Source organism: Bidens hawaiensis, unplaced genomic scaffold (assembly GCF_021521415.1).
Source record: "Bidens hawaiensis isolate Kalapana, Puna unplaced genomic scaffold, B.hawaiensis_p1.1 tig00002414_1, whole genome shotgun sequence".
Lineage (NCBI taxonomy): Eukaryota > Viridiplantae > Streptophyta > Magnoliopsida > Asterales > Asteraceae > Bidens > Bidens hawaiensis.
The window spans coordinates 2,958,647-3,102,825 of record NW_027491131.1 but is presented as its reverse complement, the minus strand read 5'-3'; the positions used below and the strand labels follow the sequence as shown (position 1 = coordinate 3,102,825).

At 36.2% G+C, this 144,179-nt stretch overlaps 5 protein-coding genes and 1 pseudogene across 6 annotated transcripts; 4 read left to right on the top strand and 2 right to left on the bottom strand.

Moving 5' to 3' along the window:
• The first annotated feature begins 47,304 nt into the window (after window positions 1–47,304).
• On the top strand, window positions 47,305–50,607 carry LOC143619116 (serine/arginine-rich splicing factor RSZ21-like). The gene is made up of 5 exons (XM_077091128.1): window positions 47,305–47,357; window positions 47,494–47,592; window positions 49,772–49,860; window positions 49,988–50,231; window positions 50,427–50,607. The coding sequence occupies exons 2-5, from the start codon at window positions 47,504–47,506 to the stop codon at window positions 50,569–50,571; spliced, it is 567 nt and encodes a 188-aa protein (XP_076947243.1). The 5' UTR covers window positions 47,305–47,357; window positions 47,494–47,503; the 3' UTR covers window positions 50,572–50,607.
• Window positions 50,608–62,581: 11,974 nt separating this feature from the next.
• Window positions 62,582–68,649, bottom strand: LOC143619115 (cyclin-D1-1-like). The gene is made up of 6 exons (XM_077091127.1): window positions 68,396–68,649; window positions 67,295–67,384; window positions 64,206–64,301; window positions 63,932–64,133; window positions 63,153–63,283; window positions 62,582–62,910 (listed from the first exon to the last, which is right to left on the bottom strand). The coding sequence occupies exons 1-6, from the start codon at window positions 68,630–68,632 to the stop codon at window positions 62,689–62,691; spliced, it is 978 nt and encodes a 325-aa protein (XP_076947242.1). The 5' UTR covers window positions 68,633–68,649; the 3' UTR covers window positions 62,582–62,688.
• Window positions 68,650–88,507: 19,858 nt separating this feature from the next.
• On the top strand, window positions 88,508–92,216 carry LOC143619114 (uncharacterized). The gene is made up of 8 exons (XM_077091126.1): window positions 88,508–88,567; window positions 88,685–88,741; window positions 90,805–90,902; window positions 91,011–91,080; window positions 91,171–91,308; window positions 91,404–91,451; window positions 91,913–91,972; window positions 92,069–92,216. Exons 1-8 carry the CDS (start codon window positions 88,508–88,510, stop codon window positions 92,177–92,179), a joined length of 642 nt encoding a protein of 213 aa, XP_076947241.1. The 3' UTR covers window positions 92,180–92,216.
• Window positions 92,217–98,061: 5,845 nt separating this feature from the next.
• On the top strand, window positions 98,062–105,181 carry LOC143619202 (putative methyltransferase PMT5). Its single transcript, XM_077091195.1, has 9 exons — window positions 98,062–98,785; window positions 98,898–99,033; window positions 99,487–99,727; window positions 100,615–100,819; window positions 101,537–101,704; window positions 102,004–102,007; window positions 102,759–103,054; window positions 103,852–103,984; window positions 104,928–105,181. The coding sequence occupies exons 1-9, from the start codon at window positions 98,274–98,276 to the stop codon at window positions 105,075–105,077; spliced, it is 1,845 nt and encodes a 614-aa protein (XP_076947310.1). The 5' UTR covers window positions 98,062–98,273; the 3' UTR covers window positions 105,078–105,181.
• A 5,395-nt stretch (window positions 105,182–110,576) lies between these two features.
• LOC143619200 (uncharacterized) lies at window positions 110,577–114,737 on the top strand. Its single transcript, XM_077091194.1, has 4 exons — window positions 110,577–110,674; window positions 112,544–112,696; window positions 113,575–113,631; window positions 113,754–114,737. The coding sequence occupies exons 1-4, from the start codon at window positions 110,600–110,602 to the stop codon at window positions 114,726–114,728; spliced, it is 1,260 nt and encodes a 419-aa protein (XP_076947309.1). The 5' UTR covers window positions 110,577–110,599; the 3' UTR covers window positions 114,729–114,737.
• A 1,158-nt stretch (window positions 114,738–115,895) lies between these two features.
• On the bottom strand, window positions 115,896–118,012 carry LOC143619199 (F-box/kelch-repeat protein At1g26930 pseudogene; annotated as a pseudogene). The gene is made up of 2 exons (XR_013151151.1): window positions 117,892–118,012; window positions 115,896–117,812 (listed from the first exon to the last, which is right to left on the bottom strand). The product of XR_013151151.1 is annotated as an F-box/kelch-repeat protein At1g26930 pseudogene (transcript).
• Between the last annotated feature and the right edge of the window lie 26,167 nt (window positions 118,013–144,179).

Sequence of the window (144,179 nt, the reverse complement as noted above, 5' to 3'; positions counted from 1 at the left end):
ACACTACTCTTCTCCACATCGCGTGCTGATCATTTAGAAATCTCCCAAGCCATTTAGTAATCAGCGCTTGATTATTAACCTCTAAACGAGCGATACCTAAACCCCCTTCTTTTATAGGTTTGGTGACTACCTCCCAAGCCACCCATGACATCTTCCTCACTTCATCCGAACCACCCCATAAGAACCTTCTCATCAAAGCTTCTAAATCATTGGTAACCTTCTTGGGTGCCTTAAAAAGCGAAAAATAATAAGTGGGAAGACTATCCAGCACCGATTTAATAAGGGTTAACCGACCAGCCATAGATAACGAATTAACTTTCCATTTAGATAGCCTCTTCTTGAACTTGGACACAACCGGTTCCCAATTAACCACCCTATTCATGTTAGCGCCAACCATAATCCCTAGATAAGAAAACGGGATTCTACCCGGCTTACAACCCATGAAACCGGCTTGGATATCGATCTCACCATCTTCTACACCTACTCCAAATAACACTGATTTATGGAGATTAATCTTTAGCCCCGAACACAAGTAAAATATGCGAAGAATACGTTTCAAGTTATCAAAATTAAAAGAAGACCACTCTCCCATAATCATAGCATCATCCGCATAAAAAAGATGGGATAAAGTAGGACCTTCATTAGGAAGAGTAATACCATGAAACGCACCTATATCACAGGCTTGTTTCAACATACCTGAAAAAACCTCCATCAGAATAATAAAAAGAAAAGGCGATAGCGGGTCACCTTGACGAATGCCTTTATGACATCCAAATTCGAATGTAGGAGACCCATTAACAAGAACAGACGATCTGCTCGCCAACAAGATACCACTAATCCAATCGCACCAAACCGAAGGAAAACCCATCTGAGAAAGAACCGACAACAAGAACTCCCAATTCACATTATCAAAGGCTTTATCGAAGTCAATCTTGAACATAAAAATTCTTCTTTCCCTCTTCTTAGCCCAAGCAATAACCTCATTAGCCACCAAAGGGCCATCAAGAATATATCTCCCGGATAAGAAAGCCGACTGATGTTCTGAGACAATCTTATTCATAACCGTTTTGAGTCGATTCACTAACACCTTCGACACAGTCTTTAAAATACAACCAATGAGACTTATCGGTCTAAAATCCCCCAAAGAAGACGGATTGTTTACCTTAGGAATTAAGGTGATAAAAGACGAACCAACCCCCGAGCAAAAACTTTTAACCTTATGAAAATGATCAAGAATATCCACAAAATCCTTCTCGAACAACTCCCAATAAAACCGAATGAACCTAAAATTAAAACCATCCGGCCCAGGAGCTTTGTCACCACCGCAATCAAAAACCGCCTTCTTGATCTCATGCACGGAAAAATCACTGATCAAAAAATCCGCCTCCACCGAAGACAAGACCGAAAACCCATATCCAATCAACCGAGGCCGATGTGTAATAGATTCTTTAAACTTACCAGCAAAGAATCGCAAAACTTCCTTTTTAATGAGAACCGGGTTTGTTTCCCACGCCCCATTCACTTCCAAACCCGGAAAATAATTTGAAGCTTTACGTTTATTAATAAAACCGTGAAAAAATCGAGAATTTTCGTCTCCATGAATCGCCCAATTACACCGAGCCTTTTGCTTCAAATCCCGGTAATAATTGTGACATCTGCCCTGATCCGACCCGACCCAGGTACCCGTTTCTCTGACCCGATCTCTTTCTTTTATGACTTATTTATACTTATATTTTACTTTTAATAATAATATATATATTTTTTTTCCTTCCCGCCTCTCTCTCTCTTTCTTTCCGCCGTCCCATCCCTCTTCTCTCTTTCCGCCTTCTGTTCCCTCTTGTCGCTGTCCCGCCCTTAAGCCTTGTTTCCCTCTTTTTCTTCTAACTCTTTGCTTGTCCTTTGGTTCCTCCCGCTTAAGGATGTCTGCAGCTCCACGCGCCAGACTCCTTACATGGAAGCCTGCGTGAAGACATCTTGTTCCTGCGATGCGTGAAGAGAACTCTTCTCGCAGCGCGCTAAGAATGCATGTTCTTCCCGCAATGCGCTAAGAATGTATGTTCTTCCCGCGATGCGCTTAGAATTCTAGTTCACGCAGCACGCTAAGGATGCGATTCTTTCCGCAGTGCGCTAAGGGTTGTTGTGCCAGCCTTCGCGCTCGCGCACTCAGCCTTCCCGCGCTTAACCCTTGTATCTTCTGTTTATTCCAGCCTGTATGCTTTGTGTTGTCTTATCTTCTGTGCTGTTGACCTAACCTATCTAATGTCTGAATAGTTACTTTCGGCGCTGCATGCGTACCAACCCCATTGGTTGGTAGATAAAGTGACTGACATTATCTTTTGCGATCTGCTTTTGCCATGCTTGACCAGTACCTTTATCTGAACCGCCCATGCCTGTTACTGTTCCCTGTCAGCTTTATCTTGCCCCCTGCAGCTGCCATATCTTTTGCTTTTGGAATCTTTTGCTTTTTGAGATCTTTTCCCCTTTTTCTAGGGATTGTGTCTCCTAGGGTTTCTCTATAAATAATAGTATTATTTTTCCTAACACATCACACACAAACACTTAATCTCTCCTGTTCTCTTGCTCCTTGCTCTCTCTGCCGTCTTCCTCTCTGCCTCCGTCTTCCTCCTTGTTCTTCCTGCTTTTCCGGTAATATATATTATATATAATAATTTACTTATTAATTATGCTAACTTATAATCAAGACTTAAAACAAATCATTAAAACAATAATCTTAATTATAGGTTAACTTTGCTTGTTTAAGAGTTGATTCTTGCATATCTATCACCGCATCGTTTATCAAGTGAGTTATCTCGTATCTAATCCCTTTTTATTTTAAATGCTTTGGGATGTTCATGTGTTCATACAAAACTTGAGTCTTAAACTTGTTTATGAACTTTAGTCGCGCAGTATCCCATGTGTTGAGGACGTTTACTTGGCTGTTTATTTGTATGTGTGTATCATTAACCGCTTTGTTCGGCCTATTCCGCAGTTCCGTTGGTACCATTAGTTGAACACGGGAGACCTATCGTTTACGGTTTTCTTTGTTTACACTTGCACAGATGTTTTCTCGTTTTTATGCTCAATTGGGAGCATGGATTGAACTATGATCTATGAACTATCTTAGGCTTGATCGCAATCTGATTACACCCTTGTTAAACTCTAGACATACACGTGTTGCGCGCAGATTTACTGTGATTATCTATGATTATCTATTAAACTTGATTTCTCACTAACACGCAAGTGTTTGACGTTTATTTTAACACATGTTCAGGTTTGCAGTAGCTGTTTTGGAGCTTGTGGACACGTAGGACGTTTTTACTTTTGGACCTAGAATTAAAATGTATCAAGACAAGTTAATGTTGTTTGAATGTTATAATTTATAATATATTGATTTATGTTTGATTTATGTTCTTTATTTTCCCCGCTGCGCGTGCGCGATAAAATGTGTATTAATAAATATTGACACCAATAGTGTCGCGAGTAATGAAGCAATATGTGGCGCCCCGATGTATAATCCGCCTTTGGTCGGGGTGTTACAGATTGGTATCAGAGCTCGTTGACTTTAGGATAGGTGGTTAGATGTAACGGCCTAGAATACCTAAGAGTCCCTTCTCGCGCATGAGAGAAATCTCATGTTTGCGCGCTTATTGTTAATTACTCGTTATTTATGAATATGCTCGCACTTGCGCAGTATATGATTTTATGTTTTATTTCGCGATATTTCGATTTTTGTTGAATTTCGATTTTTATTTTACTTACATATTCGTTTGTTGGGATTTGAAGATCCGAAAAGTCATGGTGATACATGAATTGTTGATTTTCAATTTCCATTTACGATTATGTTCTGAGGTTGGAGACTTGAAAAGTCATGGTGATACATGAATTGTCAACCTCCAATACTCATTTTCTTGTATATTTTATATTGAAGATTGGAAAGTCATGGTGATACATGAATCGTCAATCTCCAATACTCGTTTACTCATCATTTTAAATTGGGAATTCGGAAAGTCATGGTGATACATGAATTGTCGATTTCTGATTCGAATTTGTTACCTTTATTAAGTCTGCATTTTGGGTCATTTATTTTACTTTAACTTTTGATAGCATCTAACTCCGTGAAACCAAGCTTTATAAAGTTATGCTTTGCGATAAAACCAAGATATTAACCAAAATTAAAACTTTTATAGAATGCCTCCGCTATCTCGCCGATTTCAGAGAAGAGAAGCCTCGCGCATGCGTAGACAGCAACGTTCCCAGGAAATGGCCGCCGCAATAGCCCAAGCTTTGAGCCAAAACAATGCTAATACCTCCAGTTATAACATTAAGTCCTTTAATGCGGGTAACCCTCCGAAGTTCACAGGTCTCGAGGGAGCCACCGTGATGCTCCAGTGGCTGGAGAAAATTGAAAACACTTTCCTCCATACCCAATGCCCCTCAGAAAGACGAACCCTATATGCTTCCAGTGTCCTGGAATCCAGAGCGCTTACATGGTGGAATGGAGTAGCTCATGCGCGTGGCGCAGAGGCTGCTTCTAGCATGACATGGGAGGAATTCAAGGAAATTCTTACGCGAGAATTCTGCCCTCCCAACGAAGTTAAGCACCTGGAGGAAGAATTCTGGAACTTGAAGCAATACAGCGGTGAAGCGCGCGAGTACGCGACGCGCTTCCACGAGCTAAGCTTACTGGTCCCTCACCTTGTTACCCCTTCCCGCCGAGCCATCGAGAAATTCCTTGGGGGTCTCCCCATGGAAATTCAAGATTCTGTATGGGCCAGAAACCCAGTTACCCTCTCTGACGCCATCGAATTGGCCGCTGTGCTCAGCGACAACCATGTCAGAGCAGGAACCCTGTTCCTGCGGGGAACTGAGAAGACCAAACCCACCAAGACTGTCCCTGAACCAACAGAAACCAAACCAGAACCCTCAAACCATAACCAGAAACGTAGGCGCAGACAAGCCTATGCGCTTACCAACCCGCCCATTGTCCAACAACCCATTTATCAACCTCCAGTTTACGCGCCTAACCCACTGTCAACCTACCCAGCACCTCCTGTAGTCCACAACTATGCCTTAACCAATCCCGCACTCCCTGCCCCGCCAACTAAGAAACCTTACACAGGAAACCAACCCTTTTGCCCAACCTGTAGACTTCATCACCCACCTCAAGTCCCGTGTCGACAATGTAACCGATGTGGCCGCGTAGGTCACTCCGTTGAGTACTGTAGAACCCCTCCCTCCAATCCGATTGCGCCAACACCACCAGCTTACCCGCAGAACCCACAGCCAACTTACCAAAACCCACGACCCAGATCGTGCTTTAACTGCGGTGATCCAAGTCATTTCCGGAACGCGTGCCCAAGGCTACAAGTTCAGATTACTCAAGCGAATCCGGTGAACCAAATTTCGAACCAAGTGACGCGTGGCCGAGCTTTTAACATAACCGCGCACCAAGCGCAAGCGAATAACGACGTAGTTAATGGTACATTCTTGCTTAACGGATTTTATGCATCTATGCTTTTTGATACTGGCGCCGATCGAAGTTTTATCTCTCGCGCCTTCGAGCAGAAGCTTGCGCGACCGCGCAACGACTTAAAAGAAGATTTTTCAGTTGAATTGGCTAATGGCGAAACTGTTTTAATAAACTCGGTAATTAAAAATTGCACGCTTAACCTTAACGAAAACGATTTTCTAATCGACCTCATCCCTATGCCTCTTGGAAGTTTTGATGTTATCATTGGTATGGATTGGCTCTCGTATAATCGCGCCGAAGTTATTTGCGCCAAGAAATTGATTCGCATACCTCGAGAAAATGGTGATCTTCATATCTACGGCGAAAAACCCTCCAGTGGTCTTAAACTTATGTCTTGCGCCGAAGCCCAAAGACTCATGCGGAAGAAGTGTATTGCATTTCTAGCCCATGTGGTTAAACCCGATGAAGGAAAGAAGCTTCGCGATATCCCTGTTGTGCGTGATTTCCCTGAAGTTTTTCCTGATGATCTTCCTGGTATCCCTCCCGCTCGTGAAGTCGAGTTTCGTATTGATCTTGTCCCTGGTGCTTCCCCCGTGGCTAAATCTCCTTACCGTCTTGCACCCGCTGAGATGCAGGAATTGGCCAGCCAACTTCAAGAGTTGACTGCTAAAGGATTCATTCGCCCTAGCTCTTCGCCCTGGGGTGCTCCGGTGTTGTTCGTTAAAAAGAAAGATGGATCGTTTCGCATGTGTATTGATTACCGCGAGTTGAACAAACTCACCATTAAGAACCGGTATCCCTTACCGCGTATTGACGACCTCTTTGATCAACTCCAAGGTGCCTCCTGTTTCTCGAAGATTGATCTCCGCTCTGGTTATCACCAGTTGCGTATCCGCGATGAAGATGTTCCGAAGACTGCTTTTCGAACTCGTTATGGCCATTTTGAATTCTTGGTCATGTCCTTCGGTCTAACCAACGCACCCGCCGTTTTCATGGATCTAATGAATCGGGTGTGTAGGCCTTTCTTGGATAAATTCGTGATCGTGTTTATCGATGATGTTCTGGTGTATTCTAAGACCAAGGCCGAGCATGAGCAACATCTTCGGTTGGTGTTGCAGAAGCTTAGAGCCGAGCAACTCTATGCTAAGCTTTCCAAGTGTGAATTTTGGTCTGATGAAGTACAGTTTCTTGGTCATGTTGTGAACAAGATGGGTATTCATGTCGACCCATCCAAGATTGAAGCAATCAAGAACTGGATTACGCCATCCTCTCCTTCTGAGATCCGTTCCTTTCTGGGCTTAGCTGGTTATTACCGGCGTTTCATTTCGAACTTCTCAAAGATCGCTTTGCCTTTAACAGCTCTGACGCACAAAGGTAAACCGTATATTTGGGGCTCGAAGCAAGAAGAAGCCTTTCTGACGCTCAAGCGATTGTTGTGTGAAGCTCCTGTTCTTGCGCTACCTGAGGGTAATGATGATTTTGTCGTGTACTGCGATGCCTCCAACCAAGGTCTCGGTTGTGTTCTTATGCAACGAGGCAAGGTTATCGCTTACGCATCGAGGCAACTCAAGGTTCATGAAAGGAATTATACAACTCACGATCTCGAACTTGGTGCAGTTGTTTTTGCCTTGAAGATCTGGAGACACTACCTTTATGGTACTAAGTGTATCCTTTACACTGACCATAAAAGCCTTCAGCATATCTTTGATCAAAAGGAACTTAACATGAGGCAACGCCGATGGAACGAACTCATCAGCGATTACGATTGTGAGATCCGGTATCATCCTGGTAAGGCTAATGTGGTAGCCGATGCGCTCAGCCGAAAACCCTGCCAACTTAACTGCATCTTGCCGCGCACCCAGCTTCACTTCGCGCCGATTCAAAGCAACCTTGAATCGCGTATTCGTGACGCGCAGCGCGCATCCATCAGTAATGGTAATCTTCGCGCCGAGTTAGCGTGTGGCGCGGAAGCACTCTTTGTCCCTAATCTGAGTGGAATTCTCTGCTATCTTAATCGCATCTGGATCCCTTGTGATGAGAATCTTCGCGCTGATATCCTGAGTGAAGCGCACAAATCTCGATATTCTATTCATCCTGGCGCTGATAAGATGTACAAGGATTTGCGCATAACTTATTGGTGGCCCGGTATGAAAAAGGATATTGCTGTGTTCGTAGCTAAATGTCTGACTTGTTCTAAAGTAAAAGCTGAACACCAACGCCCGTCTGGTTTGCTCGAACAACCAGAAATTCCTACGTGGAAATGGGAATGTGTAGCGATGGACTTTATTACCAAGTTACCTTTGACAGCAAGCAAACATGATAGCATTTGGGTAATAGTGGATCGATTGACTAAATCTGCTCACTTTCTGCCCATTCGTGAAAACTACCGTGTTGAGCATCTCGCGCAGCTTTATGTCAAGGAAATTGTCTGCCGCCATGGTACTCCTTTGAGCATCATATCCGATCGCGATGGCCGTTTTATATCTCGCTTTTGGAAATCTCTCCAATCTGCACTAGGAACTCGCTTGGACATGAGTACGGCATATCATCCTCAGACTGACGGTCAGTCTGAGCGAACTATTCAAACTCTTGAGGATATGCTCCGATCTTGTGTTCTTGATTTTGGAGGTAATTGGGATTCACACCTGCCTTTGATCGAGTTTTCTTATAACAACAGCTATCATTCCAGTATCGGTATGGCCCCATTTGAAGCACTTTACGGTCGTAAATGCCGCTCCCCGATTTGTTGGAGCGAAGTGGGTGAAACTCAAATCACAGGACCCGAACTTGTTCAAGAGACAACCGATAAAATCGCCAAGATCCGTGATCATTTGCTGACTGCCAGAAGCCGACAGAAGAGCTACGCAGATCGTAGGCGAAAGCCTCTCGAATTTCAAGTTGGTGATCTTATTCTCCTCAAAGTGTCGCCTTGGAAAGGTGTTGTCCGCTTTGGGAAGAAGGGTAAGCTTGCTCCTCGTTATGTTGGTCCATTCAAGATTCTCGCGCGCGTGGGAAAAGTTGCCTACAGACTTGACCTGCCGCTCGCGCTCAGTAATGTGCATCCAACGTTCCATGTTTCCAATCTCAAGAAGTGTTTAGCTGACGAGAACCTTCACATTCCACTTGATGAAGTTCAAGTTGATGAATCTATGCATTTCGTTGAGAAGCCTGTTGAGATTATGGATCGCGAGGTAAAGCAAACCAAGCGCAGTCGTATCCCTATCGTAAAAGTTCGCTGGGAGTCCAAGCGCGGAGCCGAGTTTACATGGGAAAGGGAAGATCAAATGAAGATCAAGTACCCGCACCTGTTCTCTGCGCAACCTACTTCGAGATAAATTTCGGGACGAAATTTCTTAAAGTAGGGGAGACTGTGACATCTGCCCTGATCCGACCCGACCCAGGTACCCGTTTCTCTGACCCGATCTCTTTCTTTTATGACTTATTTATACTTATATTTTACTTTTAATAATAATATATATATTTTTTTTCCTTCCCGCCTCTCTCTCTCTTTCTTTCCGCCGTCCCATCCCTCTTCTCTCTTTCCGCCTTCTGTTCCCTCTTGTCGCTGTCCCGCCCTTAAGCCTTGTTTCCCTCTTTTTCTTCTAACTCTTTGCTTGTCCTTTGGTTCCTCCCGCTTAAGGATGTCTGCAGCTCCACGCGCCAGACTCCTTACATGGAAGCCTGCGTGAAGACATCTTGTTCCTGCGATGCGTGAAGAGAACTCTTCTCGCAGCGCGCTAAGAATGCATGTTCTTCCCGCAATGCGCTAAGAATGTATGTTCTTCCCGCGATGCGCTTAGAATTCTAGTTCACGCAGCACGCTAAGGATGCGATTCTTTCCGCAGTGCGCTAAGGGTTGTTGTGCCAGCCTTCGCGCTCGCGCACTCAGCCTTCCCGCGCTTAACCCTTGTATCTTCTGTTTATTCCAGCCTGTATGCTTTGTGTTGTCTTATCTTCTGTGCTGTTGACCTAACCTATCTAATGTCTGAATAGTTACTTTCGGCGCTGCATGCGTACCAACCCCATTGGTTGGTAGATAAAGTGACTGACATTATCTTTTGCGATCTGCTTTTGCCATGCTTGACCAGTACCTTTATCTGAACCGCCCATGCCTGTTACTGTTCCCTGTCAGCTTTATCTTGCCCCCTGCAGCTGCCATATCTTTTGCTTTTGGAATCTTTTGCTTTTTGAGATCTTTTCCCCTTTTTCTAGGGATTGTGTCTCCTAGGGTTTCTCTATAAATAATAGTATTATTTTTCCTAACACATCACACACAAACACTTAATCTCTCCTGTTCTCTTGCTCCTTGCTCTCTCTGCCGTCTTCCTCTCTGCCTCCGTCTTCCTCCTTGTTCTTCCTGCTTTTCCGGTAATATATATTATATATAATAATTTACTTATTAATTATGCTAACTTATAATCAAGACTTAAAACAAATCATTAAAACAATAATCTTAATTATAGGTTAACTTTGCTTGTTTAAGAGTTGATTCTTGCATATCTATCACCGCATCGTTTATCAAGTGAGTTATCTCGTATCTAATCCCTTTTTATTTTAAATGCTTTGGGATGTTCATGTGTTCACACAAAACTTGAGTCTTAAACTTGTTTATGAACTTTAGTCGCGCAGTATCCCATGTGTTGAGGACGTTTACTTGGCTGTTTATTTGTATGTGTGTATCATTAACCGCTTTGTTCGGCCTATTCCGCAGTTCCGTTGGTACCATTAGTTGAACACGGGAGACCTATCGTTTACGGTTTTCTTTGTTTACACTTGCACAGATGTTTTCTCGTTTTTATGCTCAATTGGGAGCATGGATTGAACTATGATCTATGAACTATCTTAGGCTTGATCGCAATCTGATTACACCCTTGTTAAACTCTAGACATACACGTGTTGCGCGCAGATTTACTGTGATTATCTATGATTATCTATTAAACTTGATTTCTCACTAACACGCAAGTGTTTGACGTTTATTTTAACACATGTTCAGGTTTGCAGTAGCTGTTTTGGAGCTTGTGGACACGTAGGACGTTTTTACTTTTGGACCTAGAATTAAAATGTATCAAGACAAGTTAATGTTGTTTGAATGTTATAATTTATAATATATTGATTTATGTTTGATTTATGTTCTTTATTTTCCCCGCTGCGCGTGCGCGATAAAATGTGTATTAATAAATATTGACACCAATAGTGTCGCGAGTAATGAAGCAATATGTGGCGCCCCGATGTATAATCCGCCTTTGGTCGGGGTGTTACAATAATGATTATCCAACTCGCCTAGCCGTCTTTTAATTTCGCTTAAAGACCATGTCTCTTCTTCCAACAAATCCCGGACCTCCAAGGTTTGGTCCAAGTCACGCAACTCTTGCTCCAATAAAACCCTTTCCTCCTTTTCTTTGGCTTTACAATCGATCGCCCATCTAGTGATAGCAGCACGCAAAGCTTTAAATTTATACAGCAATCTCGCGTCCGGAGAACCATGAAACGAGCCATCAACAAGCGTCTTCTTAACCAACGTCCCAAAATCCTCTCTACCAAGCCATGAATTGAAAAACCTAAACGGTTTGGGACCATAGTTCTTGGAAGAACCAATTTTCAAAACCAACGGACTATGATCCGGCTTATTCCTTTCGAGAGCAATATACTCCGCACACGGCCATTCCATAAAGAAATCCCAATTAACGAAGATTCTGTCAATACGGCTTAATTTATTTCCTGCGACAAAAGTAAAACGCCTCCCTTTCAAGGAGTACTCGTGAAGATTCGAATCATCAATGAAGTCGTTAAACTCATTGGCCTCACCCACATTAAACAAAGAATTCCGCCTATCCTCAGCACACCGAACCGAGTTAAAATCTCCTGCCACAATCCACCTCCCATTACCCTCCTCGATCAAATCACGAATTTCCCCCCAAAGAGCTCGTTTAGTAACTAGATTTTGAGGAGAATAAACATTGAGAATATGATACGAGCTACTCTTTCCTTTCACAGTGCCCGAAACTAGAAGCCAATTATTATTCTTGACCACCCTTTCCATACGAAAGACTTGAGAATCCCAGATCGATAATAACCCACCCGACCTTCCAGATGAAGGAACCCAATCAAAAGAATACTCACCATAACCCCAAAACCGTCCCACATCCACAGAATCCAAGGAAACAAATTGCGACTCTTGTAAGACAATAAAACTAACCTCGTGATGGACTCGAAGACCTCGAATCCAATCGGCTTTGCTAGAACTCCCTAACCCACGAATGTTCAGAGAAAAAACATTCATTGAACACCTTCTTGATAGCCTTCGGAAACAAGAACCTCTTTAACATTAGAAACAAAATCTTGCAAATTCTCAACGCCTAACGCCTTACTCAGCTCAATGGTCTTCTCCAACTCCACCTCAATCGGACCTTGGTGTTGCACCGGATCTATACCTCTACCATTCATCGAGGCCTCCGCAGTCTCTCCCTCGATGTCTCGAACCACCTCCGTATTAGTAGACATCCCTTTGTTAAGATCCGGTGTTAAGAACACTCCTTCAACACCTGTCTCGTTACCCCTAGTAACATCCGAAGGCACGTGCATAATACCGATAAACCTATCAAGATCAAACATATCTTTATCCTCCCTTGGTCTCTTCTTAGGACGCTCCCTAGAACCACTACCCCCACTCCGATTAGAAAATAAAGATTTCCGTCTGAACTTCTTATGTCCCTTGCCTTTCAACACAGAAACATTAGTACTATCAACGTTACCATTCTCAACCGCCTCCTCATTAGAAAGATCATAAGAGTTCGAAAATTCACCGACCATCACGTTAGAATTATCGTTCACACAACCATCCAACCCATTAACAGCATGTTCCCTGACAGAAAACTCATTAGCTTGAGAACATTCGCCCTCTTCACGATGCACATTATGGGACTCATCCTGCACGATATTATCATCACACTTATCCTCCTCCGGTAAAACGGAACCATCATCCTCTTCATACTCTACTACACATTCCGGTATCCATTCCCCTACATCTTCATCCACCCACACTTTAAAAATTTTTCCCCTCCAATTAATGTCCACCCGATCCACAATCCGTTTGCACTCTTTACTCAACACACCGATGAGAGTATACGATAAGTTGTTCTCATCACCTGATAAGGAAGCCGATTGAACCACCTTGCCAAATCTGCTTCCAATCAAATCGAATACCTCGTCTAACACCAACTGAGCCGGAACCCCATGAACTTGGAGCCAGGCTATCCGACCCTCCTCCACTCCATTTCTATCAGACCAAGGTTCTAAAAACTCAAACCAGTCTGACCATTTGTCTTTGTTATTCAGGAAGGCATCCCTATCCCCACTAACGTAGAATACCAACACCACTGAAAGCCCTCCCAGATACTTAATCTCTAATGATCTCCAACCATGCTTCCGAACCAACTTTTTCAGAGACGTTAACGTGTGAAGATTCACCACCCTCCCCGTAAGAGCACATCCCTTCCAATGAGAAAACCGTTCCACCGAATCATCCACCTTAATCTCATCTACTTTGTTCCGATTTAACAAGGAATCAACAAAGGAACGCCCATTACCAACTGATGCATAGGGAACCCCATTCCTATCGGATCCTTCGGAACTAGGTTTTGTTTGACCACTAGGTTTTGCATGACTATAAACAGGAACCGAAGCCGTCTTCCTCCTATTACCAGAATCGGGTCTATGTAGATTCCCACCATCCACAAACCGAGCAATCGCAATAAACAACTTATACGAACCGATCCATACGTCTGATAACTCATCTCCCAACCGATTGACATCTTTCACCTCGGAAAACGATACAAAAGCAAACCTCTTGCCCCATTTATCCAGCTTCCTAGCTATATAGGAACCTTCGTAACGACCAAAAACTACCCATAACATCTTTTAAGTCTTGCGAAGAACACTTTGGGGGAAGATTTGAGACAAAAAACTTCGATAAAACCTTGTTATTACCTTGAGCCTGATGACCATTCCGTTTCCCTTTCCGATTACGTGGATGTTCCCATTCTTCTGAATCCATGCCGCCGAGGATCGTGGTCAAAGCAGCAGGGTTGGAGGCTGGGCGGTTTTCCCGGTGAGATGTGGTGGTGGCTGAGGTGAGGCGGAGAGCCGGTTTTCCGGCTGGGTCGGGACGGCGACTGTGGAGGGTGGTGGCTGACTGTGGAGGGTGGTGGCTGAGTGGCTGGGTCGGGGCGGCAACTGTGGAGGGAGGTGGCTGAGGTGGGAGTTCCCGGTGAGATGTGGTGGTGGCTGAGTGGCGGAGAGCCGGTTTCCGGCTGGGACGGTGGCGGCGACTGTAATCGGTGAGAGAAGAGGGTTTTCCGGTGAGTTGTGGTGGCTGAAGGAAGAGTGGCGGCGGTGTGGTGGAAGAGGGTTTTCCGGTGTGTTGGCAGAGGTGTGGTGGAAGAGAGATGTGGTGGCTGAGGTGAGATGTGGTGGCTGAGGTGAGGTGGAGGGGAGGATTTTCCGGTGAGAGGGAATAGTGGCGGCGGTCGGGGGTAGGGTTACGGGAGGTATAGATATGCATTAGTTGGTAATATATATATATACTATATTGAAGACTTTGGTAGGTAAATCTTTAAAATCGATGAGAATAGCGAGAACAAAGCAAGTTAATCAGTTTAAGATTTAACTGTGTTATTATGTAGGTTAGGTTGTTCAATGTTCAGTTGTATTCTTAACATAAATAAGGTCGTTTAATCTCTATTATTTATTTATATTCTATAGCATGTTGTTTGAATATGTATGATTATATTCATTAAGAATCTATATATTTTTTAAAGTTGTTACATATTAACATTTACATAAACAGTTTAACTCGTGAAAAACCAAATGACTAACATTTATTGGACAGGTCAACTTGCTCATTGTCACTTCATACGACCATTTTCATCAAGGATGCCCGTTCGATGCAGAATAAAGAAACAGGTGAGCCCCTCATGAGGAGGAGATAAAGGGGAGGAAAGTCCTTGAAAACAGGCGAGCAGGTGTGACATTCGTCAATTTCGCATCTTGTTTGTATTCGTTTTTGTATTTGTTTATTATGTAAACCGACCCGATTTGTAAACCGAAGCTTATGTTATAATCAAAATGATGGATTTATGTTACAATATTGTTTCACACTTGTTGGGTCTTGAAAACATCCTACCTTTATTTTTATTTTTATTTATTTATTATTATTTATTTATTATTTTTTTTGTTGTTTTGTGTTTTTGTCTTGATCCATTTTGCATGAAAACTCTTGTGTCTCACACCCATATTTGACCATCAACATTACCCTATATATACACCACCTTTCCTCTTCGTTTTCCCTTGCTACAACTCCAAAAAAAAAACTCTCTAAAACATCAAAGATTCAAGGTTATCTTCTTAAGTGTTCTTTAAGGTTTTTAGTCTTTCATCTTAATTAGTTTATGTAGCCTTATTAATACTTGTTTATGGTTGTGCAACATATATATAATATACACCCCTTGTTTACCTTTGGTAGTTACTTCTCCGATTCCGGTCGGTGAGGTTTCGGACCTTATAAGGCAAGGCTTCATTGAGGACTTCGTGTCCTTAATATATGTCACACCCCGACCAAAGGCAGCGGAACATGCCGAGGTGTAACGATTGTCCATAAGCACATGACACTAATTAAAGTGACAGTATTTAATAAACTCATTTCATTTCACAATATCGAAAATGTCACATAACAATTATCCATAAAATAACCATAAACAAGATATCACAAAATATGGCAAATTGATATTGTTCATTTTTACTAATATCCTAAGGTCTTTGATGTCGTTTTCTTCACAATCATAAATCAACCAAGATGCAAACCTGCAACATTTCATAAAATAAAGTTTGTCAACACAAAGGTCGGTGAGCAATTCATAAGTTTAATCAGATTAGTATATAACAAAGATAGCCACAAAACTTGCATACGAAACGATAAATAAAAGTGGTCATTTGGATAAATAGATATCGCTAAACACATTAGCGACACCTAGCTATAAGGGGATGCCAAATAGTCTAGGATTTTATAGTTATCATTAATTGCATTACGTTAACGACACCTTGCTATAAGGGGATGCCAAATAGTCTAGGATTTTATAGTTCCACCAACCAAAAGCGATAAACACATAGGCATATAAGCATAGAACACCAAATCGAGCAATTATTTAGGTAAAGTATACAACTACGTTTGTGGTTTAAGATTCAAATATAAAGCATTTTGTTGAATAAGTATGAAATGTCACCCCCAAAATAAAAGATGGAAAATGGGGTATGAAGTACTCACCTTCAAGTGGTAAACTTGAAAGATGATAATTTGGAGATTTGTCGGAACGACGAGTTTAACGCACAATGCCTAAAAAGAAAAGAAGTCTTGAATTTAGAAAGGTTGTCTTGAAGGTCTTTAAACAAAATAAATGTTAAGAAATGTAAATAATTAAAGTTCAAGGTTTAAAATGTGACTATTTAAAAATTTATAATAATAACCCTTTAAAAATGTAAGTTTGCTCGAAACCGGGTTAAAGTATCTAACCTTAATATTTACTCAACCTATGTTAAGTAATAAGGTGGGTAAAATGCAAGAATGCAAATCCCTTTGGAATAAAGATACTAAAACGGGTTTTTTTTATCGAGTGTTCGGGTTGTCGGTTCGGGTCTTGATAATTGGTCAAACCCAAAGTCAACTTTCCAAAATATTGAATGTTATGAGATAACTCAATAAAATTTAATAAGACTTAACCAAGTATGTAGTTCCATTGTTTTAGAACTAACAACGCACGTTAAGCGAGTGTTCGGTTTTGTCGGTCCAAACTTTGTTATAAGATCAAGTTGGATCCAACATTTCCAAGTACTTAAGAAAATATTTAAAAATCAATTTGTAACTATTTTTAAAGAAATATACAAGTCTTGATGGCTAAAAAAACACACTTGTGTGTCTTAAGCGAGCAACAATCGGTTTGGTTCGGTTTCCATCTCACAACAAGTTCATAGATGGTTTCCACATGTCCAAACACTAAATAACTTGTATAATAATGTACAAATAAAAAAAATACCAAAAATTAACAATAAAGTCTTTAAACAAAAGTTCGGTTTTCTGTTCGGATTGTGTTTCGGGTTAAGATCGAGGTAAGATTCTACAAACCCATAACCATAGAATTTGTAAAAATAATTTTAGAAACTTAGATCTAACACTAAGTATGTTTAAACAAACAAAACTAGTAACAAAGTTCGGTTTACGGTTTAGAGCTATTTACGGTTAAACCGAAGCATAGACTTTTAAAAACCCATAACCATGGAACTTGTAAACATGACCAGCAAACTAAAATAAGCAAGATTAATATGTATGAACAAGTTATATAGATGTATACATATCAAGGGCACGAAGTCCTCCATGAAGCCTTGCCTTATGGGGTCCGAAACCTCACCGACCGGAATCGAAGAAGTACTACCAAAGGTAAACAAGGGGTGTATATTATATATATGTTGCACAACCATAAACAAGTATTAATAAGGCTACATAAACTAATTAAGACGAAAGACCAAAATCCTTCAAGAACACTTAAGAAGATAACCTTGAATCTTTGATGTTTGAGAGAGTTTTTTTTTTTTTTGAGTTGTAGCAAGGGAAAATGAAGATGAAAGGTGGTGTATATATAGGGTAATGTTGGTGGTCAAATATGGGTGTGAGACACAAGAGTTTTCATGCAAAATGGATCAAGACAAAAACACAAAACAACAAATAAATAAATAAATAAATAAATAATAAATAAATAAAAATACAAATACAAATAAAAATAGGATGTTTTCAATACCCAACAAGTGTGAAACAATATTGTAACATAAATTCATCATTTTGATTATAACATAAGCTTCGGTTTACAAATCGGGTCGGTTTACATAATAAACAAATACAAAAACGAATACAAACAAGACCCGAAATTGACGAATGTCACAATATATATACATTTATATAACTTGTTCATACATATTAATCCTGCTTATTTTAGTTTGTTGGTCATGTTTACAAGTTCCATGGTTATGGGTTTTTAAGAGTCTATGCTTCGGTTTAACCGTAAATAGCCCTAAACCGTAAACCGAACTTTGTTACTAGTTTTGTTAAATAATTGTTTAAACATACCTATTGTTAGATCTAAGTTTCTAAAATCATTTTTACAAATTCTATGGTTATGGGTTTGTAGAATCTTACCTCGATCTTAACCCGAAACACGATCCGAACCGAAAACCGAACTTTTGTTTAAAGACTTTATTGTTAACTTTTGGTTGTAAAACTTAAAGTATTTTTTTTATTTGTACATTATTATACGAGTTCTTTAGTGTTTGGACTTGTGGAAACCAAATCGATTATTACTCGCTTAAGACACACAAGTATGTTTTTTTTTAGCCATAAAGACTTGTATATTTCTTTAAGAAATAGTTACAAATTGATTTTTAAATATTTTCTTAAGTACTTGGAAATGTTGGATCCAACTTGATCTCATAACAAAGTTTGGACCGACAAAACCGAACACTCGTTTAACGCGCGTTGTTAGTTCTAAAACAATGGAACTACATACTTGGTTAAGTCTTATTAAATTTTATTGAGTTATCTCATAACATTCAATATTTTGGAAAGTTGACTTTGGGTTTGACCAATTATCAAGACCCGAACCGACAACCCGAACACTCGATAAAAAAAACCCGTTTTAGTATATTTATTCCAAAGGGATTTGCATTTTTGCATTTTATCCACCTTATTACTTAACATAGGTTGAGTAAATATTAAGGTTAGATACTTTAACCTGGTTTCGAGCAAACTTACATTTTTAAAGGGTTATTATTATAAATTCTTAAATGGTTACATTTTAAACCTTGAACTTTAATTATTTACATTTCTGAACATTTATTTTGTTTAAAAACCTTCAAGACAACCTTTATAAATTCAAGACTTTTTTTCTTTTTAGGCATTGTGCGTTAAACTCGTCGTTCCGACAAATCTCCAAATTATCATCTTTCAAGTTTACTACTTGAAGGTGAGTACTTCATACCCCATTTTCCATCTTTTATTTTGGGGGTGACATTTCATACTTATTCAACAAAATTCTTTATATTTGAATCTTAAACCACAAACGTAGTTGTATACTTTACCTAAATAATTGCTCGATTTGGTGTTCTATGCTTATATGTTTATGTTGTTTATCGCTTTTGGTTGGTGGAACTATAAAATCCTAGACTATTTGGCATCCCCTTATAGCAAGGTGTCGTTAATGTAATGCAATTAACGATAATTATAAAATCCTAGACTATTTGGCATCCCCTTATAGGTAGGTGTCGCTAATGTGTTTAGCGATATCTATTTATCCAAATTACCACTTTTATTTATCGTTTCGTATGCAAGTTTTGTGGCTATCTTTATTATATACTAATATGATTAAACTTATGAATTGCTCACCAACCTTTGTGTTGACAAATTTATTTTATGAAATGTTGCAGGTTTGCATCTTGGTTGATTTATGATTGTGAAGAAAACGACATCAAAGACCTTAGGATATTAGTAAAAATGAACAATATCAAATTTGCCATATTTTGTGATATATTGTTTATGGATAATTGTTATGTGACATTTTCGATGTTGTGAAATGAAATGAGTTTATTAAATACTGTCACTTTAATTAGTGTCATGTGCTTATGGACAATCGTTACACCTCGGCATGTTCCGCCGCCTTTGGTCGGGGTGTGACAATAGGAGTGGTGGATGTAAAATGGGAGGTGAGAGAATACAGTTCGTGAAATCTCTTCCAGATTTATTAACGTTAAAATACCAGGGACGTACATATCTTTCGTAGGAAACGAATGGCCTAGTTGGAGACAACAATCTATCATTCAAGTAAATCTTTTTATTTATATGAGGTAGGCTTAGATGCAAATGAATTGAATTAAGTTATAACCAAATCCAATCTTGAACATTAAAAGACACCCCTTAACAACCATATCCAAACTTAATATTCGTAATAATTTGTTCAATCACTTAAATGATTTATTTTGTTACTATAAGTAGTAATATTGTGTAATTTTTAAAATTGACAGTAATAATATACGTGACAGTCATTGCTCTTAATGTATTTTTAATCATTATCCCTTTAACTCACATATGACGTTATTGTCGAAGCACCTATGCCCCTTCATGCTACTATAATAGTATAATGCCCCGAGGGTGGTGCAGGGGCTTTATCTTTCCTTATAATATTTCGTTACAAATGGTATAAGATGTTTCCTTCTTTAAGGTTGAGGGTTCGAGTCCCGTTGTAAACCATGAAGTGGAATTAGGAGCGGATAGATGATTGTATGAGTGTGCCGTTAATAAATAGTAAATTAAATACCAAAATTGTTTACTATGTTTAATACATATTTGATTAAACTACTATTTGTCTTTCGTTTCTTATTCTTTTAATACTAACTGAATTGGTTTTAAATAAAAACTCCATATTTCTAAATTTTACCTAAAAGGTAATGTGAAACGTGTTCACTAACCATTAAAACCGATTGAATCGTTTATACCAAAACTAGGTTGGTTAGTTTGAGATTCAAATGGTTCATTTTAATGGTTTAACGATTTGAATGGTTCATTACTGACCATATAAGTGTAACCTCTTTTTCCAATGGTCTTGATGTGATGGTGAAGGCTTGGGATCCTAGATCTCAGATTGGTTGTTTCTTCCTTGATGGAATTTCTGAATGAATCAAGTATAAAGCGTCATAATCATTATATAATTTACATTTTGTCTCAAAAGTATAACTCGGATGATAGCGATTAGATCGCGCATAGGGGGCACCATATTCACCCAAAAAGCCCCCAAAGCACTAGAGAACACCCCCCGGAGGGGCATTGGGTATAAATGGGGTTGTGGGCGGCTTCCACACAACGTTGTATGGTCAATGATAATCATTATTGACAGTTTACATCTCGCCACAAAAAGTATCACTCGGATAATAGGAATTAGGCCGCGCATAGTGGGTACTATACCCACCCAAAACACCCCCAAAGTGCCGTGGATTGTGGGGGCTCATTGAGTAGAATGGGGTTGTGGCCTGTGGGCGCCTTCTACACAATGTCGTCTAGTCAACGATTGGTGGGTTGACTTTTGTTGTTTTATTTTTAATATAGAGTAAAATAAATATTAAATAGTAATGAGGTAATTGATTAGAAGAGACTTTAGATTGGGTTTTGCGATTCAAAAAGGGGTAGCGGCGTAGCTTGTTGCCCGCTTGCCTTCTGTTTCGATGTAATCCAATAAACAATCATATATTATAGAAGCAATAAAGACCATATCAAATACATCTTTTTTGTTGTAAATCACCCCTATGATGTGACGTCGCGTGACATAAAACACCTTCATAGAAACGCTCCATCCATTACACATGTGTTATTAGTTTTGAACGCTCTTAAAAAGGGGTAACCTCTTTTGCCGTAAAATGATAACAAAAGTTGAATTCATAAGATGAAAATAAAAAAAGAGAAATGACAGCCTGAAAATAGATGGATGCCTATGTCTTCCACAAAACGTGTGAGGTGTGAACATAACTAACCCACCTTCATTGGGTGTGTAATTTAATGTCCCAATAAATAAGATATTTTTAAAATAAAATTTAAAGTACATTCAAATATTGGACGTAGTGCCACATCATCGTACACCTTCAACTCTTTAACTCACATTTTCTTTCAATAAAATATATATTATTATTTTTAAATATATTACTTGAAAATGTTTTTAACAAAACTCAGGGGCTGTTTGGTAGTCTCTTACCAGTCATTAAGAGGTTGCTTCTTAATGGTTCATAATCTCTTAATAGTTAAAAGGCAGCCTTAAATCTGAATGGTTAATAGCCTACCTCCTAATGATTCATAATCTCTTAATGGTTAAGAGGTACCTTTAAGTCTGAATAGTTAAGAGGTAACCATTAAAAGGTAGTCTCGTAACCATTTCAGACTTAAGGTTACATATTAACCATTAAGAGACTATAAACCATTACGAGGTAGCCTCTTACTTGAATACAGGCAATATGAGGGGACTATGTGGAAAAGTAACAAATAAGTTTAAGCATATTTACAAATTTCGTTGTCAAAGTTGAAAGGCTAAAATCCTGTGTATAAACTTTGAAGGTGTGATACTCTTTTGACAACAGTTTGAATGAAAAATTGTGATGGCAAATGTCTAAAGAACAAAGCTTTCTAAGTTTAAAAGTCTTGTGCCGAAAGCATGAGGGCGTTGAAGAGGTAGGTCCCAGCAGAGCCCAGTTGGTCCCGCAAGACTCACCTTGAACAGGGACGTCGGCGCAAAGACCATCTGCTCCCGCAGGACCTACCATGCTCATAGAACCTTACGCGCAGTACGCAAACTGTACACGCAGGGAAAGCCTCCCAATGGTGAAGTACCCCGCCTGTTCCCGCAGTTGCGGATACAAGCCATCAGGGAAGGCTACCCGCAGACAGCAGGGCTACACGCACAAGACAATAGATACTTCAGTAGTCACATGAAGGAATGAGCAAGGCAGGAACAATCCCGCCTAAATGAGCCAGTCTGTATGATTCTGAAAGATCTTTTGTACTATACCTACCAAGGTATGGATAGGACAGACGATCTGACCAGAACAACCCATGAGCCAATCACAGGGTGACAGCTCACCGACAACAGTGCGAGGAGGAGCACCCTCTAGTACTGTTTGTCACTATTAGCCGCTGCCTACTCACCAACCCTTACTGTGGGACATGCGCAGCCTACAGTTGGTGGAATAGTGTTACTATTGGCCGTAACCTTTTCACCAACCAGCATGGCCTGCGTACAATCCACAGTAGGTGGGACGTGCATAATCTACAGTTGGTGGAATAGTGCAGCCGACTTTGTCACTGTTGGCCGTAACCTACCCACCAACCAGTATGGCCTGTGCATAGTCCACTGTTGGTAGAACAGGAATACTATTCAGCCGGCTGTACCTGCTTGGAAACCTACCTTCGGCTATAAATACTCCAACATCTAGGAATGGTAAGATCATCTGCGATCCAGTCATCTAGCAATCTCTTAATATACACTTATATTCAGAGCAACCTAGTCTGATTCTCACGCCGGAGGGTGGTCACAAGGAGGAACCCCCCCTTCTCAGTGACGAGCTTACGGTGTTTGTTTTGCAGGTCTCCTGAAGAACAGCCTTCTCAGCTAGACCTCATCCGTGGGAAACATTACTTAACCACCAGATTATCTATAATCTGTACCGGGTCACCTAGTGTTTCTTCATTGGCGCCATCCGTGCATAAAAGCTCGAACTATTTTAGTTTTTTCACAATTTCTGAAGAAATGGTTAACGTTACTCCGGTTCAAAGGCCAGTAACCGACCAAGAAACCCCGGTAACAACCCCAGCAACTGGGGGGAACACCGGCGGTTATACAATCCTTACGAACACTACCCCGACTACCCAAGCCGGGGCAAGTGGAGTAAATATTCCATTGGGGTTCTCCGATACCCAACTGGAAAAACGAACGAAGGTTCCTCGCCAAACACTAGATCAAGTGAAGGCGTGGGCCGAAGCACGGCAAAGAGAATTCCAAGCCGAATTGGACGAACGCTTGCGTTCAGTTCAACAGGCTGACGAATTCGCCAGTACTCGCCAACACCTCAATATGAGCAGTGACTGCGAGTACTCAGACGACGAGTTGGAGTCCGACACCGACGCGAACCCTCGCCATAAGGCGAAAGGGAAGCGTAAGGAAACGGACGTCCAACCAAAAAGGAATTTTGGGGAAGCCTTTAAACCAATCGTGGAGAGAAACCCGCGTGACTTTTCCAAAACCTTTAGACCAACTGCTACAAATGCAGGGAAGTCAAAGTTCGCAAGGGACATTGCGGAAGCAATCGCCCCGAGAAGTGCCAAACAAATGTCCAACATTGGCACTTATGATGGTCTATCCGACCCAGACGACCATTTGAACAGGTTCATTGCGGGGGCTACCGTCAGCAACTGGACGGAACCCACGTGGTGCTACATGTTCCAGATGACTCTGGTCGGAGCGGCCAGGGCATGGTTCGATCGTTTACCGATCCACCACATATATGACTGGGCGGACTTTCAGAACAAGTTCAGCCAGCATTTCAGCCAACAGAGGAAGTACACTGAAGAGCAGTGGACGATCCTTAACTGCGTGAGAGAGGAGGATGAATCTCTACTAGACTTCATCACTCGCTTCAACTCCAAAAAGCTTAGTCTCGGCAACATAAGTGAAGATCTGGTTCGCGCCGCCTTCATCCAAGGCACCGAATACCCAGAACTTATCCGCACATTGACGGGTAAGGATGGCATGCCATCAACTTGGGATGCCATCATGACGGCGGCAAAGCGCTTTGCCGAGACGGAAAAGCAACTGGGAAGGGATCTTCCCCAGAGTACACACCTCTACACGCAGAGGACCAGAGAGAACAATGTCCGGATCGCCCGGCAGAACAAAAAGAGGAGGCTAGGTATTTGGCAGTCAAGGGTAAACTTTGACACCTCATCCAGCTCTCGCCCTCTTGTTGGCGGAAGGGACAACACACACCCTTCAAACCGAAAACACCGGTGGACGCCACTCACGAAGAGCGTCACGGAGATATTTGCCACGGAAAAATTGCCATGGCCTAAAGCCCCATTGATCCGGCAGAAACCTAATGCGGATCAAAGCAAATCCTGTGATTTCCACGGGACAAAGGGTCATGGTACTGAAGAGTGCACATCCTTGAAGGATATTATTGAGACATTTGTCAAGGATGGAAGGCTTGCACATCTTGTGGCATCGATCAGGAAGGGAGGAAGGAATGACAACCGGTACAGAGGTAACGGACGAAAGCCCGTCGATATCAGCATCAACATGGTTCATGGCAAGGTCAGAGGAAGAAAAAGACGGGTGGCAGAACCATGCGCGTGGAAGGAAGCTGAGGTGCGCTTCCCGCGAGTGCCAGGAGGCCCCAGCAAAGAAGGCCCCATCGTCATCAGAAGCCAGCTGGGGCACTACATCACTTCACGCACTCTTGCTGACAACGGCGCTTCGTCGACAGTGATGTACAGACAGTTCTTTGATAAGCTGGATGATGAAGACAAAGAACGCTTGGAAACGGTCTACGCTTCAATGGAAGGGTTTGACGGAAGTACAGAAACACCCCTGGGTATCCTATCTTTCCCCGTTACTCTTACTGATGGGAATCATTCACGCACAGAAGACGTGGATTTTGTCGTGATGAAAAAGCCACATCATACGTACGACATCCTATTCGGAAGAGACGGGATGGCAAGATTCAACGCCGTGGTATCTTCAGTCCATGGCATGATGGGATGGCCAACAGCTGAGGGTGTAGCAATGATCTCTGGCATTCCCCAGGTATGCATTGCATCTGTTTCATCTAAACCCAAACCGAAAAAGGCTAAACCAACCATCACTGAACCAGAAAAATGGGCCTTCAATGGCAAATACCCCGACCAGGCCGTTACCATTGGACCAACAATCGTTGATCCCACCCGCACCTTACTCAAACGCTTACTGCAGAAAAACGCTGACATCTTTGCGTGGGCACCAGCTGACATGACTGGTGTACCCCGAAGTAAGGCGGAGCATAAGCTCAAGTGCGATCCAGCTGTTACGCCAGTCGTACAAAAGCGCAGAGTAATGGGGCCTGAACAAACTAACGCGTGTAGAACCCAAGTCAAGGAACTCCTTGACGCAGGCATCGTACGCGTTAGTAGATATCAAACATGGGTTGCAAATCCCGTAATGGTACCGAAGAATGACAAACAATGGCGCATGTGCATAGATTTCAAAGATTTGAACAAAGCATGCCCCAAAGATTGTTATCCGTTACCAGAAATTGATCTCAAAGTGGATTCGTTGGCACCATTTCGCCTTAAATGCTTCTTGGATGCGTATAAGGGGTACCACCAAATCCACATGGCCATTGATGACCAGGACAAAACCGCATTTCGGACGCCCGATGGTACATTTTGTTATAAAATGATGCCATTCGGACTTAAGAATGCAGGGTCCACGTACCAACGACTAATGGACAAAGAGTTTCATGCCCAAATCGGGAGAAACTTGGAAGTCTATATGGATGATTTGGTCATCAAAAGCCTCAAGCCAGAGGCGATGTTGAAAGACATTGAAGAAACTTTCAACACGCTCCGAAAGATAAACATGAAGCTCAACCCGAGCAAGTGTTCATTTGGGATGGAAGAAGGGAAGTTCTTGGGAGTCATTGTTACTAAAGATTGCTTTAGAGCGAACCCTGAAAAGGTCGAAGCCATTGTTAAAATGGAATCACCTACCACCATCAAACAGGCTCAGACACTGAATGGACGACTAGTCGCACTTAATCGCTTCTTGGCAAACCATGCAGATAAGTCGTTTCCTTTCGTGTCAACATTGAGAAACTGCTTGAAGAAAACGCACTTCCGCTGGACACCAGAAGCGGAAGCAGCTTTTCAGGAGATTCGGTCACGCCTGATCGAACTCCCAACACTTACAGCACCACAAGCGGGAGAGGAGTTAATCCTATACCTTTCCGCAACAGATAGAGCAACCGGGGCAGTCCTGGTAGTAGAACGAAAGGGCATCCAGATGCCAATCTATTATGTTAGCCGTGTACTAACAGACGTAGAAACCCGGTACTCTACCCTCGAAAAATTAGTCTTAGCACTTATACACGCTTCACGCAGGTTAAGACGATATTTCCAGGGCCACCCAATCACCATTCTCACCAACTTCAAACTCTCAAACGTTCTAGGCAAACCCGAATTATCGGGACGTCTAGCCAAATGGGCAATTGAATTGGGAGAATATGCAATTAAGTACAAGCCAAGACCAGCCATAAAAGGCCAGGTCCTGGCCGATTTTATTGCAGAAGTCCCCGCTTCGCGGGAGAAAGAGTGCCAGGAGGAGGCTCAACCCTCCCCAGCACAGGACGTCAATGATGTCTGGCGACTCTACACTGATGGAGCAGCCAGTAACGAGGGTTCAGGCGCAGGGTTAAAATTAACCAACCCAGCAGGCCAAGAATATACTTACGCTATTCGGTTGGATTTTCCAAGTACGAATAATGAAGCCGAATATGAAGCATTCTTGGCCGGTTTGAGAATTGCGCGTAAGATGGGAGTGAAAAACTTGGAAGCCCACGTGGATTCCATGCTGGTGGCCAACCAAATAAATGGGACGTACACGGCTGTGAACGACACCATGGCCCTGTACCTCGCCCAGGCAAAAACCCTTATGCGTGATTTTAGTGATTGTAAAGTCATACACGTCAAGCGCAGCGAAAACAAATCTGCGGATACGTTAAGCAAGCTTGCATCACTAGCCTTCACCCACTTGGGAAAGGACATCCGCATTGAACTCCTCGAAGCACCATCAGTCCCGCACAAGGAAATTTGTGTCATCCAAACCAGTACAGAAACGTGGATGACACCAATAATAAATTACCTTGCAGCAGGAATACTACCAGAGTCAAAAACACAGGCAAGAAAACTACGCTGTAAAGCACTGAATTATCAACTCGTCAATGACGTCCTTTACAGACGTAACTTTCTTGGCCCACTCTTGAGATGCGTGGACAACCAAGATGCCGACTACCTCTTAAGGGAAGTACACGAAGGCATCTGTGGGGTACACGCAGGTCCCCGCGCTGTTGTAGCCAAGTTAAACAACGCGGGATACTTTTGGCCGGGGATGCATACGGATGCACTGGCATACATCAGAAAATGCAGGTCTTGCCAGCTTTACGCACCTAACACGCATCGCCCAAAAAACGAACTGGTTCCAGTCACTTCTTCGTGGCCATTTCAGAAGTGGGCCATCGATGTGACAGGCCCATTTCCTATAGCAGCAGGAAATGTTCAGTTCCTAGTGGTAGCCATCGACTACTTCACCAAGTGGATAGAAGCAAAACCTTTAGCTCAAACAACCGCAAAGCATATCAAAAAATTTATTTGGGAATTTATAATTTGTCGTTTTGGACTTCCACAGAATTTGGTGAGCGATAACGGCACCAACTTTGCTGACAAGAAGCTACAACAGTGGCTAAAAGAACTTCAAATCACCCACACCTTTACCTCAGTGGCACACCCGCAAGGTAATGGTGAGGTGGAAAGAGCAAACAAAAGCATCGTTGATGGCATAAAGAAAAGACTCTCGGAGCACAGATCCGGCTGGGTGGACGAGCTTCCGCACGTCCTTTGGGCAAACAGAACGCTGAAGAAGGCCAGTACGGGAGAAACCCCGTTCAGCCTCACTTATGGCACTGAAGCCATGGTCCCGGTCGAAATTGGTCTACCCTTACCAAGGGTCTTGAGTCAGCCAGAAGACAATGATGCGGAAAGACGGTTGGATCTTATGCTAACCGAGGAACGCAGAGACTTAGCCGCAGTGCGTGAAGAGAACTACAAACGACAAATGCAAAAGTACTACAACACGCGGGTAAAACTCTGCAACTTCAAGGAAGGAGACTACATACTGCGTAACAACGAGGCTTCAAACCAAGAGCGCTCAGGAAAGCTGGCCCCGATCTGGGAAGGGCCATACATTATCAAAGAAGTCCTGGGAAAAGGCGCATACCGGCTTGAAAGGCTCGATGGCACTCCTATCCCAAGAACATGGAATGGAGCTCAATTACGCAGATGTTATATGTAGATCAATTCCAAACTTGTAAAGAAAAGGCTTAGAGCCACTTCTAATGGAAATGATTCTCCTTACACAATGTGTTGATAGCCTTGCCTTTAACTTATGAACTTCCCATGTGCCGGTATTCACCGCACCAATGCGTGAAGAAGTAAGTAGTTGCGTGTGGAAGGCGGCAAAACCCGCATAAACAAGGCTAAAAATGTTAAAAAGTTCTAAGGAAAACCTACACGCAGGTCAGATGTAAGTTAAGTTTAGCCATCCTTGTAAGTGCAAGTGACGGTCTTACCCGCACAATCACGAACAAGGAAGCAAAACTTCAACCTATCATCTACCACGTTCAAAGGTTAACTTATACTAAAAAATAATAAGGAAAACCTACACGCAGGTCAGATGTAAGTTAAGTTTAGCCATCCTTGTAAGTGCAAGTGACGGTCTTACCCGCACAATCACAAACAAGGAAGCAAAACTTCAACCTATCATCTACCACGTTCAAGGGTTAACTTATTCTGAACACATAGAAAATTTCAAGGAAAAGATAAGGAAAACTTCCGCGCAGGATAAATGTAAGTTTAGCCATCCTACTAAGTGCAAGTGACGGTCTTACCCGCACAATCATGAAAGAGGAAGAAAAAATAAACTTATAATTTACCATGTCAAAAAGTTAACTTATCTAAGTACTAAAGAAATTGCCAAGTGTAAACATGCGTTAAATAAAGAAAAGGACAAACACATTCTTTATTTCAACTTGAATATTACAAACATTGCTGGGTATATACCCGCATACAAAAGAAGTAAGAGCAAATATCTACGCTAGTGGTGGAAAGGGATCTTTTGGATCATGCTTCAGGACCACTTCCACTTGGACCCGCACCATCAGCAGAGCAGGACGGTTCAAGGAAAGCTCTAAGGACAGCAAGCCCATCATCAGCAGCAGCAATTTCATTTACCTTCTCCACCACCGGATGCGGGAAGGCAGCATAATGGTTCACTGCTTGGTCATAAATAGTTTCGGTATCCGCATTATACAGAGGGAAGTTGGAAGGCGGAACGCCTTTCTCAGCAAACCCTAGACCAAGCAGGAAGCCGGTCCGTTCCCCATCCTCATGAGAAGCGTCGAGGGCTGCGGTCATAGCATCATCGTAAGAGGTCTCTGAAAAGACCCGACGCACAACCTACAAAGAAAACACAAGTATTAGAACCTTTTCTTACAAAAGAAAAGCGTGAAGATAAAACTAAACATACATGAGGCAACGCTTCTCGAAGAAGCCATTGGAGGGCAGCTTGAGCTTCGTTATGGGCGCGTTCGGCTTCGCTCTTGTTAAGGTTGGCAAGTAAAACTTCCTTTGCGGCAGCCTCTTCGACGCCCTTAAGCTTCCGCTCGGTGTGGTCAAGCACCCCCCTCTGGTCCAGGATTTCCTGGAGTTTCTTGGCATCTTCCATTTCCAAGGCATCATGAGCGCGTTGGAGAGCCTCTAATTTGGCCTTGAGCTCCTCATTCTCCACACGCAAAGGCTCAGCAACGGCTTCAGCCTTGGCAGCCCTCTCGGTTGCGTTTCGCGCAGTCTCCCTGGCCAGCCGAAGCTGTTCATTCACAGCTTGGGCAGCCTTGGAGCGGGCCTCGAGTCGCGCCTGAACTTCAACCTCGAGGGCCTTGAAGGCCTTCTCCTTGTCGGCGGCAGCTGCCGCCAGCTGTTGGTTCTCCTCCCGAAGAGCACGCGCCTCAGATACGTCCTTGGCGCGAGCTGCTTTCAACTTGTCGTTTTCACGACAAAGCAGCTCGACGCGTGGCTGCATCCGGGCTTGGAGAACCCGAAGCTCATTGGTTAGCCTACCCTCCTGGTAGCTAGCCATGGCCTCCCCCAACGCACCATGAGGAGCAGCGTGGCGAGCCCATTCCACGCACTCCACAGGGGTACGAAGGGTTGTTCCTCGGCGTATGTTCCATCGCGGAACATACACTTCATTGGAATCCGACACTGCAAAAGAAACAAAGGCAGTAAGGAAAAGATGATAAAAAACAAGGGAAAAAGAAAGGAACCCCACGCACCTGTAGGGTCAATGACAGGCCGATAGCCGCCAAACCCATCACCTGAACCTAAAGGAAATCCATCCAACAGGTCAGGCAGACGGGAAGGTGGCAAAGATCGGCGGGAAGCCCTGCGCGTACCTGATGGTCCGGCCATCGGTGCCGGTGGCGCGGGCATGGTGGCAGCCGCCGTGGTCGCCGTTGTGGTCGCCGCCGTGGTCGCCGCCTCGTAGTCAGCAGCAGCAGTAACCGCCGGCTCTGTGAAGGATGCTGTAAAAATCGCACTCACGGCCGGCGGTGACGTCATCTCAGCTGGAACAGTCTGCTCAGGAGCAACTGAACCAGCGGAAGCAGGCGCGGTCACCTGGGTCGACGCCTCAGGTAGGCTGACCAAGCCTACCGTCATTGGCGGAAGGGTACTCCTCTGCGCTTCACCCCGGAATGCGTCAACATCCACGCCTGCACAAAGAAGAAAGTGTTAGATAAATTTATAGTGATAAACCTACAAAGAAACTATGATTGTACTTACGGGTTTTCTTGACCCTGAACGTACGGACGGGCGGGGAGGAACCCGATGGAGCCGGCCTCTTGGTACCGATCACCGTCGTCGTCGCTGGATCTCCGGAGGTAACAGTCGTAGCCTCCGGAGCAGTGGTCTCCTCACCACCGGGGTTCCCCGCCACCTCTTCATTATCTAACTCGGAGTCAGATAAAATCACCGGATCAGCTGTGGAGGCCTTCTCCTTCCCTTTCCCGCCGGCAACCCTCTTCTTCCGCACCAACGGAGGAGCATCTGAGGATTCCTCAGAAGACAGGTCGTTAATTCCAGCAGCGGGTACAGCATTGAGGGATTGAGGAAAGAATATCGCCTTACCTGGCCGTCGGTGGCTCAGGATCTCGTGGCCCAGCGGATAGACCTCCACAAACCGATCCGCCGTTTGCTCCAGGATGGGCAACTCGCCCTCGTCCAGAGCACGAGTACCCATCCGCGCGGGACCGTCGGTTTCCCGCGGGTACAGAAGCGACTCCAAATCATTTCCCTCTGAAAGAAAAGAAACAGTTAGAAGACAAACTCGTATCAAAAAGAAAGACAAGACATACCATAGGGAATAGAGTTCAAACCATATTCCAGAAGGATGGGAACCTGAGACGCATTCTTCCACACCCGGCTCATCCCTAACATGACCATCCCGGACTCCGCAAACTGGTAAACCGGAGATTGGACCCGGGATATCTTCGAAAACCATTCCGCCTCCTGGTAATTGGGGGCGTAAAGGCTCGGTATCGCTTGGCCATTTTTAAACTTCATGGCAAGGGGGACGGCGCGGGCAGAAATGTAGAAGAATTCCTGCTTCCACGCGCGAAGTTTGCGCTCGGTGTCGCAAATCTTCAGACCCTTAATACGGGTCGTCAGGGTGTACCACCCCTGGATGCACCTCCAGGTATAGAAGGTCATCAGGCGGTCCACATGGGGCTCGATGCCCAAAATCCGGCACACCCACTCAAAATGGCGAATCTTGGCGATCGCCATGGGGTGCAGCTCGGTCAAATGAACACCGTGCCTCTCAAGGACACGGTAAACAAATTTTGTCAATGGGAATCTAAGATTCCCATAGACAAAAAATGCAGCATAAACCCCGATCTTGCCTCTGGGGGCATCGTACACGGTCTGGTGGGATTCAGGAAACTCAGGCTCGAGGGGATCGAGCATGAACTTCCTGACAACATACCGGTACTGATCGCCGGGCAGAGCACACTGGCACTCGCCAGCAGTACTCCTGTCGTCGGCCACAGCTTCAGCATCACGTGAAGACATCTTGCAGAGGAAGAAGAAAACGATTTCGAGAGAATGCTCGATTAAATAAAGGAGTATTCGCCGGAAATCGCCTTAAAGATGAAGAGAAGAGTGAAAAGTGTGAATTGCAAATAACCCTCTCCCCCTTTATATAGTAATCGCAATTAATGCGGTGAATTTAATGCGGAGGAGAGAGAAATCGAAGGTGCAATGAAACTATGACACGTGGCAAAAAGCAAGCTGGCAACAGCTGTTGACAGGACGCGTGCCAGTAATTTCGCGGCCACGCGCCCGAAAAATCGTGCCCACGCGCCTAAAAAAGCGACTGGAATGACCATGTTCTGTCACGTCACCATAACTTCCTGCACGTCCTGACACAGTCAGAAGAAACCGCCGCACGACGTTTCAGATGTCTGGACCGTTCTTATCTTTACCAACCTTTCGAATTTCAAAATTCAAAATTCAAAAAGATTCAAAAGTAAGCGGGAAAATACCCCTTACCTTGGCAACCAAGTAACCATAAGACGGATGCGGGTACAGTGTTCAGGCAAAACCCTTCACATACCTAGCACCCGCAGGGAATTGACGCCAGGGGTACCTTGAAAGTAAAGTAACTGTCAGACAAGCGCGGGTACAGTGTTAAGGCAAAACCCTTCACATACCTAGCGCTCCGCAGGGAATTGAAACCAAGAAGGATCTTTTGGGCAATGCTTGTGGAAACGGAAATAACATCCCCGCATAGCGGGAACGTCGAGAAATACATTGTTTTGAGGCTCCAGGATGGAATTGGTGGTTTAAACATAATTGATCACTATGTTCAAAACCACTAAAACCTCAAGGAGAATCCACACAAGTGAGACTCAACGCTCCTGACTTGCGAGAAGGTTACATACCTACCCGCATCATACCCAAAGATCAAGCAAAAAAAAAATCGGGAATTTTTGCAAGTGACATTAGGAAATCCGCGGGAAGAATCCCCACGGAGAACCTTAAAACTAAAAACCTTTTCAAAACCCCTTGCTTAAAGTCCAAAAGTTCACCTCACTTTATTGAACATTCGTGAGAAGAACATTGGACTGGGGGGACTTGAAGAGGTAGGTCCCAGCAGAGCCCAGTTGGTCCCGCAAGACTCACCTTGAACAGGGACGTCGGCGCAAAGACCATCTGCTCCCGCAGGACCCACCATGCTCATAGAACCTTACGCGCAGTACGCAAGCTGTACACGCAGGGAAAGCCTCCCAATGGTGAAGTACCCCGCCTGTTCCCGCAGTTGCGGATACAAGCCATCAGGGAAGGCTACCCGCAGACAGCAGGGCTACACGCACAAGACAATAGATACTTCAGTAGTCACATGAAGGAATGAGCAAGGCAGGAACAATCCCGCCTAAATGAGCCAGTCTGTATGATTCTGAAAGATCTTTTGTACTATACCTACCAAGGTATGGATAGGACAGACGATCTGACCAGAACAACCCATGAGCCAATCACAGGGTGACAGCTCACCGACAACAGTGCGAGGAGGAGCACCCTCTAGTACTGTTTGTCACTATTAGCCGCTGCCTACTCACCAACCCTTACTGTGGGACATGCGCAGCCTACAGTTGGTGGAATAGTGTTACTATTGGCCGTAACCTTTTCACCAACCAGCATGGCCTGCGTACAATCCACAGTAGGCGGGACGTGCATAATCTACAGTTGGTGGAATAGTGCAGCCGACTTTGTCACTGTTGGCCGTAACCTACCCACCAACCAGTATGGCCTGTGCATAGTCCACTGTTGGTAGAACAGGAATACTATTCAGCCGGCTGTACCTGCTTGGAAACCTACCTTCGGCCATAAATACTCCAACATCTCGGAATGGTAAGATCATCTGCGATCCAGTCATCTAGCAATCTCTTAATATACACTTATATTCAGAGCAACCTAGTCTGATTCTCACGCCGGAGGGTGGTCACAAGGAGGAACCCCCCCCCCCCCCCTTCTCAGTGACGAGCTTACGGTGTTTGTTTTGCAGGTCTCCTGAAGAACAGCCTTCTCAGCTTGACCTCATCCGTGGGAAACATTACTTAACCCCCAGATTATCTATAATCTGTACCGGGTCACCTAGTGTTTCTTCAGGCGTGAAACCATTACGACAAAATTTTGAAGAACAAACTTGTGGTGATTAAAGTAATAAATAAATAAAAAAAATGTGATGGCAAAAGTACAAAGAAACAAGCTTTGTAGGCTGCTTCTTAATTAGTTCGGTGTTGAAAACACCCATATATTATGTAAAAAATAAACTACTTGTTTATATACATCACATTAACTTTCATTTCATATCACAAGTGTATGAAACCTATTTAAACGAGTTTTAAATTAATCTTTGCATCAGCTCAAGTACGCATAAACTTGATTGAGTAAATCCATCAGCGCGCCTCTCACGTGAGAGGCAATTTTGTCCTTTTTTGTTCCCAAACACACCTCAGCCCCTCATGCGAGGGGGTTTGCGAATTAGGGTTGGGGTTTATTTGGGAAGAAAAATGACAAAACTGCCTCTCACATGAGGGGCATGTGACATCTGCCCTGATCCGACCCGACCCAGGTACCCGTCTCTCTGACCCGATCTCTTTCTTTTATGATTTAATATTTATTTATACTTATATTTTACTTTTAATAAAAATATATATTTTCCTTCCCGCCTCTTTCTCTCTCTTTCTTTCCGCCGTCCCGTCCCTCTTCTCTCTTTCCGCCTTCTTTTCCCTCTTGTCGCCGTCCCGCCCTTACGCCTTGTTTCCCTCTTTTTCTTCTCTTTACTTATCCTTTGGTTCTTCCCGCCTAAGGATGTCTGCAGCTCCACGCGCCAGACTCCTTACATGGAAGCCTGCGTGAAGACATCTTGTTCCTGCGATGCGTGAAGAGAACTCTTCTCACAGCGCGCTAAGAATGCATGTTCTTCCCGCAATGCGCTAAGAATGTATGTTCTTCCCGCGATGCGCTTAGAATTCTAGTTCACGCAGCACGCTAAGGATGTGATTCTTCCCGCAGTGCGCTAAGGATTGTTGTGCCAGCCTTCGCGCTCGCGCACTCAGCCTTCTCGCGCTTAACCCTTGTATCTTCTGTTTATTCCAGCCTGTATGCTTTGTGTTGTCTTATCTTTTGAGCTGTTGACCTAATCTGCTTTATGTCTGAATAGTTACTTTCGGCGCAGCATGCGTACCAACCCCCATTGGTTGGTAGAAAAAGTGACTGCCATTATCTTTTGAAATCTGCTTTTGCCATGCTTGACCAGTACCTTTATCTGAACCGCCCATGCCTGTTACTGTTCCCTGTCAGCTTTATCTTGCCCCCTGCAGCTGCCATATCTTTTGATATCTTTTGCTTTTGGAATCTTTTACTTTTTGAGATCTTTTCCCCTTTTTCTAGGGATTGTGTCTCCTAGGGTTTCTCTATAAATAATAGTATTATTTTTCCTAACACTACACACACAAAACACTTAATCTCTCCTGTTCTCTTGCCCCTTGCTCTCTCTGCCGTCTTCCTCTCTGCCTCCGTCTTCCTCCTTGTTCTTCCTGCTTTTCCGGTAATATATATATTATATATAATAGTTTACTTATTAATTATGCTAACTTATAATCAAGACTTAAAACCAATCGTTAAAACAATAATCTTTAATTATAGGTTAACTTTGCTTGTTTAAGAGTTGATTCTTGCATATCTATCACCGCATCGTTTATCAAGTGAGTTATCTCGTATCTAATCCCTTTTTATTTTAAATGCTTTGGGATGTTCATGTGTTCATACAAAACTTGAGTCTTAAACTTGTTTATGAACTTTAGTCGCGCAGTATCCCATGTGTTGAGGACGTTTACTTGGCTGTTTATTTGTATGTGTGTATCATTAACCGCTTTGTTCGGCCTATTCCGCAGTTCCGTTGGTACCATTAGTTGAACACGGGAGACCTATCGTTTACGGTTTTCTTTGTTTACACTTGCACAGATGTTTTCTCGTTTTTATGCTCAATTGGGAGCATGGATTGAACTATGATCTATGAACTATCTTAGGCTTGATCACAATCTGATTACACCCTTGTTAAACTCTAGACATACACGTGTTGCGCGCAGATTTACTGTGATTATCTATGATTATCTATTAAACTTGATTTCTCACCAACACGCAAGTGTTTGACGTTTATTTTAACACATGTTCAGGTTTGCAGTAGCTGTTTTGGAGCTTGTGGACACGTAGGGCGTTTTTACTTTTGGACCTAGAATTAAAATGTATCAAGACAAGTTCATGTTGTTTGAATGTTATAATTTATAATATATTGATTTATGTTTGATTTATGTTCTTTATTTTCCCCGCTGCGCGTGCGCGATAAAATGTGTATTAATAAATATTGACACCAATAGTGTCGCGAGTAATGAAGCAATATGTGGCGCCCCGATGAATAATCCGCCTTTGGTCGGGGTGTTACAGGGCACGCTAATAAGTTTGACAACCGAACTTAACGGGATTAGTGGGGTCAGATTTAATTACAAATAAAATAAAATCACGGGAACAAAAATCACAGATTTAAAATTATTGTACTAAAACCACAAAGTTAAACAAACCACCGTTCAAATAAAAATAGCAATGCAAGTGTTTTCACACAAAAACTACATTAATGGCATGATGGTAAATATAATAATATTTAAGGGCAAGCTATGAGTTCCAAAACAGGATAACAAAGCAAGGATGCAGCTCTTGGGCCTTGGCTCATACCATTTTCCACATCTGCCCACCTCATATTGTACGGACATTAATTACTCCCCCAATATCCACGTGTCCCACAACTAACTACGCCAACGAAGACCTCGCAGGTTTTGGGTCCCACTCAACGAATTATATCATGACACCTCATGTGAAAGTCGTTTCAAGTCAACTTTTAGGATACCTTATGTCAGATTTCTAGAATGCCAAGATTAACCCTCCATCTTTTGGAAAGTTTCTAAACACTCCCTTCAGTTTAATGATATTTTTTTATAAATTGGGTATAATACATGTGAACAGTGTTGTAAAAATCGCTAGTCGCTAGTCGAGAGGTGTGGTGAGGACTCACGATTAATAGAGATTAATCGGACCGGACTTAATGTATATTTTCAGTTTTACACACACACACACATTTTTGTATGTAATTTTCAGTTTTATGCATACACAAACATATTTTTGCCGGAAATTGCCTGGAATCTCGCTGGAAACAGCTATTTTTGCAGTAGTCCCGCCGAAAACCGCTGATTTTGGTTGGAATCTCGTTGGAAACCACTAATTTTGGTCGGAACTCGCCGAAAACCGCCCATTTTGGTCGGATTTGATCGTTGACCGATTAATTAGCCGACTAGCCTAAATAATCAGTGAAGTGGGGACTAACGATTAATCAGGGATTAATTGGTACCTAGCCGTGATTTTTGCAACACTACATGTGAATCTCCAAAGACAACTTATGATATTGTTTCTTATTTACTTATTCATTGGTTATGTCCCGAAAACCATGAGTCTATATTGAATGATCAAGATTGGTGTCTTTCTGGTGGAACACCTCAACTACACTGAAAGAGCGTAAAACAAATAAGTCCTGCAATAAGTAAAAAAAATGGCGCGATAGCATAAAGATTTGCATCGTCAAAATGGGGAGTTTTTATCTTTGCATATTTTTGTTGTTTAATTATTCTAGTGTTCTTGTTTTAACTATATCAGCTCAAATGATGTTAATAGATTGTTTTATGGTAATTGTATGCTTACTAGCGAGCGTTATTTGGATGCGTGCATGCAAATTTATATTGTCGGGCTTTATGAACATCTTGCGTTTATTTTATACGTAAAATATGAACTTATTTATATCTTGTACCTTTTCTTTTTGTCATGTTTTGTAATTAATATATAAGTTATATATGTATGGCTCGATCCGGGAAAAAGTAGGAAAACACATATCTATTTGACTTATTTATTTAAAATGTAGTTTTTACCAAGATTTAAATATTGAGTTTAATCTTGTGTGAACCGTTCAAAACCTGAAATTTCAATTCACTTGGTAATTTTTGAGCCTCGTCAATTTAGATGAACCAAACAAGACAAATAATCAAGATGCGTAGATAGTGATTATGAATATGTATCTAAATAACTAGTCCTTGTTACTAATTTTCGAACCATGAGTGTTAAATAGCAACTGGCCTTCAGGTCCAGTGAAATGAGGGTCATGACTGAGCCTTGACACCGTGATGGGTTTTGCTTATTGAAGGTGCTCTTAAGTGAGTCGAAACTGTACCGTCAAAATCAATATAGATAGTTGAAATCTTTTCTTAGCAAGGCTTATTTGAGTGTTGCGATTTATTCCAAACGCTATTCAAAAAATTTGTATTACGATATTAATTACTCCAAATATTAAACTATAAAAATATAAGTGTTCACATATTTAATGACTCCTGATGCGTTGGGACTTTATTTGGTATAGGATGACAACTTCGGTCCAAAAGTAACAAGTAGTTGAAACTTGAGGGGGCGAAACTAAATTGAAACAGTGATGTGAGTCAGTGAGTGGGGTTATGAGGAGAAGGGGTCTACCACGTCAGCACAGGACACGTGATGGACATGTGACTAACAACTGGAAGTGGGCCCGAGTTAGGAGGAATATGTTATCTTATCAAATGAAAGTCGGTCAAAAGAAAATAATAATAACAACAAAATTAATAATAATAAACTAACAATAACAAATAATAATAATAATAGTCATTGTGGTTAATCCATTACGTGTTAGTAGTTAAAACGGGGGGTTAGGCCACGACGCTTTAGTAGTTAAAACAGGCATACCACGAAGCGTTAACAGTTAAAGCAGGTATGCCACAAAATAGATAGGCCACGACGCGTTAATAGTTAAAATAGGTAAGCCACGACACGTTACCGTTGGAAATTAACCCGTCGTCTCGATAATCTAACAGGTCGTTGACGACAGGATAGCTTAGGGATAAACTTGAAAAGTTGAATTAGGATAAACATATTTGGAGTCTTCTTTAAAAAAATGGGTCATTTTAAAAATTTTCCGTAAATCAAAATATTAAAAATCCCAGACATGGAGAATAAAATATATAAATTTTACAATTCTATCAGATTTTTACAACTTAAAACAAAATATTAAAATTTGAAGGGCAAATTGAATTTATCTGGCTCATGAGTAACTCGCCTCTAAATTTAATGAGATGTCACAACAATAGAGAAAATGATGTTTTATTTCTATAATATGATATGATATTCAATTTGCCGTTCAAATGATAAATATGATATACTAGATTTTATCCTTTGGGGTTTGTTTTTATTTTCCGTTTTTAATATTTATATATTTTTTATTTTAATTTTATTTATTGTAAGAGGGTTAATTATACCTTTAGGGTTTGATGCTAAAAAAGTTTCACAAATAAATGAGATGTTATAACTCGTTAAAAAGATATCTGAGTTTGGTGAGACCCATGATCCGCCCTGTATTATGTGGGTTGTTTTATATTTTTAGTTTTTTAATATTTATGTTTTAGATTTTAATTTTCTTTATTGTAAGAAAATTAATAATATACTTACGGGTTGTTTTACATTTTTCATTTTTTAATATTTATTTTTTGGATTTTAAATTTCATTATTTTAAGAAAGTTAATAATATATTTAGGTCATGTTTGACTTTACTTATTTGCACCTCCTTTTGACTCATATAAGATGTTTTTAGATGTTTTTGATAAGTTACTCCCTCCAAACTTATCAAAACCTCCTTTTTTCTTCTTTAAAAACTTAAAAAAGTCACAGTATCCAACACCTTTTTAACTTATAAAAGTTAATAAGTTACAAGAAGGAAAAAAAGAAGGAATCCCAAACACCCCATTAGGGTTTGATGATAAAGGGTTTAACAAATAAATGATATGTTATAACCCGTTTAAAAGCTATATGGATTTTGTGACTCATGACCCGTTTATTTTTTTACTATAAAATTGTGTCTTAATTATATATAATATCTTTTTTTTAAAAAATCCAATATTATTTTTTAGTATATCCCCATTTTATAGGAATTTCACATCAAATATTTGATAAGATTAATTTTAACTTAATGAGATATTATAACCCGTTTAAAAGCCCATCTGGGTTTAATGAAACTCATACCCATGAATTCGAGTCAAATGCATAAGAAAACTCCGTTTAAAGATCAAGCAATCTGATGGCTTTTATAAAAGAAGTGAGCAACTACATCCCGACACGTAGAATTTTAAATGTTTATTTTATATATATTATAGATAATTCCATTAAAAGGTAAAGATAAACAATTAAATGGATAATATATAATATATCAAATTTATGAACGTTAAGGCTTACCGATGATATTACATAACAAACAAAAGTCTAACTTATTAATTATTAAATGTAGAAAATTGTAGAAAATCAAACTGTATTTTGATTTTAAAACTAACTTCATTATACATAAGTTTTCTTAACGATAAATCATATCACTAACAGACCGCTAATTTATCTGATCAACTTCATTCCACATTTCCATTCTTCAGAAAAAAATCCCATAAACCATTTTAACCAACATAAAATACTTTATTTTTTTGACACTTAAAACTTGAACCTCCTTTTTATTATAAATAAAATATTTTATACATGAGTTTGGAAGATTATGTTAGTGCCGCAATTAAATTTTTGAATATTTTATTACTTTATTTTTTGAGTTATTAGTATGCTTTCTTTACTTTTTTGTTTCAAACAAATATGCACACGTGATAAAGTTATTTTCTAGTTTTAATTTTGGCACTATTACGAACTTAAACGATACCCAATGGAATTCATGTTGACTCGTCATCATATCGTCCAGGTTTTATTGACCAAATAAAAATTATTTTAAATTCATCATTCCTTTTAACATAAGTTATACACGTGTCATTACCATTCTGAGCATTTAATGATTTGTTTTTAGGTTTAGTTTCAGACTTTCAGTATCGTAACTAATGTAATTGATATCTACGAATTTAATCGATGGTTCGATACTAACCAAATTCGCTTCGTTGGGCCGTCGTAAGATTATTTTAAATATTAAATTATTTTTAAATAATAAATCTATGAAAAATTATTTTTCCTTTTTAATAAAATGAGGGTAAATAAGTAAATTTGTAGTTAGAGAAAGGTGGGACCCACTTTATCTAAAGAGCCAGCATTTATCGGCATTAGGTTCCGGAAAGAGGGAGACAGAGTCAGAGGGGGTGGCGTGTGTGTTATATGAAGATGGTATGGGTTGCGGATTGGGCTTCATCCCTATCAATTTCTCCACATGGGCCCCACACCCACCAACAAAGGATTATCCATATTCAAAACTATTATTAAATACCATTAATGCCAATTCATTATTTTATTTTATTTTATTTTAATTTGCATATTGCCTTTTTTATTTGAAATGAAGCAACACAATTTAATGATGGCAAGTTGGATTTTAATAATCACAACTAATGCAGTTGGTCGATAATAATTCTAATTTAAAAAATAGTTGTCATCGGTTCCAACTTTCACACTATTTGTTTTCATTGGATCTCAGTTAAAAAATTTAACGGCGTTAAGTTTTTTTCAAGTTTCAAATTGATATTTTAGGGCTTTTGATCGGAATGAAAATACGAATCAATTGATGTAAAAATTAACTCGAAATGGTGCTCCAAACAACTTGATTTTTGTTAATTAAAAGTTTAACACCGGAATTGAAGCATCATTTAGTCTTTTGGACCACCGTTTTGAGGTAATTTTTACATCAATCAACTCGTATCATTCGATCAAAGCCCTAAATTATCAGTTTGAAATTGGAAAAACTTAAAGTCGTTAAGTTTTTTTTTAACTCTAATAAAAACAAATTGTGTGAAAGTTGGGACCGGGGGCAACTACTTTTTAAGTTAGGATTATTATCAGTCAACTGCATTAAGTTAGGATTATTAAAATCCAATTTGCATTTAATGATTAATGCGTTAGGGAGATCCGGGTCAGCCATCAACTTCATTTGGTAGTGTTGAACCCAAATCGGGTATGCATCATTGTATCTCGATTAAATCGGGTGGTCAATGCGGGTACGATTTTCGGGTATGGGAATTTAGCTGATGGCTGACCTATCACCCTAACTCGTTAATCGTCTCTATAAATCTCCATGCGCTCTTAACTTTTGACATGATACTCTCGTTGGTTGGCCTTTCACAATAATTCTCCATCCACCCCTAATACCTTTAGACGGGTCAATGTCAAAACTAAACGAGTCAGTTTTATTTGGTTTAAAAACTCTTAACGAGTTGAAATTTAAGCTATAACTCAACTAGATCCAACTTGGATCTAATGATAAGCTTGTATATTTTTGAACTTTTATCGAAGTCAGCATGAGTTTGAGCTCGAGTTTGAAACTATTTTATCCAGTTTTAATCGGGTTGAAAACTCTCAAAGAGTTGAAATTTGAGCTCAATTCAACTCACGCCTTGATGGATGGTGAATTTTAAATGGGTCAAACTCCTCTCCACGTTGAACTTGCTATGCGCAACCCCTTCCTATCATTCTCACTTTCTCATCCCATGTCACATCTCGACTTATTCGTACATGTAGACGAATTTAGGTCTCTCTCTCACTCTCTCTCCATGCCAAACTTGCTTGCCTATTCTCATACCACTCTCTTATAGATCGACAATGCGTGTCTATCACTTCGCAAGCGATGAAGATGGTCTAATAACTTCTATCAACTTACTATTGTGACTATTATTCTAAAAATTAAATACATCGATTAAAATGGTAATTGAAGGTTTCGTTGATCTGGTTGCCAATCAAAGAACTTAACACAAATAAACCCATCAGTTTAGTGCAGTCCGGTAAAAATCAATGAATATAACAAAAAACTAGTGAAAACACTCACACAAATCTTGAATCATTTCTATATGTGGTTGAATTGATGAATGTTTCTCTATTCTTGTGTTAGGTATAGATTAAGAAATTATTAAGTTGGTAAAAAGGATTGGAACTAACATGCTAAGAGTGCTAGTTAGTGGTTACTTGACGTTGGTTACACTTAAATTAGTGGTTACTAGATGTTGGTTTCAATTAGTGCCACATATCATGATCTTATAGTTGACTACTGTTTTCTTGTAAATGATCTTCATTCATTAATTTTGAAACTAATTTTTCGGTAGTGTTTACATTGAAACAAAAGACAAACGGATAACAAACTGCGTCTGGATAAGTTTCTAAACTTAAATTTAGCTAATTAATTTCTTATGATTTAAAACTTATAATTTTCACACACACAACATAATATTATTTAGTATTTCCTTTTCTTTTTTTTTTTATCATTTTATCTTAAAATACTATTCTAAAAAATTATGCCACCTTTGTGTAATATTCAAACTCCAATGGCTATATTTGAATTATAGAATATGCCCATCAAAGCCAATATGAATTTCTACAATCTCTCATCGTTCTATTATTAAAATTGAACATGCATTATACAAATATATATAAAAGAAAATTCTCAATGGTTGACCATATTGAAGTGGACATTGAATTGTGTCAAGGACTCATTGTCAAGTAAAGTGTCATTTTGAGGAATCTTGTAAAATTACTGTGACACATACGAATAAATACAGATTTTATAAGTGGAAGAGAGTTTTATATGACACAAATGGGAATCAAATCAAGTACACAAAGGCACTATCTTTGGTGAACAAAACACCCCATATAATTTCTTCTTCAACAATATCATATTATTTTTCAGAACTTTATAAGATGCTATATGTACATATATTTGAATAAATACTAACCTTGTTCAACAATAATCATATTATTTTTCAGAACTTTATAACATGCTATATGAGTATATGGTACATATATTTGAATAAATACTAACCTTGACATATAAACTAAAGAAACTCTTAAACGAGGAATAACGTAGTATATTTTTGATCAAAACCGCAACACTCAGTCAAAAGGTTTTACACTTTCAGATTACCGTGAGACCTTCTATTCACAATCATTAAGTCACGCAAAATGTTATTGACAACCAGGGCCGTCTATGAGATTTCAAATGCTCAAGATAAGTATGAAAAACGGGTCTTATATAACTTTTCCTCGAAATAGCGACAATAATTCATATTATTTTGTTTATATTTGCATTTTTTTCCCTTTTAATTTTAGTGCCCCCGCTAGATACGTGCCCTAGACACCACCCGAGCTTTGCAAGGGGTCAAGGTCTGGCTTGTTGAAAATTGACAACATATCAAAAAAGACGTTTGATTTACATGTCAAGTGGCTCATTTGAATATCGTTCGAAAGTTTCTTCATCTCATCCTGTCTTGTTTACGAGATTTACCTTATCAATTTACATGTTATTTTTTTCTATATTTTCATTTTGCTCAACCCATTTAGCTTCATATTCATCAATTTAATTGTACATACGTTTTAAATTTACAAGAAAAAAATGATTTATATATCCAATATATTATTATGAATTTCTAAACATTTAAAAATAGTAATTATTCCATGTAACATTCAGAAGATCTTTAAGGGCCCTATCATATGATAGATTATGATACGCTTTAGAATAATCGAATTATCGAAGCCGACACTTTTGACAATAGTTATATTTTTCATTTCTTATAAAAGATATTTTAAACTAAATAAATAAATTACAAAATGCGTCTTATCTCTAGAAAGATTTGGGTATATCTAGCAAATCTTAATATATCTACGTGGCATTTCTTTTTCCATATAATTCAACTACCCTTTTTGATATTTATTTACCAAACATTAAAAGTTTAAAACAACAAATGATAATACTATCAATTATTCAATTATAGGAAAAATTCTTAAAATGTCCTGCCTAAATAATGAACCCTTCCTCACGAGCGGTGCAGATAGTGACGAAGAAATGATTGTATTATAAAAGAATCTAAGCAAATTACATTTCGCATGGTGTCAAAACATGAGTGGAAACAACCGAATTTGTGTATATATCAGATGTGACAGTGTTTGTGCCGTTACTGTCATGTGTAGACTTGTCGGTCTTGTATCTATGTCACAATTGATTTGACGGTAAAAATTCGACGCTATAACATTGTCATCCGAAGCCGTAGCTTTGTTAGGACCAACCAAATAGGTAAAAGGAATAACACATGGACACATGGTTAGTTGGTTTGAGACACCGTCGTCCAACAGTCTTAACATCGCTGCTACCACTTGTGTTGGTGGGGACATTTTTGAAAGTAGACGGCCTAATAAATAGATTGAGGAAATGAATAGTCAAAAGCACATTTCGAGGATTTTCCTCTCAATAGAAGTGTAGAACCCATTTATAGCAAAACTATTAGTAATAAAATAAATAAATAAATAAATTATAAGCAGATGATAATTCTATATTAAAAAATTGGCACAAAAATTAAAGAAAAAAATAATATTTAAACAACAATGATAGGCTATATTTAGTGAAAGAATCAAAACCCAAATAGCTTTAATCGGACCGAATAATAGATGATTTCATAAGAGAAGCCCACATTACAGCCCAAAACAAAACCCTTCTCATCATGGGCTTAAATATCTCTTCAACAACACCACCACATTTTATTTGATTAAAAAATCGACATATATGATAAATTTAAACAAAGACGTCTATGCCATCTATTGAAGTTAACCAACTTCTCAATACTAGTTATTAACCGGTTTTGGTTTCGATTCTTTACAATTTGTACCTCTTTGTGTAGAGGTGGGAAAAACCTGGTTCCGGACGTGGTCATACCCAACCCGTTGGTACGAACCGGTTTTGGTACCTCGGAAAAATTGTATCAGGACCTGAAACCAACCCGGACCTAGCGTAACCGGTTCCACCCCAATCCAGTCCAAACCCGGACCGACGCGGTCAAAACCCGAGATAAACCTAACAAACTGGTCAGAAACCTGACTATACCCAAACCCGATTCTCACCCAATCCAATTCTAGACTTTTGTTACCCAAACCCAAAACCAATTCTTGAAAAAACCTGATTTGCCCACCTCTTATCTAGGACAGTTCAAACCGTTCATCGCTCACTCGAAAAATGTTCGCTTGTTTTTTGCTCGATTTTAAATAAGCCGCTCTGCGTGGTTCGGTTTGTAAACAAGCCAAGCAACGAGCAAAGGTCGGTTCGGTTCGGCTCGAATATTTTTAATTTATTTTATATATAATTATATATGAACAGATATATAAATATATACACAACACACATAAAATATAAATATACAATTTTTTAAACCTTTTTAATTTTTCCTATTCCGTCAATTTAATAGTTTTTATTAGTTTGATTAAAGTTTTTTCAGAATACTAAAAGTTTGTTTACATGCTTATTATATATCACTTCAAACTTTTTTCTTCTAAAAGTTTACAACTATTATACGTTTGTCTAAAAACTACTAACTTGTTACAAAATATATTATTTACATCCTTCAAACATGTTTCTTATTCAAAATTTTAAAGTGAAAAAACCAAATAATGTTCGAAATTGCTCGATGTTCGATCGAAAAATGCTCGATTCGATAGGGTTGGAACAAATTACTATAATTCGTCCCCGACGACGGATTAGTTGACATTTTTCACAAATTTTACGAATAGAAGCTCTTATTTTCATATTTGCCACTCATTACTTTAATTTTGAATCCGTTTCTTGAAAGAAAATAAGTTTCTTGAAATTTTCGATTTCAAATCGTATTTTCGCAAAAGAAATAGTGAAAGCACCAAATCTTTCGAATCTTTGTTGCGGAGTCGATAAATTATACGACCTCTGGTTGAATCATGACTTACTTCAATTTTGACTATATCTCCTGGCAATATTCTTATAAAACTACGTCATGTTTCAGTCGCTCGGTACGAGTTTCAGTCTTTCGGTTCGGTTGTAAACGAGCCAAGCAACGAGCAAGCTTTCACTCAGTTCGGCTCGGCTCGTGAACAACCCTACTCCAATCCAGTCCATGCCCGGACCGAACCGGTCAAAACCTGAGATAGACCTGACAACCAGTCAAAAACCCGACTATACCCAAAACCAATTCTCACCCAATTTAATTCTTGACTTTTGTTAACCAAACCCGAAACCAGTTCATGAAAAAACCAGTGAAAGAATCAAAACTAACCGACGACTCCATAAGGACCATAACACAAAAGCCCACATTCCATCCCAAACTAAAAAAGCCCATTATCCCAAGCTATAAATATCTTCTCAGCTTACCAATTTCAATTACATTTTCCCCAATTTCCACTCTGTTAGGGTTTTAGCGTTCAACACAATCCACTCAATCGGACCGTAAATCGTTCAATTACGTCATCAAGGTACTCCTAATCCACCTGATCTATACAAATAACCGATGTTATACCGATTATTTGAAGCAATTTGAGCTCAATTTTGCTTTTGATAAACACCTAATCGATTTTGTTTGACCTAATTCGTTGTGTATTGTTACGGCAGGTGAAACACGATGTCTCGTGTGTACGTTGGGAATCTGGATCCGCGAGTATCTGAGCGAGAGCTTGAAGATGAGTTTCACGTGTACGGCGTGTTGAGGAAGTATGTTTAGTTTGATTGTTTGATTAGTATTTGCTTGAATTTGATTTATTAAATAGATAATAGTTACGAATTAGGCTAGGTAGATTGTGCTAGAGGATTTGTATGGATCATGCTATGCTTTAAACATCCGTCATCATAGCTTTTGATCTCATGTGAGTTTTGCGTATACTGCGCTCTAAGGAAGCATTATTAGTTCAGTTATATGTTAATTGTTCAAATGTTTTTCTTTGATTATTATTTGCATGAATTTGATTTTTTAATAGATAATGTTATGAGTTAGGCAATGCTTTAAACATGCGCCATCATAGCTTTTGATCTTATGTGAGTTTCGTGTATATTGCGCTCGAAGGAAGTGTTATTAGTTCAGTCATTTGTTAATTGTTCAACTATTTTTCTTTGATTATTATTTGCATGAATTTGATTTTTGTAATAGATAATGTTACGAGTTAGGCCATGCTTTAAACATCTGCCATCATATCTTTTGATCTCATGTTAGTTTCGCGTATACCGCGCTCTAAGGAAGTGTTGCTAGTTAAGTTATTTGTTAATTATTCAACTATTTTTGCTTGATTCTATTGAAGTAGTTAATGCGGTAAAATATCGGTAATTTTAATATCATGTGATTTTCATATATATATACACATATATAGCAATTTAAACACTAATAATTTACTATACTCTCTTAGCAATTAGGGGTGCAAACGAGCCAAGCTTGGCTTGTTTAACTTGTACAGAGCTCGAGCTCGTCTCGTGAGTAGATTTCCAAGCTCGGGCTCGGTTTGTTTACTATATATCATTTATTTTTTATATAATTATAATTATTTTTATATATTTTTTTCTGTTATATTTTATATATTAAATAATATATATTATTTAGTTATTTTCTCATAACATTATGTATATTAATTAATAATTATTAAATATATATCTAAAAAAATTATATAAATGACAGGCTCGTGAGCCGGCTCGAGCTCCATAAGTGAAGCTCGGGCTCGGGCTCATTTATTAAACGAGCTTACTTTTAGGCTAGCTCTCGGGCTCGATGAAGCTCAGCTCGATCGAGCTTTTCAATGAGCAGATCTCGAGTAGATTGCGAGCAGCTTGGCTTCTTTGCACCGCTACTTAGCATTACCAAATTAACTTTTTGCAACTTACAAGACACTAACAATCGTAGCAAGTAGGAACTGATTAAGACAAAAACGCTAACATTGAACACTTAAAATTGATGATTAAGACTTAAAACACTGTTATCTGTGATATGTCGGTCAACGTCGCTGATATTATCGGGACCGATTTTCTGACCGATATTTGTCAAGAGGACTGATAACCGAGATCCAACCGAGATAGGCACCGATATTGACAGCATAAGATTCTCTCTCTCTCAATCTATATATGTGTGTGTATGTGTGTGTATATATATATATTTAAATTATAATGAAACGAATTAGGCAAAGTAGATTATATAACATGATTTGTACGAATCATGGTATGCTTAAACACTTGTCAACAGTCTTAATAGCTTTAGATTTCATGTGAAATTTATGTTTATTTGTAGAAAAGTTGAGTGATAGTTATGTTGTATGATACGTAAAGCTTGCATCGATGTTTTCAATGGAAGAGAATAACTTTTATGTGAAGAGAACATTGGGTGATACTACGTAGTAACAATATTAATATTAATATTAATATTAATTTTGTAATTATTTTTTTTAAGTATTTTTAATTTGATTGTTGGTGATTTTTGGTGATGTTGTTCTCGATAGCTTTATTTTTTTTCGTGTTTGCTTGATTTTAAGTTTTTTAGAAGATAACGAAGCTAATCAGGCAAGGTAAGTTTTTTTTTTAAAAAACATTTGCTTGATTTTTTATTAAAACATCTGTTACCAGCCTTATTAACTTCTGATTTCATGTGAAATATATGTTTTTTTGTCTAGAAAAATATTGATGGTTATGCTGTATGATACTTGAAGTTTACAACAATATGCTTTTAACAGAAATTAACAATGTTAACATAAAGGTCTTGTAATGTTATGGTTGTTCTTTGAAGGTTTTTGTTACTCACAAATATCTAGACAATGCTTTGAAGTTTTTGATTAATATTTTAAGACGATTTGAATTTTGAATTAACTCAGTTTTTGCATATAAAGATGTACTTTAATTGTAACTGAAATTAATGCAGCGTGTGGGTTGCTAGAAGGCCACCTGGTTATGCATTTGTTGAGTTTGACGATCGCAGGGATGCTCTGGATGCTATTAAGGCATTGGATGGTATGTTCAATTCATCTGTTATGTTCTTGTGTTTTTATACATAAAATAAACACAGAGACATTTGTTTATCATCATGCTATGTGTTTACTATCTCTTGTTATACCATTTAAATCATCTATATGTTTAGGGAAAAACGGGTGGCGTGTAGAGCTCTCTCACAATTCAAAAGGAGAAGGTGGTGGCCGTGGAGGGCGTGGTGGTGACCGTGGTGGTCGTGGTGGCGGTGATGACCTGAAATGCTATCAGTGTGGTGAGCCTGGTCACTTTGCTCGTGAGTGCCGCAACCGTGGCGGTTCACGTGTTGGGTATGGAGGTGGCCGCCGCCGTAGCCCAAGCCCTAGGCGACGAAGAAGTCCAAGCTACGGACGTCGGTAAGACAAGAATTTTTAATGTGTTATGAATTTTGGAATGGAAGGATATGATCACATTTCCACTTAGCTTTTGAAATGCTGCTATTTGATTTGCTAGCATCAATGATGAATTTAGTTTAAGTGATTTACGACCCCTTCTATCTTTTTTGACATTTGACATTTTGCTTTGTGGTTTTTAATTTGGATTTTCTCCAGCAGTTACAGTCCTCGGTACAGTCCTCGTGGTAGGTCGCCGCCACCTAGGCGTAGCATATCACCTCGCAGAGGCCGCAGCTACAGCAGATCGCCCCCATACCGCCGTGCCAGACGTGATTCCCCGTATGCTAATGGGTATGTCTGAATCCTCTATATATGCATGAATGTGAAACTGTTTATATAGATGTCAGTAAATGCCATGAATGTGTGCATGTGTGTGAATATCTGACTTCTTGCGTGTGTACATGCTTGTGTGCGCGGTTAGACGTGGATTCAGTTTTTTGATTTTAAATGTATAGTGATTGGGGTTTTTGTTCATATTTTTATTTGTTTTTTCTAGGTTTTGAAACTTTTTTTAGGCTTGGTTTTTTAAAATAGTTTATCTAATATAATACTGAATTTTTTATATGATGTATGCTTAAATAAGTATTGTAACATTAAGTACTAAACAATGATGTTTTGGTGTCTGGTTCGGTTTGATATGTTTTCTTGCTAAACCTACTGTAACCGATGATCAGTTTGTTACAAATTCATATAATCAAAAATTCAAAACCACTGACTGCAAGATCTTGTTTTTGTTCTTCTAAATGTATACTTAATTTGTTTTTGTTTACAGTGTCTAAGATGGAGATGAGCCGGATCGGAAGGACATTGCTGAATGTAACAGGATAGATCTGCATCAATGCTTTTCGTTTATGGTTTGTGAACATACTGCAGTCGGTTTTGTTTATGTCGGTATATCATAATATGACATTTTCGTGTGTTGGACTTGGCATTTGGTGTGGGACCCGGTTGATCTTTACTTCGTCGTTAATGCAGCTAGCTGAAACCATCCTAGAGGTCTTTTTCATACTTTAATTTGAATGCTTTTTTATGGATATATGATAATGTGCTTTTCCTTAATACATGTTATTTGGCTTCTAAACATATTTTCTACATTGTTTTTGGTGTTTTGAGGAACGGCCTTTCGTCGTCTTCTACGTTCTGCACTACACCGCTTCTCGTGGTTATTAGTGACTACATTAAGCGGGCATATAAACTGCAATTTTTGGTTAACTTTAGCGTCTCTGCACTTCACACCTGCTGGTTGTTAGTGACTGCATTGAATGATCATTTCTTTTTTGCGACACCACTTCCTTTTATCCGCATCAAAGCTTCTTGTAGTTGAGGCCCGGCACAACCTCGTGTTATTTTGTGACTCCTATGAGCGGGTATTCAAACTGCAAATTTGGTTACAAATCTTCACATGATTTAGCTTCTCTGCACTCTACACTTCTGCAAATGTTGGTTACAAAACAGCGAATCTGGTTTTTAGGGACTACTTTCGATGATCGCTACTTCTTAGTGACATTACTGTGTTTTACCTGCAACAAAGCTTTATGCAGTTAAGACCCGACATGCCATAAAGGTAAAGGCCAGACCAGGACTAGGCAACTCTGCACACTACACGGCTTCTTGTGACTTTGAACACGCCAATTTAAACTGCAAATTTTGGTTACTTAGCACTCTACACCTGCGTGTTGCTTCTTCTGGTTTTAGATCACCCTGTTAACGCACGACATGACCCCCTTGATGTGTGTGACACAAAGGTAATGCTTATTTTGGTTAAATCTACTTATGGTTTAGCATCTGTGAACTCTGCATCTGCATGTTGCTCCTGATTTAAGCGACTACTTTGAACGGTTATATGTTGCTCAATGGCAACAAAGCTTCTTCATTTTATGTAGAGACCAATATTTGTTGTGTACGAAACAACTATTTACAAACAAATGCTAAATTACTTCCCACCTCACATGTTTTTGCCCAATTTGCTAGTGAGACGAGACTATCACGTGTGGTCGTTATGCTTGCCTTATTTATGCACGTAGCCGGTATTTATGTTTGTCTGTTAATGCGGTGTCTATTAGATTCAGTTTCTTAGTGAGCTTTTTACCATTGATTTGAAATAAATATGCACTAAATATTTACAAGTTTGCTATTAGAGGTTTTAATGCAGCAAGCACGGCCGATATCATTTAGACTTATCGACAATTGATTTTGGTATGTATTTATGTAAGTTTTGATGTGTGTGAAGTTAATCTAACATGAAACATGGTTTAAAGTAACCATATAAAGGTTGATTAGTTCTGTGAAAAGGTGCAATTTTGATCGAATAATCTTCTAAAAAAGAACTTGCAGTTGGTTCTTGACTTTGTTGACCAAACCAGGAACTAGAGGAACTAGAGGTGCACGTAATACCTGGTTTCCGGCCCAGCCTGGTGTATAAGACTTAAAACCGGTTCTTACTCGTATCTGATGCCCGGGTACGACCTGGTGTAGGATTTCTTTCTGGTACTTCAAAATGGAAATAACCGGTCAAAGCCTGACCCTACCCGAAACCCGAGAAAACTCGAAAAACAGTCAAATACCCGAGTGGCCGAGTATACCCAGAACCGGTTCCTATGTGACCTGGTTGGTTTTGACTTTTGTTGACCATATCCTACCTGGTTCTGCTAAAACTATTGCGCCCAGTCTGAAAGCCATAGCCCAAACCCAGTTTGGAGAGCAATGACAAACATTTTGAGTTTGAGCTTATTGATTTTGAAATCTTCACACATACCAAAATGGCAATAACTAATTCGATTAATTTAAGGTATTGCAGGAAGAGTTGTGTTTGTTGATTATCATTTGACTTTCATGTTTCTCGTGTTTCTTTGATAAGGTTGTATTACGGTTTAAGGCTTTTGAAATTACTGTAATTTTCGCCTAATAGTTGTCACCATAGACGAAGTAATACGTTTGGTTCTTGGCAACGTATTTAAGAGATGGCATTATACCATCATAGTTTTAAGGCAAATTGAATTTTAATAATACCAACCTAATGAAATTGGTCAATAATAATTTCAACTTAGAAAATAGTTGTCACCGATTCCAACTTTCACACAATTTGTTTTCATTGGACACTTGTTAAATACACTTAACGACGTTAAGCTTTTTCCAAATTTCAAACTGATATTTTAGGGCTTTTGATCGGAATGAGGATATGAGTCGATTGATGTAAAACTTACCTCAAAACGGTGATCCAAACGACTAAAGGATGCTTCAATTTCGGTGTTTAAACTTTTAATTAACAAAAATCAAGCTGCTTGAAGCACCGTTTTGAGGTAAGTTTTACATCAATCGATTCGTATCCTCAATCTGATCAAAAACCCTAAAATATCAGTTTGAAATTTGGAAAAAACATAACGTCATTCAGTTTTTTTTAACAGAGGTCCAATGAAAATAAATGGTGTGAAAGTTGGGACCGGTGACAATTACTTTCTAAGTTGGGATTATTAAAATCCAATTAGCCTAGTTCTACAATTGATACTTTTACATTACGTAGCAAATAAATAACCAAAGATTTCGTGCTTTTTTTAGTTTCATATGTAGTATCAAATTTTTTTACAAAGGTGGACAAAAATGAGAAGGATGGGAAGATTTGTAACAAAAAAAAAATACTCAAAAAAATAAAGAAAATTAATAAAAAATAATAATTCAAATTTTAATACAAAAACAAAAAATGTAAAAACACAAAAATTCTTTCACCGTCTTTCTCGTTCTAAAAAAAACTTGAAAAAGACACAATGTTGAGTGAAATAGATTATTGTATCTTTTTGCTTATCATTGTGTTTTGTATTTATTTTCGTCATTGATTTTAATTTTTTTTCTTAATATTGTGTTATATTACTCAATATTGTGTCATATATTGTTCGACATTGTGTTATATTTTGCGATCTATTGTGTTTTTTTTGTTTATCATTGTATTGTTTGTTTATTTTTCGCATTGTGTCTTTTTTCTCGGCGTTGTGTCTTTTTGCGATATATATATATATGGTGAGGATTATAAGAGAACTTTTTGAAATTGAGAACCTTGAGAACTATTTTGGGCCACAAAAAAATCAATTAAAAAATTATAAAACAAAAAAGAACGAAAATTTTAAAAAAGTAAAAAAAAACAAAATTTTATTTTTCATCCCAGTTTCATAAAAAAGAACGCAATTATACACATGTATATTTTTATTTAATCTTCATTTACATAATGTACACATATGTACATTATCATTTATTTTAATTGTACATATGTGTATAAAGAATAACATGTATAAAATTAAAAAATAAGTATTATACATATATGTATAATTTTGCTAAACCGATATTTATTTTAAATTTTTTTTATTTTTTATGAAAACGGGACGAGATGATTTTTTTTTTTGTTTTTTCACTTTTTTTATTTTCGTATTTTTTTTTGTTTTATAATTTTTTTTAAAAAAAGTGTTTTTTGTCTAAAATGATTCTCAAAGTTCTCAATTTCAAAATGGTTTTCATATAATCCCAATATATATATATATATATATATATATATATATATATATATATTTGGGAACGGGAATGAAGGGAGAAACATTTTAATTTTTTAAATTTTTTTCGTTTTTTATTTATATATTAAGTTATGATTTTCTTAAGGAGTTTTTTATATGCCTTCTCCCTCTTTTCATTTTTGTCTTTCTTTGCATTTAAATTTACCCTCATATTTAACGCTATATCGGTCACTTGGTCAGTTGGTCTTAATTTTTTTTTTCAAAATTTGAGATAATTACATAATAGTCCATGTGAAAAGAGCCATGTAACGGTTCTGACTACAAGTCCTTGGAATTCACATATATAATCCTCAGTATTCACTCATGAGTACATAACTGATACTTCATACTTACTTTTTTTTTAACAACTAATTTTTTTTTTCAATTATTTCATCCCATGTCGTAAGTGAGGTTGTAATCTACAACTTGTTGGTTGTAAAGAGATATTAAAAGAATCCGTAAATTATTTTTTTTTAATGTAAAATCACCTCATTTTTTTTTCTATCACCAGTTTCCCTCTTAGATTTTGTACATCATAATATGATTCTTTTACCAATAAGCGTTACTAACTCCTATACCTAACATAAACAACACTGGATCCATACTGTGCACATGTTGTTGGAGTTTCTGACTACTGGGAGCTTTCGACTGAGGCGTAAAATCACGTCATAGGTAGACTCGGAAAAAACACTGTTAAAAAACCCAACACATAAAAAATGAATTAAATAAAGTTGGGTTACAAACGGAAAAAGGCAAATATAATGACACAACAAAAAAAGGTATGAGACAAAAAATAGTAGGAGACGCTCCCATTCATTTTCTGGCTTTTGTTGCACAAGCATGCTTGTATAGATATCATCAAACCTAAAAAGCATCATATTTTTTGTTTTATTTATAAACGTTTATCACCATTATGTATGTGTGTGTGAAAATGTATTTACCCTGTTAAATTGTGACTCGCGTTTGAGACGAAAATGAGAAGTGTGAGAAGGATTTGTGATAAAAAAGAAACACTAAAAATTTCAAAAATAAATAAATAAATAAATAAATCATAACTTAATATATAAATAAAAAACGAAAAAAATTAAAAAAAACCAAAATGTTGCCCTCGTCATTCACGTTCCCAAAAAGAAAACAAACGACGAAAAGACACAATGCCGAAAATGAATAAACAAGACAAAGATAAACAAAGAAAGACACAATAGATCGCAAAATCTAACACAACGTCGAACAAAATATGACATAATGTTAAGTAATATAACACAATATCAAGAAAAAAAACACACAATGCCAAGAAAAAAAACACAATCAATGATGAAAATAAACACAAAGCACAATGATAAACAAAAAGACACAATAATCTGTTTCATGATTTTTTTTATTAACTTTTCAGTATTTTTTTAAGGGGCCTTTTTTCTACAAATTCTTCTCATTTTTATTCATTTTTTTTGAATAACTTACCCATATATAGTTAGTTACTCATTTTACATGAATAATAAAACGTTATTTGAATATCTATAGAGTACAAAACTATGTCTTCAAGAATCAATAATTCAAAAAAAAAAAAGGCATGTCACTCACCATAGAACTTGTGTTGGACCCTCCACTTCATTTCCCATATCTAATATGCCCACATGGATTGCATTTCTTGAAAAGTGTTCATAATTTCAAGAAACTCTAGTCATAGACTCATAATGCAATATCTAAGTTGATATTACTTCATTATGAGTTTAGTTTTATTGGATTTGATTAACGCCCTAGGAAAATCTCACATTTTTGGTTTATACGGAATGTCCTGCCTCAAATATCACCAACGCATTTTGGGCTTAGTCGGCTATGGACCATATAAAAACTCAATAGCTAAGTGTGCTTAGGTAGGAGCATTACCAAGATGGGTGACTTCTTGGGAAGTCACCATAATGACAACGGACAACCAAAAACCAAATTCGTAAGTTCCTAGATGGCAATCAATCAGAGGAAAAACATGCAATATTGGGGAGTGGGGGGTACGAGGGGCCTGTTGTTACATTGATTGTGCATAATGTTCGAACAAAGGTAGTTCACTCGAGTCGGCATGTTGATATCATACGAATATGTTAACTCGTTAAAGGCTTGAAAAAGAGTCTTATTATCGGCTAATAATAGTTGTTATTGTTGTATCAACAAGATCATCTAACAAGTGACTTACTTGAGATGTTATCAACAATATTATAGGATTTGCTAATGATGATAAAATTCGTGTTTTGGATAACTTCAATAACACATCATTGTACCCAATAATTAAAACACATCAAGGTCTTATTATATGATACAAGTTTTTTAGGGATATTTGCACAATGCTACTTTTTTTTATAATGAGGTGAGAGTTATATAATTGATAGTAATAGTAATATGTCCATCAAAATTTCTTGAACATATTATTGTTGATAACTTTATATGCATTATATTTTAAAACATGGGTATCATATGTTATATTTGTGTCACACGTTTGGTGACATTGTTTATATTTAGATTAAGACATGTTTTGGATGGTGACAATGTATGTCCAAAATAAAGAGAAGTGGGTGATTTTGAAGCTAATTATAGTATTAGTCACGCAATAATGTACACTATGATAGTATGATAATCGTATGCCTTTTAATCTTAAAGTATACATTATTACTGGAGATGTCTCAAGTCAATAGATATACAAATATCAAAACGTGATAATATCCGAAAAATTATTTCCGAATTTGCAATGGCAACACACAATCAAAGGATTATAATAGTTAAGAATTTACAACTCATGAGCTCAGTTTAATTACAATTATAAGTAAAACAATTAAGTTCAATGGTACTCCATAAAAGATTCATAATAAATTTTTTAAAAGTTATTTTAGCCTTCAATTTACAGAACCAACCACTTTTGCCCCTTAACAAATTATCTTTACACATATCAAGTCATTAGTATATAATGGAGATTATTAGGATACAATACGTGGCCGAATAAATTACACAATATTATAAATGTAGGGGTGTCATGCATAAATTAGCAAAACACTTGTTAAAATTAATTTTTTACAACGTTTTTTTTCGAGTCTATTTGTGGTGGGATTTCAACCATCCCCGATTGTTTGACGCTTCAGTTCTGACTCGAAACTTCTAATGTCTTACATTGGTTGGGGAGGAAAAAAAACCTTTTTTTACAAGAAGGTGAATACATTCTCTACCATGACGAGTTTTAAATCAATGAGCAATGGTGGTTCGTTCAGGTCAAACCGGACAATATCATGGTACGATAACGTTGTGCTGTTACACCCCCCCCCACCCACAAATCGACGCAAATGCCGAGGCTCGAATCCACGACGTCTTCTAAAAGAAGCAAACAGACTACCATCAAGCCAGAAAGCCCGTGATTATTAAAATTGTTACATTTAGGAACAAACAAAATCATTAAATTTGGATGTTTGGAAGTGGCATTTGAAGATTTCAAAAAAAGTATCATGAAGGCCAAATAATGGGGAGTCATGATGGGAACATAATAAGTTTTCTATATTAACAATTTTGGTACCTCATGATTTTGATGAAATGAGTAAGCCTTGCATCAGCATAGCCCAAATTTATGCAATCAGCCTATGTCAACAAGTACTTTGAGGCATGGCCTTATATGCTATAGCCTATAAGACCATAAATATTCATTGAAGTTTACATTTCAATTGAGGCTTCCACCTTTGTTTTCCAAAATCTTTAATTTGAAAATAATTTTATTAACTTATTCACAACAATTAGAATCTTACACGAACCCTCCCGATATTCTTTCAAGCCATCAGATTGCTTTATTTGTAAATAGAGGCTTCTTTTGCATTTGACCCGACTTCACGGGTATGGGTCTCACCAAACCCAGATAGCGCTTAAACGGGTTATAACATCTCATTAAATTAACAATTAATCTCATCAAATATTTGATATGAAAATTCTATAAAATAGGGATATACTAAAAATTAATTTCATCAAATATTTGATAGAAAATCTTATAAAATATGGATATACAAAAAAATAATATCCGAAAAAAAGATATTATTTATAATTAAGAAACAATTGTATAGTAAAAAAATAATCGAGTCATGAATCACACCAAACCAAGATAGCTTTTAAGCCGGGTTATAACATCTCATTTATTTATAAAGTCTTTTTATCATCAAACCCTAAGTATATTAGTAATTTTTTTTACAATAAATAAAATTAAAATCCAAAATTATATATAATTATTAGAAAGGAATAATATAAAGCAACCCCGTAATACGAAGGATAAAAGCTAGTAATACTTATAAACTAGAAAAATTCATGAAGCTCCGCTACTTGAATACCGATGATTTAATAAATAAAAAACATTTGATTATGGGGAAACACAAAAACAATAACTAATATTTTGGTTTTCAAATTTCCATAACGATCTGTTTTGGTTAAAAAAGGTCGGGTCTAACGAAATTGATGAATTACTCTCAACTAAGTGGCAAGGGTTTAAACCTCAATACTTTATCATGGACATTTAAATAAAAATTAGATGGTGCAGAATTAGGAAGTGTGCGTTGTCATTTTTAAAAAAATATTTAGTTCAATAAACTTGTGTGTATACATGTGTGTATTTAATACATGCTTACACCTACCATTTATGAAAATCCAAATGCTTAATTTGATGTCTTAACTTTTTGAGTGGGGTAGATATTGGAAAAGGATGTGTGTAGGTGTGATTAGTGAGGTGGATATATTAATTAAGTGTATAGCTCAAAGTAGGAATAATAACATCTAAACTACTTAGGACCAGACTAACCTTTGAAAGATACTTCCACTGTCTTTTGTTTATTAAATTATCCTAATAGTAGGTATGATTATTATTTCTAATATGGTTGAACCTTAGAGAGTAATTTTCGATCTACCTTTGAGAGTCGAACTGGAACTTGTAAGTTTAACTGATAGTTCAGACATATGGGTTGGAGTTTCGGGAATTTAACGACTTCAAGGTTAAAGGTGTTAGGATGGCGTTATTGACGACTATATTCTTCTTCTAACGGAGTCAAAAGATAATATGAGTTAAATTTCTCAAGTATATAATTGTAAACTTGATATATTCGCGTTATACTTTGTCGGCTTAAACTTTGAATAAATTTATAACCTTTGTCGTATCATCTAAAGTAGCTAAATAAATGAAAACACAAATTTATTAGCTATATATCTTTATTTTCTTACTTTTCAATAAACTTATAATCTTTTGTCATATCATATAAAGTAGGTAACTAGTTGATTAACAAATTATTAATGTCACAACTCACAACCTTATTAGCCATTTAACATTAACTTATAATCTAATCTAAAGCTAGACACCCTAGACTTCACTCATATATTATGTTAGGTGGATACCCTTCTTATCCATTAACAATTTTTTTTATCATTGTAGAACAAGAGTAAGATTTTATTTTCTTTTCCTTATTATTAAAAGACGGTTAATATATCTGTATTCAATGACATAATCAGAACTTTTTATAAAAAAAGTGTCTTAACGAATATGCCCATAAGTTGTAACTAGAGCGCTAAACGAACCGAATATTCGGGAATAATTTGTGAACCATTTGGTAGAAAGTTCATTTATGCTGAATCCATTAATGAACAAACACGGACACCAGGTTTCGTTTGATAAAGGGTTCATGAACCGTACGTTTGTCCAACAAAAGCTTACAACCCTATATATATGCTCTTAACACATTTTTCTCTTATAGAAAACAATGAAAGATTGAGAAAAAAATATATCATTATAAAAAGAATACAGGTTACATTATGTGATACGAAATCTTATGCTTATAGAGATCATTGTCATGACGCTAAACTGAAAAACGAATCGAATTATTAATTACTGTTTAAAGGCCCTTAAACCCACGTCTCAATCGCCCTTCTGGAGGGATGAGATGGCGAGGCTAAGGTCGTATCAAAGAAGAGGACCACGTACAATTATGTTCAAAAGAAACACACAAACTACATGGGACCTGATTGAACTCAAATTATAGTTATACCGACACAGTACAATAAGCCCCACACTCATTTATAGTCTCTTAAACCTGCCATCATTTAACTTAGATATTGTTATGATACAAAATGGTAATCAAGCTATTAAGAGTGAAAGAATGGATAAGAAGAATAAGAAGAAAGAATACACAGAGAAGAGGAAGATAAACTCTCAAAATCAGTCACTACTCATTACGTATCTTGTTCGTCTATTTAATGAACAAGAGTATCACAAACGTTTCATTAATTTACTCCCCACCTAGTCATTGTGTGCTTTAAATAAGCTTGTAAGTGAACCGAACGTTCATGAACCGGTCGGTTAAAAGTTCGTTAATTTATTTTCTTGAACATCAGTTTATGTTCGTTCATTTATGATTGTTATTTACCTTTGTTTATGCTCTTTCATTTATATTTGTTTCTAGGTGTCCATTGAAATTTACAAAACACATAAAAATATTTATATAAATATGAACATAAAAGAGGCGCGTTTAATATATGTCTGTGTGTGTGTTATGTCCGTTTATGTTTGTTTAAGTTTGCCTATGTAGTTTCTGTTTTGTTTACATTCGTGAACTTTTCATTTATGTTTTTATATGAACAAAAAATTTTTTGAACAAAACTTTTTTTGTTTGATTATACATTATATATTCATGTTCGTGTTTGGTTATAGTTAAATGAAGTAACACAAATAATGAATTAATGATACCCAAGATCATATGCATAGCAGACCATAAAGTATATATACTTTCAAATAAAAGAGAAGACCACGTGAAGGAACATGCATGCTTATTAATATTAATATTAATAATATAACAATTTCATGAATATTCCACATGACATACAAACACACTTATAATAAAAACAAAAATAAAAGGCCCCAAAGACCTTTAAGTATAATTAGGCCAAAATCATACCATTAAAAAAGGGACTTTTTTAACCTTTTAAAAAGATTAAAAACAAAAACAAAATAAAATAAAATTTCAAAAACACGTGTCACCATCACACGTGTCCTGGTTATGTACTAATCAAACAATTTGGAAAAATGTTGCCCATAAACATTTCCCTCCAAAAAAACACACACATGCACACGTGTGAGAAGACACACTTACGAATCAAAGCATGTTTCTCTCAAACCACTCTCATAATCATATCTCAAATCTTCATTTTTTTAATAATATCAAACCTAATCTAAATCGAATCAAAAATTCGAAGCCTTCGACCGTTTACAACATTTTTTCCCGTCATTTCAAGGCTCTTTGATAATCTGTATTTTCTTCATCTGTCTTCATCTATGATCCAAATCTTGTTGCTTAATGAGATTTGATCGAGTGTTAAACCCGAGTTCCGAGTTTATGCATGGAGGGCCCCACAACACACTCCACCACTCAATCTTAATGCATTCAACAAATGAATGCCACCATTCCCACTTCTATATATCACTTTCACAAACCAACTTTTTTCACACCTAAATATCATGTACCAAACTCCCCTTTTCCTAGGGAATTAGCAAAAGTCACATTTATGGATTATGACTATTGCAACCTCTTAATTATTAAATTAATAATATCACACTTTTCTTGACTATATATATTTATATAGAAACGCTTGTTTAATACAGAACCGATTTTAAGTAGATAAACGTGAGAAACATCAGTGCATACTGATGCACTGCTAGCATTGTTTATGCAGCTCTTATGATATTTTACTTAAAATTAGTTCTTTATTAAACGGATGCCTTTAGCGGGAATCTAGCAATCTAGTGCACTTGGAAGTTGGATCCATACAACTTTTCTTTTTATATATTTTCCCACTCTATCCCATATTTATTTAATTATTATTAGTCTCTTTTAACTAGAGGTTGATGTTTTGTCATCTACCCACGAGTAGTTATTTAATTTCCTTCTTTTATATGATGAGGGCGACGAAGACGAAGATGATGAGTCAGCTGACTCGATACTCACTCGAGTCATGACTCGGACCTGTACTGGTAATATCTTTGTTGATTTGGTTGTTGATCGGTTTAAAGAACTCACTCCTTGTACTAATCGGTAACATTTTGTGATCTTCTCCTGAAAGATTAATTTGAAATTAAATCAACCGGTGTTTTAAGATCGCTTATTAATATTATTTCTCTTATAAAAAATAACTTCTCTATTACAGCACCCTATAAGCTGGTGATGTGAGTTTTTCTATGACAGGTTCTCATTATTATCTTATACACAGCGGTTTATCTGTAAAACAATAAGCAGATAAACCGTTTGTACAAGTATTTATGCTTGTTGTACAAAACTTAAAGCAGAAGGCGACGTACTTTGCTAAGGCCATCACACCATGACTCGGCTTGATCTGCGTTAACAAGCGAGAAATTCGAAAGATCGCTCGCGGCACATAATATGGTTGCAGCAGCAATACATGAAGGCCAATATTCAAGTAAACTAGCTTCTGAAAAAGTCAAACCTTTTGGTCAACTTATATATAATTGGAAGCATGCATGAATACTATATTTTATGATCATTTAAGCCAATAATATAAGTAGTTGATTTGTTATACCAAACAACTACATTCATACGGATCATTACCTATAACAACTTATTAAATTATTATTATTACTATTATTATTAAAAACAGAAAAATCTTTTAGCTAATGAACTTTTATTTAAAATCATTTTGACATTTTAATTATAAGAAAAATCAGCGTGTAGGTGACATGTGACATATTTTTACGCTGACAAGACGGTTTTTTGCGTTATTTAACATAAAGGTAGATTTTAATGCGAATGTAGAAATAATGTGTGCATATATAGATACAAGAGTACTTTTTTTTGTGTGTTTGTGAGCGCGACATATTTTAATTTGTTGTAACCATTTTTTTTAGAATTGTTTGTCATCTAGGCAATTAAAGTGTAAACATTTAATGCAAGTGTTTACGTAAAACTTATTTTTAGTTATTAATTACAAAATTTTTTAAAAGATCTTATTTTTAATAATTTATGAGCTTATAGACTTAAGTTGTATATTATAGGAATAATCTCTTAAATAAGCAGATTAACAGTTTTAACTAAAGATAAACGGAAAGATTTATCGTATTACCTTGAATATTCGATAGAATGATTTGGGTAGCCCTTGAGATGAGGAAGCCTGTATAAGTCCCGGTTGGGTCGATTTTGTGAGCAAAGAAACCGATGAAACTAAATGGTGTAACGGATCTTAGTCTCCAATCCAAAACACTAAGGACAAGTAACTCCATTCTTCGGATGGTTTTCGGCTCAAAAATGTATTTTGCACCTTCAATCTGTGTGTGTAAACATGATTAAATGATTAACTTTAAGATATATTATATGATTTTAAATTATTAATGACTTACTTGAAGATCAAGAATTGAAGGAACAAGTGGTTCCTCCATTTTAGCAGCTAATGATAAGCATGCAACTGATAAGAGTTGCAAGGGCCATCCATTTGCCTGTTAATTAGTTAAAAAAATAAATTAAAAATAAAAATAATAATAATATTATTATATATAATATAATTAAGTTAATTCATTTGCCTGTTAATTCATGATTAAGTTAATATAATTAGTGTTTCCTAGTGGGACTAGAAGAGACAAAGGTTAACATCCTTATATATAAAAATGTTAATACAAATGGTCAAGTAGTCAAAGAAGTAGTTGAGCCCTAAATCACTCTACTATTCCATGAATATTGATTAAATTCTTTTCATGAGGAAAGAATTATAAATAAATGCTACTTATATAAAAATATGTAGGTTGTATGTTTATATATTTTTTAAATAATGTGTAAACAAAAATGTCTTTTTCCTGACTTTTTTCAATACATTGAAATGAGGCACACTTGAATTAAAAAGTCAAGAGCATTCATTATGTTCACTAGAAATTATTTGGGATCTCTAGACAGATCAATTGACTAATTCAAAATGGTTTGTTTATAATAGTGTTTGGAACTACCCTAGAGTGAGGCTTTATGAGACGGATGTTAACTGTTCATAATGATTTTAACGCTCTAGTTCTAACCCAATATAACACTATAAAGAAGAAAAATAACCAATGTGAAAAAACATCCTTTAATCAAGTTTCGAAGTTGAGACCATAAGATCCCAAATTCAATCATCAACTCCGTGTCATTGGACCATAAAGCTAACTTAGGTCAGGTTATTCCTATGTATGAGTTTTTCCAAAAATTATAAAAGTATTATTTAATAACTTATACCATAAAAATTTTAATACAACTAAAATCTCTTAAATGTATTTTTATTTTTATATAATATTATACTTTATGTATGATTCTCACCATTTATTTTATAAAATGAGCATGAGTCTGTTAAACGTCTAAAGTTTGATACAAAACCCAACGATTATGTAGTTTTGATTAAAATCAATGAAAAACTAACTTTATATATTATTGAGTAAAGTGTCATTTTCGTCCGTGTGGTTTGGTAAATAATGTGAATTTAGTCCAAAATGTTTATTTTTTGCATATGGACCCTCCATGTTTCACAATTCTTGCCAATTACATTCAAATCACTAACCTTGTTAAATTTAATCGTTAAGTCAGGGGTAGACATGTCTTTTCACTATTTCTTTATTATATGAGTAAAGTGCCAAACTCAGCCCTGAGGTTTGGTCATATTTGCGAATTTCTTCCAAAAATATTTTTTTTTTCGCAAGTAAACCCTTGATTTTTCCCAACCGTTGTCAATTTCGTCTAAATTATTAACTCGGTCTAAATTCAACGTTAACTTATGGGTGTTACTGTCTTTTTACATGTTTGTTTACATTATTGTTATTATGTGTTTGTTTGATGACATATATTAGGGATGAGCTCGGTACCGTACCGGTACTGACCGGTACCAGTACCGAAAATCCCGATCCTGAAAATCGCAAATGTTTGGTACCGGTACCGGGACGGCACCGGTATTTAAGGTAAAATTCGGGAAATACCGGTACCGTACCGGCCCCGAAAACTCAAAACCTTGGTACCGACGGTACCAAATCGGTATCGATTTCGATACCGGTACCGGTACGATACCGCCCGAAAACTCCAACCTTGGTACCGACGGTACCAAATCGGTATCGATTTCGGTACCGGTACCGGTTCGATACCGGTACCAATCGGTACTCATCCCTAACATATATAACATTTCACGATTCCTATGTTTGAATCTAATATATTATCCGTTGTTTATTCTTCTTTATGTTTAGTTATATAAGGTGTTTAGCTCATCGTAATAATAATAATGTAAACAAATATGTAAAAGAACAGTAACACCCCTGAGTTAACGTTAACTGGCACTTTACTCAAAAAAAAATATTTTTGGACGAAATTCGCAAATATGACCAATTCTCAGGGACGATTTTGGCATTTTACTCATATAATAAAGAAATAGTGAAAAGACATGTTTACCCCTAACTTAACGATTAAATTTAACGAGGTTAATGATTTTGATGTAATTGGCAAGAATTGAGAAACATGAAGGGTCCATATGCAAAAAATAAATTTTTTAGACTAAATTCGCATTATTTGCCAAAACACAATGACGAAAATGACACTTTACTCTATATTATTATATTGAAAGTTTAATAAAGAAACCAATTAAGACTAAAACTTTTGTTCCAAGTACAATAAAGAAAAAAACAAAAAGGAGTAATAAATATGCAGTCCCACTTATTTACCCAATAGTTCACTTCATACAGTATCTTGGGTAAAGTAATGATTATAAACAATTTTCCTTTATTCAAAAATAATAGGTCAATAAAATATTCAAGAATTTTACAACGGCAACTTTGTTTTTGTTGTTAACCAATCACACTCTTCAAATTGAAGAGTTACTCTGGTCGGACTATATTGTCTTAACTGAGCTCATGCTGGCTTCAGAGTTGTTGTGCCGTCACAAAAGCAGAACTCTTTGACATAACACACGGTGGGACAAAAACCCGATGGGCTCGAGATTCGAACCAACCACCTCGCAAGGCCTAGCTCAAATATTTCATTGTCAATATCAACCAAAAATCTTGAGTTAATGCCGATTGGAAATTTTAAAAAAAATTGTACATAATTATTTAGTCTTGCTAATAATAAACCTTAAGCTATAATGCAATATTATGTTGTATTAATACAATATATATATAATATAATGTATAGATGGGATGTATAAAGTTGGTCCCATGATATATCAATCTCCATTGTAGAAGTTGTATTATTAATTAATAGTGTATATGTTGTATATAATACACCCAAACCATACATGTGGTATTATATACCACACGCGCGAAATCGAGTGAAAATTAAGTGTTGAATAAGTGAAATCTATTATGATTATAAAAGTCAAGAGCGTCAATGATTAAATTCACTGTATGGATTATTATCGGTTATTTGGTCATAGTTCAGATTATTAAAATCCAGAGTTTTAAATTAACGATGAGACGGTTGAGAAATATACCACTAGGAAGCCGCGGCAATAGATGAACCGGTCCAAGTAGTTGACGGCAAGATACGCCGTCAGCGGCTGAAAACCATAAAAACGTTGCACCTGCAAAACACGATGGCGCCCGCCGGCGCACATTAGCAAATATGTAACACGCTTAACAGAGAATCATAAATTACAGTAACAACCGAGGTGCACATTAGCAAATATGTAACAGACTTCTTTTTATCAATAGTACGAGTTTTCGTGTTTACGAAGAAATTGCTCAAACGGGATTTATGACTTCGTGACAATGCGTTGAGTAGCGAATGTGAGTGTGGTCGGCTACTTGGTTATACACACACCGTCTCACATCTGATCCCACAGACCCACACTGTAGAGTCAGCAAATGATTTTGACCAAAACTTTTGATAGTTTGACCGTTTATTGAGATATTCAAAAGACCGTTCTGACCGATATTTTTCAAAGATTTACCCCTTGTGGTCGGAACAACCGTCCGGATATTGTTCGAAACAGCCAAACGGATATTGGCAGAGCAACCATGCGAATGTAGACGGTCATCCAGACTAACGACCATCCGGATATTGTCCGAACGACCACCAGATATGGTCAGAGCGACCGTCCGGATACTAGCCGAACAACCATGCGAATATTGGTTAGAACGACCATCTGGTTGAACGACCGTCGGATATAACACGTGTACAAAACCCTCATACGGTCGTTTTGAACAAAAAAGAAGTTTCAACCTTAGAAATTCGCCAGTATCCAGACGGTCGTTCTGACCATATCTGGATGGTCGTTTGCACAATATCCGAGGCTGTAATAATCACATGGTCGTTTGGTCAATATCCAGACAGCCCTTCTGACCATTTCTGGACGATTGTCCGGATATTGACCAAAACAACCATGCGAATATTACCGCCTCGGATATCATGCAAACGACCATCCAGATAAGGTCAGAACGACCGTCTGGATACTGGCCGAATTTCTAAGGTTGAAACTTTTTTTTTTCAAAACGACCGCCTGAGTGTTTTGTTTTCTACATCACAATGGATGTGGTATAACTCTAAAGTCTAACCATATATATATATATATATATATATATATAATTACCACCTTAAGTATCCATGCAACACACTCTTCTCTAACAACCGCATCCAACGCCTGCGATTGAAACCTCTCGACGTAATCGATTCCAGTAACAAACTTCCTCTCGCGTTCAATCAACTCCGAAATCGCATCGTCGGAATCGAACTCATAACCGCCGCACTCCGGCGACTCTTCGCCGGAAAACACGCCGGAGTCCTCGCCGCAGAGTAAGTCGGAGAAGCAATCGGAGATTGATACTGACATGATGACGAATGACGGTTGTTCATGGTGGACCGGTCATGGTTGTTAGGAATACGGTAGGTTTTGGTTAGAAGTTGCCGGAGATTGTGGCCGGAGTTAAGTGAGGAGTGGTGGTGTGGAATAATAATAATTAATAATATCTATTGAGATGCTTCGTATGTGTTCTTTGGTTATTTATATGGATTCTCCGAATATTTTAAGAAGTTATTCATTTTAGTCCAATTGGATCTTTATAATTTCAACTTAACGTTGTTGATCGATAATGATCCTAATTTAGAAAATAGATGTTATTGGTCCCAACTTTCGTAATGTTTGTTTAATTGGACCCAGTTAAAAAAATTTAACGACGCTAGGTTTTTTTCAAATTTCAAATTGATGTTTTAGGGCTTTCGTTCGGAATGAGGATACAAGTCGATTAATGTAAAACTTACTTCAAAACGGTGGTTCAAACGACTATATGATGCTTCAATTCCGGTGTGTAAACTTTTAATTAATAAAAATCAAATTGTTTGGAACACCGTTTTAATGTAAGTTTTGCATCAATTGATAACATTAATTTGAAATTTGAAAAAACTTAACGGCGTTAATTTCTTTAACAGATGTTCAGTATGAAAACAAATTGTGTGAAAGTTGTGACCGCTGATAATTATTTTTTAAGTTGAAATTATTATCAGCCAACTGCATTAAGTTAGGATTATTAAATCCAATTCGTCTTGATTTTATTTTTTTGGAACGACGACTTGCCTTTTGTGTTTAGGCCACCGTCCTCTATAAATATTTTAAGAAGTTTTCTATTTTTGGAATGGTGATTTTGTTGTGTGTTAGGCCACTGCACTTTTAAATTTGGAAAGTTTTGTTGTCTTATTCTGGCCAGACTATGTTGTCTTAACCGGGCCCATGTTGGCTTCAGAGTTTGGCTTGGTCGTTCACCAGCCCCGACTTTTTTTTGAACGACGGCTTTCTTATGTGTTAGGCCATCGCACTTTTCAATTTTAGAGAGTCTCGTGGCCTCACTTCGGCCAAATTATGTTGTTTTAACCGGACCCATGTTGGCTTTAGAGTTTGGCTTGGGTGTTCCCCCGAAAACCATACCGCCGGCTGCTACTTGACAGTCATTGTGCCACTATAAGATCAAAACTCTCTGACGTAGCAAAAGGTGGGACAAAAACCCGAGTAAGCTGAGATTCGAACTAACAATCTTGCATAACGCCTAGCTCAAATACTTCGTTGGCATAACCTACCGAAAACAAGATAAGTGAGGCTCAAACTTTTGATATATGAACGTATTTTTAAATGATTATTTACTTTCATAATAAAAATATAAAAATATTGTTAGTGTCAAAGACCGAAATGATTACAAAGTTTAAACGTTAGGGGTTTAAATGGAAAAAAAAGGCTGCAGAGGTTAATTAGGCCATACCAAAGGGGCCAAAATGGTAATTTACTCTAATTCTTTTTATATTTTTATTATGAAAGTAAATAATCATTTAAAAATAATGAAATTGAATTAGTGTGTGTAAAACCGTAAAAGTCCATCTTTTGTATATGTTTAAAAATTAAAACATTTAAAATAGTTTGCTAACATAATTGAAATATACATTATTTTGAAACTATGAAACAAATTTCTTTTAAAATAATAAGAAATTTTAAAAGCTTTGACATAACATAAATGCAGTTTTAGGCTAATAATTTGACAATTATTTAAAAAGTTTGTCTAATTTGCTGCTTCAATAATGTGTTAAAAAACATTTAGTGAACATAAATCAACATTTAGAGATCTTGTTTGACATTTAGTGAACATAATGTTAATGATTGGATTATGTGTAGTGGTTTAATTAAGAACGAAAAATGGGACTGCTACGTATCATGGGGTTTTATTAAATCAAAATCGCATAATATTTAACTTACAATAGAATTATTAATTAATATTTTCTTATACATAAAAATATGAGTAGGTGAATGTGATCGGTTGGAAAAAACCAAGGCCCCACACCCCTTTGCCTCTTTGCTCGTTAATTGCTTAGCGCCCATGGTTTTTTTTTATTTTTCATTTTGGCGTCAGGCTTAAAGATTGTGAAATGGTTTGGTGGATGAAATGTGGGTGAGGTGGTAGGGGCGTCATCTAATTCACAGTCTTTAGACACGTGAATTACATAATCAGCTTTGTGAAAAAAGTTGTGAAAGCCAATCATACATTTAAATGTAATAGACATGAGAGAAGTTAGAAAATGAGCGAAGTATGCGGTCACATAAACATTTTACTTTGAAAACCAGGCTTTGAAATTTAGTCATTGGTTGCATTACCGTATTTCTTATCACTGGTTAATAGATTATAGCTTTGAGATATGTCCTGTTTGTCGCAAGACGTGTTTGAACTCCTTTAGAAAGCAAGCACCATATTGTATAGACCTCTCAAGGTTCAAGTACTGACACGATTTGCTTAGAAATATACTCTTTGACATATTCATGCGCGCTGTGATTTCTGTTAAAAAATAAACACATGTAAATTTCTTGACCGACTCGTTTGATGAAATGTCAACTTTTAAACCAGCTGACATTTTGGTCTTTGAATGGATAGGAAGGATACATCATACATGCATGTGTACATCATGCATGTGTACATCTAATAGGGGTTTCCCCTCTTATGGGTTGCGTTCAAAACTGCTTCACACAAAGTGACCAAACATGAGGAAACATGTCTTAACAACTAACACATGTTTACACCTTTCGCAATTGATACTTTTGGATTCTTGGAGCTTGAGGCTGTAGAGTTGCCTAGTCGTGTTCAGCAGGCGTATAAATAGTAATGTTATGACTAGGATTGACCCGTGGGCCAGCAAAATGAATATATGGCTTTAGGCGCACCCTTAGCTAAGGCCTCGATATAAAAAAGGAAAAAAAAAGGCATTATATATAGATATATATTTAACCGGCGCATTAAAAACAAATATATCTATTGGCCTGGTGGTAAATTTGTGTATTGCTAAGTTGCATGTCACGTGAGACTCATTATTAACACTTAAAAAAAAACAATTGTCATAAAATGACCATAAAATTTTATTTCAATTTAGGTATTTAAAATAGTTGAGCCAGTCATGGTTATGACCACACGTTCTATGAATATTATTTTTAAACAACTTAATAGTGTAATTCAAATGGGCTTTAGAGTGCTACACTTATCTTTTCTATTGATTCGTACGTCACCTTTTAATAAAATCTTGTATTTTTATAACTACAAAATAAACATGTTTTTTTATTCTTCTGAATTCCTGCTTTAAAAATATAATTTAATATCAGAAAAAAAATGAGATTTAATGGAACATGACTTGGTCAGTAGTGTGGTCTGTCTTGGTTTCGATACTTCAATCTTTCTCTCTTTGATCTTTCACAATAATCGATTTTATTGCTGGATCCAAACCAAATGTCAGTTTTGACTGGTCAATACTGTCAGTCAAGGCCCAAGAAACTAAGCATTAATAAATTATTTTTTATTTTCATGATAGTCGTAAAAATAAATACTTTAAATAGGCCCACTTATTATTTATTTCACACAACCTATATGTTCTATCTATTGTGTTTTAAGAATTAGATAAACTAAACACTCAATATGTCAAAAAAATTTTATATAATGAAATCTTATTTGAGTTGAAAAAACCCGTAAAAATCATATATAACATCGGGTTTTTTCTTTCTTTACGTATGTAATATATGTAGTTACATATAATACAAAATATCAAAAAATTAAAAAAAAAACCTATTTTGTTATTTTTTTATATTTTTACTAACTTTTACATATATCTCCAGGAGGGAGAAAAATTTATTTTTATCTTTAAATTTTTTAGTAACTTTAATTATGGACAACAAGATTCAAACTTTAATTAAAAATATTTGGTTGAGAATGAGTTTCTAGAGTTTTCACAACTCAAGTGAGTTTTTATTTTATCCTAACCCCAATATGCTATATGCTATCCATGATATAATTGCTACTTTTATCTGTCAATGAGCTTGTGGTGGAGTGATAAAGAAAAGAATTGGTGTTTCATGTGACTCGGGTTCGATTCCTGTCTCAATCATTTAGTTTCAGCGTCACGAGAGTGATGATGGGAGAGGCAAGTACGTGGCGTTCACTAGTTGGATCCTTAAACTGAACTGGTTTTATCTCACCGCACTTTCGTGCCTTCGGCGAGTGTTGATGGGTGTTGGCCTTAGGTGAGGGTTTTTCCCAGATCGAAAGACGAGTGTATCCCAATATGAATTTAGCCAGTAGCCAATTTAAAAGATTCGTTAACCGTTGAAAAAATTGTTATATTCATGTAGAATGAAGCCTGGGCTTATTTATGAAATGAGCTTCAATCCACTTAAGCTTATTTAAGTTTGATTTGTTCAAGTTTTTAGCGAAACAATCTCGGATAACTTTATAAGTGGCTCAACTTTTTTACACCATGATACACAAAACAGCTATCTCAATTTTGAGCAAGCAATACAAAAATAAGTGGAAAAGTAGCCAAGCGCTCAAAACTAGTATTATGTTTTTTTTATTTCTTTAAATGACTATGGTTTATTAAACAACAGAAAAGACTTGAAGCTAAAAGTCCTGGGTTAATATTACAAAGAGAAGTTTAAAAGGTTGAATTACATCATTGGGACTAATTTAAAACAAATATGTCCTATGTTTTACCGAAAGAAGAGAGTTCGTTTTTATTTTCACAGGTATTTCAATAACAAATGTGTTTTTGTTGTTGAATGTCACATCATTTCTTTAACTCCAAATGAATTTGCGGATCTTTTTATGTATTGATGAGAGTTGCCAGTAGTTTAAGAAAGCTTACACTGCATGGGCAGTCGATTCCATCATAACGCTATAGAGAACACGTAGACTCAAGACCAATATTATGTAACTTGGCTACTAGAGATTCTATGCCTTTGTTTCAAATTACGTTCAAATTACCTGATCATTTGGAAATCTTCCTTTTATACTTGTCGGGGCATTCAAGATACTATATTCGACGGCTATCCAAATTACTCAACACAATACACTAAAATGATCAGGTATTGGACAGTTGTATTTAATCCTCTTAATAAACGCGCAATGTTTGGTTGATCTGTTTCTAAATAGTTTGTGTTCGAGTTGACATGTTTAACCAGCTTGAGTAATCAAGTTAACACATCAAACTTGTCTAACAAAAAATGTTGGCCCGCTAGCTCCTTAACCCACATGTACAATTTGAATATTACAAACCAACTCGTTTGATAAGTTTAGATAAATAGGTTAGACAGATGATATTCAGGTTACGCAACTTTAAATGCGTGAATGTAGGCCTGTAAATGAACCGAACATTCGGTGAACTTTCGTGAGCCGTTCGGCGGGAAGTTTGCTTATGTTCGTTTATTTAATAATCGAACGAACTTGAACAAAAATGTTGTGTTCGTTTAATTAAAAGAACGAACATGAACACATATTCTGTTCGTTCATTTATGTTCATGAACGTTCGTTTATGTCTATTTATTTATGTTCGTTTATGTATTAATAGAAAATAATTAAATATTATCTGGGTAGGTCATCGGTTTAAAGGTTTTATATTTGTTAATTTGTGTTCATTTAAGTATATTTTAATTTAAGTTCGTTTATATTTGTGTTCATTTACATTTGTTCATACATGTTCGTTTATCTTTGTTCAGTTATGTTCGTTTAGGTTTTAAACAAACGAACACAAGTGTCCATCTTTAAATAAACGAACATGAACATAAATATTTGTTCGATTAAGTGTCCATGTTCTTCTAAAGTGAAATGAACGAACTTGTTCGTGTTCATTCGATTCGTTTGTAGGCTTTCATTATTCACATTGATGAATACATCGGTCTCAATCTCCAGGCTCTACCGATTTTATTTGTGTTCGTTTGTGTTCGTGAACCGTTCGTGAACACATTAATTTCATTAATGAACGAACACGAACATAAAATCTCGTTCGTTAAGTGTTCGTGAACACATTATTTTCTTAACGAACAAACATGAACAAGACCTTATTCATGTTTGTTCGGTTCGTTTACAGCCCTATGTGAATGTTACAGTTAGTGTTTTCAACCAAAGTATTTATTGTTTTGGGTTGAACAATTTAACTCACAACCCTTTAACCTCACACAATGACATTTGGATGTCGACCAAGATACATTCCAAGTGTATGAAAACTAAAAAAATAAAATAAAAGTAAGTAAAATATTAAAAGCTTAGAACACATGTAGTGGTAACCAAGCACAATCGAGCATTTTTCTTACATGTGGCATATCAATCAATAATGTTCAGGTGTACAAAAGAGTAAACTTTTGTTTTCGTCACTGTGGTTTGTCTGGATCTACGGTTTTAGTCCAACAATTTTAAATATGTGATTTTCGTTCACGTCGTTTCATTTCACTTGCAATTGAACCCGACCCCACTAACCCCGTTAAGTTTGGTATTTAAACCCATCAGCGTGCCCCTCATGTGAGGGGTAATTTTGTTCTTTTTCTTCCCAAATAAACCCCAACCCTAATTCGCAAGCCCCTTCGCGTGAAGGGCTGAGGTGTATTTGAAAAAAAAAGGAACAAAATTGCCCCTCGCGTGAGGGGCATGCTGATGGGTTTAACGATCAGACTTAACGAAGTTAGTGGGGTCGGGTTTAATTGCAAGTGAAATGAAACCACAGGAATGAAAAATCACAGATTTAAAACTATTGGATTAAAACGGCAAATTTAGGCAAACCACAAGGACAAAAATTGTAGTTTACTCTTTACAAAAAGTGACGTAGTGGTAAAATATCCTATAACCCCCCTTTCAATCATTACATAATTATACTTATTAATTTTTTAATATAAATATAAATTAAAATTAAAAAACAATTGATTTGACAACTTTCCAACCTTCGTTGTATACACCACGAACCCACCCCAAACCAATGTTTTAAAAACCGGTTTTTTACTCGTACCGGATTGGACCTAAAAATTTGTATAACCGGTTAAACCGGAAGGTTCAACTGGTTGAATAGTTTACCTTATAATTTCTTATAAATGCAAATTTAACTCTAAAAATAACCAGAAGTTAATGATTCTATAGCAAAAAATAATCCAAAAGTTAATCCATATTAAAAAATTAATTCAAAAGCACTCAAGTTTAAAAAAATAGTCCTAAAGTTTACACGTTTTATGTTAATTGTTGGATTAAAAGTAATTTTGATAAAATATGGGCTGTAAATATCAAAAATTTCTCAGACTTAAAACCGGTTTGCCACTAGAAACCGGTATTTTAGAAAAAACTGCCAGTACGATGTTCTAGCAAACCGGCCAAAAATACTGGGCTCAAAATACCGGAATGTTATGCGAAATTTGGTTTAACCGGTTCAACCGGCCGGTTTGAACCGGTTTTTAAAACACCGCCCAAAACTAATATCCAAGCTAAGAGGTGTAATGGTATTTATCTGGTTTTAAAGTTATTTTTTCTTTCAAAACGTGACCATGATATAAGGGCATGGCACGAGAGGATTAGCCTCTTGTGGTGCCCTTTCCTACACACAAATAATTGGGACCATATAAAATGACCATTCTTGAGAACAACAACAAAATAAACGTCCCACGTTTCTTATGAATCTCACAAACATAAAGTGTGTGAATTAATGTATAAGAATATCATCAAATCAAATTATTGGGTTTTTTTTATTTTTTATATTATAAAAAGGTAAAAGAAATTGATTAAAAAATAATTAAGCTTATGAGAATACGGATGATGTTACGATATAAATGTTATGGTTCTCGAATCAGAAGAGCCACAATTGGTATAGGTGGTAATAGTAGGAAATTTCGAAAACTTGGAAGTCCTTAAGTAAACAAAATAATTAACTAAAACATTACGTTTTATGAAATTTTATGAAAGTGAAGAATCATAGTCGAAAACCCGAAGTACAACAAAACACTAAAATGATATGTAAGGGTGTGTATACATGTATACCTATACACGACACGAAAACTTATCGTGTACCCAAACCCGAACACGAACCCGTTAATACCAGGTATACACGATAAAACATGAACCTGCTGGAGAATCTAAGAAGGGTTCGGCCGATCGGTTGTCGGTGGTGCCGCTGCAACTGCGAGGAGGCCAGACTTCTGGAGAATCAGAGATGTGGAAATGTAGACTAGAGATTCGAAGGGCTGTGATTATCGGAGATATGGAGGTAAACTATCGGAGAACCGCAGAGGGAGGATCGGAGAAGGGTTTGTGTGTTGTATGGTTGATGTTGGATCATAATGATGTGCGCCGTGTTCAATTTGAAAATTTAGGGTTAACCATAGGGTATATAACATATTATATTATAGTATACTTTAATTTATAAAAAAATATATATAATCAGGTACCAACGGGTGATTAACAGGTAAACATGCATTTACCTATCTAGATACGAAAATTAACAAGTAGATTCGTGTCTATCTGTTTAGTACACGAAACCTGTTAAGACCTTACCTGATACATGTTAAAGTCGTGTAAATTCGTGTCGTATATTTGTGTATCGTGTCTAAATTACCAGCCCTAGTTAAAACCCCACAGTTTGCAAATATTTAGTCGTTAAAAAAAGTAATCAATATTATTGAAATATAGATAAAATAATTAGAAATAACATATATTAGTTTATTATAGTAATCACCAAATATTTTAGATATTCCAAAACAAAAATATATAATAAAAAGTAAACTTTGTGATTTATTTTTATGATATTTATAACAAAATAATACAGGAGAAATACGTGCCACAGTTTTATTTTAAAAAATCGTTATATTAAAAAGTACAAATTTAGGGACGTGAAGATGATTAATGATTAAATGTCATTTTATAAGAATCAATAAGATAAAGTCATAAAACTGACCTTTAATGCAATTAGGCAATTATAGATGGTATATATTATCCATCCATACATACATGTACATGTATATGTATCACATCAGGTAGACAATGACTTCGGCCAAACGTGAGTTGTGAACTTGTGATGGGTTGTTGGATATGTCCCTCTTATTTGAGACCACAAAGCAACACCAATTTTTTTCAACCTGTGCTACATTATGTCAACATGTATATAGGTTAAATAAGGTATGACTAATTCATATTCTCATATGTTATATATATAATCACTAATGAATCTTGATAATTCGGTTACCCATGTTGATCAGTTTCTATAATCGATGATATAATGGAAACAAGGAAATATGTAATACCTGATAATCCAGTGATGTTTGAGATTGACATCTTCTTAATCTGATCGAGTTCCCCTTTAGGGTGTATGGTTAGGATGGAGATTAGGTGTTCTTGATGAACACGATTTGAGGGAGAGAGGTAGGGGATGATTCTTATGGTGTTATTATTCATCATTAGTTATTAACCTCTCTAATAAGCTCTCTATATATACACCCAAGGGGAAACCCTATTAATGTTAGTAAGGGTAATTCCGTCCATCAAGGATTTACCAGTTATAAACATAAGGTTATTTAGGTCAATGATCAATAATAAGATAAATAATTATAAGGGCCATATATAAATATATAAAATATATTTATTCTAACAACCCAAAGTTTGAGATTAGAACTGATAGCCTTTTATCAACTCTAAAACTTTGAGAACGGTTTTATAATGATATTTGTAGTTCAGTTTTGTAATAAAATTTGCTGTTAATAAAAAAGTAAGTCATTCTAACTAATAAGTACTGCTTGGGCATGTAATCAATTTCATAAATTTAACAAAGATGCATATATTAAGTCCAGTGAACAATATAAATCGATAAGATATTGATGTTCTCTGAAAACAAAGTTTAAAAGATTGTCAAACAATTTAAGATAAAAAAGGGACAATGGTGGTTGTGAGAACAACAAAAGGGGTTGATGTTGATCCTTTTTATGAAGAATGTTGAGTCAATTAGTTTCAATTCGAACTCATTTGTTAGTCACATGCATTAAAACTTAAACTTTGATGTTAATTGCGACAAATTGTGTGAATCAATTATTTAAATAATGAAACCCAGTTTTTCTTGTTCAGTTGCATTTTGCAAATGGAACACAAGTCAATAGGTCTGGGTATTATAATGTGAACGGTTAATATACGCTATTACGGTTGTCTTAACGAGAAAGGTACTTGACAACAGTTTAGTGATGGAAACTCAAACATGAAAACAATTCGCACATCTAACACAAGATTCATAGGCTTAGGTTTAGTCAAACATGTTAGGTTTATTTTAGATGCAAAAATTAATAAATATATTTAGCTAAATGGACCGGTCTCGGCTTAACGTGATGGGTTGGTAGTTCACCCGTTTATTTTATAAATTATTTTTAGGTAATTTTATGTAAATTACTTTTAGGTAATTTTATGCCAAAAACTTATTTTGGTGAGTATTATTGTACTCCAAAAAAACATATGAAACAAAGACCTATTAGGGTGTAAATCTCTAAAACCGTATTTGTGTTGGTTGGTTTAAGGGCTATTGCTTAGATAATTTCATATTTGTGTTGTTCCTAAATTGAGAACTTTAGAGAAGTAATGTGTAAATCTCTAAAACCATATTTGGTATGTGTGTGACATAATTTCTTGTTCATTTTGTATGTGTGTTGAAAGTTTTCGGGTTTTTATCGTGTTTGAATAGTCAGGATGTGAACAGGACCCGTTTAACAAACGCAACGACTTCTCTCAATAAGAGCTTTTGAAACAAAGGCGTATTAGGGTGGAGCGACTACATCTTTTGCATCTCTTAAATCCCTTGGGTCTCTCTCATTTGGATCAACATCGTATAATATTTTTCCATGTTTTCTCTGACAATTCCTAAACCTTTGCATCAAATCTTTCCCATCCTCTCATCCCAAGTAAATGTCAAACAAGTAATAAAGTAAGGCATACAACAAATTGAAAGGGAAGCTTCAGGATAACGCCTCAACTTGGGAAACATTTTATTGCAAGAATCCGTATCCGAATATGAATTATCCGAAAAATCTAAACGCAAATTATCAAAAATTTCGGATACAAATTCGAACATTGATATCCGGTATCTAAAATTTTCGATTATCCAGTTTTAAAAACTCCTGCTGCCTAATGGTATCTTAGTTAACATGTTCAACTACTGAATTTTGCATTTAATGCAATTTAATATAATGTTTACTTGTTTATAAAAGTACAATAAAGTTTGAAATATGGATTTTTTTTTTATTGATGAGCATTTATGCCCATATCTAAGGATGAGGAATGGGGATGTGTTGGAGGACTATAGGATACCAAAATATAATTAAAACTTGGGTAATATTTTTATTTGAGATTGTAGTTGGTAAAGATATAATAATGAAGTAAAAGACTAAAATACTCCAATGTTGGCACTATATGATTAATTGCATTGATTTAATTTGGTGACTATCTTGTCATTATTTAAATTGTTTTTGTTGAAATTTTGTCTATCAGAATCAATGTCTATATGTACTAAATGCATTAGAGATTGAACACTACATTAAACAAGTTGTGAAACTTATTTCCTTATTTAAGTAAACAAATATATATGATCTCACCATGATAATAAAGTTAGTTTTTGTCCATAATGTTTTTGTTTAGCGTGTAAATGGTATTAACTAACATTAAATATCTTATGTTTAGTTTATTAGGCATCTTCCTAAATATGCATATATCGCGAGAGTTTATTTATCGTGTGGAGTGATAGATCAATAATTTCTAACGATACAACAATTTGAATATGTATTGGTCTATCACTTCTTATGCGATTATATCGCCATAAATCAAATTAAGTATACAAAGCAAAATCAAATTAAGTGAACAAAGCAATCAAAAACTTCATTTCAATAAAAGCATCCAAGCAGTTACAAATTCATATCTTAGCATTTTTTGTAATTTGTAAGAATAAAAACCATGAACATCAAACATACAAATTTAACAAAAGAAGAAAAACAAATGCAAATGCTAACTTTTATATATTTCTTAAAAACAAAATTACAAAAAGTATCATAAATCCATAATAAAATAATAACAAGCCTATAAGAAACAGGAAAATTAAAGTATCTGTTTACATTAGATTTGAGACTTTAGAGAATAAGGTCTTGAATTGAAGTTTCACAAACAGCTAAATTTTGTTATTGTTTGATGGTATTATAGAAAATGTTTGTTAGCCTTAATTAGTTATTTACTAATTTTGAAAACTAAGTATTATATAATTGGTAATGGAGTCTTTCTAACTCCATTATTTGCATTTAAAAATTATTTTCTTAGCTACTTTTGTCCGAAAACAAACATCTATCAAACACCAAAGTACATTCAACTACATAATACTTTAAATAATAAATGATATCTCATAAAAGTAACTAGTTTGCTATCCTAAGCTCCAAATCTAATTTGGTTGCAAGTTCTTAATTCATGTTTAAATAAAAAAATAACCCTCTCTCTAAATTTTACTTGATTATTTGATTAATTGCTAGATTATTGATTATTTTATTAGAGAGAAATTATAGAATATTGATTTCTAATAACGATTGAGGTACTTCTATTATGTATTTGGAATATATTTTACTTTCTAAATCAATACAACATTTTAATCTACACAATTGATTTTCAGGTTATTGGTAAACTGAACATGACAAAAACCATGGTTCAAGATATATATTTATAAAAGCAGTTATTACATCCTTATAAAATGACATCGGATCGCACACTTAAGGTTTATGACATGCTTGTTTTGTCCTGTGGTTTATTTATTAAGATAGTACATATAAACTAGGTCCTTATCTATGTATATAAAATCTCTTTAGTCTTGAGTAATCAAAAGAATAATATCATTCCATGCTTATAGATATAGGAAAATTGGATTTAATGTTGACCGATAGTAATTAATTTATACTTGCACTCTGACCAATGATAATCCAAGCTTTTACTTTTGTTGCAAAGTGCAATCCTGATGGCATAATCCTCACAGATTTTAAACTCAATTTACATTTGATTTATAGCCTATTTCACTAGTATGTTTCTTCATTTTGTTGATAATCATTATTGTGAGAAAATACAAGTGAAAATCAAGTATAAATCTATGATGAATATGCTACCAAGAGTGCTTCTAACAACAAAAACAAAGTTATGATTATTGTTGATCAAAATATAAGTATAGATCATTATCGGCAAATAAGTTATAGTTAGAATAATTAAAGCCTACTTTTCAAAAATATACTATTAGTACAAAACCTTGTAAATAAGTACCATCTTAAATATGTTTTTACATGTTTTCCTATTATCCATCAATAATAAGTTAATTAATTAAGTTTTTAAAAGGATGTACACATAAATATAAAACTTCTTTGTTAGTTTTATACAAAATATAATATGAACTTAAACTATACTATATCCTATCGTAATTACATAATAACTGATATCATATAGAAAATTATTATAAAACTACCTTAATAATCATAAATAATAACATATATTTTGCTATATAAACACAAACTATAATCATAAATAAGGTATATAAATTATTGTCTATGTATGATACGTACAAGTTAATAATGTTGCTTTGTTGAGGCTAAAAATGTTGATACCAGTGACAAAAGATGTATGGCTAAGGTTGGAACTCTCTATTGTAGAAATTATCATTTAATTTTATTAACTTTTTTATGTGTTTATCTAACAACTTGCTCTAAGCTTAGATGTTTTAGGTGTGCATTAGCCTAAGTTGGTTTCACTTATTTCCAAACCACATTTGTTTTTTAGTTATACTTTAAAAATCATCTAAATTGTACAAAATTGCAAATTTGTCTTGATATCAAAAAGACAAAAAATGTAAAAGCATTCATATCCCCTCAATCAAATTCCTGTAATGTAATTTAGTTAAAAAAATAATAATTTAAAATATTATCTCTCATTTTAACAACCCTGATCGTTCTTTGTTTTTATCTTAATCTTACTCACAATGTTTATTTTACAATTTTTCTCAGTTTTATACATTCATAAAAATTTGATGGATGATGGATAATTTTTTCATATATAGAAAGCTACTATAACAAGTTTTTGTAATTTATAGAGAACCGAAATGACATAATAGATGAAGTGTGTTTTTGAAATAATTTTTATATTTTAAAGACGGGTGAGAATTTGATAGATAAGTTATGAATGCTCTAATAGACTATAATATTTGATATTTAATAAAAAAGAATTTAATATTGGTTAATTAATGTCATATTTAACCTTACATCCTGAAAAATTGGTTACATGTTTTATAATACTATATTTCCTTTTGTTTTTCTCATGTTTTTTTTTTCTCATGTGCCTATGGCTAATTATTCTTTCATTTTAGTTTCTTGTTGTTAAGTAATCATTACTTAAAAAAATGCTAATAACTACAAGAAAGTAGAAAACAAAAGGAAAAAATAAAAATAAAAATTGAACCTCTTCTAGTCGTTTTTGTTTTTTTTGACTCGCGCCATGCTACTCGTCTCACATCACTACCCAAGTCACTCACGTAAAACACAACAACACATCCTACAAAACCAATATAAAACCACCAAAATCTAGGTTGTTGCGGTCACAAAACTATGTCACCTTCATTTGAGAAACTCTATAATAGCTGGAAAACAAAAGATGAGGTCTTGCATACGTTACATATAGAGACAACTATGTTCTTATTCGCGTAAGGATTAGAGAATTGAAGCCAAACTTTTATGCAAGGAAAACTTTGGTTAATTGGTTTCACTTCAACCTTATTTACCAAAAAATTATTACATGATATACATCTATAGCAAAAAAATCAATACTAATCTATAAAAACATATATAAAAATAAAAGTAGAATTAAACCAATTTTAAGATTTTTTTTAAATTAAGTATGAGAAAATAAGTATCACTACTGGTCCCCTATTTGAATAATTAATACACCAACTATGTATTTTCTTGACGTATTGGTGAGTTAATTTATGTAGGTGTCCCCCTAGCTAAGTAGCTTTCGTTGTCCTAGTGTGCCAAGTGTCCACCCTCTTGACATGCCCAAAATTGGCTCCATTTCAGTGTTCATATAAAGTTTAATAGTTTATCATTCACTTATCATATATTACAAAAGAATCAAAGATCAATTGGTCAAGCAATAGAAGCCCTGTCTTATGAGGTTCAAGTCTCATCTCGAGCATATTGTTTCAGGTTAAGTTAGAAAGATAGTGATTTTTAGTTGTAGGTTTTCTCATATATAAGCGGGGCAGATCATCACGTTATATTATTCAAGCAAAATTGTGGTTTATTTGTTAAGGTGATCTCCGATGTTAACCTTTGTTGTTAAAAAGAAAAAATACTACATACATTTTTTATAAGTTAACTAATATTCTTATAATAATATCTTTGTTATAATATTGGCATATTGCCACCTCTATATGTAAGAGTCACACTTCTAATTAGTAAGTAATTTTTCTCTTTTAGAGAAACAATAACTTAATGGCAATTATATATACCCACAAATTTTCGCTGAAAAATGAGTCGGGTCAGATCAAACCAACAGCTTAAAAGGTTTATGAGTACGCAGTAGTTATATCATACAAATTAACATAGCATGTTGTTTCATAACTAAGTATAACACTAAAACTTTCACTACTGTAGCATGGTCTTAGTGGCGGATCTAGAAAAGAAATCCAGGGGCAAATTCTTTTTCGGACATAAGGACAACCAAATTTTGCAAGTTTATAACGATTAGAACCTGGGAAGGCAAACCCTAAGATATCTAGTCTTGCAGTTAACCACTTCGACACATCCATTTATGTTTACAAACTGCTAAATATATAATATACATTATGGTTTCATAATCATGCTAAAAATCTTAAATATTTGCACTTTGCCGACAAAGTTAAGTCTCCCCCTCCTCTCTCAGGGCTGGCCTATGTGTTACATTCATTTTTTATAAACCATGTAAACTAATTGACCATAAAATGTAAAAGTGCATACATACGTCCACACACACGTACATACACATATATGTGTGTACACCGACGCATGGTCGCATCGACGCGTAATTATTTATATGGTTTAAAAGATTAAATAATGTAAATTAAAGTATGCAAAGTTTTTGGAACAAACTGTAGCATTGCTTTAGTGCCATTGAATATTGATAGAAAACAATGAGGAAATTTCAAAGGATTGGTTGAGAGTTGGGTTGGCCATGTGCAATAATACCACATGAATTCTGAGATGAGTCTGGTGCTAGTCTTGACAAATTGGCTACAGAACACCACACCATTGGGTCCATAAAAACTGAATCCATCTAATATGGGTATGACCCATGGGTCCCAATTTAACCATTCGAATAGACTTGCGCGGTTACCCTAAAGCCAAACACGTCCCTAGCTCGTCGTACTAAATGAACCACTTGTGTTTCTCGTCCGTATTAACAGTTTCATTAAAAAATGTAAAAAAGTTGGAGATGGTAGCTTTGGACCAGTTTGGTTAAAAAGACCGCTCCAAGCTCTGCCCATGAGAGAACGGGCTATGCTCGAACTTTTTTTTATGAAAAGTAAGAAAACAATCTGATTTAGGGGTGTGAATTTAGGACATGACCCGAAAACACAACAAGAACTTAACATGAAATTTGCGGGTTTGGTTTGGTATAAACGGGTTAGGGTCAGCTCTGGTTCACCCCTGATGGCTTCGTGGGTTGACCTGTTTAACACATTTATTTTTTTAAAATTATATTTTATGTAATAAATTATATTGGATGGCCATCTTAAGCTAAAATAAAAAAGCTAAAAAGGAAATTAACGTCATGTTTTATAATATAATTAAAATGCCATTTTTTTATATAAATTTGAATTTTATTTTCTTGCAAACTGTGAATTAACGTATTAATTTGCGAAAAAAAAAATTAAAAATCAAAAAAGCTTTCGGGTCAAATGGGTCGTGTTAGGGTCAATCCGCAAATACTTATGTCTTGTTCAGGTTCACGTATCTGGCAAGATTTTAGATTCAGGTTCGTGTCAAATTTTTGGGTTCTTCTCCAACCCGCAAAAATCTTATTGTGTTTGGTTGTATGCTTAAAATAGCAATACATGTCATAATATAAAATCATAATTGTTGTTTTTGGTGGTAGTTTGGTATTGCTTTTGGAAAGTGATCATGATATTTGTTGGGTTTTCTAACACCCATTACAAGTAAAAAATCAATTTAGGTTTCTTGAATGTTTTAGATCCCATCAAGTATATGAAAGAATTTAGCATCCCTATGAATGAAATCCAATGTTAGTTTTAAATTATTGACCAACCAAAATATGTTTTTGTAAGACGGAATTAAATCCTGTTTTAATCAAGAAGAATTTCACGAACCAGATAAGGCATAAGTGTCATAAATGTGTATATTTAATTAGTAGTACTTTTTGTTAGGAATTATTAAAACGGCGACATTATTAAAGACCAGCAAGACACTAGATAAAAAAAGTCACAAATGCATAAATAAGAGGGAAAGTATGCAACGTGCATCTACTATTAATCCAACTAAACAAAAGGAACATCAAATTATCCTTCGTCTTTACTCAGGAACAAGACTCCATCCTAAAAAGTAACTAGTTTCAAGCTCTATAAACCTAATGTTTGTATAAACCAACACCTACTTTAGCCTATTTCTTTTCCTCGACCCGAAGCCTCAATAACAGTGCGTATGAGATCGAGCATGTTAAGAGAAATTGAGAGAATGAGCCTACGTATACTTTGATTAAATGTACCTCATATATATAAAGTTAGTACCCCTTGAAAAAAAAGTGCCCAGGCCGAGAGCCTGGCTTGCCCTTGCCTGGGGCCATCATCAAGGGGGGCTTGGGTGTTAACGAGAGTCGGAACCAGTTCACGTGCCACCTAACCTATATTACAACTTACAAGCCCACTGTACTACCTGAATATACTAAGGGAGCAAGACGAGCAACCCAATTAACTCACACATCATACACTCACAATCGGTTTGTAAACCAATTAACCCGAACCAATTTGCGTGCCAACTAACCCGAAGGCTTACCCGATTAACGCCCCGAGTACCCTTACGTTTAAAGAGTCTCATTTTAATGTATGTGTTCCAACTTCCAAATACATAACAGGCCAACAACAATTATATTATTTGGGCATAGAAAAGCCCATGGTAATAATATCTACGGCCCAATGACCAGAATCAGTCACCACGGCCCAATGACCAGAATCCAATTTGAACTTGACACTTCACATGTTCAATTACATTTCCCATCTTCTTAAATTGCAAATATTTGAGGTTAATCGGGCCCATAAAAAAGCTAAAATTGAGTTTAATCGAGCTCGAGCCTAAAAACAAGTAATTTCACTCATGACTTGTTGGTTGATATGGTAAGCAGGGAATGATAAAATCTTTAAAAAGATTCCCGTTTCATTGGATAAGGCGGTCAACGAGATAAAGTCTGCATCGTTCCTTTGGGTGAAGCATAGATAACGGAAAACGAACCTGGATGGACAAGCTTGGTGTGGGTTCAATTTTGTTAATTTTTCTTGGTAATTTGATTACTAGCGAATGATCTTGTCTGCTGTGTCTTCGTTTTCTATTGTACTCTTTGGGTTTTTTGTGACTTGTAAGTTGCTTCTTTTTTTCTTTATTGAATTTGCCCATTCAAAAAAATAAATAGAAATAAATGGAGCCAAGCCTGAGCTACACTTATTGAGCTTGATCTTAAACGCAACTATTATTTAAATAGTTTTTATTTAGAATATTTAGTAAATATTTATTCATTATTTGTATATATAAAACTATGAGAAAAATAACTAAACAATACATATGTTATGTTATATAAAAAGTTAGAATTAATTTTTTTATATAAAAATAATTATATATCTATATCTATACTATATATAATACATAAGACATGGGCAAATTAAGACACTTATTTTTTAAGGAATTTACAACTTGTAAAGCATAAGATACACCTTCTATAGCATATATTAGAAAATATGCATAGAAATAGTTACAAAATTGCCCCTCAACTATACTCAACTTTTATAAATTTAAGAAATAGATACAACTTTTAACCTTCATCTTTACCCATGTATTCCTTTTGATTTTAATTATAAACCAACTTCTCATTAACGATTTCTCAAAGGCTGTAACTTTTTCATACGTTAATATATATATTTAAAAATTGCACCATAAAAATGAGCATTTTATTGTCTTTAATTTAGGTATGGTATTGCTATAGTTTTTTTCAATTAAAAAAAACACGTTACGAATGGACGTTCACAATTCGGTTTTAACGGTTTCTAAGTTAAACCGTGAGCCAAACTGTTGGTTTGATTCTTTTATCGTTGAAAACCGAAATTGAACCGTTGAAAATTTAAACTAAGTCATTACTAACGGTTTGGTTTCATGCATTGAACTCCAATAATAAGTTTACAGTCCTGTTCGATTTTATATGGTCGATTTTTGGTATAAATCGTAAACCAAACCGTTTGCTATGATTTGAACATTCTGAAACCGGTTGACCAAAAATGGTGATTGGTCTAAATGTTTTGAAGTTTAAATCAATTTTCAAATAAACCTTGAGCATCTATAATTGTTACATGATTAGTAAGATTTTTTATATTCCACCGCATCGTGCGGGCACCTTTCTAGTATATATATATATAAATTAACAATGAATATGTCATCAAGCCAAACTAGCTTGAAAAACTAGTAAACTAATTACGAGCCAAATCTGGTCTAGTACAGTTTTTGGTACTGAAATTCATATCCTATCCATAGGTATTAAAGAATATTTTTGGCCCAATAACCAAAAGTGGTTATTAAACATATTAGGGCTAGATTCTAGTTACACACACACACACAATCTGAATCGGAATCGTACTATTACTATACTAGATGAAGCTAAAGCAATTAGAGAGTCTTCTTGGGAGTCTTCAACAGTTTCAGAATCCAAAGGTTAATAAACTTTATGTTATGTATTTAATTAGTACTTTTGCCTCTTAATTTGCGAAAAATTGAAGATTAATTAGTTATTTAATTTGTACTGTTATTATTATTATTATTGGTTTGTAGATTGAGCTGGAACAGTATCCGACTGGAGCTCACATTGCGTCTCGTATGCTTTACACGGTACATGTTATGTTTTCGATTTCGGTTTCGGTTTCACTTAACCGAATTAACTGACAAATCGGTTTTCGGTTTTTGTGTACGCTTGCGAGCTACTCGAAATCGGCTCGTGAAAAAACTCAATCGAGCTGAGCTTAATCGAGCTCAAAGGCTAAATGTAAGCTAGTTTATTAAACGGGCCCAAGCCCAAGCTTTGCTTATGAGCGTCGGCTCGCGAGCCTAAACGATACCGTCATTTATATGATTTTTTAATATATTTATTTAATAATTATTAAAATAATATACATAAAATTATGATTGAAAAAATATATAAAAACAATTATAAATATATAAAAATTAATTAATAAATAGTAAACGAGCAGAGCTCGAGCTTAAAAATATTATCACGAGCCAAGCTCTAGCTTTGAAAATAGAGCTCGAAACGAGCCGAGCTTGAATTCCGTGTAAGTTAAATGAGCCGGGCTCGGCTCGGCTCATTTGCACCCCTAGCTGAAAGTAACCGGACCGAAAATAAAGGAATTGAACAAACCGAACCGATTGGTTAGTAAAATAGATATTAACTGATAATTTCGGTTTCAGATAAGGCTAATAACCGAGCCAAACGGTGCACTGCCCTACTTAAAGTAATTTATGACCTGTAGGGGTGTAAACAAGGTTAAGCTCGGCTCGTGAGTTGTTTTTTCAACCTCGGACTCTGCTTCTGTAGTCCTGTATTATTTGTTAATAGATTTTTATATGCATTTTTAATTATTTGTTATATATTGAGAAAAACCAGCTCGAGCTTGTGTAGTTCCTTAAACGAGCAAAAGCTTGGCTTGTGAGTCGGTTTTTCAGGCTCGGGCTCGTTTATTATTTATTATTAATTAATTTTTATGTGTTCTAATTATTTTGTTACACTTTCAGAAAAACCTTACACGAGACTAAGCGTGGCTCGAGCTTGTGTAGTCCCTTAAACAAGCAAAAGCTCGGGTTGTGAGTTGGTTTTTCAATGTTGGGCTCGTTTATTATTTATTATTAATTAGTTTTTATACACGTTCTATTTATTTTGTTATATTTTAAGAAAAGTCCTTAAAGGCTTAAACGAGTCTAAGCTTGGCTCGAGTTTGAGTAGTACCTTAAACGAGGCAAATCTCGGGCCAACCTTGGCTTTGCAATGTGAAATTAATACATAGAAGTCCAAAAGAGGTAAAACTTAATAACACACCAGGCTTGTTAAGGCTTGATAAGCCTAAATGAACTTCCCATACAAGGCTCGAGCTCGGGCTTCGTAACTAAACAAGCTTTGTTTGAGGCTTGGGATCGGCTCGACTCGTTTTGAGCTTTTTATCGATCAGATCTCGCCCTCGGCTCGTTTGTACCCCTTGTGATAATTAGTTTCCAGTGTTGGGAATTAGGCATTCTGTTTATGATTATCTGGTTGTTTAAGTATGCGGTAATTATCAGAAGTTGTCAAACATTCAGCAGCTTCAAAAGTGATTTACTTTGATTATTTTTAAACTTTTATGTATTGAGCTATATCGGTTAGGCCCGTGTCGATTCATGAAATGTTTGGTGGGAAATTCGTTTATGTTTGTTTATTTAATATGCGAACAAATATGAACAGAACGTTGTGTTCATTTAGTTAAATGAATGAACATGAACATGTCTTGTTCATTCATTTATGTTTGTGAACGTTCGTTCGTTTAGGGCTGTTTACGCCTGTTCGATTACATTCATTTATGCTTGTTAGGTAATGTTTGTTTAAGTTCATTCGTTTATCGTTTGTGTAATTATTCATCTAAAAAATTTTAGGCCCGTTACAGTTTAGTCTAGTCTTATTAACTGTTTTGGTCCAGCAGAGTAATCTGTTATGGTTGTTCATCTATGCTAGTGGTGTTCGTATGTTTATGTTCGTGAACAATTCATATATACTATTAATGAACGTACACGAACAAGAAAACTACATTTGTTTGTTAGTTTTCGATTGTTTGTTTGGTTAAAGTTAAAGAAACGAACATTCGTGTTAGTTTACAGGCCTAATATTCATCATTTAAATAAACTTTTTTTTTTTAATTTTAATCTACCAGGCAGAGAATTCATTTGATGATGTCAGCGGAAAAGTAGTAGCCGATTTTGGATGCGGGTGTGGCACATTAGGTCTTGCTGCTACTCTCCTGGACGCAGAGTAAGATTTATTATTATTTTTTTAAGTATGGTTTATTATTATTATTATTATTTGTTTTGAATGAATATTTTTTTAAACTGCAATTTGACTTTAGTTTTGTGTTTATAGGCATGTTATTGGCATAGATGTTGATGATGAGTCGTTAGAAATCGCATCGGCCAATGCTGATGAGCTGGAGGTAATTTATTTTGCATATTTGCATCTTTATAATTCAAGATTCTTTGTAGCTATTTAATTGAAAATTTTTTATAAAAATTGTGTATATCAGGTTGAATTGGAATTAATTCAATCCGAAATCAAGAACCTAACATGGAGAGGTCAAATTGTTGATACTGTTGTAATGAATCCGCCATTTGGAACACGGAAAAAGGGCGCTGACATGGAATTTCTATCTGTTGCATTAAAGGTAAAAATAAAAATAAAAATAAAATAAAAATTGGAGTTAAAACTATAAATAATAATTTTCAAAGTGAGTTTCTCATAGTTTTATAATATTATCAGGTTGCTTCTCAAGCTGTGTATTCTTTGCACAAGACATCAACAAGAGAAGTAAGTCTTCTTAAGCATTATTCCTAATGATATGATAGACAAATATTGTGGCTTTAACATTAGGTTAAGTGAGCTCGAGCTCTGTCTAAAGCTTAATATTTGGCTCTTGAGTAAGTTTCAAGCTTGGATCGGGCTTTGTTTAATTCCTGTTAGTTATTTAATATTTATTCATTAACATATAAAATTTTTTATATATATATTTATAGTATAATTGTGTATACGTATGTATAATAATATTTATAATTGTATGCACACACATATAAGTAATAGGCTCGTCTAAGTTTAGAGGGTTCGAGTTCTGTCTAATCAAGTTTGGCTCGTGAATAAATTTTCAAACTTGAGCTTGGATCAGGCTCGTTTATTATTTGTTAATTATTCAACATTATGTTCATTAGCATATATAATCATTTCTATATATATTTATAGTTATGGTACATATTACTAACCCGCTCATTTTGCAGCATATTAAAAGAGCAGCGTTGAGAGATCACAATGCTAGTAGTGCCGATGTCATATGCGAGGTAAATAAATTTTTGCTCGATAATTTTGTTACGACTTTTCCTGTAATTTTATAGTTTGATTTTTATTTTATTTGGTTATATGTATTGTTTTTGCAGCTTCGATATGATCTGCCAAAACTATACAAGTTTCACAAGAAAAAAGACGTTGATATCGCTGTGGACTTGTGGCGGTTTGTTCCTAAAACAAAACAAGAGTCCACGATATAACGAGGATTTTTATGTTTGTAATTTTGATGTTTTTGTGTATATTTTTCACTTTGTGGGCTTCTGCTGTAACATTTGGCCCAGCAAGAATTCATGTATTCTTATATGCAGCCCAATAACAAAGAACAACCACCCACAAGTAGAGGTGCAGAAACCGGGTATTTTCAAGAATTGGAACCGGGGAGGGTATGGCCAACAAAAGTCAAGAACGGGGTTGGGTAGAAACCAGTTCTAGGTATGGTCTATGGTCGGGTATTTGACCGGGCTTTATTGGGTTTCAGGTAGGGTTGGGTTTTGACCAATTCATGCCAATGGTCGGGTCGGGTTGGGTCCTGAACCGGTTTCTTTGCCTACCTCTGCCCACAAGGATTTCTTTGAACTCAAAACTCAATATATGCAATAAAATGCGTCTGAATAAATCGAACAGGGGAATATCCATGTAGGCGCCCGTACCTATACATGATATCACATATATTTCTAACGAATGTAACGTCTTTGAAAATAAATTTGTTTGCTACACGGAGTAGTAAACACGCCTACGTGATTCGAGTTGTTCGCCCTCCAGCGTAATGTCAAATATGCATAACAAACTCGAGATCATTTTATCGTAATTATTAAATACAAAATTTTAATTATAGTATTTTTTGGAATTTTTGTTATAAAAATATAGGCATATATATACATATATATATATGATTTTAAGTTCTTATTCATAAGGTAAATGTGAATACTATCCTAAATAAAGAGCATAAAGCTTTATTGAGGTATATTGAGACTTGAGTTGGCATCAATCATTAGCACCCATGCTTTGCAGATACTTTTTCCCCTTAGCATGTGATTACACTCGTCTCTCCTATTTCTTTATTTATATACAATATTATATACATGTATGTATATGTTGAGAGAGACCAGCTAACTAACACACCGTTTAAACCCACTCCTAATTTAGACATTTGTTTACAAATTACAATGTGACTGTCAACTATTTGAAACAAACACCTTATCACGCATGTTGATATCGATAGACTACAAGCCCTCTGATAATTCTTTATATATACCTTTTGAGCTTTGAATGTCCGTTTAAAACCTTTTATATCTGTGCTCTCGGGATATGATGAATTAATGTTTTTTTATTCGACAAATTTTTTACTTGTTTTATTTGTAATTCCATTCGCTTATATTCATCGTTCTGTTGTCCTTAGTCTCGCTAAACATATGTTCTAATTCTGGCACCATTGTATAACAGTAGGTTTGAAAACAGTCTAACAAGTTGACTTAACAAAATGAGGAATACATTCTCATCAATGTTAATATTATATTTATATTATAATAAATAATATAAATAGAGAACAAGACTTTGTTGAAAATTAAATATTAATATTATATTTATCAGAGAACATTTAGGAAGAATTGTGTGTATCAACCAACCATCTAGTTTTGAAACAATAAACGTTTTTACTATATTTTAATTCTAAATTATTGAAGTAACGCTTTATTCCTAGCTTAAATAACAGAGTATAAGTAGATTTTTCTTATTTAATTTAAATGATTCTTGAGTTTGTTGTCTAGGTTATTATTATTATTATTATCATTATTATTATAACGGCAAATATCATTAAATATGCTAGCAAGGTGCTAGAAGCTAGCCCAACATAAACAATAAGATTAGAAAATAAATTACATCAATTTTTTCATAAAAGGTTTTTGAAAGTCGAACGATTTTACATATGAAGGAAAGCCAATAATTTGATGTCCTCTATCGTTCTTGAAACATAAACCAAGTTGTAAGAGAAAATGAATTCATTTCTTGTCTTTCAAATACACCAATTACTAACATATCGCCAAATAATGAAGGTGAAATAACAAGTAAAGAGATGCTCACAAGTTTCCTCACCATGCTCATTTCGGATAAAGCTACGAGGGTCATGACTCTGCCAATTTCCGCCTTCCACAAGGGTTCGTTGTCTAGTGACAGAGATAATGTCTCTTAAACACTTAAAAGTTTGAAGTTCAAGTCACTTTATGTAAAAGAAGTTTTCCTTTTAAAAAAACCTATGCTTAATGGAACCACCAAAGTACCATTTTTAGTAGAGGTGAACCAATCGGGCTATTCTAATACCCGATTTCGGGTATGGAACCGGTCATTGGCCATATCCGGGTCGGTCTCGGGTACGGGCGTTGTCTCTAAACAACATACCCTATGCGTCATGTTCGGGCCGATTATAGAACTGAGTATTTTAAAACCATATATTGGAAGACCCTATTTCCGGGTATTAAAAAAACCATATTTTCGGGTATTTTTCGAGTGTGGGCTAGACTTTTTGGGGTCTTTTTCGGTTAATTTCGGCTATAGATCAGGCATTTGAAAAATCTAGTCTCGGGTATCGAAAAACCAAGTTCTGGGTATGGAACCAGTTTCAGATTTCGAACATTATCAGGTACAAATCAGGTTTGCTTCCGGATACAGATTTTGGTACTGAAATACTTACCCTATCCAGGGTCAGGTATTAAAAACCTAGGTCTAAAAAAGACGGTCCGGATTCTGGTTTTTTTCAACCTCTAATTTTTAACATTGAAAACAGGAGAAAACTATGCAATCACCGGCTTGATTGACTGATTAAAATCAGTTTTTTTAATGACCAACCAAAAGGATTATATGTACTGACCAATGAAAACCATCTAGTTTTAATCAAAACTGTTAAAAACCAGGCATTCAGGAAGTAGCAATATAAATCAAATAAGTCAACTAACAAAACCAAAAAAAAGAGTGATGTTGTAGTATGTCATGACTCATGAACTGCAAGGCACTTGTGGAGCCTCTTTTGTAAATATTCTTTACCATTTATTTTTTTTTCACAACAATGAGATTTCATACTTTAAATAGGGATGGTAATGGGTCGGGTTTGGGTTGGGTTTAGGTATTCCCAAATCCATACCCGGTTATAAAAGTCCATCCCAAACCCGTCGGGTTTTAATCGGGTAATTACCCGTCGGGTTTCAGGTTTTCCCATTGGATTTCGGGTTTCCTATCGGGTTTTGACAAAATACCCATCGGGTATACCCGGCTAAAAACCTGTCGGGTTTCTACCGGGGTTTTGACTAAATATAACTAATCGATTACAAAGATGGTTACCATAAAGGTAAAATATCTCAATTAATTGACATAAGCAAATTTCGACAAATAATATGTTTGGAATATAGTATATATATATAATATAATAAGCTATATTGGGTACATAATCGGGTAAATGGGTCTATGTTATCGGGTAATCGGGTATATTACAAATCCCAAATCCGTCCCAAATCCGCGAAAAATTTCAAAACTATTCCCAAACCCGTTCCATTTATGTCGGGTTTTCCCGTCGAGTTCGGGTTTCATTGCTATCCCTACTTTAAACCATAACGAGGCTTTTATAAATAAAGGTTTTAAAAGCCCCCTTCATAACATGTATTCTGAAGCCAAACTCTTAAGCCAGTGTGAGCCCGGTTAAAACAACATAGTTTGGTTAAAATGAGATATCGAAGCTTTTCAAATTTAATTTCAAATTTAAAAAATAATGTAAACTAAATATAAAAAAGTAGCCGTTCTAAACCATAACGAGGCCTTATAAATGAGAGTTTTAATAGTTAAAACCCCCTCCGCAACACGTACTTGAATAAGTAAAATAATAAATAACGCACACAAATGACGAAGCACTAGAGGTGGAAGGAAAAGTGCAAATGCAGTCATGTACAATTATTCTACCAAACACCTTCACTGCATTTTATTATTATTATTATTATTATTATTTCCAATTTTTAATAGGAAAATTCTCAAAATGTCCTTTATTTTAGAGATAAATTTAAATATGTCTCTTCAAAATTTAAATTTCATATTTGTCTCTGTACTAACACACTTCTACGTTAGGAGTTCAAGACGACATGTTTCTTAACTCGTCGCATCCTTGACATATTAGCTCAAAACTCGTCGTCTCCCGGTCATGTTAGCTTAAAAATTAAATATAACAAATCTTGTTATTTAAACAATTATATCTAAACAAGGTACACATAAAATAATTTTGATGGTATGCATGAGCCAAAATCCCAATATACAAGTATTTAAAAACCAATAAAATTAAAAATATTTAAATATTTTTTAAATCAGTTTTGGATTCATGTTTGTAGTAAAGATAATGTGGATTTTTTTAGCTAACATGGTGAGTATGGCGTGGAGGCAACGAGTTAAGAAACATGTCGCCTTAAACTTTTAACGTAGAGGCGACAACGTGTTGGTAAATGGACAAATATGAAATTTAAATTTTAAGGGGAAATATTATTATTATTATTATAATGATTGCCAATTATTAATCAAATTCCCTTTTTTGTCCTCAACCTGCCACCCATTTGCTTCGATCTGTGTGTGTTAATGTTAACTTTTCAATCGCATACGATTAAATCAACACCTGTTAATTAACGGCCAACAATTAAACTTTGTTAATGCCGTTGAATCCACTCACGAAGCCGCATTCTACACTCAATACTAACCGGTAATTAGCTCAAAACCCTAGCGAATAATATTATTATTATTACACGAGTTTGATTGTACGGATCAGATCCGGGTTGATTCCGTTAACAATTTGATGTCAATTGTCTAATTATATTTGTTTATTGATTATAATGTAATGTAATGTCGTATTCTACACTCTATGAGCTAGTAATTTGCTTAAAACCGTAGCGAATAGTATTATTATTTGAGTTTGAGTTTGAATTTGATTGTACGGATCAGATCCGGATTGATTTTGTTAGCAGTTTGATGTCAATTGTGTAATTGTATGTGTTTATTGATTGTAAATGATGTGTTATACACTCTACGAACTGGTAATTTGCTTAAAACCCTAGGGAATAATATTATTATACGAGTTTGAGTTTGAATTTGATTGTACGGATCAGATCCGGTTTGATTCTGTTAACAGCTTGATGTCAATTGTGTAATTATATGTGTTTATTGATTGTAATGATGGATTATACACTCTATGAACTGGTAATTTGCTTAAAACCCTAGCGAATATGTTTATTATGCAAGTTTAATTTTACAGATCAGATCCGATTTGATTTTGTTAGAAGTTTGATGTCAATTGTGGATTATGATCGAATTCACAGCTGTTAATGGAGAGCTAAACCCGTTGATGTTGTTGAATCTACGCGCGAATATGATTATTATATGAGTTTGATTGTACGGATCAGATCCGGATTGATTTTGTTAACAGTTTGATGTGAATTGTGTAACTGTATGTGATTTTCATTTATATACAGTTATACACACACATTTTTATATGTAACTTTCAGTTATATGTATATTTGTATACGCACACACGCACACACCTTTTTGTATGCAATTTAGAAAGGTTGGCTGGATATTGGCTGGGGATTTGGTCCTACTACACTCAAATTAGTCGTTCACTGGTCAACTAGCGATTAATCAGTGACTAGTCCTGATATTTATATGTAATTTACAAAGGTTGGCCTGAATTTACAGTGTTTGGCCGGAATTAGTTGGTGATTTGGTCAGACTAGGATCGATTTGGTAGATTAGCTAAAAGTTAGTCGGCTCCGGTCACCCGCTGGCAAGGGATTAATCACCGATTAGTCCTGATTTTTACAACACTAGTAACATAGATGGTGATTATTTGAGTTTGTATGGAACTGATCCGATTTGGTTTTGTGAGGAGTTTGATGTGAATTGTGTAATTATATGTGTTTTTTTTTGCTTGTTGATTGTAATGATGTGGATTGAAGGTGTAATTTGGGTCTTGGTTGACAGTTTCCGGTTGATCTGAAGATATTTCTGCTGACATTCGGTTTACTTAAACTGGAAAGTGGTTGATAGTTTGCTAGATCTAGTGCAGTTACATCTGTTGGTTAGGTTTGGGGCAAATTTCACTGGTTTCTGACATGAGGTCATGATGATGTGATTTTGTGACGAATTGATGATATTTGCCTTATGAGGTCATGATAGGCCGCGGTTATCGGATATGATGTAAGTTGAAGTCAAACAGTAGTCTGATATTTTATAGAGGTGTGCAAAACAATATTTGGAAGCGGATTGCATTGTTTTGATATGAGGAGACCTTTGTTTCATAAACTTTCGTTAATTTTCGGCCCAAGACCACCATGGAATTGGTTACTGATATGTTTTGTTAGTGTTCTTGCACTTACTGTTCTGTTACGTTCGTCTTCTTTTACCACGTTTGAGTCTGTCTCATTTAGTATAAAATCAGACATTTATACCAACTATAGAAGACTAAAAGATCAAACAACAAGTGATTATTTGGAGTTAACAAGTTTATCGTATGGAGATAGTAATCTGAATGAGGTTAGGATTTGTGGCAAAGAAAGAGAGCATTATGTTCCTTGCTACAATGTGTCTGCAAATCTTTTAGCAGGGTTTAAGGATGGTGAAGAGTTTGATCGACATTGTGAATTATCAAATTACCATGAAGACTGTTTGGTTCGTCCTCCACGCGATTATAAAACTCCTCTTAGTTGGCCAGTTGGTAGAGATGTAATATGGAACGGAAATGTAAAGATTAGTAAAGACCAATTTCTCTCTTCTGGAAGCATGACAAAAAGGTGATTTCTAGTTTTGAGTTTTACGAACGAGTTAAAACAAGGGTTTCTGCATATTATAGTGCATTAATGACTACACATTGATGTTTTCACCTCACTCAAATTTCTTTTGTAGGCTAATGCTATTGGAAGAGAATCAAATTTCTTTCCATTCAGATGATGGGTTAATCCATGATGGAGTTAAAGAATATTCCCACCAAGTTGCGGAAATGTTAGGGCTGGGCAGCGATGCTGATTTTCTTCAGGCCGGAGTAAGTACTGATTACTATTCTATAAATTATCTTGATTTTGATTTGGTGATAATTTCATCATATTAATTTTCCCCGTATTTTCATTGCAATTCTATGCTTAATTAGAAGATGTGACGATTCCATCGTAGATTCGTAGTTACTTATGATTGGTTTGATATGGGCTTTGTTTTTCTTTGAAAAATGGTTAAAAAGGTTGAAATTCAATCAAAGTGTATTTGTAGTGCATACAACCTCTTAAATCATATTATTCAATATAGATTATTATTGTAACTTTGTTGTTTTCTAACCATAGGTCCGTAATTAACACATTCATTATTTATAAATATATAAAATTTGACAAAAAGGTGTTAGTAGGTTAACCCCTACTCAAAATGACCTAAATCAACATGAACCCTTTTTGAATATATGATCTTGAATTACACATTGTGTTTGATTCAAATTTTTTATGGACAGGTACGGACAGTACTTGATATTGGTTGTGGGTTTGGTAGCTTTGGGGCTCATTTGCTTTCACTGAAAGTAATGGTTGTTTGTATGGCTGCTTATGAGTTAACTGGTAGTCAAGTTCAGTTATCCCTTGAAAGAGGTCTTCCAGCAATTATAGGCAACTTCATTTCAAGAAAACTTCCATTTCCATCATTGTCATATGACATGGTTCACTGTGCACAATGCGGTATCTTATGGGACAAAAAAGGTAGTCCACCTGGCAGCGTTTGATCTTTTCTCTTGTTAACACGTGTTATTGTCGAGTAACTTCCATGCGTATCATACTCTATGAAAAGGGATATGATTTGTACACAGATAAAAATTGACGTGTAAACAACAAATGGCTTTTAAGGTGTTTGAGATGCAAGGGTAAAACTGCCAAATTAAAAGTAATCATTAAAAATAAAGTTGGCATTCTGCTAATTAAGATTTGCATTAGTTATACACGTATTAAATGCATATATTTAATGGGATGGAAGGAACTACTTAAATTTTGAATATCTTATTTTGATTAAAAGTTTGTAATCATATATATCTGCCTGGACAATAATTTCAATGTCCATGTTCAATATAATGCGTTGCAAAATAATTGTGTGCATTCACAAGTGGGATAATAAGAGTCTACTACTTTTCCCATTTTCCCCTTAATTACTCTTATTAAATCTTGAACATTTTCTAGTCAGTTGCTATCTTAAATGTGGCAAGAGTAAAGCTGGCATTCAGCTAACTAATATCTGCATTAATTGTACATATCTTCAATATCCTTTTTTTTCTTTTGTATTGGGAGTATGTAGCTGTTTAAATATTGAACAACATTATTTTGATAAAAAAATTAATGAGGTTTAATATATATTTATGTAGATAATAACCTGCATATTAACATGTCTATGTCAATATGTCACAAAACAATTGTCTACTTTTAGAAATGGATAGTAATAGTTTGCTAATTTCTCTGTTTTACTCTTAATTACACTTCATCATTAACTCTTAAATCTGCATTGATTACACATTTAATATTTGTTGTTTTGTTGGTGGACAAAATATTAAAAGTTATGGCTGTTTATTTCTGTTTCTAATTATACTTCTATAAATTAGATGGAATGTTTCTTATCGAAGCTGATCGGATCTTGAAGCCTGGTGGCTATTTTGTCTTACATGGAAGTTCATTAAGTACAAAACAGGGAAGCATGGCTAGACCTATCGAAGAACTCACTCAAAAGATTTGTTGGACATTTGTAGCTCAAGAAGAAGAAACTTTTATATGGCAGAAAACTATTGATCCCCAATGCTACTCGTCCGGGTAACATATTATTATATCACATTTAATCTTAGTTTCCTTAAATTTTCAAAAGGTTTACGAGTTACAAGTATAATATAAGGTTAGTTTATGTGGACGTTTCACCTAAGTATACAACTATTTTTATTAAGGCCACCCAAATATTATGTGTATGGTTTCATTTATGTTAAATTTGAAAAAAAAACATGTTGAATGACAGAAACGCCCTTTAGTATTTTTTGCAAGGACAACATTTAAGTTATAGCGTGTCGCCGTGTTGACACGTCATTGAATGCTTTTGGCTAGAATTGACATAAATGAAACCAACGTATACTTGGGCTGCCTATATACACACAAAAATGATTTAAGACTTTGAAGAACTCCTAATAACCAATCATTTTGTTTATTTTATATAATTAGTGTTATTTGAGGATAGTTGTGTCATTTATTACCTGTAACTAAGTAACTTTATGATTACATATATGTAAATGGGTTATTACACATATGTAATTTGGTTATTGCATATATGTAAAATTATGATCACATATATGTAACACGAAGTTACACATAGTAAATGACAAATGTACCCTCAAATAATATTAAATATATAAAATACATACTAAAATTATTGGTTGCTAGGATATCTTAAAGTTCTTAATAATTTGGTTTATATGTAATCACAAAGTTACGCATAGTAAATGACGAGACTACCCTCAAATAATTTTATATTTATTTTGACAGCAAGCAAGGTGTCATTCCACCATGTAGAGAAGGACATGATGATACTCAATCTTATTATCAGCCACTTGCATCTTGCATAGGAGGGACTGCCAGCAAACGCTGGGTCCCTATTCAGAACAGGAATTCCAGTTTCCATATAACCCCGACTGAGCTGGAAATTCATGGAAAGTATTATTCTAAATGCAATGATTTCCAATTTTGTTTTTTCTCAATATAAAGGATTAGTTTCATATATACCCTCCAAAAGTTTGAAAGTTTCATATCCACCTCTCCAAATTATATTATATCATATTTATCCCTCTGTGTTATAAAATTTGGAGGAGGTAAAATATAAGAATTTTAGTGTTTTATTTGGATGTGTAATTTTGAAATTTTGAACTTTTAAAATGATATATATGAAATTACTCCCAAAGTAAATGCACTATTTCCTTTTTTTTTTCTTTTTTTTGGGCAAAGTGCTGTTCCAGTAGAGTTTATTTTCTCTTCGATTATCATTACGCTATATTAATGACACTACCCTTTTGAACCACGAGCTTCTTCTATTGAAGGGCGTCCTAGACATTTGACTAATGATGAAATTCTGTTGAGAATTGTAAGAACCACATAATGAACTTGCACCTTTTGCGTTAAGTGTTATACACAGGGAGGTTACATAACTGCCTAACCCACTATCTCATTAAATCATCAATGCACAATGTACAAGTGCTTTATGCGATTCTCGCAGTTCTCAACACAAAAGAATTGTTCATTTGTACAAATTAGATTGGACCAAACGGGCTGGATTTTCGGTTTTGACCAAAACTGAATTATTATTTTGGTTTTCAGATTGGTTTTGGTTACTACCACCTTAAAAACGAGTATAATAATGTGTTTATGTGTGTGTGTGCATGCGTGCACACACACACACACCCTTTCTTATTATTTTCCACATATATTCGTATATTTCAATATATGTACCCTTCTTTGTTTTTCATATATACCAATAGACACACACGCACACACACCTTATAAGTTCAGCTTATTCAGTATCTTAAGCAACAGATTAAGGTATAAACCGAAATTTTTATAACCCTGATCAAACCTCAATATATTTTTAGTTTGGTCTGGTTTCATCATACATGAAGAGTCAAAAACCATTTGTTTTTGTCTTAGTAAAGTCTTTATAAATCCAACTGAAGGAGTATTGAACTAATAATATATGTTTATTCTTACAGAAATTCAGAAAGATGAGTTTGATGGAGATTTTGAGTCTTCACGAATAGCTTTAAGGAATTATTGGTCTTTGCTGACACCCTTAATTTTCTCTGATCACCCGAAAAGGCCCGGGGATGAAGACCCGTTACCGCCATATAACATGATACGAAACGTGATGGACATGAATGCAAATTATGGTGGATTAAACTCTGCGTTTTTAGAAGCAGGCAAATCTGTTTGGGTTATGAATGTGGTGCCACTTGGCACCCGTAATACACTCCCACTCATACTTCATCAGGGTTTTGCTGGTGTTTTGCATGACTGGTAAGGATTTTTTACATTATTCAGTATCAGTAACTTGTAACTTTGGCCCCGTTTACATGTGAATAGGTTGGTTTGGGTTATTGTTTGGTCAAACAGTTAAAATAACTAGTTTAAAAAGAAACGGGTCAAAGGGGTTGAAACTTGAAACTCACCCTAGGTGTATTTTTACAGCATAAAACCTTCTAAATCATTTTTACTGAAATAGCAATATATTATTATTAAATTATTATAATTCTTGTATTTTTTGGGCAATTGTTGAGTAAAACCCTATGAACTTTTGCCAAATTTGAAGATAAGTAGTCTGTGCACTTTTCATTAAGTTTTAAATATATAGCGATTTAATCATATGCAAAAACGAAGTCCATGAACTTATGTGCAAATTCAGTGCAAGCCATTTTGACAATTGCAAGCATTTTTTAACCTCATAAAACCTCCTAAGTTAAAAAAACTTTATATTGTTATTTAATTATATAACTTTTGTAGTCATATTTGGCACACTAAGCATTCATGGGAAAAGTAATAATTGATTAATTTCAACACCCGTACACAAATTTTACTGTTTTGACCCGTTACCCAACCTGTCTGTTTTTACATCTCGTTTATTGTGTATCAGTCCTCTTTCTTAAATCGGATACCTACATTACTTTGCGATTATTATTATTATTATCATATTGTAATTGATATATATTATCTTATCAATTTTCTTGTATTGTAACATATTATCTATTAGTTTTCGTAAAATAGAAATATTAACTAATGGCACGATGTTTATGAGTTTTCTTTGTATTGGAACGTAGGTGTGAACCTTTTCCAACATATCCACGAACATACGACCTGGTTCATGCGAATGGACTCCTCTCGATCCTTAGTTCAGAGGGATGCAGCATGAAAAGTTTACTTTTGGAGATTGATCGAATTCTACGCCCCGAGGTATTTTTTATGTTTTGTATTAGCGTTAGGCTAAAAAGTATACAGGTCAAATACTCAAACTGGTTGAATTAGTCAAACGGGTTAAAAGCGACCCCAAGTACATTTTTAGTGCACACCCTCGTAAATAAATTTACTCAGATTTAGAAATATGGTTTTCGTAAGGGATAATATATGTGAGGGTCAAGGTATTCTACAAATGGGGACAAAAATGAGAAGGATAAGAACGATTTGTAGCCACAAAAAAACCCTCAAAAAAAATAATAATAATAAAAAAACCATAACTCAAAATTTAATAAAAAAATGAAAAAAAGTAAAAACACAAAAATGTTTTCACTGTCTTTCTTGTTCTAAAAAAAACAATGTTGAGAGAAAAACATCATTGTGTCTTTTTGCTTATCATTGTGTTTTGTGTTTATTTTCGTCATTGATCGTGTCTTTTTTCCTTGACATTGTGTCTTTTTTTCTTGATATTGTTATATTTTATTCGGCATTGTGTTATATTTTGCGATCTATTGTGTTTTTTAGTTATAATTGTGTCTTTTGTTCATTTTCGTCATTGTGTCTTTTCGTTTTGTTTTTTTTTTGAACGGGAATGGTGGGGGAAACATTTTAGTTTTTTAAATTATTTCGTTTTTTTATTTTTTTTTTGAATTTATTTTTAAGAGGTTTTTTGTGTGTTTACAAATTCTTCTCACACTTCTCATTTTTATCTCCCTTTATATTTTAACTTTACACATATATGTGAAGGCCAAAAAAATATTCGGAAATATGAAAATACCCTTTTCGGTCTAGCAAAAAGCAATGGTTAGGTGTAAAATAACTAGGGTGTTTTGGTCATTTTGCAATATTTCGGCTTGTTTTTGTGGATTTGATATAAACGAACTAAATACATACTTGGGTGGACCTAATTTTCTCGTGACTCAAAATTTGTTTGTTTTTTCAGGGTTGGGTTGTTTTTTCGGATAATATGGGACTTATAGAGAAAGCCCGAATGATCGCTACACAAATACGATGGGAAGCAAGGGTAGTCGATCTCGAAAACGGTAGTGACCAAAGGCTACTTGTTTGTCAAAAACCATTTGTAAGAAAATGAATATCATTCATTCCCCTAGTGAAGGTGTAACCACACACACAAACATGCATACATGATACATACATATATGACACGTAATTCATCAACGCACGGTGTTTTAGTCGCGATTAAAATACGCATGAGATAAAAGAGAAAAACGAGCGTTTGCGAGATGTAGAGTAGAGGAAGTTTTTTGACTGCGTGTTCGAGTTCGAGTTCTTTTTGAAATCAATATGTTATGCAAGTATATTGTATCGTTTTGTTGTTATGTTTTATTTAATTATTTATTTTGTGTAATTGAAGCTACATTTTGTATCAAACAAACATTAATATATGAAAAGATCACAACATGATCTTCAAATTGTGGGTTTGTTATTCTTTTAAGAGAGTAGAGGTGACAAAAGAACCGGTTTGGACCCACTTTACCAAAAAAAAAACTCGGTTTGGATCCGACTTTAGTACTGGTTGTGAAGTGTCGACTCCAATAATAAACATGTAAAAAAACTTTTAGTATTTTGAAAAATTGAATCGAACTAATAAAACTATAAAATTGACGGAATAGGAAAAAATTTAAAGGGTTTAAAAAATTATATACTTATATTTTATGTATGATGTCTGTCATCATCATCATTATCGTACTCAGCAAATCCCATCAATAGCAAAGCTATGGTAGGGTCTGAGGAGGGTAATATGTAGACAACCTTACCTCTACCCCGTAGGAATAGAGAGGCTGCTTCTGATGAGACCCCCGGCTCGAGTATGTTGTCTGTATATTTATATATTTGTTCATATATAATTATATATAAAATAAATTAAAAATATTCGAGCCAAATCGAACTGAGCAGACCTTTGCTTGTTGCTTGGCTCGTTTATGAACCGAACTGAGCAGAGCGGCTCGTTTACAATCGAGCAAAAAACGAGCGAGCATTTTCTAAGCAGTTTCCGAGCGAACGGCGAGTGAATTCGAGCGGTAACGATTTGGACGGCCCTAATTCCAACCTACATCCATGGCAATGATTACTGCCTTTACAACAGTAGACAAAACCGCTATCGTCACAAAGGTTTCTTCTTCTAAGGTCCAAGTTGCAGGTCGTTTTCTGCCCTCAACTCGAGAGGAAATATTAGACAATATATTATGTTTGATGTTATATTTACAATAGTGATTTCTAGATGGTAGTTAAATATAATCTGTCATCCTATAAATAGGATCTATTGTAAACCAATATTAATTCAATAATGAATTAGGATAGAGCCTGTGTAATACACGGGTGGTTAAAAAAATAAAATAAAAAAGTTAAACTTAATAATATGTATAATAACATACCTTATGAATTCATAAGATATAAATACTTTTCTAAAATATATAAATTGGTAAGAATAATTTGTATTTGTATTAGAAAATAAAAATGGAAGTTTGTGAATCTTTACCAATTAAGAAAAAGAAAAGGTTGCATTAATTCATTTTAGTTGAGTTGGTAAGCCACAAATATTTTAAAAGCAAGTTAATGAGTTTGATTCCCACCAACAACATATTTTTCATTTTATCATTCATAAAATGAAAATTGAAAAAACAGAAACTTGTATACTTGACAATCTATATGGAGGGTTTAGTTGAATGACATGTGGAATGATTGTGTTGCTTTAATGATATAGGTAGATACCACCACTTGAGCACCACTAACCAATTTCGACGATGGTTCTAGGGACTCGGCGACCTCAATAATTGGGGTTTTTACTAGAAAAAGGTCCTAAAGGTCCGATACAAAGTTACAAGATGTTTGGGACGAACATGTTGAGTTTTCCAGAAAAAAAATGTGAGATTTCCAGCCAAAAGAGTTTTTCCGACGACTAGCAACTAACAGCGTTAGGATTCTGTTAATCGCGGACCGTTGGGATGTCACACCCCAACTTAGGGCCTGGGTGCGACGTCCCGTTGGTTGGTATCTGGTTTTGAAAATATATCAGAGTTGCGGGTTTGTTTTAGCGGAAGTCTTTAATATATTATTTATTTATAAAATGTCGGGTTAGATTACCCGTTTGAATATTGTATAAAATATCAGCGAAAATCTTTTTCAGATAAAATGTTATTAAATTGAAAAACTCGGGACTTGAACACCCGTTTGATAATTAAAATACCAATCTTTTGAAAACATCATTTGCTTATAATATTTTTGAATAAAATATCTGAGCCATCAGATTACCTCTAATGACTGTGTCTCCAATCTTCTATCAATCCTGTCTGTCAGTTTTACAGTTCCCTGAAATGTGGGGAAAAATACGTCAGCACACAGCCGGTGAATGATGCTGACTCAATAATACCCGTGTGTAAACAATAATAATACCTTTGTGACAATACTAATTAGGTACCCAACTCAATTGGGTTAAAATTACTCTAAGTACATGTACAATTAATCATATACACAATATCATTTCTCTGATCAGTCCCGTAGACTACCAGAGGCATGTTTGATGATATGCATGGCCTCGGGGAACTCCGAGTCACCATGTATGTATGGATCCAGACACATGTATACTCTTAATCTGAGTATGCCCGTTTCTTATTATTGTAACACAAAGTTTTAAGGATTCGTAAATCCTATGTAAACAGTTCAGACTCTAAAAGAGTTATAAAAGTTTGGGGCGTATTTACCTTTTATGATTGTAATAAGTTTCTGACACTGATTCCTATATATTGATCAGTTTTGGTTACTGACCCCTGTCTGTAAATCAGTTTCTGTAACTGATTACTGCTTCTGTTTTTAGCTTTCAGATTGATTGATTGGCTGTTATCTCAGACCTATAGTACGAGTATAACATTTGTATAAATATCTAGATCAACGATCTAGCTTCAGACCCCGTAGTCTGTTTTGTATAGCTGTAACCTTGACAATTCGTTTGTTTGTACAAAACATGTGGACCTTTAGTCCCTTTGTTTATTTATTAATTATATATCAGGTTTCTTCTTCAGGAAGAAACATTTATACCAGGTTTCTTTTTCAAGAAGAAACATTACTTTGTCTATAACCCGTGAATGAATAGTATATTTATTAATTATTAAGAAATACTTTTTTTTAACTATACCCTTTGTATATAAATGATTATGTTTCTTAATCATGAAGAAACTATAATTAGATTATAACCTGTGCTTATGAAAAGCTATATTATACTTAATAGTGATCAAGGTTCGGGCTATACCTTCGACTATGGTCTAAGCTATTATAATAATAAAATAATAACTTAACCAGAACCCCTACCGTGTACGGGTATTTGGAGTTAAATGCTTATGATTGATTGAGCGGCACTTCTACTCTATATCGCATATTATCGCTTAAACCGTCAGAGCTTCGGAGCTTGGCACGCTTCATGAGATCGGCACGCTTCACGAGGTCGGCATGTAAAATGATGCAAAATGTGTGAAAAGTGAAATGGTTGGTGTGAGTTGGAATGTGTTTTACACCCATCTATTTATAGCTGAAATTCTGCAACTTCGCGTATCGCCACGTGTCACGCATGCAGAGATGCAACTTCGCGTATCGCGAAGATGCAAGTGCAAAGTGCGCCATCAAAACGCCACATTACACCCATCGTCCGAGTCCGAGTCCGTGCGCGTGCGCGTCGGGTGCTTCGCACCCTCCGCTAGGACTATGGAGAGTGATTAGCCACATTAAAACATTTATATGGAAACTTGCTTCCTTATAAAGAGCTTTCATTTCTTTGTTTGTTTCCATATTGGATGAAAATTCCATTCATTATTTATACCCATGTGGAATGCTTTCACTTTCTTTCATCTTTCCATGCGGGATAGACTTTCTTACTTTCTTAACATAAAATGCTTATTTTTCTTATTTCATTTCTCATGACTTATATTGAGAATATTTTTAGTCCTTCAACTTTCAAAGTTGACAACTTTAGTCCAAAATAAATATGGGTTTTTCCTAGATGTTACATGGGAACAAATACATTAAAAGTTGGGACCGTCAGCAGCCAATTCGTTAGTTAGGATCGATAGCGATCAAAAGATAATAATTGGGATAGATAAAAACCAATACACCTTTTAGGAAAAAAAAAACCCTTAGTTCAATGTTCTAGCAAACCCTTCAAAAATACCATGCTTAAAATACTGACCTAATATGCGAAACCCGAAACCCGTATTTTATCTTAAAAGGTCAGTTATTAATATATAGTATAAAAGGCAACTTTGGTGCCGCAAGGGCCCTTATTGGGCCACTTGGCGGCACCTCAGTGGCTACCGACATTTCTTTTTGTTTAGTTATCGTACAGTAACGGACATAACGTAAATCGACCGAATGTTAATTTTGTTTTTTTTATTAAGCTTCAGTACTATAACGAGCGTGATGGAGGCTGATTGAATTCGTGTAGACTCATTGTTTATTGTTTTAGTTCTGGTACTGTAACGACGTAGCGAAAACCGACCGAATGCCAAATTTATTTCGTGTTTTTGTTTCGGTATCGTAACAAACGTAATGGAGACCGACCGAATTTGCGTTGACACACCGCCCCATTGGTTTTAGTTTTATTTTTTGTTTTACCAATTATTATCTGTTTTCTTTTTATTTTTGGTTTTAGTTTCGATAACCGAAAACGAACGAATTCGCGTCGACTTACCGCCTCGACACAACCCAAATAGGTTTTGAGTTTTAAACCGGTTTGTCACCTCTATTCCACGTAGGGCCGTCCAAACCGCTCGATGCTCGAACTCGCTCGGAATTTGCTCAGAAAATGCTCGCTCGTTTTTTCGCTCGATTGTAAACGAGCCGCTCTGTTCGGTTCGGTTTGTAAACGAGCCAAGCAACGAGCAAAGGTCTACTCGGTTTGATTCAGCTCGAATATTTTTCATTTATTTTATATATAATTATATATGAACAAATATATTAATATATAGACAACACACATAAAATATAAGTATACAATTTTTTAAACCCTTTTAAAATTTTCATATTCCGTCAATTTTATAGTTTTATTAGTTCGATTCAGGTTTTCAGAATATTAAAAGTTTGTGTGCATGTTCATTATATCTCATTTCAAACTTCTTTCTCGTAAAAATTCACAACCTATTATACATTTGTCTAAAAACTACTAATTTGTTTACAAAATATATTATTTATAGTATTCAAACTTGTTTCTTATTGAAATTCTTAAAGTGAAAAAGAAATAAAAAATGCTCGAAATCGCTCGATATTCGATCGAAAAATGCTCGATTCGATTTTGGCTCGTTTCGTTTTCCCCTCGGTTCGAATTTCAGCTGTTCGGTTCGGTTCAGCTGTAAACGAGCCAAGCAACGAGCAAGCCTTCGCTCAGTTCGGCTCGGCTCGTGAACAGCCATTCCACGTAATGTTTCATTATTTGCTATTAATACGTAAACGAACATAAATAAACAAACATAAATAAACGAACATAAATGATAAATTAAAAAAAAAAAGAGTGGCAATTCAACCCCTGATCTTCATATAAATTACAATTCACCCCTACAGTTTCTATTTCCTCACTTTTTAAAGCTTCTAACGCTACTTGTGTCTGCAACAATGGCGACTTGTCTCAAATTAACAACAAAAACCCTTCAATCGCATAACCCACGTATCCTCTCATCGTTCTTTACCGTAAGTTAATTTCAACCCTTCAATTACTTGTCTCAAATTATGCTGCTGCTGTTCAGTTTCTTGGGTTTTGGGGTTCAATTTCGGGGTTTTGGATTGTGGGTATGATTTGGGTTTGTTAATAATTTGTGGGTTGTTTATAAAGACTGTTAATTTGTAGTTTTAAGTAATCAATTTATGGTTTTTGGATGTGAATTAGAAACGCCTAATTTTGTCGTTTGTGTTCATCCGTTAAAAATCGAAAAAGAGTGTAAAAGTAGGGCTGTTCACGAGCCGAGCTCGAGCTTGAAAGTAAAGGAGGCAGCTAAACTAGGCTTGAGCTCGATTTTGAAATTAAGCGAGCTAACGAGCCGAGCCATGGTCGAGTTTGGCTCGGTTACAAAAATGAGCCAACTTAGCTCAGGTTGTTTCAAATCAAGTTTTTTTAGCTAGATTTATTTGAGCTTTTATCGAGCAAGCCACGGGCCCGAGCTTTGTTTTGAACTAGGGTTGAGCACGGTTCGGTTCGGTTTTTAGGTAAAACCGAAACAGAAGTCCTCGGTTTTTTTAATATACAAGCCGTTCGGTTTCGGTTCGGTTATAGTCGGTTTTTTTTTTCAACTATGTGTAGACATTGCAAAACATTTTAAAAATGAAGATGATGATTTTAAGCTTGTAAGAATGTATTTAAGTACCACAAATATATTAAATACAAAAAACAAAAATAAACACATGTTACGTGGAATCATACGAATAAAAAGTTGTTAGAGTAGTAAAGTTTAAAATTCAGCAAAGTTCTTAATAAAAAAAAGGGCTAAAAGTTTGTCATAATCTTCATTCATCTTCATAATCTTCATCACCATCAATCGGTTCGGTTTTTTAAAAATGGAAAACCGAACCGAAACTGAAAATTCGGTTTTTCAAAAATACAAAAAATTAACCGTCGGTTAATGCTTTGGTTCGGTTTTTTCGGTTAATTCGGTTTCGGTTCAGTTAATTCTGTTTTCTACTCACCCCTATTTTGAACAGCCCTAGGATAAAAGAACATAAATGAAGACACTAATCTAGAAGCAAATGAACAAATATAAAGCATTAAGTAGAGGTGCACAAACCGGTTTAAAACCCAAAACCGGTGTGGGTTGAAACCGCTTCGGTTCGGTTCGGTTCGGTCAACAAAAGTGAAAACCGGTTACTTGACCAGGTTACGATGGGTTTTTGGCCGGTTTTTTACCCGTTTTGGCCAATTTCAGTTTCGGTGGAGAGAATTACACACCGATTCCGAACATACGGTTTCAATAGGTTCCGAACGGTTTCTACATGATTGGTTTCAAACCGGTTCGGTTTCGGTTTGATTTATGGGTCGGTTCGGTTAATCGATTTTTTTTGTCCACCTCTAGCATTAAGTGCATGATACAATGTTTAATTAGTTTCTATTAGTATATAAAAGCATAAATGAACGTTAATAAACAAGCATAAACGAGCATAAATGAACGAACGAAGTATGTGCTCATGTTTGTTCGTTTAGTTAAACAAATTTTTTTTGTTCATGTTCATTCGTTTATAAATAAACAAACTTCCCACCGAATGGTTCACGAACAGTTCATTGAACGTTCGGTTAATGTTTATGGCACATTTTCTACTGTTTATAGGCCTATTAATGTTTGCAGCTGTAAGTTATCAGTTTAGGGTTTTAAAAAGCGAATAAAAAATGCGTAATATTGTCTATATCTTGTTGAAATAAACTAAGATATTTGTGTTCATTAATACTGTGTATTTGCTTGTGTAACATATTTATGTCACATTTGCTACTAGTTTTTATTAAAGCTTTATGTTGATTGATTCATGTTATTATTTCATTTATGTCATGTAGATGTGTTTCTGTGTCATCTGCAGGAAAGATGGTTCGGTATGTTGCTTAACCAAGACCGTTTGGTGCATACGGCTAGTTATTTTATTGGTGGTGGCCATGCGTTTATTACGGATCGGTTAAGGGCTTCTTTTTCAACATGTTTGCAGTTAACCGATGAACCAGTGCTTGACATGAAGGTAAATGCTTTCTTCTATTGATTGATTAATAGCTCAAACATAAGTAAAGTGGAAGTCTTGAGTATTGAGATTAGGGGAGCTAAACGGGTCGCATTCACGGATTCATGGGCCCGAAAACTTTACACAAACGTGACACGGGCCCGAAAATTGTGACACACGTAAACCAGAACATGACAATTGACATATGTGTTCGTTGGTTTACATGAATACGGCCCGTTTATCCCGAAGTTGACATATGTGTTCTTGCAAATTCTTTACTTTTATAACAAGAATTTTCTATGCGCAGTGCATTATATGTAGAATAGGCCTGTAAACGAACTGAACGTTCAGCAAACTGTTCGTGAACCGTTTGGCGGGAAGTTCGTTTATATAAAAAACGAACGAACATGAACACATGTAACGTTCGTTCATTTATGTTTGTGTATTTATGCTCGTTTATGTCCGTTTATTTATGTTCGTTTATGTATTAGTTGAATATAATTAAATAATTTCTGGATGAGTCAACTAGAGTTTCGTATTTGTTCATTTAGGTGTGTTCATTTATGTTAGTTTGTCTTCATTTACATTTGTTCATTAATGTTCGCTTATCTTTGTTCGGTTTGTATGTGAACTGTTTGTTTAGATTTTTAACAAACGAACATAAATGAACACGAACATGTTCACTTTTTAAACAAACGAACATGAACTCAAATATTTGTTCGATCATGTTTTCGTGTTTGTTTAAAGTTAAATAAACGAGCACGAGCATGTCCTTGTTCGTGTTCGTTTGGTTTGCTTACAGGCCTAATATAGATTGATGTTATCACCTAAAAACTTATTAATCCATATTATAAAGATTCATGCGAAGCTGAAATTAGTCTGTTTAATGTCTTCTTCAGATGATGAATGCAGCCTCCAACACTTATGATAAGAAACACAAACAACAACAAAATCAGGTCTCAATTTCACTGTTTTTTTTCTTTTTTTTTTTTTGTAAAATTTCATACTCCAATTATTATTTTAATTTCATAAACTCTTAACCTATATTTTGTTTTCTTTTTCACTTCAAGAGTATCAGTTACCACCAAACACTTGTGAAGATGTATTCAAAGCATGGGGATGTAACGGTCAACAAATATTGAAAATTCTTAAACATATGCCATCGCTCCACAAAGCCCGACTCGATAAACTCCAATCAAAACTCCAAATTCTTCAAAATCTCGGGTTCACTCCTCCAGGTTTGGTCCAAATGATTAGCTGCAGGCCTCGTTTTTTAAGATGTAGAATCAACCGTTGTCTTGATGAACGTGTTCGATACCTAGAACAGTTATTCGGGTCAAAAGAAACCCTTCAAAAAGTCATTCTTAGAAACCCGTCGATTCTAACTTATGATTTGGAAAACCTGATTATACCCACCGTTGAATTGTATACATCGATGGGTATAACAGGTCGAGATTTAACGCTAATGTTACTTTCCCGACCGACTATGATACCTAGAACGTCATTAAACGCTGAAAAGTTGGAATACATTAGAAAAACCGGGACCTCGAAAGACTCGAAAATGTATAAATACATTGTCACGCTTATCGCAATCTCGCGCCTCGAAACGATACGTGAGAAAGTAGTGAATCTTGAAAAGTTTGGGTTTTTGGAAGACGAGGTTTTCTGGCTTGTGGGTATGTCACCGCTTGTGTTGACTTTATCGGTTGACAAAGTTCAAAGAAACATGACTTTTGTGGTGGCGACTATGAAGCAACCGGCTCGGGTTGTACTTAAGTACCCGTTTTTGCTTTATAGAAACTTGGAAACGGTGTTGAAACCGCGCATAACTTTGGCTGCGAAGATCGATGATATGGGCCTTGGCCCGAGTGTAAACGGGCCCAGGGTGTTCACGGCTTTGAGGATGACGGAAAAGAGGTTTTTGAAGGTGTTTGTTGATTGTCACCCTCCCGAGATTGCATACGAGTTGATGAGATGCTATGTGGATGCAAAAGATGTAAAGCGGTTAGCCGAAAAGGCGAAAAAGATTCAACATAAAGGATTTCCTTTTTGAGGGTTTTTTTTTTTTTTTTTATGAACTCACATGATATTTAAAATTTTGTGACCAATTGTTTGTGTAAGTTATGATTTTAGGAAACAAATTAAATTTATATGGTTCAATGATCTAAAGTTATATTGTTTGGTCCATTTCTTGAAGCTGCAGCAGTGCAGTGTAAGTTTTATTATTATTATTATTATTATTATTATTATTATTATTATTATTATTATTATAAAAGTCAAATAAAAGTATGATGCAGAATTATACAATTGATCCAAAATGAGACACACTACAAGCCTAGGAAACTCGGAACAGATGGCGATGATGGCGGCTTTGACCCGACGTTTTCGGTCAAAACCGACTCTAAGTGAGCCTGTTTTAAATCTGCTTGTTTTGACTTATACATAATATAACCTGAACGCGTTCTGACACGTTACACGCTCATATATACAATTGGCCTAAATGAGACGATATATAAACCTTGCTAACTTAGAACGGTGGGTGGTGGCGGCAGCTTTGACACAACCTGCTTTGGTCAAATCCGACATAATCCGATTCGACCCAAACTCGTTCTGACCCATATCGAATCTGACTTTGATTTGTTCTGACCCCTCACACATATTTGATACGTTTAGGCTGATTCGAGTCCAAACAAGCTCTAAACGACTAAACCGGTATTTTCAGTTTAAGTCAAGTCCTGGCATGGGCGGTGTAAACTATACAAAAAGTAGGCTTGTTTAGGCTCGGGAGCCAACTCCAACTCAATAAGTGAAGCTCTGGCTCGGGCTCATCTATTAAACAAACTTATTTTTAGGCTTGACCTCCTTTAAGCTCAGTTCGATTCAAGAAACCAAAATAACCGAGCCGACATGCATTCAACCCAAATTAACCAAACTGTTTATAGCCGAACCCGATAATATATAAAAACCAAACAAACTGAAACATTGGTTACAGGCTTGGTTTTAGGCTTTTAGCACATACCCGAACCGACCCATGCTCACCCCTAGCATCTGTAAACATAATCCACAAAACCAAAAACCATAACAATTAAACCGAAAACTAAAAACAAACACAAAACGCTTAAGAGCGCGTTATTAACAACTTATTTCTCCTTTTGAGCAATGCAAGAAATTAAAAAAAAACATATAGATTAAGCTGTTTAGACCATTTGTAATCAGATAAGTTATTAGACCCTCTAACCCTTAGTTGGATGACACCTTAAAGAAACATAATCAAGATTATCTTTTTCCAAGAAATCATTAATCTTATAAGTAAAAATCTGTTTTTTCTTCATCCTGAACAATTAAAAATGAAAAAGATTAAAACTTTTGTTGAAATAGTTGAGTTACCCATGATCAAGAATCATATGCCCATGAAAAACACCAACTTCAGCACCCCATAACCGCGCAATTGTACACAAAGTTACTCGACTGTTTCCGCCCGAGCATGGTCCACTGAGGCGGCCCGTCTCGCGGGACCCACGAATTCACTTCTATAAACCCCGCCCCACCCGTTCTTGGCCCGCCAATAACAATAACACGATCACCACACCCTCGAAATGCGATCCCCCAACCGTTCATCGAATCGGCCCGTTCGGGCAATCTTCCGACCGTTTCCCATTCTTTTCGTTCTTTAATATACTTTCTAACTTCCATATCCGCACAGTCAGCAGCATACAGCTCGTTATCTACAACCGCCACTAACGGTGGCGCCTCATTGGCAGCACCGCCGCCCCTCACTGGTGACATATTTGGAATTTCCTTCCATACCCTTGTCCCCAAATCATATTCTTCACCACAAGTCAACGGATTCATGTCGGCCCCACCAATTCCACCGATCAAATAAAACTTATTATCCATAAACACACCCGAACACATTTTCCTCGGTTTATGCATGTTTGGAAGCGTTTCCCACGCACCCGACTCGCTATTGTAAAGTTCAGCCGAGTTCACAATATTTCCACTCGGGTCGACCCCTCCGGCTACGATTGCAATCTCACCGAGACTCGCGGACCCGAATAAACATCGGGGCTCGTTCATTAACTGCCCGGATGACCATGAGTTAGTTAATAAACTATACTTGTATATTACATGATTAAGAACTTCTTTTCCTAACACAAGTAGCTCGGTCCCAACCGCTAAAGACTCTTTATCGGAAAATTGAAAACATGTGTTTGATGACATTGTCGGTAGATTCATCCAACGTTGTTTCATAGGATCAAAAGCTTCCCATTGGACCAAATGGCACGAAAAATAAACCCAATGCTCGATAATACCGTTCTTTCTTCTTAACCTATAAAGGTCACCGGTTGTAATCAGGTCACGAAACGCTCCGTTTAGTGATGCGATTGACCCATAATCGGATCTAGAGCATTTGAGTAGACAGCTAATCGAGTTGTCTCGACCGATGGCGTGGATTAGGGAACTTGAATCTGAGTCATTGCCCGCGTTGTGTTGATTATTGTTGGCTTGGTTAGTCGAGGCTAGTGAAAGATCAAGAAACCCTAATCCGAGATCATGATTGTTGTAATCGGGAGATTGGCTTGGGTCTGAGTCATTGCCCGCGTGGAGTTGATTGTTGTCTAGTTGATCAAGAAACCCTAATTCAAGATCAAGATTGTTGTGATCGGGAGATTCGCTTGAATCTGAGTCATCGCCTGCGTGGCGTTGATTGCTGTCGGGTTGATCAAGATTATAATATTCGGGAGATTGCTTGCGGGTTTTTGGAGGGTGGATGATTTCTTCATCTTCGATATCTAACGGTCGTTTTTCGTGATGAGATTCGATCTTCTCGACGTTGAAATTACTCATAAAAACCCCCCAAGTGTTGTCTGTGTTGTTGTTGAAGCTTCTTGAAACCAAAAAAGATCTTTCTTCCAGCATGCCTTCTTGAATCAGACCCAAAAGTTAAAACACTTGGGGATTTTCGAGAAACCGTAATCAAGATTGAAACTTTTCGGGATTTCTGAAGATCCCTGGTCAAGATTTCTTGAAATCTTGTTGAATCAAAAACCCGAAAGATTGAAACTTTTGGGGATTTTCGAAGTACCCTGATCAAGATTTCTTGAAATCTTGTTGAATCAAACCCGAGCGATTGAAACTTTGGGGATTTCTGACCAAACCCGAAAGATTGAAACTTTTTGGGATTTTTGAAGAACCTTAACCAAAAAGATCGAAACTTTTCGGTATTTCTGAAGAACCCTGATCAAGATTTCTTGAAATCTTGTTGAATCAAACCCGAAAGATTGAAACTTTTGGGGATATTTGAAGAACCCTAATCAAGATTTCTTGAAATCTTGTTCAATCAAGCCTTGATTGAAACTTTTTTGTATTTTTCAAGAACCCTAATCAAGATTTCTTGAATCTTATTGAATCAAGCCAAAAAGATTAAACCTTTTGTGGATTTCTGAACCCTAATCAAGATATCTTGAAATCACCAACCAAGCAACCTTCCCAACTGCAAAATAATCCCAAATTGGAAAACAATCATCACATCAATCAATACACTCATATCAGATAGTTGAGTCAGACAGATAATAAATCCAAGATCCATATAAATGAATTAGCTAAAGAAAGTAAGAAGCACAGTGAAGCAATCCAATTGATGTTAATCCACAAATGGCAATAACTTGTAACTCAACACATATAAAGATAAACAGAATCTATTCCACAAATGAATAAATAAAGATAATAATATCTTCATATTGCCAATTCCAGATCTCTTAATCTATTATTATTATTATTATTATTATTTCTTGAAACTGTTCAATCAAAACAAACCCTAATCAAGATTTATTGTAATCTTGTTAAATCAAATCCCAAATATAGAAAAAAACAATAATTTCAAATACCCTAAATCAGTAAATCAACTAATTGAATTTGATAAAAAAAAAATAACTTGAATTAGATCTACTTGATGTGATATTACACTAATTAAGCAAAAGGGTATTGAAAAAACTTACCTATTGTATCCAATTATATGCCCCCAAATAATAATAATATACACATACACACATACATATATATGTGTATATATGTATATATATCTTCTTCTTTCTTTTTACATGAATTTGTTAGCTCATCAATGCTTTCTTTCTCAATCTCTTCATATAAAAAAACTTGCTTTTGTGTATATATATGTGTGTGTATATATTTATCACTCTCTCTCTCTACTTTCTCTCTCTAGAAATATGCAAAGCAAGAGGCTTTAAGGGTTAAGAGAAATGAGAGAATAAGAGATGGGTTTTGGTTTTTGTAAGGTTTTAATGCTTCATTTGTAATAAAAATCAAAACTTTATTATTATGAACAGATGTATACATACATATATGATTATATATATTTATATATGGAGAGAGAGAGAGAGAGAGAGAGATCAGAGGAAGAAGGAGAAGACGGCGGTTGACGATGGACTGTGGGACCCACAACCAGCTGGTTTTTTTTTAATAATAACTTTGCTTTGAGTTAGCCTCCGTGTGAGACTGTTGTTAAGAGGGTGATGAGATGACTGGTTAACCGGAAGTAGCAGGTCTTGACATGTGTTTTGGTGGATTTTAATTTATTTACATTTTTTTTAAAGTTAATTGCATTTATGGCTTCATTAGTTAGTGTTGCAAAAATCACGATTAGGCATCGATTAATATTTGATTAATTGTTAGTCTCTAATTCACTAATTAATTTTGGGCTAGTCGGCTAATTAATCGGTCAACGTTTAAATCTGGTCATAATTGGTGGTTTTTGGCAAGATTCCGACCAAAATTAGCGGTTTCCGGCGAGATTTCGGTTTTCAGCAAGATACCAGCCACTAGAGGTGCACAAATCGGTTTTTTTGAAAAAACCGGTTCGGTTATTAACCGGACCGGTTTTTTTTGTCCAGAAAAAAACCGGTTCGGTTAATAACCGGACCGGTTATTAACCGGTTTTTATTGCTGAAAACTCAAACCGGCCAAACCGGTTTGGACCGGTTTAAAAACCGGTTAGAACCGGTTATTAAACCGGTTTTTTATAACCGGTTTTTAATAACCGGTCTAACCGGTTAACCTTTTTTTTTTTTTTTTTTTTTTTTTTTTTTTTTTTTTCTTTTCTTTAGGGTTTAGGGTTTAGGGTTTCGTTGTTAGCATTCTTTGCTTGGAAGATTAAAAACACATAACTTTCATTTATAGCTTTTACATTAAAAATACAAACATTAAATCGTTATCGCATATTCGTAACTCAAAAATACAAACATTAAAGAATGCTTAGACACGATTACATTAACAAGTTGATGTTTGTTACTCATTTTCTTCGCTACCCGATCCCGAGCTATTCCTTAGGTAATCGTCGTACGCGGCTTCTTCATCGGTCATTGGTTGAATGTGTCCTTGATTGACCTCGTCTTCATACAAGGCCGCCTCATAGTCCATTTCCCCCTCGAGTGAGCGTTGATGTTGTGCCCTGTCTAAAGAGTCCAAGTAATCCTTGTAGCAAATCGACATCTCTACAGCTGCTGGAGTGAGTCGAGTCCTCCTAATCGATATAACCCTGCCAGAAACAGAAAAAGCAGACTCCGAAGCTACCGTGGAAGCTTGGACCGTTAGTAAATCTTTGGCCATGGCGGCGAGGATCGGAAACTCATCCTCCTTACCTCTCCACCAAGCCAGCAAATCAAGACTTCTAAATTCATCCGGAGTCATGTGTTTCACAAAGTTGGTACCACCATACCTTCCAAGTTCACTGCTTGGGGTGTTTACCCTTTGACGTTTACCGGCGTCTTCCCAAATCATGTAGTACATCCCCATTTCAAGGTCGGTTTGGGATTGGGATTGGGCAACAGCTCTTAACGAGTCATGAATTTGGGAAGACGACCCGTGTTTTGTAAGGTAAACATCATACATGTTTGCCAATGTGGTGTTGAAATCATTCTTTAAAGTTTGGCTATAATAGGGGTTTTGATCGTCGTTTAACCCTAGCTCATCACAAATTTTTTCTATTAAAGCTTCAACACCACCAACATTGATGCAAGGGTTTAACGCAGCCGCACAGGTCAAAACAGCGGGTAGTTGTTGAAAATATTTTATAAATTTTTCTTTCATTTTTGCACCCATATCAAAATAAGGTGCACCCCTACAATGAATTTCAGTCAACTTTGTGCACATGACAGCAATTTTTGGTAAAGCAATGGGGCTTGTTGGATAGTAAACCCCGGATAAACTAGTTGTGCAAGATTTAAAAATTTGAAGAACCTCCGTAACGATCTCAATCAATAACCAGTTTCTAGGATCGTACGGTGCACATTTACCCCTACTTGACATTATTTGATGAAACGCAACTAGTGATTCTTTTTGTTGGATGGCTTTCTCAAACATATCACAAGTCGAGTTCCATCTTGTTGGACAATCCCAATTGGGCCCCAACCATTGACAATTAGCTTCATCACAAAATTTTTTGTATCTTGAAAATGTTTTATTGTTGCTAAAAACATCTCGTAACATTCTTTTAAAATTGTTTCTTTGCGTTTCGATCACGTTTAACCCATCTTGCACGGCCAAGTTGATAATATGTGCAATGCATCGGCTATGAAAAAACGCTCCATCACAAATAGGTTTATACTTTAATTTTAAATGGCCAACCGCGGCCGTATTGTTGGACGCGTTATCAAACGATATTGAAAAGATTTTATCTTCAATCTTGTATTGTCGAATGACTTTATCCAAGAGTTTAAAAATATTTCTACCCGTGTGCGGGTAATCAAACAATTGAAACGCAACGGTTCGTTTCATCATTTGCCACGACCGGGGGTCAACCCAATGAGCCGTCACACAAATGTATGAGTCGGGCGAACCATTAGGTACCGACCACACATCCGTTGTTAAGTTCACACCAGTTTGTAAGTTTGAAAAGTATGAAATTAGTTCGGATTTAGCGTTTTTCCATGCTTTAAGCATATCTCTTCTAAGGGTCGAACGACTTACGTGTTGGTAGCGTGGTTGAACATACTTTTGCATCATCTCCGTGAATTGAGGGTTGTCGAAGTGGTTGAAAGGAAGTGATTGTTGAATCACAAAGTTGCCAAACTGTTGACGTACCGCTTCAAGGTCGTACGTAAACACCGTTCCTTGATTCGTCATCTCCGGCTGCGAACTACTTCCGGATTCGTCCTTCAAGACCTTGCAAGAGGGCCTTTCTACATGAGCTCTTAAACTGGAGTTTGCTTCTTTGTTATAAAACTTCAAACAATGTTTGCATCTAGCTTTTTGGGTTCCCGTTAGACATTTCGCATAGGTCGAAATGTTGCCAAATATCTTGGTTTCGTTTCGTGGGGATGACCCGAACGACGGTTTCTCCCGTGTTCGAGGCACCCATGTTGACCGATGAAGCAGCACTTTGGGAGGCCATGATAATCGACTACGAATTAAGAGTGGTATACTCGAGTATGAAATAAACGACTACGAAAGAAGAGCGTTTGGAGTTATAATCGCGTATGAAATAAACGTTTAGAGCTTTTGGAGTTGTATAATCAAGTGTGATCTAACCAATACCCAACCTAAACTATATATAGATGTTTGTGGGGGTAAAAAAACCAAAAAAACGGCTAAAAAAACGGGCAAAAAAAAAAACGGCTATAAAGCCGTTTGGTAACGTTCGAAAACCGGTTTAACCGGTTAACCGGTTATTAAAAAACCGGTTAACCGGTTTTTTTATAACGGCTATAAACCGGTTATTTTAAAAACCGGTTAACCGGTTTTTTAATAACCGGTTATTAAAAAAAACCGGTTTTTTTTATAACCGGTTATAAAACCGGTTTTGGCTCCAAAAAGTATAACCGATACGTAAACCGGTTACGTAAACCGGTCAAACCGGTTTTTAAAAAAACCGGTTTTTAAAAAACCGGTTTTCCGGTTAACCGCCCAAACCGGTTCCGTAACCGGTTTTTTTGAACACCTCTACCAGCCACTTTCCGACAAAAATTTCTTTGTGTGTGTATAAAACTGAAAATTACATATAAAAATGTGTGCGCGTATATATAAAACTGAAAAATATACATTAAAGTCTCATCCGATTAATCCCTAGTCCCCACCCCACCACCTGACTACCGACTTGCGATTTTTACAACACTGCCTGTAATGAAATCCAAAGCGCAGCTTTCAATCCTGTGGTGGTTATTTCGTATATAAGGCAAGGCCCCTGTGGTGGTCCGTTTTTTGCAATTTGGGTTTTCTTTTTGTTTGATCGTTAAATCTAGGGGTAAAGTCGTCTTTTCACGCCTAATAATAATAATTAAATATACCACCAAGCCCACCGATTCCCCCTGGTTTACACCCCACCGTGCCTAATCCTCCTATACTTACCCTGCTTTGTGTAAAAGCAACTCCATAAATCAGTTGATGAGTTCCGGTAACCTCTGAAAAATAGGTGATTACCTGAAACCTTTAGACCCTTGCTCCGGTATCGGCTCCTCCTGTTGAGACTTCGATGAGCATGCCTCCTACAGCAGTGATTACCTGAACGATTGGTCACGTGTGTGTTTCAACAACTAGAATCAATCTTTCAACAATAATCATTTTAATCCAGTTGGTTGCAAGTGTTGTACTTGGTCTTGTTAGACCCGGGTTTGTGTCACACCCCGACCAATGAAGGCGAAAACGTCGAGGCGCGACATGATTGCTCATTGCACAATGACACTAAAAAGTTACAATATTTAAACAACTCATTTAAATCCATATCATCATAAATAACACAACAATTGTTCATACAAAATGCCAAATAGATAGATAAACAAATAACTTGTTCTTTTATTTTCTAATATCCTAAAGCCAATATAATAAGTTTCTTCAAGTAATCCAATCAAGCTAACATCAAACCTGTAACATTGCATAAAATAGAGTTTGTCAACACGAAGGTTGGTGAGCAATTTTCATAGTTTTGGACAATAAGTATATAGTATGAAATCCACAACTAGTATATGAAAACAATAAATAATAGCAACAATTTAGATAATAAAACCGTCAATAAGAATACATTGACGAACCGTCAATAAGAATACATTGACGACAATAATGAAATCGTCAATAAGAATATATTGACGACACCTTTCTATATGGGGATACCATATATACTCGGAATTAACGTATGATCATACTTTGATGAGACTACCCGCCTTAGCATTCAAGAATTTGCACATAATCATGTAAAGCATATAACACCAAATCGAGCATTTATTTAAGTAAACATATACAATACGTGTTGTGGTTTAAGACTCAAGTATAAATCATTTGAATTTGAATAAGTATGCAATGCTACCCCCAAAACGAAAGATGGAAAACGGGGGATGAAAAAGTACTCACATTAACAAGTAACTTGAAAGATAGTGTCGTGAATAATCGGAGAGATCGGTTTAGAAATGCAACAGGAAATGAAATGTTACGCTTCAATAGAATGAATTCGGTAGTATTCTACCCTATGGTAGATCGAAGGTCCTGTGCCACTTGAACTCAAATCTATCTTACCTTCAATCCATCGTTGTCCAGTCAAGCCAGCCATTCGCTAGCCTTTCAACATTTTTTCATCGGGGTGAATTCTAAGGTTCCTTATTCCGGTTGTAAAGCGGAAGAAGAGAGTTTGGTCCTACTTCTGATTCATTTTGTTACTAAAAAAGGAGGAGGAAACTTAGTACCAAATGCTTGGCAATCCTTGGTAGAGCTTATTTATGATTTCGTGCTGAACCTGGTAAACGAACAAATAGGGGGTTTTCCGGAAATGTTAAACAAAAGTTTTTCCCTTGCATCTTGGTCACTTTTACTTTTTTGTTATTTTGTAATCTTCAGGGTATGATACCTTATAGCTTCACAGTTACAAGTCATTTTCTCATTACTTTAGGTCTCTCATTTTCTATTTTTATTGGCATTACTATAGTGGGATTTCAAAGAAATGGGCTTCATTTTTTAAGCTTCTTATTACCCGCAGGAGTCCCACTGCCATTAGCACCTTTTTTAGTACTCCTTGAGCTAATTTCTTATTGTTTTCGCGCATTAAGCTTAGGAATACGTTTATTTGCTAATATGATGGCCGGTCATAGTTTAGTAAAGATTTTAAGTGGGTTCGCTTGGACTATGCTATGTATGAATGATATTTTGTATTTTATAGGGGATCTTGGTCCTTTATTTATAGTAACGAGCAAGACCTATATTAAACGGGTCTTGTTTTAGTAGGTAGTCTTGGAAGGGTTTAAAATAAAATACATGACAAATAAAGTAAATAAATAAAGTTTAGGATTTAAAATGTAATTATTTGAGAAGTTACAGAAACGAGTTTTGTAAAATAAGTTTACTTGAAACCGGGTCTCGGTATTCTATTCATTAGTTTTTTTCTTTTTTTTTACTCAACCTAGGTTAGGTAATAATGTGGGTTAAAATGCGATATTGCAAAACCCTTGGTTATAAGAATACCAAAACGAGGTTTAAACGAGTGTTCGGGTTTGTCGGTTCGACACTTGATAATTGACCAAGCTCACAGTTAACTTCCCAAAATAATAAATGTTATGAGATAACTCAATAAAATCAAAATAGACTTAACCAAGTATGTAGTTCTATTGTGAAGAACCTTAACGTTCGTTAAGCGAGTATACGACCTTATCGGTTCGAACTTGTTATAAGATCAAGTTGGTTACCGGCATGCCAAGTATGTTTAGAAATTAACTAAAATTGATTTAAAATATAATCTTGAAGAAAAATATGAGTTTTGGTGGCTAAAAACACACTTGTGTGTCTTAAGCGAGTGAACTCGGTTTAGTTCGGTTTTTGGTTCGGTCCTTGACTCAGAATAAGACCGAGGATGGTTACCACATACCCAATTACCATGGAACTTGTAAAATAACTTATAAATAATAATACTCAAGTTTTACATTTAAAAAGTTAACAATAAAGCTTTTAAACAAAAGTTTGGTTTTTGGTTCGGTCCTTGACTCGGAATAAGACCGAGGATGGTTACCACATACCCAATTACCATGGAACTTGTAAAATAACTTATAAATAATAATACTCAAGTTTTACATTCAAAAAGTTAACAATAATGTTTTTAAACAAAAGTTCTGTTTTTGGTTCGGTTCTCAACTTGGGATGAAACCGAGGCTAGTCACCACATACCCAATACCATGGAACTTGACAAATATGAACAATAAACTAAAATATGTAGAAGTTAAGCAAGTATAACAAGTTATATGGTTAGATTTGTTAAATATATAAACAAGGACTACAAAGTCCTCCATGTAACCTTGCCTTACTAGCCCGACATTTCAACCGGCCGAGACCGGAGAAATGAAAGACCGAAGGTAAACAAGGAGTGTATATTATATATATGTTGTAACATCAAGCTTTAAGTATTGAGAAGTTAGTTAAAATGAAAGATTAGCTTATGAAGAACAACCTTAGAATTCAAGAATTTGAGAGAGAAATGAAGAAATGAGCAAGCACAAATGAAGAAGATGGGTGTGTATATATAGGGTAAGTTGAATGGGTCTTTCATAAAGGGTGTTTCATGAAAATGGGTTGGTTATAGACCCAAGAAAGCACAAACTACAAACGGGTTATTCAAGTCTCCATTTTGGTAGTTTTAGTCCCTGGAGTTCGTTTTGAGCGTTTTCGGGGAATTTTAAGAACCGAAAAGGGTGTTTTTTTTTTATCCAACAACTATAAAACAAATATTTAACATACAATTCATCATTTTGATAATATCGAAAGGTTCGGGATACAAAACGGGTCGGGTTTACATTAAGAATACAAGTATAAAATAACCTGAAATGGACAAATGTCACAGTTTGAAACTCATGATGCATGATTTTTTATAATTTCTGGAAAAAGAGCGTTTAATATAATGAGGGTCTAAATTGTATTTATTTAAAACCACGTGGTTGCAAATTGCAACGGTATTAGTGTTTTCTCATGGAAAACTAAAGTCGAGACTTGATCGTGGAACCAAATTGCAAAAAAAGGACCACCACAGGGGCCTTATCTGCCAAATGGTCACCAGGGGGTTGAAAGCTGTGTTTGGGTTTCACCACAAAGACCATAATTGCAATTAACACTATTTTTTAAATGGGCCTAGCTTCAAGTGTTTTATCTAATGAAAAAAATTTCAAAATGACCCAAGACCCATTGAGGAGAGTAGGGATGAGCGTTTTCGGTACGGGTACCGATTGGTACTGGTACCGTACCGGTACAGGTACCGAATTCGGTACCGATTTGGTACCATCGGTACCAAGTTTTGAGTTTTCGGTATCGGTACGGTACCGGTATTTCCTGAATTTTTCACATAATACCGGTACCGAACCGAACATTTCAATACCGGTACCGGTACCAACAATTTCCAAATTTCGGGATCAGGATTTTCGGGATCGGTGCCGGTCGGTACTGGTACCATCCCAATCTCATCCCTAGAGGAGAGATTCTAAAAATGATTCTTCTTTTTAAAAATTCTCAAAATGGCTCGGTTTCAATTCCATCTTCACGATGAGATTCCAAGACCAATAGAAAACTGACACGTACGCATCCAAACTCATCGTGAAGATGAATTTGAGCTCAAATTAATCTTGAATGCCTATGTGTCACCTTCCCATTGGTTTTTGAATCTCATCTTGCAGATGGATTTTGGAAGGGTCTTTTTGCGTGAAGATGAAATTGTGGGGGGGGGGGGGGGTCATTATAGAAATTTTCCCTATTTGATTGGGTTTGTTTGTCTGTAAACGAATTATCAAGTCGAGTTCATTTAAGCTTTAGCTCGAGTAGTTAAAGGTTGAGCTTGAGTCGTTTAACTTGACATAGCTCTTGAGCCTCGTTCTATTAGCTTAACAAAGACTGAGTTTGGTTTGTAAGTTTGTATGAGCTCTATAGTCCAAAACTCGAGCTCGTCTTGCGAAAACACTTTCTAAGTATGGGATTGACTCACTTTTATTTATACTCATATGTAATTACATCAAAAAGTTATAATCATATATTTACTAAAATGTTTATTATATATATATAGTATATTAAAATAATAATTAATATTCATAAAAGGGTTTAGGTTCATAAAGTTACCCAGCTCGTTATATGAATCTGCTCATACTTGGGTGTGTGTATATTTAGACTTGAGATCGTTTAAGTTCAAGTTGTTTAAATTTTTTAGCAAGCTAGACTCAACTAACTCAAATGAACGACTAGACTCGTTAACACTTTAGTTTTTGAGTTATTCAAGGTATTAAAATTTAAATTGTTGAAACTGAATTTGCGTTTAAATCCAAAGAAATGATTCCTTAACTGAATAAACCGAATTACAAATATATATATATATATATATATATATATATATATAAAATAAAAATTAAGCAAAAATCAAATGAATAACATATCTCATTAGTTAAAAATATGCATTTTATAAAAAAAAACTAAAAACTTCATATAAATCTAAATTTGAATATTTCAGTTGAATTGGTTCAAATTTATAAATTTAAATTTGATTTGGAAACCGACTTTAAACTTCGTTTTAAATGCCAAGGGTATCAGGAGGCTCTATTGTGTTGGTCGTTACCAATCCCCATAGCCATTCTCCATAGCAAACGCGGTTTCATTACGCAAATTGGTTAAAAAGAATGAATTGGTTGTATGCTGTGATTAGTTGGTTTTTAAATATTCACGCACCCCTAATAAATCTTTATAAATCTATATCGTGTTTTAAAATAACCCAACTTAAATATTCAGGAGCAAAATTCAAATTTATTTTTCAAATGTAATTCAAATTAAGAAGAGAATACCATTTCTCTACGACTAATTTTTGTTTTATGTTTTTATTAAATATTAAATATTAGTTACTGGGTTTTAATCGTGTACGTCTCTACAGGCAGTTTATTTATCGAATATTATTAGTCTGCCAGCTTTTTAAAGTTAAAAAGAGAATTTATTTCACTTACTTCATCTTTAACCCATTATAATATTAATTAATATATAATAAATTATTATATATTTATGACACAACCACTATGAACATGCTTTTAAATCTCTTGTTTTTATTAATAATATTTTTCACTGAAATGACATATTTATCCTTTGTGATCCCTTCCTTTTGAGGTCTTTCAAAGGACATTATTGTCTTTTCAATATAATCAATTTTGTAACGGTAATGACTCATCCTGATTGAAATTCTCATTGATCATTTTAAATTATTTTTTATATCTTTTCGGTGTTATCCCTATTGGAGGATTGAGCCAACATATGTCGGCTTTGGAGTACCGGGTAATTCTTAAGTATTGGCTAATGATCCATTTGTTTCCGGTAGATGAGCCATGCCCATTTGCCGAAAGGTTTATTTGAATTTTTTTGGCGAGCATGCAGTTCATTGCAAAGAATTACCGGGGTTTAAGTGCAGACATGATTTGGTGAGAGATGTTCTATGTGATGTTCTTAAACGGACAGGAATTTCGGCTAAAAAGGAGACCCTTGTAAACTTTCTTACTGATCCTCTTGAAGGAAGATCTACTTTACAACCGACCGATATTCTTGTTTTTGGGTGTGTGGGAGAAACACGCTTGTGTGGACATCATAGGAGCGCCCTCTCTTGCTGGGCTTAGAGACAATGGGTTTGTAGCAGGTCAGACAGCGTTGAAGGCGGCATCAGGCAAGGTTGTAAACACGAGAAAGCCTGTTTGGAGAAGCAACACGTGTTTATCCCTTTTGCCTTTGACACATTTGGGTTCTTAGCTCCGGATGCCGTGAACTTTTTGAACAGAGTTCAGCAGGTTGTGTATAGTAATTTAATGGCCCCCTAAGAACCAAAACTTTGTCTTTAGTAGGATTGGGGTTTGTTATCCAAAAGGGGGTTGCGACGCAGCTTGTTGCTCTCTTACATGACACTTCTTTGTAAATCGTTTGATGTTTATAAATGAAAAGGTATTCAAAATTGGAAGCTGAAAAAGAAAATAAGAAAACATGGTGTTACAAAATGTTGACAGTTTCAAGGTTTATAGCTTCAATGGTTCTTTAGTTATTATTCATATATCGATCAAAATTGGATGGTTCTTTATAGCTATGATTCACTTAACCGATTGCGTTTTTACGGACTCGGATTTATGATCATCGGTTAACTAACGTCAACAACGAGGAAATGGTGGTTTGTAATGAATTGTTTGCACTAGAGCTTATGTTTAACGTGTTTTTGTTTCTTAGCTTGCACAATGGTTATGCGACGGATGGTTTTCTTTTGATTTATTGATAAATGCATAACAATATTGATTAGGGTCCATAAAGTTCGGACCAGATAATTGTAACCAAGCACGAATCAAGGTTCAAGTGTTATATGCGACCTCGCAATATGCAAACATATGTTGAACCATTTCCATTTCTTTAGAGCAAAATGAGCACATTATGAACAAGACATCCAAACCTTTATAAGAGAGATTAATTCGAGTAGGTAACCAGGCCTGACCCGAGGGAGGGGCAGGGAGGCGATGACCCAAAGCCCCGAAAGTTTTAAAAAACTATATTTTATATATTTATGTATATAATTTCAGTTTAGATAAATAAAACAATAAAATGTAAATGGTTGATTGAGAAAGCTTGTATGTTTCTTCCTACCACGTGCAAATTCAAGTCGCTTCCCATGCGTTTTTCTATAACAATTTTTAAAAAATTGGCCATTTATATACATAAAAAGCCGTAATGAAATCATCCATCTATATATAACAAATGAAGTTGTGAAAAATCCGAACTTTATAGAATAAAGCTGTAAGAAATTTAAGTGGTCACACAATAATGAATTTAACTTCTTCTACTACCTAAGAAAAAATCTATCTTCGTACAAATGAAGTTATAAGTTCACATCTTTCGTTTTTTATTGTTGATTACGTATTTAGTTGTATGCGATTCTCTTATGTGACAATGCAGATCCTTTAGCCTGTTTAAATCATAATTTTACCATTACCTTTGGCACATTTAAATCATATATTAGAGAGTATGCATTGCAAAAGCTTAATCGAGACCTTTGCTTCTAATAATGCTAGGAGAGGTTCATGATTCGTTTAAGTATTTAAATTAGATCATTTTATTACAATACTTTCATTATGTTTATTGTTATCACAATTATTTATGAGATAGCGAGCCATTTTTTTAACTCGCCCCGAGCCCTGAAATATTTAGGGATTTCCAGGGACGACAATGTAGGTAACCTATTCAAAAGTAGACTCCTAACAAAGATGTTGACTTTTTTATGAACACTATTACTCCATCTAGTTGTCCATGACATTTATGGAAGAATTTACTTTTCCATCGAATTCATGAAGTTGTCAATGACAAACTTAATGTAAACCCGTCAGCCTCCGCCTTCACTTTTTTTCCTTTCTAACAAGCGAAAGTAAAAGTTATAAACATATATTTTCAGTATCGATCAGCATTAGCTCATGAGTTATACTGTTATAGTTAAGATTACTGAAATCCACTTGCATTATTATTATCTAACAATTGAGAAGTTTGGTGCCGCCAAGTCCTGATTGGGTCACTTGGCGGCACCATATTGGTACCATAACAAACATAACGAAATTTGTGCCGATGAGTCTCCGTTGGGTTACTTGGCGGCACCATATTAGTTCACAGACTCACTGTGTTTTGGCTATTCTTACTTTCGACACCGTAACGAAAACTTACTGAATGCTCAATTTGTTTTTGTTTTTATAGTTCCGGTATCGTAACGGGCCCGACGAAAACTAACTGAATTCTATAGACTCACTGTATTTTGTTTTAATTCCGGTATCATAACGAATGTAACGAAACCGACCAATGCCGATTATTTTTCTAGTTCCGGTACCGTAACGAACGTGACGTAAATGACTGAATTTGTGTAGACTCACCGCCAGAAACCGCAACGCTCGGTCTTCCCAACGCCCAAGTTTTACCGATCGACGCTACCACATTGACTCACCAAATTTTTATATATATATATTTTTTGCTTTGATTTTGGTTTTTAGTTCCGGTATCATAACATACCTAACCAAAACCAGCCGTACTCGTATCGATTTACGGCCTCAGTATTGGAGACCGACGACGCCTGGGTTTATCACTGCCACCAGGTTAAAAACTTTATAATAAAGTATAAAAACCAAACTCAGTTGGCTCAATTATAATTTCTAATTTAGGAGATAAGTTGGAACCCGTGTTCTATGTTACAATGTGTGCGTGTGGGCCCCACTTGCGTTGACTCATTTTTTTCGCGACGGCTCACACATGTCTATATGTGTTGTGTGACCTCAGAGTATTTTGACTAGATTAATGTTTTGTTTTATTCTTAAGGGTTTTTTTTTCAACATTAGGGGTTCTCTTATTAAAACTTTTTATAAAATGTCATAGTTGTATGCGGTGTTTTAAAAACCGGTTCGTACTTAGGTTGCGCATATCAGACCGGTATTTGAGCTTTCGGTAATTTTGCGTGGCTTGTTAGAACATCGGACCGGTGGTTTTTTTTTATTCTAAAATACCGGTTTAAAGGCAAAACGATTTTAAGTCAAAGATATTTTTGATATTTTACGGCTTATATTTTAAGTAAACTTTTGGGTTATATTTTGAAAATCGAATGCTTTTGTATTATTATTTTTATTATGAATTAACTTTTAGATTATATTTTACTATGAAATCATATACCTTTAGATTATTTTTTGAGTTGAATATATGAAATTATAAGGTAACTATTCAACTCGGTTGAATTTTCTGGTTCAACTGATTGTACTATTTTTAAGCCTAATCTGATACGAGTAAAAAACGGTTTTATGTTAAAAGTTGGTATGAACATAAAGAAATGGACAACTCAAAGAATGAAACCATACGCAAATGAAAGTCAATTGTGACGGTTTGGTTGTAGGCTTTAAAAGTTGGTTTTCGGATTGGTACAAACCCAAAAAAGAAATATGAACTTGCCTTTCGATTTTCCTATAAAAGTATCTTCAATTTTGAGATGACGTTTTTAATGTTTCGTTATAATATTGCCTGTACGATATATGAGTGGTTAAAAAAATGAAAAAATAAGTTTAATTTAATAATATACATATTAGCATGCCTTATGAATTCATAATATATAAATAATGATAATAAAATTTTATAATTTATAAATTTTTGAAAACCTTATTTAATACAAGATTTAAAGTTATATTTGTAACTTCGTTAGTAATTTTATAAATGGTAACAGTATTAGTTGGCATTCTAGTTGGATACTTTGTTTAAACGAGATGTGAAAAATGGTTTTGTTTTAATAGTTTAGGTAGATGTTTACAAGTTATATTAAAAAAAAACAACCATTTTTTTACTGGGCTCACATTTAGCGATCGAACCGGTTTAGATTCACCCCTTTTATCCTATATTCGAATTTGGCTCGTTCTAGTCGCGTTTCAAAGTATATACAGAATTAAAACTATGCATATCAAGTTCTTAGATCATTGTTTTACCTCAATTAGTTACCGTATTTTCCTAGTCTAATAATCGTCAGTTGAATTATTAATATGAACTAGAGAGAGAATTGTGTGAATAAGTGCGTATAGTTAATTACAAAATCAATTAGAAAATTACAAATGTCGTGGTGCGCAACGTGTATGAATACGTGTGCATAGTTAATTGCAAAACCATTTAGAAAATTACATATGTCGTGGTGCGCCAACGTGCAAGCGTCTTAAACACTACATGAGCATGGCTTGATGCCTTGATGGATTTTACTTGAACATGGTATTCATTCATCTTCACATTTATTATTTGGTGTGACATTTTCGGTCGCGTTTAACACATTATCTAAACTTGGTCCACAATATAAAAAAAATTTATAATAGCTATAATAATAACAACAATAACAGTTGTTGTTCCTCTTCCTTTGGTTCTCTTAACATAATTTTTAACTTTCCAAAATTTGTATGACTTTTGACTTAAATCATATTTCATTCTCACGAACAATGTTAAAAGACAACGTGTTTTAAGCACCAGCCAACTTTATTACACCATGAATTTGCATGTTGACTACTTTTGGCATGCCGCAATACACATAATAAAGCTAAATAAATATAGCACACATAAAATGACATTAGTGAAACTAGGCCATCATGTGGGATCACTTATCAACCTTGATTCTCTTCAATAATATTATTTGAATTCTAATGGTTAAAAACTCTTTGACATAGGTGTATTAACGTGTATTTGGTTGATATGATTTCAATTATAACAAAATAAATTGAAAAAAATTAATCTCTCGACATAGGAAACAAACACTTGTGTACAACTTATGATAAAAAAAAAATTAACATGTTAGAAGAAAAAAAAAATCAAATACAAGTTAAGATCAAAACTACATGAAGTTGGTTGGTTAGCATAGAAGAGGAATTGAATCGACCCAAAAGTTAACATGTTAGAAGAAAAAATAACAAATACAAGTTAAGATCAAAACGACATGAAGTTGGTTGGTTAGCTTAGAAGAGGAATTGAATCGACCCAGTTTGAGTCTTTAGGTTATTCTTGATGTAACAGCCTATCTACTCGTCGCACCATAATATTGTCCGCTTTGGCCAGGACGAACCTCCATCATCTTACGGATTTGCTTTTGGTTGCCAGGTTGAGACTTCCAATGAGGTCACTCATCCTAATACTACTCCCGCCTGAGCATGTTTAAGAGTTGAGTTCTCCTATCATCCACTACCACTAAGCGCCCAAAAAGCGTTATGATTGAGAAAGCATCCGCCTCCTAATAAAGAAGGTTTCGTAATCCTCCTCAACTGATGTGGGATGTTACGCTCGAGCAACGTCATCAGTCAAATAGTAATGTTTCTTGGAGTTGGGAGTTAGATACTCAAAACAAACTTTGTAGTTAAAAATATAAGGAAAACGATTAATAAGAATATGCTCGCGGAGATCCTGTGGCACACTAGATGGAATGCAAGTGTACTAAAAAACGTCCGCATTTTTGTTTGGAGGTTTTCTCTTGACAAGCAACCTACTCGCGTAAATCTCTCTAATAAGGAGTTACATGTTCCTTTCATTATGCGGCCCATTGTCTGGCTATAGCTTTAGAGGCCGAATCTTATGAATCCCAGGGAGTTCCATGCTTGGCTTGATTAATGTCATTGATTAAAGAAGAGAAACAAGTTGTTGAAGGAATCGTTTTTACTATGTTGTGGACAATTTGAAAGAATAGAAATGAAGCTATCTTTAAATCCAATTACGTGAAGACAGAGCTAAATCTTTGGATAATTACCACCAACAAAAAAGTTAATCTCTCTTGAACCAAGTGGCTTCAAAATCCACCTTTTATACATGTAATTTTGGCTTTTTTATGCTTGTTTAGCTTTTTTTTTTCTAACCATCATCTTTTATGTATAACTTCTTTTCTCATAATAGAAAAAAGCTTCGTTACGGTACTTGAACTAAACCCAAAAATTAGTTAGTAAACACCTAAAACACTCATATAGCTTATGATAACAAAAACAACGTATTTAAACAACGTTAATTTGATCGGTGAAACCCGGGTATCGTGACAGCAAGTCGACGTGAATTGCATCGATCAATATTAGTTACGTTCGTTACGGCACCGAGAGTAAATAACCAAAAATTACTTATTTAAAGCAAAAATAAAGCTTAGATTTTTTTCAGTATTATTATTTGATCAACTCCAATGGTGAAAAACTCATTCAAATTGAAATGTACAAGATTCTCATGGCCCACAATGTCACATTCGAACCATTTTTGGGTGGACGAATTGTTATGGAAAAGACATAGTAGTTATAAAATATATGAATGTGTGTTTGATAAAAGAGTGTTGACAAAATGGGCAAGTAGTTATCCATTTGATGCATTAAAGACACCGGGGACCAAACTTATGCGGAAAATTCACCCAAAGAATTAATAAAGTTGATTGGTTTACATCTCAAATATTATTATTATTATTAATCATTTCCTTGTGATCATTAAGAAAATATTTTGAATAAAATTAATTTATATTAGAGTAAACAGCGGTTTTCTTCCCTGTGGTTTGTTTAAATCTGCGTTTTTAATCCAATAGTTTCAAATTTGTGATTTTTGTCCTTATGGTTCCAATCACTTGCAATTAAACCCGAATTCATCAATCCCGTTAAATCTGGTTGTTAAACCCATCAGCGTGTGCTTCACGAGAGGGGCAGTTTTGTCAACTTTCTCCCCAAATAAACCTCAGTCTTAATTCGCAAGCCCTCTCACGTGAGGGGCTGGGGTGTATTTTGAGAAAAAAAGGGACAAAAGTGCCCCTCATGTGAAGGACACGCTGATGGTGACCAGATTTAACGAGATTAGTGAATTCTGGTTTAATTGCAAATGAAATAAAACCACAGGGACGAAATTCGCAATTTAAAACTATTAGACTAAAACCGCATATTTGAACAAACCACAGGGACGAAAACCGCAACTCACTCTTTATATTATCTACATACATATTAGGTTATGAACCCATGTTATACACGGAGTTGAATACAAAAGTTGTGAAATTAAAACAAAAATTTATAAAATAAATATGTAGTATATATGATAATGTTACGTTTACAAGTTACGATTAATGCTACATTTACAATTTACAAACATATAGTTACATATACAACTTATAAATCTCTAAAACTTCTTTTTTGGATATCGTATTTGTAAGGTTATCATCTTTATCAACAATTACGAGTTTGAGTCGATCTCTACCTTTGCCTCCGAACAAAACTAGAATGGTTGTGTCAAAACTAAATCAGCTCTGGATAACGATTGCCCTTGACTTCTATTTATCGTCATGGTGAAGCATACAACAAGAGAAAACTGTCTTCTTTGAAAGTTAAATGGAATCTTCTTGTCTGAGGGTGTTAAAGCAATTCTAGGGATGAAAGTTCGAGTACCTATATTACTTCAGCTTATATAACACAAATTCCTAGTGATATGACCTTTAGTCAAGTTTTGTTGCATAAACCAATTTTTATTAACATTTCGTAGTAGCATGACCGGAACACCGACCTTTATTACTAACTTGTGGTTTGGCAACCGGGAAATTTTTAACCCATTTAGTACGTTAGGTGAGTATTGTTGATCAGATATATTTCGTGTGCTTAAGCGTTTAATTTTAGTGTTTTTATTTAATTTTTGTTAAAGAATGTGATACTTCAAGCATGCTATTGATTTTCAAGTTTGTAGGGGTATGGTACTAAACCCGGTTTTACGATCCTAAATTTATTATGTTTGGCTTATTTTATTATATGGACTAATACAATGTTATTGGGCTGAGGGGTTTTGTGGAGGTAACCCTAATTGGGCTAGGCCCATTAGGGTACCATTGTAACATCTGCCCCGATCCGACCCGACCCAGGTACCCGTTTCTCTTACCCGATCTCTTTCTTTTATGATTTAATATTTATTTATACTTATACTTTATTTTTAATAATAATGTTTTCCTTCCCGCCTCTTTCTCTCTCTTTCTTTCCGCCGTCCCGTCCCTCTCCTTCTCTCTTTCCGCCTTCTTTTCCCTCTTGTCGCCGTCCCGCCCTTAAGCCTTGTTTCCCTCTTTTTCTTCTAACTCTTTGCTTGTCCTTTGTTCCTTCCCGCCTAAGGTTGTCTGCGCAGCTCCACGCGCCAGACCCCTTACAAGGAATCCTGCGTGAAGACCACCTGTTTCAGCGATACGCGAGACGAACTCTTCTCGCAGCGCGCTAAGAATTGTAATTCTTCTCGCAGCGCGCTAAGAACGGTAGTTCTTCCCGCGACGCGCTAAGGATTTGTAGTTCTTCTCGCAGCGCGCTAAGAATCGTAGTTCATCCCTCGACGCGCGAAGAATTATAGTTCTTCCCGCGGCGCGCTAGGAATTTTAGTTCCTCCCGCGGCGCGCTAAGAAATGTGATTCTTCCCGCGGCGCGCTTAGAAATGTAGTTCTTTCCGCGACGCGTTAAGGTTAGTCCTGTCTGCCTTCGCGCTCGCGCTCTCTTGACCTTCTGTGTCTGCCTTCGCGCTCGAGCCTTCTCGCGTTTAACCCTTTGAGTTTTCTTCTGTTTAATCTAGCCGTTTGCTTTTGTGATGTCTTATCTTCTGTGCTGTTGACCTGACCTATCTTATGTCCGAAAAGTTACTTTCGGCGCAGCATGCGCACCAACCCCATTGGTTGGCAGAAAAAGTAACTGACATTATCTTTGGAGATCTGCTTTTTCCATGCCCGACCTGTACCTTTATCTGAACCGCCCATGCTTTTTTTTTACTGTTCCCTGTCAGCTTTATCTTGCCTCTGCAGCTGCCATATCTTTCCATATCTTTTGCTTTTGGATTCTTATGCTTTTTGATATCTTTTGCTTGATCCTGTTAAAGATCTTTTCCCCTTTTCTAGGGATTATGTCTCCTAGGGTTTTCCTATAAATAATAATAATATTTTAACACTACACACACAAAACACTTAATCTCTCATGTTCTCTTGTTCCTTGCTCTCTCTGCCGTCTTCCTCTCTGCCTCCGTCTTCCTCCCTGTTCTGCCCTGCTTTTCCGGTAATATATATATATTATATATAATAATTTACTTATTAATTATGCTAACTTATAATCAAGACTTAAAACAAATCATTAAAACAATAATCTTATTTTTAGGTTAACTTGTGCTTGTTTAAAGTTGGTTCTTGCTTTATCTTACACCGCATCGTTTATCAAGTGAGTAATCTCGTACCTAATCCCTTTTTATTTTTAATGTTTTGGGATGTTCATGTGTTCATACAAACTTAGAGTCTTAAACTGTTTATGAACTTTAGTCGCGCAGTATCCTATGTGTTGAGGACGTAGACTTGGCTGTTTATTTGTATGTGTGGATCATTAACCGTCTTGTCGGTCTATTCCGCAGTTTTCATGGTACCATTAGATGAACACGGGAGAACTATCGTTTATGATTTTCTCTTTTGTTTGCACATGCACAGTTTGTCTTGTTTGTGAGCTCAATTGTGAGCACTGGCAGTCTTATGAATCTTAGAGTTGGTCCCGATCAGATTACACCCTTGTTGAAAACCAGACATACACATGTTGCGCGCAGATTTATTGTTATCTATGTATTGTATTAAACTTGATTTCTCACCAACACGCAAGTGTTTGACGTTTATTTTAACACATGTTCAGGTTTGCAGTAGCTGTTTTGGAGCTTGTGGACACATAGGAAGTTTTCTTTATTTTGGACCTAGATTAAAATGTATCAAGACAAGTTTTTGCTGTTCGAATATTATGATTTATAATATATTGATTTATGATGATTTATGTTATCTTGTGTTTACCCTGCGCGTGCGCGAATGAATGTATTTATTAAATATTGACACCCAATAGTGTCACGAGTAATGAAACAATATGTGGCGCCCCGATGTATAATCCGCCTTTGGTCGGGGTGTTACAACCATGATGGTGGCCATGAGACTCTCTATATAAGAAGGTCTCCACCTCCTTATTAGAGGTCATGCTCAGTAAGAGCCACCACCACTTTTTGTGTCTGTGAACAAGAAATCCTCACGATATCTTAGCAGTCGCCTCCACTCCCCCGAAACCATTGCAGGTCTCAACATGACAGATCACAGGCGCAGCCGAGGAAGAAGAAGATCAAGACGTGGTTCGTTCATCTCGAAAATCCGTGGAAGCATCGTCATGGATCAGGTAAGATTCATTTCATGATGCGACATTGGCGCCATCCATGGGACGGCAACGAACTGCCCTTCGATCTTCATCTCGGCTGTCAGATCTCTCCCAAGAAAAACGCAGATCTGGAAGTTTACAGAAAAAGGCTTCAAAGCTTGTTCTATTTAAAGCTCAAAAAGATCCATAGATCTAAAAAGAGGCTTCCAGATCTGGGCAAGAAGGAAAATCCGTGATTCGAATGATCAGATCTCCGAATCTGTGAATATGTGATTCAGGATCTCCGAATCTGTGATGGTTTTAAATCTGCTCCGAATATTCAGATCTGTCCAGATCTGATTTACAGATCTAGGTCTAAATTACAGACCTGGATTTTAGGTCTAAAGTTGCAGATCTGACTCTTAAATTGCAGATCCAGAAGTTACTAGACTTCCGCCGCCATGTACGCACGCCCGGGGGTTCTCACTCCGCAGCCGTGCATGTGCCGCCGCGGAAACCACCATCTGGGTTTTGCGCAAGAGACCTCCGCCATGCACACGCACTGGCGAGTCACCACTCTATCGCCATGCATGCGAGCATCAGGCTACGCGCCAAACTTCAAGGTTGGGAATCCTCCTAATATCCCATATGGCTACGCGCCAAACTTCAAGGTTGGGAATCCTCCTAATATCCCATATGGCTACGCGCCAAGGTCGGGAATCCTCCTAATATCCCATATGGCTACGCGCCAAACTTCAAGGTTGGGAATCCTCCTAATATCCCATATGGCTACGCGCCAAGGTCGGGAATCCTCCTAATATCCCATATGGCTACGCGCCAAACTTCAAGGTTGGGAATCCTCCTAATATCCCATATGGCTACGCGCCAAGGTCGGGAATCCTCCTAATATCCCATATGGCTACGCGCCAAACTTCAAGGTTGGGAATCCTCCTAATATCCCATATGGCTACGCGCCAAGGTTGGGAATCCTCCTAATATCCCATATGGCTACGCGCCAAGGTCGGGAATCCTCCTAATATCCCATATGGCTACGCGCCAAACTTCAAGGTTGGGAATCCTCCTAATATCCCATATGGCTACGCGCCAAGGTTGGGAATCCTCCTAATTTCCCATATGGCTACGCGCCAAACTTCAAGGTTGGGAATCCTAATATCCCATATGGCTACGCGCCAAGGTTGGGAATCCTCCTAATATCCCATATGGCTACGCGCCAAACTTCAAGGTTGGGAATCCTCCTAATATCCCATATGGCTACACGCCAAACTTAGGGGTTGGGAATCCTCATACCATATGTTCACGCATCACATATGCTCACGCATATTACACATGCTTACGCATCACATACTTACGCATCACATGCTCGCACATGTCACAGTCTACACGCACACGCACGCAACATCTGCGCGTGGCGCATAACACAAAACCAAAGTCTACGCGCACGTGCATGCAACATCTGCACGTGGCGCGTGACATAAAGTAGCCCGTAAGTCGCCTCACGCGCTGGCTTTATTATTCACAGCTCATAAGACGCCTCGCGCGCAAGCTGTTATTATTCTTACAGCCCGTAAGTCGCCTCACGCGCTGGCTTTATTATTCACACAGCTCATAAGACGCCTCGCGCGCAAGCTGTTATTATTCTTCCGGCCCGTAAGTCGCCTCACGCGCAGGCCTTTATTATTCACAGCTCATAAGACGCCTCGCGCGCAAGCTGTTATTATTCTTACGGCCCGTAAGTCGCCTCACGCGCAGGCCTTTATTATTCACAGCTCATAAGACGCCTCGCGCGCAAGCTGTTATTATTCTTTTAGCTCGTAAGACGCCTCGCGCGCAAGCTCTATTATTATAGCTCGTAAGCCGCTTCACGCGCAAGCTTCATTATTCTTACAGCCCGTAAGTCGCCTTACGCGCTGGCTTTATTATTCATACAGCTCATAAGACGCCTCGCGCGCAAGCTGTTATTATTCTTTTAGCTCGTAAGACGCCTCGCGCGCAAGCTCTATTCTTATAGCTCGTAAGTCGCCTCACGCGCAAGCATTATTATTCTCAAAGCTCATAAGACGCCTCTCGCGCGCAAGCTTTATTACTCACAGCTCGTAAGCCGCCTCACGCGCCAGCTCAATTATTATTCTCAAAGCTCATAAGACGCCTCTCGCGTGCAAGCTTTATTACTCTCACAGCTCGTAAGCCGCCTCACGCGCCAGCTCAATTATTATTCTCAAAGCTCATAAGACGCCTCTCGCGCGCAAGCTTTATTATTCTTAGCTCGTAAGTCGCCTCTCGCGCGCAGGCTTTATTATTCTTAGCTCGTAAGACGCCTCACGCGCAGGCTTTATTATGCTACAACTCGTAAGACGCCCCTCGCGCGCAGGCTTTATTATTCTCAGCTCGTAAGTCGCCCCGCGCGCCAGCTTAATTATTATTCTCAAAGCTCATAAGACGCCTCTCACGCGCAGGCTTTACTATTCTCATAGCTCGTAAGGCGCCTCACGCGCAGGCTATATCATTCTCAGCTCGTAAGACGCCTCTCGCGCGCAGGCTTTATTATTCTTAGCTCGTAAGTCGCCTCTCGCGCGCAGGCATTATTATCCTCATAGCTCGCAAGTCGCCTCACGCGCAAGCTTCATTATTATTACAGCTCGTAAGCCGCAACTCGCGCAGGCTCTATTATTATAGCTCGTAAGCCGCCTCACGCGCAGGCTTCATTATTTTTACAGCTCGTCACCATCATGAAGAAAATCTCCCAAAACTCAAAGACAATAAAGACAAGGCCAAAGAACAGGGAAAAAACCGCCTCATAGCCTAACACACCTCATAAAGTCCAGCGCTCCACCTAGACGCTTGCGCGTCCAGGAGCAACACTGGACTTGGGGGGGCTTGTAGGGGTATGGTACTAAACCCGGTTTTACGATCCTAAATTTATTATGTTTGGCTTATTTTATTATATGGACTAATACAATGTTATTGGGCTGAGGGGGTTTTGTGGAGGTAACCCTAATTGGGCTAGGCCCATTAGGGTACCATGATGGTGGCCATGAGACTCTCTATATAAAAAGGTCTCCACCTCCTTATTAGAGGTCATGCTCAGTAAGAGCCACCACCACTTTTTGTGTCTGTGAACAAGAAATCCTCAGGATATCTTAGCAGTCGCCTCCACTCCCCCGAAACCATTGCAGGTCTCAACATGACAGATCACAGGCGCAGCCGAGGAAGAAGAAGATCAAGACGTGGTTCGTTCATCTCGAAAATCCGTGGAAGCATCGTCATGGATCAGGTAAGATTCATTTCATGATTCGACAAAGTTCTAGTATGTTAAAGACGCAATTTGAAAGCATGTAATTGAATAATATGAAGTACGAGGCTAATTTGTGATGGGTTTAAAGTGGAATACTAGCAAACAGAAAGTCAACACAACTCGCACATGATCAATATTAGAGACCTTGGACAAAGATTGGTTTATAGCATCTCATTTACTTAATCAGAATACCATTATTGTGGCAGCATAGGATGAATTAGAAAGCAACGTAGCTCAAAAGCTTGTAAAGTATATTTTGTAGAATTAATGTATCATACTCTAAAATTAGGTACCATTTGTTGAGCAAGAGTACCTTTTGTTGAAACTAGAGCATTAATTCTTGGACCAAATTAAATGACAGGAGGCGCAAACTTTAAGATCTATAAGGCATAAAATTAGGGTTTTGAAGGATACTGATCTTTGGGGGTCGTGGAGACCATTCTTGGAGACTAAAGCGATTCTTTCGTCATATCAATCCCAAATCAACTTCGAATTCCAACAAAATTGAAGATTTTATCAACAAAATGAGCAACTAATCAACCATTGATCATTCCTGGGCTTAAAGTTTGTAATATTTAGGGTTTTTATCACTATCTATCTTTTTGAAACACAATTTCTTATAATAATTGGATTTGTGACATGAACTTATTGGCTCATATTGTTATGAAATCACTCTATTGAAGGTTTTCTTACATCATTGATCTTGTGATATGATAATTGCTATGATATATGTTCGTGTTAGGGTTTGTTCTGATTGTTCATATCAATTCTATATTGCATACAATTGTTAGTCAATTAGTGAAGGTTTACTTGCACCACTTGCGATTAGTGGACGATTATTGATGTTCATGAGTTGAGATTTATGTAACGAACCATCATTTGAGCTGATCCTATCTTTGATCTTATTGAGTGTTTCAGGTAGGTCTATAATTTGCATCACCATCATTTGAGCCACATATATTTCCTTAATCTAAATCTAACAACCATTGTGCAAAGATATCTGCTTGCTCAACATCATGCAGTTCACTTCATATAGTTACAACTCTTACAAGCATCTTAATACCACTCAACATAAGGTATCACTTGTAATAATTCGACACGGATCTTAAATTTTAGGTAGATGCCAACGATTTTGAGGTGGGTATAACCTAATTCTTAGATGTCATCGATCTAAAACCTTAGAACATCATATGCCATCATTTTCACCTTACCATAAGAGATTGTGTGTGATTCTCCTCCTCATGAAACTGATGCCATTGATTTTCTAGCCAGAAACTACAAGTGTGATTTTGTCGGCGAGTGCTCTTGAAGGTTGGCTAGGTTTGCGTGTAGAGGGGGCGAGAACTATAACCACTTAACAACTGTTATATCATGGCTTGGTTTTATAAATAGGTTTTTTATTACATGGGTATTTTTGTATTTTATATAAAAATTAAATTGAAAGAAACAAACGGTGATAATGAGGTAGGTCTAATTGCAATGGAAATGAAATACTGAACATGAATAACGCAACTTTAAACTATTGAACTAAAATAACAAATTTGAACAAACCATATGGATGATAATCATAATT

Coding starts and splice junctions, on each gene's coding strand:
- LOC143619116 (XM_077091128.1), top strand. CDS start 47,504: ATGTCTCGTGTGTACGTTGGGAATCTGGATCCGCGAGTATCTGAGCGA. Junction 49,861..49,987: donor TGCTATTAAGGCATTGGATG/GTATGTTCAATT, acceptor CTATATGTTTAG/GGAAAAACGGGTGGCGTGTA. Junction 50,232..50,426: donor AGTCCAAGCTACGGACGTCG/GTAAGACAAGAA, acceptor GATTTTCTCCAG/CAGTTACAGTCCTCGGTACA.
- LOC143619115 (XM_077091127.1), bottom strand. CDS start 68,632: ATGTCAGTATCAATCTCCGATTGCTTCTCCGACTTACTCTGCGGCGAG. Junction 64,302..67,294: donor ATTGCCGCGGCTTCCTAGTG/GTATATTTCTCA, acceptor ACTAATTAACAG/GCAAATGGATGGCCCTTGCA. Junction 64,134..64,205: donor CTTCAATTCTTGATCTTCAA/GTAAGTCATTAA, acceptor TTACACACACAG/ATTGAAGGTGCAAAATACAT.
- LOC143619114 (XM_077091126.1), top strand. CDS start 88,508: ATGAAGCTAAAGCAATTAGAGAGTCTTCTTGGGAGTCTTCAACAGTTT. Junction 88,568..88,684: donor AACAGTTTCAGAATCCAAAG/GTTAATAAACTT, acceptor ATTGGTTTGTAG/ATTGAGCTGGAACAGTATCC. Junction 91,452..91,912: donor ACAAGACATCAACAAGAGAA/GTAAGTCTTCTT, acceptor CTCATTTTGCAG/CATATTAAAAGAGCAGCGTT.
- LOC143619202 (XM_077091195.1), top strand. CDS start 98,274: ATGAGGAGACCTTTGTTTCATAAACTTTCGTTAATTTTCGGCCCAAGA. Junction 99,034..99,486: donor CTGATTTTCTTCAGGCCGGA/GTAAGTACTGAT, acceptor TTTTATGGACAG/GTACGGACAGTACTTGATAT. Junction 103,985..104,927: donor ATCGAATTCTACGCCCCGAG/GTATTTTTTATG, acceptor TTGTTTTTTCAG/GGTTGGGTTGTTTTTTCGGA.
- LOC143619200 (XM_077091194.1), top strand. CDS start 110,600: ATGGCGACTTGTCTCAAATTAACAACAAAAACCCTTCAATCGCATAAC. Junction 110,675..112,543: donor TCCTCTCATCGTTCTTTACC/GTAAGTTAATTT, acceptor TGTCATCTGCAG/GAAAGATGGTTCGGTATGTT. Junction 112,697..113,574: donor AACCAGTGCTTGACATGAAG/GTAAATGCTTTC, acceptor TGTCTTCTTCAG/ATGATGAATGCAGCCTCCAA.